This window comes from Macaca nemestrina, chromosome 3 (assembly GCF_043159975.1).
Source record: "Macaca nemestrina isolate mMacNem1 chromosome 3, mMacNem.hap1, whole genome shotgun sequence".
NCBI lineage: Eukaryota > Metazoa > Chordata > Mammalia > Primates > Cercopithecidae > Macaca > Macaca nemestrina.
Genome location: NC_092127.1, coordinates 130,926,263 through 131,039,536, shown reverse-complemented (window position 1 = coordinate 131,039,536; position 113,274 = coordinate 130,926,263). Strand labels below are relative to the sequence as shown.

At 38.1% G+C, this 113,274-nt stretch overlaps 1 protein-coding gene across 1 annotated transcript; it reads left to right on the top strand.

Moving 5' to 3' along the window:
- Positions 1 to 28,675: 28,675 nt before the first annotated feature.
- On the top strand, positions 28,676 to 97,505 carry LOC105463607 (transmembrane serine protease 11A). The gene is made up of 10 exons (XM_071092665.1): positions 28,676 to 28,748; positions 56,329 to 56,450; positions 58,228 to 58,346; positions 71,087 to 71,154; positions 73,418 to 73,578; positions 79,641 to 79,679; positions 80,897 to 81,068; positions 84,579 to 84,838; positions 89,173 to 89,315; positions 97,075 to 97,505. The coding sequence occupies exons 1-10, from the start codon at positions 28,738 to 28,740 to the stop codon at positions 97,234 to 97,236; spliced, it is 1,257 nt and encodes a 418-aa protein (XP_070948766.1). The 5' UTR covers positions 28,676 to 28,737; the 3' UTR covers positions 97,237 to 97,505.
- Positions 97,506 to 113,274: the final 15,769 nt, after the last annotated feature.

Below are 113,274 nucleotides of genomic sequence, written 5' to 3'. Positions count from 1 at the left end.
TCTGCTGGTGCATGTTATTTAAAAAACATAGTTTATTTTACAGTTTGCCCTTGAACAACCTGGATTTGAACTGCACAGGATCTGTATTAGTCTGTTCTCATGCTCCTAAAAAGACATACCTTAGACGGGGTAATTTATAAAGGAAAGAGGTTTAATGGACTCACAGTTCCACATGGCTGGAGAGGCCTCACAATCATGGTGGAAGGCAAGGAAGAACAAAGGCACGTGTTACATGGTGGCCAGCAAGAGAGTTTGTGCAGGGAACTGCCCTTTATAAAACCATCAGGTCTCATGAGACTTATTCACTACCATGAGAACAGCATGGGAAAGATCCACCCCCATGATTCAATTACCTCCCACTGGGTCCCTCCACGACACATGGGGATTATGGGAGCTACAATTCAAGATGAGATTTGGGTGGCGACACAGCCAAACCATATCAGAGCTACTTATAGGTGGATTTTTTCCACCTCTGGCACTCCTGAGACAGTGAGACCAATCCCTTCTCTTCTTCCTCTTCCTCAGCCTGATCAATGGGAAGACAATGAGGATGAAGACCTTTATGATGAGCCACTTCCACCTAATGAATGGTAAATATAATTGTTTCTTCCTTATGATTTTAATAACATTTTCTTTTCTCTTACTGGTATACAGTACACATAACATAAAATACATATGTCAATCAACTCTTTATCTTATCAAAAAGACTTCCAGTCAACAGTAGGCTATGCATAGTTCAGTTTTGAGAGAGTCAAGAGTTATACATGAATTTTTGACTATGTGGGCTCATTAACTCTAACACCCATGTTGTTCAAGGGTCAACTGTAATTTCATTTCAAGCTACAAAGTTATGTGAGCTGTTTCCCAACAAAGAGTAATACAAAGGCAAATCTAACAATCTCTCCCTGATTTTCTGCTAAGCAAATCAAAGTTCAAACTTTTGTATATCTTTTTACATTATTTATGTTTATACAAACATAAATAAATATATTCACTAACGAAAGGCCTATTAAATAAATACATATATATCTTCACTAACAAAGGGTTTATACACTTTACATTTCAAAAATAAGATCATTTGGTAAGTATACTTGTGTGTGTGCATATATATGTATATGTATACATACACATAGGCTTTCGCTTCTATAAAAATGGTGTGCTAGCATAGGACACTTGTTCCCTCCTCCAAATCAACCCTAGACACACTACAGATAAAAGAAGTGAACCTGGATTCTAGGCCAGAACTAGGAGACTAGAGCTATCTTGAACTAGATAGAGTGTGTAGGGAGTTAGGTGGCTGAAGCCTAGAGTAGAATGAGAGGATAGTTAAGAGAAAGGCTTTTTAAGTTTTCTCTTACATCTCCCAACACCATGTGATGCCCTACATTGCCTTGAGACAATCTTTACCTTCTTATCATACCAGAAACTAGTCTTAGCAATTCAGACCACCAATTTTGAAAGGATGGGAGAAAAAGCCTGCTGAGGAGAAAAGTTTCTGGAAAAAGTAGCACCAATCAGCTGCTTTCAGGTGCTGTCTTCTCACCTTTACCCCTCCAGATCTCCAGGGCTGTTGCATTAAAATTGAAAGAACCTGTTTCTCCTAGTGCTGCTTCACTCTTGAGAATTTATCAGTGAAATTCCCACTGGAAAAGTCAACTGACAGAAGGTCAATGAGTGGGAATGATCAATAATAGGTATTGTGGCCTCTGGGACTCTCTGCCCTAGGATTCATCTCCAATCTTTCCTTAAATTCACTTTGACTGACACAAGTAAACACCTGCCCTTTGACCCTTCCACAGCCCATGCTCCCTGATACAGCAGCTGATGCTCCTGTAGAAACATGAAATCATAGTTTAAAATATGTAAACTCCAATTGTACAACTTCTTCAGAAGAAAGACAATAGACAAGATAACATATAGCCTCTGAAACAGAAGCATTAGTATAAACAAAGGATGTAAAATACATATTATATCAATACTTAAAGATATAAGAGAAGATATGAGCTATTTGTCATTGCTCACTTTAATCATCTGAAATAAGAAGAAGCACGCATAAAAAGAGAATGAAAATATTAGACATGGAAAATGTAAGAGTTGAAATACAAAAGCACAGTTGATTAGATAAATAATAGGATAGTTACAATGGAAAAATAAATTGATGAATTGCAAGTTCAAATTGAAGAACTCTCAGAAAGGAAGAAGGGAAGGACAAAAATATAAAAATAAATTTTTTTTAATTTTTGAGTTTAAGTTTATTGCTGAATTGGGGGAGTATATTAATAAACATGTACAAAATTAAAATATAATGTGACAAGTGTGGTAGTAAAGTATATTGAAGATATGCCAGAATATTTAGATTGTCTCTAATTCCTTTAGTAAAACTTGCTTTCAAGTATATGCCATAAAAACCAACTCATACTATAAAAATAAATTTTAAAAAAGTAGAGATATGAAAGATAGAGAAGTAGGGATGCCAATATCCCAATTACAAGATTCTCAAATGCCGAAAAAAAAAGTAAAAATTGAGATGAGGAAATATTTTAAAAACTAATGAAGGTAAGATTTTAGTAATAAAAGAAAACTTAAAAACTGTATATAAAAAAGGCTTATAGAGTTCCAAATAGAAGAAATAAGGAAAAAAACATATCTTGATATGTTAAAGTGGATTTTAAATTTAAAACATTATAAAAGCTACCAGAGAGAAAGAGAAGTTCACCTATAAAGAAACAAGAAGCATATGACATCAGTTTTCTCAGCAGCAATACTGGAAACGAGACGTCAATGAAGTAATATTTTTAAAGTATTAAAAGAAAGGAACTATATACCTAGAATCTCATCTCCAGGACATAATTGGCCCCCATAAATCTCCACACTTACGGGAGCTATAATGATGCTCTATGTCTCCGGTATCGGTATCAACTCAGATCCCGTTTCTAATAGTTTTTGAAATATCTGGGTAATCTCTTTGCCTTTTGTATAGTCACCAGTAAGTAAAGTGTTACAGGTCCTTTTGGGGAAGCACTTAGGGAATCATCACTGTATATAATTACCATGGGGTAACAGGGTTCTTCCTCCTAGGGACTTAGCCATCTCTTCAGCCAATGGATTCTGGATCTAAAAATTGTCTCAAGTCTAAGAACTAAGAAAGGAATCATGGCTTTCTATTGGGGTGATCACCCAGAGCCTCCTGATCTTCCATTTTTGCATTTTTTTCTTCTTTGGTTGTAGATGTTAATCGGCACCCTGGTTAGCTGCCTGTTTATTTTCCCCTAAATAAAACACCATACTCTTTGAACTGTCGCCACAATTCTTTGTGGGAAAAACTTCCACAGCTGTCCCTCTAACCTTGCCATTTGTTAAAGCTCACTGTGGGTTCCTGGCTTTGGCAGTTAAGCACTGACACTTGGCCTCTGTTACTTCAGGACCCCATCATCCCTATGGACAATCTCAGGACTGTAGGTGCTTCCCTTATTGCAGCCTCCATCTGCAATAGACAGCCATCATTGAACTTCTTAATTATTCTCAAGCTCCTCTCACCAGCCCATTTGTAGTGACTTTCATAAATGATATGTTTTCTGGGCTTCCCTGTGAATCATATACCTTGGTAGGTCTTCTGGCCTCACATAATATACCCCTTTCAATATGCCCACTTCCCTCAGCCTCTTTATTTCTTTCTCCACTGTCTTCTAGAGCAACTGGGACATTTCATCTGTGTTCAATCCTGGATATGGCTTCTTCCAGGTTGCTAAGAGCCACCCTAGCAGGTTTGCTCCTTGGATTTTTGCTAGGTTGTCAAATTCCATGTCTTGAGAAAGTGCTCCTAAGTCAATGAATTCTTACTTATCCCATCTTTCATTTACCCCTCCATGACCTACCACCCTCAAAACCTAATGTCAGGAGCCAATAGATACACACCAGTTCTTATAATTCTTTTACTACATAGTCTCTTTTTCTATCTTATCAACCACAGTATGTTACTAGCTGAGCCACTGGCCTGGTTGTCAGTTGAGAAGGTAAGAATATCTCTTAAGGAGGCACCTGTTGTCTTGTGGGAGAAACAGCTCTATAGCATCTTTCAGCAGGGGAGAAGAGCTGGCTTTACTAAGGAGACAGTGATTACTTCTGTAAACTCTGAGGTTTCAGGGGGTCTGCAGAACCAACATCCTGAAAGGCATCAATCCAGTTGTCCCATCTTATATTTCAAGTTCCTGGGTTCTTCCAATTAGGACCTTGATCAAAGTATAGCAGATCAACTTTGACTAAGCATTCAAATTCTGGGAATCTAACTATTAGATCTTAACTTGCTGCTTGGCTATGTCTACTCTTCCTCTGCATGAAATAAAAGGTTTTTGTAACTGGTTCTCATGCTTAGCCTTTAACATATTTTAAATGGCCTTCAGTTTCTCCTTACCCCTATGCAGGACAGCGATGCAATGTAACATAACCAGCCAACTCCAATATCTTTGTAAGAGGCATTCTTCCTTCCTATCTTTCAGCTGCCTCAACTATCAGCTGCAATGGTGTCCCCTCTATCAGGAAGCACCAGAAAATTTTCCCAGGCTACTGCTGGTGAAATCTTTAACAATGCACCTGCCACCTTATGCCTGGGATTATCTGTGCCCTGCAGCCATTCAGCATGGCATTCTCTGCCCAACATACACTTAGGTGAGCTAATCAGTTCCACATTTTCTAAGACTACTCTATCAGACCTCAAGGTGGAATCTGAGGTGCAAGATAATTATTAAGGAAAACATATGTGAAGAAAATAGTATGCTTGTTGGAAGAGTCAGAGAGCCACTTCACAATGCCATGCAGTTCTGATTCTTGTGTAGTACTGAAGGAAGTAAAAAGAGTTGAATAGGAAGAGTTCCACATTGCATTGCAGTTTTAAGAAGATTTGGCCAAGTCTTTGGGGAGTCCTCAAGTCAAAGTTACTCATCAAGGGAATTCCACATCTCCCAGAAATGGACTTACCTTAAAAAATCCTCCTGTGCTTAGTCACAGGCTGGGAGGAGCTCGTGGGAAATGTGGCCTCAGTGTGAGTGCAGCTTTGGGATCAAAGCACAGAATTTGAGTCATATGTCAATAATATTCTAAGAGACAGATTTTCAAGATCACCATGACAATAGAATCTTACCTAAAACTATGCACAAAGGTAGACAATAAAAATGGATTAGAGACCTAAGTAAGAAGGGAAAAACTGATCATGTTAATACTAAAAAAGGAAGAATATCTTTGCAACATAGGATAAGGAATAGATTGTTACAGCAAAGCATAGAAAGTATTAAATGTAAGGCAAAAATAAGATACATTTGACTATTTCTGCTATGCAGCTAACAAACTAACATTATGGACAGAATTGAGGAAGATACTTAAAATATCTAAAACTGACAATGTACTGATATCTACAATATACAAAATAATCCTGCAAATCAACTAGGAAAACAGTAATCTCAGTAGAAACATGAGTAAAGCACATGAAAAGGAAATTTACAAAAACAAAAAGCTAGCAAGCCTATAAAATTGCTGAAATAACTAGTATTCAGAGAAATACAATTAAAACAAAACTAAGGCATCACTTTACACCTAATAAACCAATGGAATAAGTCCAGTGTAGGCAAGGATGTGAAACCTTCACAGAATGCTAGTAGTAGCAGTACATTTTAGTCGAATTACCTAAACATATGCTCTATGACTCAGGAATTCTGTGACACCCAATATCATGTATTAAGTCACTTTCAGATTGTATGCCAGTGCATTTTCTTCAGATTAGATTAGGATCTATCTTTGTATTTAATTGTTGAAATAAGAAGAGAGGTTTCCTCACCCTGAATAAATATCTCAAGGTTGTTGGAGTAGGGAGTAAAGAATTACCTTAGCATTCTTTCCAAAATATCCAACATAATTTCATTTCTCAGAGTTGCAGGCAATATAAAGAGACAGGTTTGGGACATCAAACTTTTAATGTAAAAAAAATCTCATATTTATAATAAATACTGCACTAACTGGCACTCACAGAGATCCAGGAGTTTTGCATACCCCAAATCCAGGAATTATGGCAAGGTGAGAGATCCATGCATTCTCCTAGGAATGGGTGGATACAGGAAGCCAAGTGGCATGGTTCTGCAGGCCCCACTCCCATGGTATCTCACAAGTTAAGACCCACTGGCTTGGAATTCGAGCTGGCCAGCAGCAGCCGGCTGGAGCCTGCCTGAGATGGACCAAGTTCCCCTGCAGATTGTGGCCAGACTGATTCTTTAAGTGGGACCGGGAACCATCCCTCCTCACTGTGTGGGGCCTCCCTGTGGGAATTTCAGCAACTCCAGCCAGGTTTATATGTACAGAACTCTGATGTCTCGCTGAAACGGAGCTCCAGGGGAAGGGCAGCTGCCGTCTCTGTGGTTCAGCTGACTTCACCTTTCCAGGCTGCTGGCTCTGTAGAGGCTGGGCGGTTAGTGCAGCACACCAGCTCTGCCAAGGAGCAGTCAGACTGTTTCTTTAAGCAGGTCTCTGATCTATTTCCTCCTGACTGGGTGAGACCTCCCAACATGGATCTCCAGACACCTCCAACAGGAGCATTCAGCCGGCATCAGGTTGGTGTCCCCTTGGGATGGAGCTGCCAGAGGAAGGAGTAGGCTTCCATCTTTGCTGTTTTGCAGCCTTTACTAGTGATACCTTCAGGTGTGGGAGGGACCAAGGCAACTAGGGTTGGAGAGTAATAAAAATACAAAAATTAGCTGGGCATGGTGGCGCGTGCCTGTAGTCCCAGCTACTCAGGAGGCTAAGGTAGGAGAATAGCTTGAACCAGGGAGGCAGAGGTTGCAGTGAGTCGAGATTATGCCACTGCACTACAGACTGGCAACAGAGTAAGACTCCATCTTCAAAAAAAAAAAAAAAAAAAAAGCCCAAACCCAAAAACCAAACAAACAGAAAACAACAGCAAAAATATCAACAGAAAAGATCTCACAAAAATTCTACTCAAAGGTCAGCAAACTCAAAGATCAAAGGTAGATAAGCCCACAAAGATGAGAAAAAAATGACACAAAAATGCTGAAAACTAAAAAAGCCAGCGTGCTCCTCCTCCAGATGACCACAACACTTCTGCAGCAAGGGCACAGAACTGGACTGAGGCTAAGATGGCTAAATTGACAGAAGTAGTTTTCAGAAAGTGGGTAATAACAAACATCACTTAGCTAAAGGAGCAAGTTCTAACCCAATGCAAAGAAGTTAAGAATAATGATAAAACAATACAGGAGGTGATAACAAAAATAACCAGTTTAAAGAGGAACATAATGAACCTGATGGACACAATACATGAACTACACTATGCAATCACAAGTTTCAGTAGCAGAATGACCAAGTTGAGGAAAGAATCTCAGAGCTTGAAGACTAGCTTTCTGAGATAAGACATGCAGACAAGAATGGAGAAAAAAGAATGAAAAGAAACAAACAAAAGCTACACAAATATGGGATTATGTAAAACAAAGGACTGAACCTACAACTAATTGGGGTACCTGAAAGAGACACGGAGAACAGAACCAAGTGGGCAAACATACTTCAGGATATCATCTAGGAGAACTTCCCTAACCTAGAAAGACAAGCCAATATTCAAATTTAGGAAAGCTAGAGAACTCCAGTAAGATATTCTATGAGAAGATCAACCCAAGACACAATCATCAGATTCACCAAGGTCAAAATGAAAGAAAAAATGTTAAGGGCAGCCAGAGACAAAGGCCAGGTCACCTAAAAAGGGAAGTCCACCAGACTAACAGTGGACCTCTGAGCAGAAACCCTGTAAGCTGGGAGATATTGGGGACCAATATTCAACAGTATTAAAGAAAAAAAATTCCAACCCAGAATTTCAAGTCCTGCTAAACTGAGCTTCATAAGCGACGGAGAAATAGGATTCTTTTCAGACAATCAAATGCTGAGGGAATTCGTCACCATTAGGCCTTCCTGGCAAAAGCTCCAGAACATAGCCCTAAATATGGAAAGGAAAAACCATTACCAGCCACTACAACAACACACTGAACTACACAGACCAGTGACACTAGGAAGGAACCACATACACAAGTCTGCAAAATAAACAGCTAGCATCATGATGACAGGATAAAATTCACAAATAACAACATAGTATTGGAAGTTCCAGCCAGGGCAATCAGGCAAGAGAAAGAAATAAAGAATATTCAAATAGGAAGAGAGTAAGTCAAATTAACTTTGTGTGCGGATGACATGACCCTATATCTAGAAAACTCCATTGTCTTAGCCCAAAAGCTTCTTCAGCTGATAAGCAACTTCAGCAAAGTCTCAGGATACAAAATCAATGTGCAAAAATCTCTATACATCAACAACAGGCAAGCAGAGAGCCAAATCATGAATGCACTCTCATTCACAATTGCTCAAAAAGTATAAAATACCTAGGAATACAGCTAATAAGGGAAATGAAGGACCTCTTCAAGGAGAACTACAAACTGCTACTCAAAGAAATCAGAGAGGACACAAACAAACGGAAAAACTTGTGGAAAGGAAGAATCCATGCTTGTGGATAGGAAGAATCAATATTGTGAAAATGGCCATACTGCCCAAAGTAATTTATACATTCAATGCTATTCCCGTTAAACTACCATTGACATTCCTCACAGAAATAGAAAAAACTATTTTAAAATTCATGTGGAACAAAAAAAGCCCAAATAACCAAGACTACCCTAAGCGAAAGGAACAAAGTTGGAGGTATTATGCTACCTGACTTCAAACTATACCACGTGGCTACAGTAACCGAAACAGCATGGTATTGGTACAAAAACAGACACATAGACTGATGGAACAGAATAGAGATTTCAGAAATAAGACCGCACATCTACAACAATCTGATCTTCAACAGACCTGACAAGAACAAGCAAGGAAGAGAGGATTTTCTATTTAATAAATTTTGCTGGGAGAACTGGCTAGCCACCTGCAAAAATTGAAACTGGACCCCTTCCTTACACCGTATACAAAAATTAACTCAAGATGGTCTAAAGACTTAAATGGAAGATCCAAAACTGTAAAAATCCTAGAAGAAAAATCCAGGCAATACCATTGAAGACATAATCACAGGCAAAGATTTCATGATGAAAATGCCAAAAGTGATTGCAACAAAAGTAAAAATTGACAAATAGCATCGCTTAAACTAAAGAGCTTCTACACAGCAAAAGAAACTATTATCAGAGCTAACAGACAACCTACAGAATGGGAGAAAATTTTTGCAATCTATCCAGTTAACAAAGGTCAAATATCCAGAGTCTACAGGGAACTTAAACAAATTTAAAAGAAAAAAAAAAAAAAAAAAAAAAAAAACAGCTCCCTAAAAAGTGAGTAAAGGACATGAACAGACACTTCTCAAAAGAAGACATACATACAGCCAACAAACGTATGAAAAAAAGCTCAACATCACTGATCATTAGAGAAAAACAAATCAAAACCACAATGAGATACTATCTCATGTCAGTCAGAATGGCTATTACTAAAAAGTCAAGAAGTAACAGATGCTGGTGAGGTTGCAGAGAAAAAGGAATGCTTTTACACTGTTGGTTGGAGTGTGAATTGGTTCAACCATTGTGGAAGACAGTGTGGCAATTCCTCAAGGACCTAGAGGCAGAAATGCAATTTGACCCAGCAATCCTATTATTGTTTACATAACCAAAGGAACATAAATCATTCTGTTACAAAGATGCACATACATGTATGTTCATTGCAGCGCTATTCACAATAGCGAAGACACAGAATCAACCCAAATGCCTATTAAATACAGAGCAGAAAATGAAAATGTGGTACATATACACCATGAAATACTATGCAGCCATGAAAAGGAATAATATCATGTCCTTTGCAGGAACAATGATGGAGTTGGAAGCCATATTCGCAGCAAACTAATGCAGGAACACAAAACCAAGCACTGCATGTTCTCACTTATAAGTGGGAGCTGAATGATGAGAACACATGGACACACACAAGGCGAAACAACACACTTGGGCCTGTTGGAGAGTGGGGCATAGAAGGAGGAAAGAATAGCTAATGGATGCTGGGCTTAATACCTAGGTGATTGGTTGTTCTGTGCAGCAAACCACTATCGCACATGTTTACCTATGTAACAAAACTGCATATCTCGCACATCTACCCCTGAACTTAAAAATTGAAGAAAAAAAGGTTTTGTTTTCTTTTTTAATCAACAAAAAGAAAATTCATTTCAAATATATGTACATAGATAAGTTGAAAATAAAAGGATGGAAAAAGATAAATCATAAAAACTATTTAAAAAGTAATAGCTATATTGGTATCAGAACATGTAAATTTCAAAACGAAGAAACTTACTAGGGCCAAAGAGGCACATATGTACTTCTAAAAGGATCAATCCACCAATAATATTTAGCAGTTCTAAATGTTCATACACCAAACAACAGAGCTTCAAAATATATGAAGCAAAAACTGAGAGAAGTAAAAGGAGATAAAGAAAAATGTACAATGTAGTTGGCAAGTTCAACATCCTCTGATTTCAACAATGGATAGAATTACCAGGCAGAAAATCAGCAAGGATACAGATTTAAACAACACTATCAATCAATAGGGTCCAATGGACATTTATAAAACACTTCACTCAACAGCAAGATACACTTTTTTTTCCCAAGCATCCATGTAACAGTTTTCAAGATAGACATATTCTGGATAATTATCCTCAACATATTTAAAAGAATTAAAATCATATAAAGTAAGTGCTCTGTTTGTACTGGAGTAAAACTGGGAACCCATTATAGAAAGATAAAGAATAAAATCAATACTCTAAGTTTCTACTACAAGAGACAAGCAAATGAGAGCAAAATAAATGTAAAGCAGGAGTAGGCAGGAAATAATAAAGAGCAAAATTAATCAAGATAAAAACTTCAGTCAATAAATTTGCAAACAAAGAAACAGCAGAGAAAAACTAGTGACAAAAAACTGTTTAAGAGAAAATTAATAACATTGATAACCTTCTGGAAAGACTGATAAAGATTAAAATAGAGAAGATTGAAATCACCAGTATCGGGAATGAAATGACGGAATATTACAAAAGAGCTAACAGCCCTCAAATGTTAATTAAGGAATACCAGAAATGAGTTTACATTAATAAATTTAACAACTTAGAAGAGACGGACAAATTCCTTGAAAACCACAAACTACCAAAACTCAGCAAAGATAATATAGATAACTTAAATATTCCTACTACTAAATAAATTGAATTTTTAATTAAAGTTCTAGTAAAAAATCTTCAGGCATGAATGGTTTCACTGGAGAATTTTTCAAAAAACATTCAATTAACACCAATTTTACATGATCCCTTCCACAAAAAAAAAAAAAAAAAAAAAACAGAAGAAAGGGAAACATTTTCTAATTCTAATTCATTTGATGAAGACAGTATTATTGTGATACTAAACCCAGAGAAACAAAAATGGGAAGAAGCAGATGAATATCTCTCATTAATTTAGACACAAAATTCTAAACAAAACTTTAGCCAATTGAATCTAATAATATATAAAAAGAAGAATACGCCATGATGAAATGAAATTTATTCCAGGTGTGCAAGTATGTTTCAATATTTGAAAATCAATTAATGCAATATACCATACTAACAGGCTAAAGAAGGAAAAATATATAATCATGTCAATTGACACAGAAAAGGGTCAACAAAATTTGACATCAATCACACCCACTAGATTGTCCATAATCCCAGATACTTCAGAGGCCGAGGCAGAATAATCACTTGAACCTGGGAGGTGGAGGCTGCAGTGAGATGATATCATGTCACAGTACTCCAGCCTGGGGGATGGAATGAGACCCTGTCTCAAAAAAAAAATTCACATGCAACCACAAAAGATCCCAAATAGCCAAAACAATCCCAAGCAAAAGGAACAAAGCTGGAGGCATTATGCTACCTGACTTCAAACTATACTACATGGCTACAGTAACCAAAACAGCATGGTATTGGTACAAAAACAGACACTTACACCAATGGAACATAATAGAGAACTCAGAAATAAGACTGCATATTTACAAAGATCTGATCTTCGACAAACCTGACAAAAACAAGCAATGGGGAAAGGATTCCCTATTTAATAAGTGGTGCTGGGAGAACTGGCTAACCATATGCAGAAAATTGAAACTAGCCCCTTCCTTGCACTTTATACAAAAATTAACTCAAGATGGATTAAAGATTTAAATGTTAACCTCCAAACCATAAAAACCCTAGAAGAAAATCTAGGCAATACCACTAAGGTCATAGGCACAGGCGAATATTTCATTATAAAAACTCCAAAAACAATTGCAACAAAAGCAAAAATTGACAAATGGGATTTAATTAAATTACAAAGATACATGCATGTGTATGTTCATTGCAGCACTATCCACAATACCTCTAAGACATGGAATCAACTCAAATACCCATTAATGATAGACTGTTTTAAAAAATGTGGTACATATGTAACATGGAATACTATGCAGCCATAAAAAGAATGAGATAATTTCCTTTGTAGGGACATGAATGAAGCTGGAAGCCATTATCCTCAGCAAACTAACACAGGAACAGAAAATCAAACACTGCATATTATCACTTATAAGTGGGAATGGAACTATGAGAACACATGGACATATAGTGGGGAACAACACACACTGGGGCCTGTCATGGGTGGTGGGTGGAAGGAGAGCATCAGGAAGAATGGCTAATGGATGCTGGACTTAATATCTAGGTGATGGGCTGAATGTTTATCAAACCACCATGGCATACATTTACCTATATAACAAACCTGCACATCCTGCATATGTACCTTAGAAGATAAAATAAAAGTCGAAGAAAAAAGAGTTGATGATATACATGTAAGGAGCAGATCTTAATGATGTTTGTTTTACTGTCCTAATCTTAAAGTACATCATAGGAATATAATAGGAACTGAACAAATTACCTGTGGAATGCCATGACATTTACCATATTAGGCTTCTCTGAAATACCATAACACAATAGGGTCTGAGCTACCATGTACAATGACTCATAAGCTATGTTCTATTTCGCACTTCATTTACAACATGGCAATATTTACCTGTTACCCGGTATCAGTTTTGTAATTTCTTCTTGCAGGGAGGAGAATAACATCCGTTGAAGAAAAATCTCAGTCAGAGAAGTATCTTACATCCTCCTCAAGGAAAGTATGTTGTTATTGTCTCATGATATAATTCCTATGCACTGTAGTATTTTTTCATTATAATGGCACATTAATATGAGATAATAGCAAAGCAGTACCATGCCTATTTAAATTATTAACAATTTTTAAAAATCTTAAGAAGGATTTTCTGCAATAAATTTCAACTATACAAGTAAGGCTTAGGCATAAACTAGTCCAGGTGATTTATACATATTATGAATTATTGAGAGGTACTCAAGTAGATGCCCAAAGGGAAACAAAAAATAATTACCTCCACACTAAAAATGTGATTGTTCACAATCATACTAGTTTACATCTTTGTTCCCATCACATCAGGGAAGTTATATTGGGACGTTGTAGTTGTTTGAGGGGGTACATCATAAAAGATAGACTTAAATAGTAGACAAAGGCTGCTATTCCCCACTCCCAACTTCCATAATCAGCTGGTGATGGGGAAAAAAGTAAACTATTATTTTTTAGAGCTAGATTTGTATCAAGCACCATTCATATAGTAATTCTAAATGATAAAGGTGAGAGCCTTTGGTGTCAGAAAGACCTGGAGGGAAATGCTGGCTCTATCATTTACAGACATGTGAGACTAGTCAAATTATTTCACATCTATGAGCCTTAGTTTTTATTTCTGTAAAATGAGGTTAATTCCTCCCCAAAGGGCTGTTGTGAAGTATTAAATAAGATAATGCATGTAAAGTAGTGATGGCAATGGCCAGCCTTTGATGAGTGCTGTTTATTTGCAATAATTATGAAATTTGTTTTTCTATTTTGAATGTAAATTTTATTGAGGTATAATTTACATTAAATAAAATTTACCTTTTTAGTGAATAGTTCTATGAGTTTTGACAAACACATACAGTCTTTTTTTTATTACTATACTTTAAGTTCTAGGGTACATATGCACAACATGGTTTGTTACATATGTATACATGTGCCATATTGGTGTGCTGCACCCATTAACTTGTCATTTACATTACGTATATCTCCTAATGCTATCCCTCTCCCCTACCTGCACTCAACAACAGGTCCCGGTGTGTGATGTTCCCCTTCCTGTGTCCAAATGTTCTCATTGTTCAATTCCCACCTATGAGTGAGAAAATGCGGTGTTTGGTTTTTTGTCCCTGCAATAGTTTGCTGAGAATGATGGTTTCCAGCTTCATCCATGTCCCTACAAAGGTCATGAACTCATCCTTTTTTATGGCTGCATAGTATTCCCTGGTGTATATGTGCCCATTTTCTTAATCCAGTCTATCATTGATGGACATTTGGGTTGGTTCCAAGTCTTTAGCATTGTGAATAGCGCCTCATATACATGTGCATGTCTCTTTATAGCAGCATGATAATCCTTTGGGTATATATCCAGTAGTGGAATGGCTGGGTCAAATGGTATTTCTAGTTCTAGATCCTTGAGGAATCACCACACTGTCTTCCACGATTATAGAACTAGTTTACAGTCCCACCAACAGTGTAAAAGTGTTCCTATTTCTCCACATCCTCTCCAGCACCTGTTGTTTCCTGACTTTCTAATGATTGTCATTCTAACTGGTGTGAGATGGTATCTCATTGTGATTTTGATTTGCATTTCTCTGATGGCCAGTGATGATGAGCACTTTTTCATGTGTCTGTTGGCTGCATAAATGTCTTCTTTTGAGAAGTGTCTGTTCATATCCTTTGCCCATTTTTTGAAGGGGTTCTTTGTTTTCCTTTGCCCATTTTTTGAAGGGGTTGTTTGTTTTTTTCTTGTAAATTTGTTTGAGTTCTTTGTAGATTCCAGATATTAGCCCTTTGTCAGATGAGTAGATTGCAAAACAATTTTTCCCAGTTTTTAGGTTGCCTGTTCACTCTGATGGTAGTTTCTTTTGCTGTGCAGAAGCTCTTTAGTTTAATGAGATCCCATTTGTCAATTTTGGCTTCTGTTGCCATTACTTTTGGTGTTTTAGACATGAAGTCCTTGCCCATACCTATGTCCTGATTGGTATTGCCTAGGTTTTCTTCTAGGGTGTTTATGGTTTTAGGTCTAATATTTAAGTCTTCAATCCATCTTGAATTAATTTTTGTATAAGGTGTAGGGAAGGGATCCAGTTTCAGCTTTCTACATATGGCTAGCCGATTTTCCCAGCACCATGTATTAAAGAGGGAATCCTTTCCCCATTTCTTGTTTTCATCAGGTTTGTCAAAGATCAGATGGTTGTAGATGTGTGGTATTATTTCTGAGGGCTCTGTTCTGTTCCATTGGTCTATATCTCTGTTTTGGTACCAGTACCATGCTGTTTTAGTTACTGTAGTCTTGTAGTATAGTTTGAAGTCAGGTAGCAGGATGCCTCCAGCTTTGTTCTTTTGACTTGGGATTGTCTTGGCAATGCAGGGTCCTTTTTGGTTCCATATGAACTTTAAATTAGTTTTTTCCAATTCTCTGAAGAAACTCATTGGTAGCTTGATGGCATTGAATCTATAAATTACCTTGGGCAGTATGGCCATTTTCATGATATTGATTCTTCCTATCCATGAGTACGGAATGTTCTTCCATTTCTTTGTGTCATCTTTTATTTCACTGAGCAGTGGTTTGTAGTTCTCCTTGAAGCGATCCTTCACATCCCTTGTAAGTTGGATTCCTAGGTATTTTATTCTCTTTGAAGCAATTGTGAATGGGAGTTCACTCAAGATTTTTCTCTCTGTTTGTCTGATATTGGTGTATAAGGATGTTTGTGATTTTTGCACATCGATTTCGTATTCTGAGACTTTGCTGAAGTTGCTTATCAGCTTAAGGAGATTTTGGGCTCAGATGATGGAGTTTTTTAAACATATAATGATGACATCTGCAATCAGGGACAATTTGACTTCCTCTTTTCCTAATTGAATACCCTTTATTTCTTTCTCCTGCCTGATTGCCCTGGCCAGAACTTCCAACACTATGTTGAACAGGAGTGGTGAGAAAAGGCATCCCTGTCTTGTGCCAGTTTTCAAAGGGAATGCTTGCAGTTTTTGCCCATTCAGTATGATATTGGCTGTGGCTTTGTCATAAATAGCTCTTATTATTCTGAGATACGTCCCATCAATACTTAATTTATTGAGAGTTTTTAGCATGCAGCGCTGCTGAATTTTGTCAAAAGCTTTTTCTGCATCTATTGAGATAATCATGTGGTTTTTGTCTTTGGTTCTATTTTTATGCTGGATTATATTTATTGATTTCCATCTGTTGAAGCAGTCTTGCATGCCAGGGATGAAACCCACTTGATCATGGTGGATAATCTTTTTGATATGCTGTTGGATTCAGTTTGCCAGTATTTTGTTGAGGATTTTTGCATTGATATTCATCAGGGATATTGGACTAAAATTTTCTTTTTTTTGTTGTGTCTCTGCCAGGCTTTGGTATTAGGATGATGCTGGCCTCATAAAATGAGTTAGGGAGGATTCCCTCTTTTTCTATTGATTGGAGTAGTTTCAGAAGGAATGGTACCAGCTCCTCCTTGTACATCTGGTAGAATTTGACTGTGAATCCATCTGGTCCTGGAGTTTTTTGGTTGGTAAGCTATTAATTATTGCTTCAATTTCAGAGCCTGTTATTGGTCTATTCTGAGATTCAACTTCTTCCTTGATTAGTCGTGAGAGGGTGTATGTGTCAAGGAATTTATTCATTTCTTCTAGGGCTTCTAGTTTTTTTGCATAGAGGTGTTTTAGTATTCTCTGATGGTAGTTTGTGTTTCTGTGGGATCGGTGGTGATATCCCCTTCATCATTTTTTTTTTTATTATTATACTTTAAGTTCTAGGGTACATGTGCATAACGTGCAGGTTTGTTACATGTGTATACTTGTGCCATGTTGGTGTGCTGCACCCATCAACTCGTCAGCACCCATCAACTCGTCATTTACATCAGGTATAACTCCCAATGCAATCCCTCCCCCCTCCCCCCTCCCCATGATAGGCCCCGGTGTGTGATGTTCCCCTCCCCGAGTCCAAGTGATCTCATTGTTCAGTTTCCACCTATGAGTGAGAACATGCGGTGTTTGGTTTTCTGTTCTTGTGATAGTTTGCTAAGAATGATGGTTTCCAGCTGCATCCAAGTCCCTACAAAGGACACAAACTCATCCTTTTTGATGGCTGATAGTATTCCATGGTGTATATGTGCCACATTTTGTTAATCCAATCTGTCACTGATGGACATTTGGGTTGATTCCAAGTCTTTGCTATTGTGAATAGTGCCGCAATAAACATATGTGTGCATGTGTCTTTATAGCAGCATAATTTATAATCCTTTGGGTATACACCCAGTAATGGGATGGCTGGGTCATATGGTACATCTAGTTCTAGATCCTTGAGGAAACGCCATACTATTTTCCATAATGGTTGAACTAGTTTACAATCCCACCAACAGTGTAAAAGTGTTCCTGTTTCTCCACATCCTCTCCAGCACCTGTTGTTTCCTGACTTTTTAATGATCGCCATTCTAACTGGCGTGAGATCGTATCTCATTGTGGTTTTGATTTGCATTTCTCTGATGGCCAGTGATGATGAGCATTTTTTCATGTGTCTGTTGGCTGTATGAATGTCTTCTTTTGAGAAATGTCTGTTCATATCCTTTGCCCACTTTTTGATGGGGTTGTTTGTTTTTTTCTTGTAAATTTGTTTGAGTTCTTTGTAGGTTCTGGATATTAGCCCTTTGTCAGATGAGTAGATTGCAAAAATTTTCTCCCATTCTGTAGGTTGCCTGTTCACTCTGATGGTAGTTTCTTTTGCTGTGCAGAAGCTCTTTAGTTTAATGAGATCCCATTTGTCAATTTTGGCTTTTGCTGCTGTTGCTTTTGGTGTTTTAGACATGAAGTCTTTGCCCATGCCTATGTCCTGAATGGTACTACCTAGGTTTTCCTCTAGGATTTTTATGGTATTAGGTCTAACATTTAAGTCTCTAATCCATCTTGAATTAATTTTCATATAAGGAGTAAGGAAAGGATCCAGTTTCAGCTTTCTACTTATGGCTAGCCAATTTTCCCAGCACCATTTATTCAATAGGGAATCCTTTCCCCATTTCTTGTTTCTCTCAGGTTTGTCAAAGATCAGATGGCTGTAGATGTGTGGTATTATTTCTGAGGACTCTGTTCTGTTCCATTGGTCTATATCTCTGTTTTGGTACCGGTACCATGCTGTTTTGGTTACTGTAGCCTTGTAGTATAGTTTGAAGTCAGGTAGCGTGATGCCTCCAGCTTTGTTCTTTTGACTGAGGATTGTCTTGGAGATGCGGGCTCTTTTTTGGTTCCATATGAACTTTAAAGCAGTTTTTTCCAATTCTGTGAAGAAACTCATTGGTAGCTTGATGGGAATGGCATTGAATCTATAAATTACCTTGGGCAGTATGGCCATTTTCACGATCTTGATTCTTCCTATCCATGAGCATGGTATGTTCTTCCATTTGTTTGTGTCCTCTTTTATTTCACTGAGCAGTGGTTTGTAGTTCTCCTTGAAGAGGTCCTTTACATCCCTTGTAAGTTGGATTCCTAGGTATTTGATTCTCTTTGAAGCAATTGTGAATGGAAGTTCATTCCTGATTTGGCTCTCTGTTTATCTGTTACTGGTGTATAAGAATGCTTGTGATTTTTGCACATTAATTTTGTATCCTGAGACTTTGCTGAAGTTGCTTATCAGCTTAAGGAGATTTTGGGCTGAGACAATGGGGTTTTCTAAATATACAATCATGTCATCTGCAAACAGGGACAGTTTGACTTCTTCTTTTCCTAACTGAATACCCTTGATTTCTTTCTCTTGCCTAATTGCCCTAGCCAGAACTTCCAACACTATGTTGAATAGGAGTGGTGAGAGAGGGCATCCCTGTCTTGTGCCAGTTTTCAAAGGGAATTTTTCCAATTTTTGCCCATTCAGTATGATATTGGCTGTGGGTTTGTCATAAATAGCTCTTATTATTTTGAGGTACGTTCCATCAATACCGAATTTATTGAGCGTTTTTAGCATGAAGGGCTGTTGAAGTTTGTGAAAAGCCTTTTCTGCATCTATTGAGATAATCATGTGGTTCTTGTCTTTGGTTCTGTTTATATGCTGGATTATGTTTATTGATTTGCGAATGTTGAACCAGCCTTGCATCCCAGGGATGAAGCCCACTTGATTTTTGCATCGATGTTCATCATGGATATTGGTCTAAAATTCTCTTTTTTTGCTATGTCTCTGCCAGGCTTTGGTATCAGGATGATGTTGGCCTCATTAAATGAGTTAGGGAGGATTCCCTCTTTTTCTATTGATTGGAATAGTTTCAGAAGGAATGGTACCAACTCGTCCTTGTACCTCTGGTAGAATTCAGCTGTGAATCCATCTGGTCCTGGACTTTTTTTGGTTGGTAGGCTATTAATTATTGCCTCAATTTCAGAGCCTGCTATTGGTCTATTCAGGGATTCAACTTCTTCCTGGTTTAGTCTTGGAAGAGTGTAAGCGTCCAGGAAATTATCCATTTCTTCTAGATTTTCCAGTTTATTTGCGTAGAGGTGTTTATAGTATTCTCTGATGGTAGTTTGTATTTCTGTGGGGTCGGTGGTGATATCCCCTTTATCATTTTTAATTGCGTCGATTTGATTCTTCTCTCTTTTCTTCTTTATTAGTCTTGCTAGTGGTCTGTCAATTTTGTTGATCTTTTCAAAAAACCAACTCCTGGATTCATTGACTTTTTGGAGGGTTTTTTTGTGTCTCTATCTCCTTCAGTTCTGCTCTGATCTTAGTTATTTCTTGCCTTCTGCTAGCTTTCGAATGTGTTTGCTCTTGCTTCTCTAGTTCTTTTAATTGCGATGTTAGAGTGTCAATTTTAGATCTTTCCAGCTTTCTCTTGTGGGCATTTAGTGCTATAAATTTCCCTCTACACACTGCTTTGAATGTGTCCCAGAGATTCTGGTATGTTGTATCTTTGTTCTCATTGGTTTCAAAGAACATCTTTATTTCTGCCTTCATTTCGTTATGTACCCAGTAGTCATTCAGGAGCAGGTTGTTCAGTTTCCATGTAGTTGAGCGGTTTTGATTGAGTTTCTTAGTCCTGAGTTCTAGTTTGATTGCACTGTGGTCTGAGAGACAGTTTGTTATAATTTCTGTTCTTGTACATTTGCTGAGGAGTGCTTTACTTCCAATTACGTGGTCCATTTTGGAGTAAGTACGATGTGGTGCTGAGAAGAATGTATATTCTGTTGATTTGGGGTGGAGAGTTCTATAGATGTCTATTAGGTCTGCTTGCTGCAGAGATGAGTTCAATTCCTGGATATCCTTGTTAACTTTCTGTCTCATCGATCTGTCTAATGTTGACAGTGGAGTGTTGAAGTCTCCCATTATTATTGTATGGGAGTCTAAGTCTCTTTGTAAGTCTCTAAGGACTTGCTTGATGAATCTGGGTGCTCCTGTATTGGGTGCATATATATTTAGGATAGTTAGCTCTTCCTGTTGAATTGATCCCTTTACCATTATGTAATGGCCTTCTTTGTCTCTTTTGATCTTTGACGGTTTAAAGTCTGTTTTATCAGAGACTAGTATTGCAACCCCCGCTTTTTTTTGTTCTCCATTTGCTTGGTAAATCTTCCTCCATCCCTTTATTTTGAGCCTATGTATGTCTCTGCATGTGAGATGGGTCTCCTGAATACAGCAGACTGATGGGTCTTGACTCTTTATCCAGTTTGCCAGTCTGTGTCTTTTAATTGGAGCATTTAGTCCATTTACATTTAAGGTTAAGATTGTTATGTGTGAACTTGATCCTGCCATTATGATATTAACTGGTTATTTTGCTCGTTAGTTGATGCAGTTTCTTCCTAGCCTCGATGGTCTTTACATTTTGGCATGTTTTTGCAATGGCTGGTACCGGTTGTTCCTTTCCATGTTTAGTGCTTCCTTCTGGGTCTCTTGTAAGGCAGGCCTAGTGGTGACAAAATCTCTAAGCATTTGCTTATCTGTAAAGGATTTTATTTCTCCTTCACTTATGAAACTTAGTTTGGCTGGATATGAAATTCTGGGTTGAAAATTCTTTTCTTTAAGAATGTTGAATATTGGCCCCCACTCTCTTCTGGCTTGTAGAGTTTCTGCCAAGAGATCTGCTGTGAGTCTGATGGGCTTCCCTTTGTGGGTAACCCGACCTTTCTCTCTGGCTGCCCTTAAGATTTTTTCCTTCATTTCAACTTTGGTGAATCTGGCAATTATGTGTCTTGGAGTTGCTCTTCTCGAGGAGTATCTTTGTGGCATTCTCTGTATTTCCTGGATTTGAATGTTGGCCTGCCCTACTAGGTTGGGGAAGTTCTCCTGGATGATATCCTGAAGAGTGTTTTCCAACTTGGTTCCATTTTCCCCCTCACTTTCAGGCACCCCAATCAGACGTAGATTTGGTCTTTTTACATAATCCCATACTTCTTGCAGGCTTTGTTCATTTCTTTTTCTTCTTTTTTCTTTTGGTTTCTCTTCTCGCTTCATTTCATTCATTTGATCCTCAATCGCAGATACTCTTTCTTCCAGTTGATCGAGTCGGTTACTGAAGCTTGTGCATTTGTCACGTATTTCTCGTGTCATGGTTTTCATCTCTTTCATTTCGTTTATGACCTTCTCTGCATTAATTACTCTAGCTATCAATTCTTCCACTTTTTTTTCAAGATTTTTAGTTTCTTTGTGCTGGGTACGTAATTCCTCCTTTAGCTCTGAGAAGTTTGATGGACTGAAGCCTTCTTCTCTCATCTCGTCAAAGTTATTCTCCGTCCAGCTTTGATCTGTTGCTGGCGATGAGCTGCGCTCCTTTGCCAGGGGAGATGCGCTCTTATTTTTGGAATTTCCAGCCTTTTTGCCCTGCTTTTTCCCCATCTTTGTGGTTTTATCTGCCTCTGGTCTTTGATGATGGTGATGTACTGATGGGGTTTTGGTGTAGGTGTCCTTCCTGTTTGATAGTTTTCCTTCTAACAGTCAGGATCCTCAGCTGTAGGTCTGTTGGAGATTTCTTGAGGTCCACTCCAGACCTCAAGGGGTGTACTCCACCCTGTGAGGTGTGGGGTGTCAGACTGCCCCTAGTGGGGGATGTCTCCCGGTTAGGCTACTCAGGGGTCAGGGACCCACTTGAGCAGGGAGTCTGTCCCTTCTCAGATCTCAACCTCCATGTTGGGAGATCCACTGCTCTCTTCAAAGCTGTCAGACAGAGTCGTTTGCGTCTGCAGAGGTTTCTGCTGTTTTTGTTATTTTTACTGTGCCCTGTCCCCAGAGGTGGAGTCTACAGAGACAGGCAGGTTTCCTTGAGCTGCTGTGAGCTCCACCCAGTTCGAGCTTCCCAGCAGCTTTGTTTACCTACTTAAGCCTCAGCAATGGCGGGCGCCCCTCCCCCAGCCTCGTTGCTGCCTTGCCGCGATATGGCACACTGCTGTGCTAGCAATGAGGGAGGCTCCGTGGGCGTGGGACCCTCCCAGCCAGGTGTGGGATATGATCTCCTGGTGTGCCTGTTTGCTTAAAGCGCAGTATTGGGGTGGGAGTTACCCGATTTTCCAGGTGTTGTGTGTCTCAGTTCCCCTGGCTAGGAAAAGGGATTCCCTTCCCCCTTGCGCTTCCCAGGTGAGGCGATGCCTCGCCCTGCTTCAGCTCTCGCTGGTCGGGCTGCAGCAGCTGACCAGCACGGATCGTCCGGCACTCCCCAGTGAGATGAACCCAGTACCTCAGTTGAAAATGCAGAAATCACCGGTCTTCTGTGTCACTCGCGCTGGGAGTTGGATACTGGAGCTGTTCCTATTCGGCCATCTTGCTCCGCCCCCTCCCCTTCATCATTTTTTATTGAGTATATTTGATTTTTCTCACTTTTCTTCTTTATTAGTCTTGCTAGAGGTCTGTCAATTTTGTTGAGTGAAACCAGCTCCTGGATTCACTGATTTTTTTGAAGGGTTTTTTTGTGTCTCTATCTCCTTCAGTTCTGCTCTGATCTTAGTTATTTTTTGCCTTCTGCTAGCTTTTGAATGTGTTTGCTCTTGCTTCTCTAGTTCTTTTAATTGTGATATTAGAGTGTCAATTTTAGATCTTTCCTGCTTTCTCTTGTGGGCATTTAATGCTATAAATTTCCCTCTACACACTGCTTTAAATATGTCCCAGAGATTCTGGTATGTTGTGTCTTTGTTCTCATTGGTTTCAAATAACATCTTTATTTATGCTTTTATTTCATTATGTACCAAGCAGTCATTCAGGAACAGGTTGCTCAGTTTTCATGTAGTTGAGCGGTTTTTCATGAGTTTCTTAATCCTGAGTTCTAATTCGATTGTACTGTGGTCCGAGAGACAGTTTGTTATAATTTTTGTTCTTTTACATTTGCTGAGGAGTGCTTTACTTCCAACTATGTGGTCAATTTTGGAGTAAGTGTGGTGTGGTGCTAAGAAGAATGTGTATTCTGTTGATTTGGGGTGGAGAGTTCTGTAGATGTCTATTAGGTCTGCTTGGTGCAGAGCTGAGTTCCATTCCTGGATATCCTTGTTAACTTTCTGTCTCGTTCATCTGTCTAATGTTAACAGTGGGGTGTTAAAGTCTCCCATTATTATTGTGTGGCAGTCTAAGTCTCTTTGTAGGTCTCTAAGGATTTGTTTTATGAATCTGGGTGCTCCTGTATTGGGTGCATATATATTTGGGGTAGTAGCTCTTCTTGTTGAATTGATCCCTTTATCATTATGTAATGGCCTTCTTTGGCTCTTTTAATCTTTGTGGTTTAAAGTCCGTTTTACCAGAGACTAGGATTGCAACCTCTGCATTTTTTTGTTTTCCATTTGCTTGGTAGATCTTCCTCCATCCCTTTATTTTGAGTCTATGTGTGTCTCTGAACATGAAATGGGTCTCCTGAATACAGCACACTGATGCGTCTTGACTCGTCATGCAATTTGCCAATCTGTGTCTTTTAATTGGAACATTTAGTCCATTCACATTTAAGACTAACATTGTGATGTGTGAACTTGATCCTGTCATTTTGATGTTAGCTCATTATTTTTCTCGTTAGTTGATGTAGTTTCTTCCTAGCATTGATGGTCTTTACAATTTTGCATGTTTTTGCAGGGGCTGGTATTGGTTGTTCCTTTCCATGTTTAGTGCTTCCTTCAGGATCTCTTGTAGGGCAGGCCTGGTGATGACTAAATCTCTCACATTTGCTTGTCTGTAAAGTATTTTATTTCTCCTTCACTTATGAAGCTTAGTTTGGATGGATACGAAATTCTTGGTTGAAAATTCTTTTCTTTAAGAATGTTGAATATTGGTCCCGACTCTCTTCTAGCTTGCAGAGTTTCTGCTGATAGATCTGCTGTTAGTTTGATGGGCTTCCATTTGTGGATAACCTCACCTTTCTCTCTGGCTGTCCTTAATGTTTTTTCCTTCATTTCAACTTTGGTGAATCTGACAATTATGTGTCTTGGAGTTGCTCTTCTCGAGGAGTATCTTTGTGGCGTTCTCTGTATTTCCTGAATTTGAATGTTGGCCTGCCTTGCTAGGTTGGGGAAGTTCTCCTGGATAATATCTTGCAAAGTGTTTTCCAACTTGGTTTCATTCTCCCCATCACTTTTAGGTACACCAATCAGACATAGATTTGGTCTTTTCACGTAGTCCCATATTTCTTGGAGGCTTTGTTCATTTGTTTTTACTCTTTTTTCTCTAAACTTCTCTTCTTGCTTCATTTCATTCATTTGATCTTCAATCACTGATACCCTTTCTTCCAGTTGATTGAATAGGGTACTGAAGCTTGTGCATTCATCAGGTAGTTCTCATGCCATGGTTTCAGCTCCATCAGGTCATTTAAGGACTTCTCTACACTGGTTATTCTAGTTACCATTCGTCTAATCTCTTTTCAGTGTTTAGCTTCTTTGCAATGGCTTCAAACTTCCTCCTTTAGCTAGGAGAAATTTGATCAGCTGAAGCCTTCTTCTCTCAGCTCATCAAAGTCATTCTCCATCCAGCTTTGTTCCATTGCTGGCAAGGAGCTACGTTCCTTTGGAGGGGGAGAGGCACTCTGATTTTCAGAATTTTCAGCTTTTCTGCTCTGTTTCCCCATCTTTGTGGTTTTATCTACCTTTGGTCTTTGATGATGGTGACGTACAGATGGGGTTTTGGTGTGGATGTCCTTTCTGTTTGTTAGTTTTCCTTCTAACAGTCAGGACCTTCAGCTTCAGGTCTGTTGGAGTTTGCTGGAGGTCCACTCCAGACCCTGTTTGCCTGGGTACCAGCAGCAGAGGCTACAGAAGAGTGAATATTGCTGAACAGTCAATGTTGCTGCCTGATTGTTCCTCTGGAAGTTTCATCTCAGAGGGGTACCTGGCTGTGTGAGGTGTCAGTCTGCACCTACTGGAGGGTTCCTCCTAGTTAGGTTACTTGGAGGATGGGGACCCACTTGAAGAGGCAGTCTGTCCATTCTCAGATCTCAAACTCCATGCTGGGAGAACCACTACTCTCTTCAAAGCTGTCAGACAGGGACATTTAAGTCTGTAGAGGTTTCTGCTGCCTTTTGTTTGGCTATGCCCTGCCCCCAGAGGTGGAATCTACAGAGGCAGGCAGGCCTCCTTGAGTTGCAGTGGGTGGAGCTTCCAGGCCGCTTTGTTTACCTACTCAAGTCTCAACAATAGTGGGCACCCTTCCCCCAGTCTCACTGCTGCTTTGCTGTTCAATCTCAGACTGCTGTGCTAGCAATGAGTGAGGTTCCATGGGCGTGGGACCCTCCGAACCAGGCACGGGATATAATATCCTGGTGTTCCGTTTGGTAAGACCATTGGAAAAGTGCAGTATTAGGGTGAGAGTGACCCGATTTTCCAGGTGCCTTCTGTCACAGCTTTACTTGGCTAGGAAAGGGAATTCCCTGACCCCTTGCACTTCCTGGGTGAGGCAAAGCCTTGCCCTGCTTCGACTCATGCTCGGTGGGCTGCACCTACTGTCCTGCACCCACTGTCTGACAAGCCCCAGTGAGATGAACCCTGTACCTCAGTTGGAAATGCAGAAATCACCCATCTTCTGCATCGCTCATACTGGAAACTGTAGACCGGAGCTGTTCCTATTCGGCCATCTTGGAACCACCCCTGACAAGCACATATAGTCTTAAAATCAACACCACAAGACATAGAAAAATTTCATCTCCCCCAAAATTTCCTTGTCATGAAGCCCCTCTTTGCCATCACCATACTGTGACAATCTCTAATTTGTTTTTGTCTTTCTGGTATTACCTTTTCTAGAAATGTCATATGAATGGAATTATGCAATATGTAACCTTTTGAATCTGGATTCTTTTATTCAGCATAATACCATTGAGCTATTCTCATTTAATTTGTACATATATTACTATAAATAGAGAAGAAAAATTAAGTACAGAAAGTTAGGTAATTTACTCAAATCCGTAATTAGTAGAAGACAGAAATTTGGTTCTGGTTATTTCAGGTTTATGTTTCTTGCTTGCTGTCATATTGCCTCCTGTTGGCCTATAGCTTATTAAATTCCCACTGCAAATTCTGGAGTTTATGCTGATATTCAGACATTTAGTCTTCTACACTCCTACCATTAAATACACAAAAAGCTAAGAAGCCAGATTGCATTAGGATGCACAGAGATATTCTGAACAAAATTCTTATGTTCTGCCACATTGGCATTCAGAGCAGTCATCTTTTACCTTAATATAGTCCATGATTCCCTTATTTGTACCAGATAGTGTGAGGGGCATTTTGCATATATTGTTCCATATAATTCCTACAATAGTCTGGAAAGCTATTATTAATTCCATTTATGGACAAGGAAGTTAAGACACAAAAGGATCAACCAGCAGTTACAGAGTAAATCCAGGATTTGCAGGCAGGTGTATCTCTCTCCAAAGTTAGAGCTCTGTCTATGAGGACTTCTACCACTCACAATGGAAGCTGTTGTTTACTGCCATTGTGCTAGACAATTTCACATACATTACGCAATTTAATACTCACAAAGGTCTTGCATATAGATGGTATTAACCCATTGTAAATAGGAGAAAAATGATGTTCAAGGGATTTAAGTAACCTGTTCAAATTAACTAACAAAGTCAGAATTCCATTCTAAGTCCATGCCCTATTCAGTATTCCGTGAAGCACTGTGCCAGAAGAAAAGGAGGAAAAAGAGGGAAAGGAAGGAAAAGGAAGGAAAGAATGTTCCTATGTGTGTTCTTTGTATCAATAGAATAACCTTCATTAAGGTTTTATCTATTAAATATTAGCTAAGAAAACATATGCAAACAAAGCACAGTCCTAATAATAATAGCCAATGTTTCTTCCGTGCTTCCATTGCATGAGGCACTATTTTAAACGTTTTACGTGCACAACATTAACTCATATATGTTTCACAAAAAAACCCAAAAGATGATAATTAGTATTATTCCTATTTTACATACTTGGAAACTTCTGAGATTTGAACCTTGGCCCTCCTAGAGAGGCTATGCACGTAAAGCACTCTGTTGTACCGTGTAGAAAGATTTCAAATGTGCTTTCCTCAAGTGCTAGAAGCAATGACTGTGGAAAACCTCTATTTAAAGTAGTGTTACCCCTTAAATGGGTATCATTTGGTTATAAGAGTATGATCAAGGCTAAACACTAAATATTTTCGTCCTTCATACACTTGGTAAAAAGAATAAGGGAGATCTGTGTTTTGCAAAATGGAATGATCTTCACAATGTTAAAAGAATACAACCAAACTACACAATAATGTATACAATGTGATACTTTTAAATTAAAATGCATGAATGGTTTTTATGCATTATAAGCACTAACACCCCTCCTCCTAACACTAGTTGCTTCTGAGGGAGAAGGAAAGGGACCAAGATTAGGTCATGATCAAATATGGTTTTAGTCTCATTTTTTTTTTTTAACAAAGGTCATGTATTCATATGTTGTTTGTCTAATTGAAAATGTTTATTTCTTCTCTTTTTTTATTCTGATAAATGTCTCTCAATTTTTATCACATTAAGTCATTTGAGGAAACATATAGTTTTATATTAATTTATTTGGCTGTACTCTCAGAAGTAGGCATTTAAAAAAATTGTTATGTACTAGTAAATTCACTATACTTCTGTAAGATGTGGAGATACCTGCTGTTCAACATGAATTTATGGAATGTTTCTTGAGTTATATTTTTATTATGTATTTAGATTTCAAGAAGATCTGTTTGTTTTTATCTAGAGCTTTTATGTGACAGCTTCTTTAAGATACTTGTATACCTACCATAATCTTTTCTAAACTCTGAATTCTAGTACATTCCTAAGATATTTCTCATTCTAATCTTTGTAACCAGTTTCTCCTCCTTTAACAAAATTAGTCCATACCAAAAAAAATATTGCTTTCTTGTTGGGACTATGCTGTCTGTGGCTTTCTTCAAGGTATTCCATGGGTTGAAACTTCTCTGTTCAGACTTGTCTAACTAGTTTCATTTCAACTACTTGTAATTTGTTTCCTTATTTCTTTGAGCCGTAGACCTCTAATACATTTAGAGATGTCATATAGTTGATTAGAAAGTTGAGTTCAGTGGGTGCAGACCTGCAAGATCATATTCTTCCTCCTGTACATGATGTATCGGTAAGTTCAGTTCTGTTTTATAGATGGCTTGTTTGCTGTACTATCAGTGGCCACATTCCTGATGTGTAGAGGACTGCTAGTGAGGTGTCTTTAGTGGATTCAATCTGCATTGGATTTTTTAAAATTTCTGGAATTATTATAGCATCCTGGATTAATTAATTTCTGTCTGTGAAATCAACATTTTTGCATAAAAATTGTTGGCATTATTTCATGTGGCCAAGTTCAATAGTTAAGATTTTAGAAAAGGCTAATGAAAAACTATATTACATTGTGTCTTAATTGGTTTTGATTTTTTGTGTCTGTGGAAGGAGGGTGTTTATGTGTTTTAAAACAAGCCTCCTTTCAGCAATATTGATAAAATTTAGCTTCTATAATGTTTTCTCTTTCGCTGTGTTTACTTGTACTTTTGGTGGGTCCTTGTGGGACTAATGCAGATTGAGAGGTAAAAAGCTGCAGAGACACCTGCCTCCATTGTAGAAGACCCAGGGCTTCCATGTGGGAAAATGAGAAAACGAGCTCAATATTGAGAAAATATGCCTATTTGCTACAATTCTTCCTATTACATTTTGAAGAAAAATACATAAATTATTTGGATATTGTTTTTCAAAATGGGGTATGCCATGTGCAAAGAATATGAAAAAATAAGATTCCTTGGCATAACTTTATATACAGTTAAAATAGTGATTTTAAATAGCCATGATGATAATAATATTTCACCATTGTTTAGATTTAAACTATTTTCAAAACATCTTTCTGTATGTTATTTCCTTTAATAGCTAAGACAGCCTTGTGGCTAAGTAGAACAAGTATCGCAAGTATCATTAACTCCCATTTTAAAGCAAGGAATTTGAGGAAAACAGAAGTTAAGGGACATCTCCAGGTCTAGAGGGCTGTCGGAAGCCAGAATCATGGCTATAATTCCTTGGAGTCTTCAACTCCTTAGAATCCAGGCTTCCTTATCAGCTACTGCAGCCTGTCTGGGTGGCAAGGATTCCACTCAGTCAATTTCAGAGATGGTAATTTGATATGAGATTGATCACTAAGTTAGTGAACTTCACTAGGCTTCCTTCCCCATTTATAAAATGCATGTTTGTATCAGTCCCTCAGTAACCACATAGTAATTGACAAAAAGTCTCTTGAGACCCTCAGCAAGGGTCTTCAATGCTTCAAACATAACCAGCACTCCATAAATATTTGTTGAACAAATGAATGGGTAAGCAGATGTAAAATATATAGCATTAATGTTATACTGTTTAAAAAATATTTTTAAAATTAATATTTTACTATTAAATTATTGAAGTATATTGAATGTGAAAATGCATATCCATGTTTATAGAATCATGATATTGTAAAACAGGATTTTCAGTTTTTCATATTTCATATTCTCCAAATCATTCTTTTAAAATATCAAACTCATGGGCACCAAAAGTGTCCTTTTCTATGAACATTAATATATTTATAGGAGTGTTTGGAGCTTAAGGAAGTAAGTTACAAGGGTAGAATCAGTGGTCAATGCCATTGTTCCAGACATCAGTGAGACCTGCTGATAAAGAAAGGAAACAGGCTGGGTGTGGTGGCTCATGCCTGTAATGCCAGCACTTTGGGAGGCCGAAGCAGGCAAATCACTTAAGGCTAGGACTTAGAGACCAGCCTGGCCAACATAGTGAAACCCCATCTCACTAAAAATACAATTAGCTTGGCATGGTGGCGCATGCACTTGTAGGCCCAGCTACTTGGGAAGATGAGGCAAGAAAATCATTTGAACCCGGGAGTCGGAGGTTGCAGTGAGCCAAGATCATGCCACTACATTCTAGCCTGGGCAACAGAACAAGACTCTGTCTCAAGGAAAAAAAGAAAAAGAAAAAAAGAAAAAAAAGAAAAGAAAGAAAAGAAAAAGAAAGGAAATGGTGGGAAACATTGAATAGTTATGGTTTCTTTAAGCCAAATTCATGCAATATTAATTTAGGATTTGGAAGATTTGCAAGAGATATCACATCACACCAACAGGTAGGCTTAAGGATTGAGGCAAAGCAGATGGTTAATAATTACTACAATACCCTATGTCTCACCTACAGTCATTCTACAATATGTTCTACAGTCATGCTTGCCATTCTTACTTCCCTATTAACAAGGAACACAATGTGGAAGCCTTGTCAAATATATTCGATTCATATGTTTGCTCTTTCTGCTTATGAAAGATCTAAGCTCTTTCATATGCTTAGATCTCTTCTCTATGGGTTCTGTTACTCTCTTCTCTATATTGCAGGGATTCTTTCTGTTTTGGTGTAAATCTCTGTTTGAATTTTCCTTTAGGAATAGCCATACACCTACTTTTTCCTACACTTTTGTTAATTGAATGATTCACTCACTTAAGTACCTCAATTATCTTTCTTACAAAAGATAAAATACCAAATGACTTCTTCAGGTGAGATTCTTATCCTGTTCCCAGAAGTCTGGCATCTCTCTTTTCCCATAGCTCTTTATTTTCAGTATTGTTTAATAAATGCAAAAAATCAGAATTCTCCTCTTCCTCTTCACATTTGGAGAAAAAGATAGTCCCGGGCAAGTCCTTTGTAAGCTTTCATGTTTTATATTTTAATTTCACTTCAGATGATTGCTTTAATCAGCTTTTAATTTGCCATGAGCATTTCCTAATATATTCTAAATTTATACCTTCAGAATTAAAACTAGCAAACTCTCCATGTTAGTTACTAATTACTAAACTTGTTATAAATTACCAATTAAATATTACTTTTTGGGCTAGTTTTCAGCAAACTCATAGTGCTTACTATAAATAAGCATTCAAACTATAATATACATATTACATTACGTTGGTGCATTTAATTCTCTCAGCAATCCTATGATTTAGGTAATATTATCTCCATTTTATAGGTGAAGAAAGTAGCCCAATATCACAAGCTAATAAGTGGAGGAGCTGGAATTTCAACCTGAACAATAGAGCCAGAGCCTGAGTTTAACTAATAGGGTAACTTAACTGTCTTTGTTTCTTTTTAGTCATTTCTAAGAGAAGAATAACTGTTTTTAAATTTAATTTAATTTTAATATCAACTTTTACTTTAGCTATAGTGGATACATCTGCAGGTTTGTTACACAGATATATTGCAAGTGAGCATAGCACCCAACAGGTAGATTTTCCACCTATGCCCTCCTCCCAACCTTCTCTCTCTAGTAGTCTGCAGTGTCTATTATTCTCATGTTTATGTCTGTGTGTACTCAATGTTTATGTCCCACTTATAAGTGAGAACATGTCGTATTTGGTTTTCAGTTCCTGCATTAGTTTGCTTAGGATTATGGCCTCCAGCTTCGTCTATGTTGCTGCAAAGGACATGACTTCATTTTTTTACAGCTGCATAGTATTCCATGGTTTATATGTATGACATTAAAAAAAATTTTTTTTTTATTATTATACATTAAGTTCTAGGGCACATGTGCATAACATGCAGGTTTCTTACATGTGTATACTTGTGCCATGTTGGTGTGCTGCACCCATCAACTAGTCAGCACCCATCAACTCGTCATTTACATCAGGTATAACTCCCAATGCAATCGCTCCCCACTACCCCCTCCCCATAATAGGACCCGGTGTGTGATGTTCCCCTTCCCGAGTCCAAATGATCTCATTGTTCAGTTCCCACCTATGAGTAAGAATATGTGGTGTTTGGTTTTCTGTTCTTGTGATAGTTTGCTGAGAATGATGGTTTCCAGCTGCATCCATGTCCCTACAAAGGACACAAACTCATCCTTTTTGATGGCTGCAGAGTATTCCATGGTGTATATGTGCCACATTTTCTTAATCCAGTCTGTCATTGATGGACATTTGGGTTGATTCCAAGTCTTTGCTACTGTGAATAGTGCCGCAATGAACATATGTGTTCATGTGTCCTTATAGCAGCATGATTTATAATCATTTGGGTATATACCCAGTAATGGGATGGCTGGGTCATATGGTATTTCTAGTTCTAGATCCTTGAGGAATCGCCATACTGTTTTCCATAATGGTTGAACTAGTTTACAATCCCACCAAAGTGTAAAAGTGTTCCTATTTCTTCACATCCTCTCCAGCACCTGTTGTTTCCTGACTTTTTAGAGATTCCCATTCTAACTGGTGTGAGATGGTATCTCATTGTGGTTTTGATTTGCATTTCTCTGATGGCCAGTGATGATGAGCATTTTTTCATGTGTCTGTTGGCTCTATGCATGTCCTCTTTTGAGGAATGTCTGTTCATATCCCTTGCCTATATTTCGATGCGGTTGTTTGTTTTTTTCTTGTAAATTTGTTTGAGTTCTTTGTAGGTTCTGGATATTAGCCCTTTGTCTGATGAGTAGATTGCAAAAATTTTCTCCCATTCTGTAGGTTGCCTGTTCACTCTGATGGTAGTTTCTTTTCCTGTGCAGAAGCTCTTCAGTTTAATTAGATCCCATTTGTCAATTTTGGCTTTTGTTGCCATTACTTTTGGTGTTTTAGACATGAAGTCCTTACCCATGCCTATGTCCTGAATGGTATTACCTAGGTTTTCTTCTAGGGTTTTTATGGTATTAGATCTAACATTTAAGTCTCTAATCCATCTTGAATTAATTTTCACATAAGGAGTAAGGAAAGGATCCAGTTTCAACTTTCTACTTATGGCTAGCCAATTTTCTCAGCACCATTTATTAAATAGGGAATCTTTTCCCCATTTCTTGTTTTTGTCAGGTTTGTCAAAGATCAGATGGCTGTAGATGTGTGATATTATTTCTGAGGACTCTGTTCTGTTCCATTGGTCTATATCTCTGTTTTGGTACCAGTACCATGCTGTTTTGGTTACTGTAACCTTGTAGTATAGTTTGAAGCCAGGTAGCGTGATGCCTCCAGCTTTGTTCTTTTGACTTAGGATTGTTTTGGCAATGCGGCGTCTTTTTTGGTTCCATATGAACTTTAAATTAGTGTTTTTCCAATTCTGTGAAGAAACTCATTGGTAGCTTGATGGGGATGGCATTGAATCTATAAATTACCTTGGGCAGTATGGCCATTTTCACGATATTGATTCTTCCTATCCATGAGCATGGTATGTTCTTCCATTTGTTTGTGTCCTCTTTTATTTCACTGAACAGTGGTTTGTAGCTCTCCTTGAAGCGGTCCTTCACATCCCTTGTAAGTTGGATTCCTAGGTATTTTATTCTCTTTGAAGCAATTGTGAATGGAAGTTCATTCATGACTTGGCTCTCTGTTTGTCTGTTACTGGTGTATAAGAATGCTTGTGATTTTTGCACATTAATTTTGTATCCTGAGACTTTGCTGAATTTGCTTAGCAGCTTAAGGAGATTTTGGGCTGAGACAGTGGGGTTTTCTAAATATACAATCATGTCATCTGCAAAGAGGGACAATTTGACTTCTTCTTTTCCTAACTGAATACCCTTGATTTCTTTCTCTTGCCTGATTGCCCTAGCCAGAACTTCCAACACTATGTTGAATAGGAGTGGTGAGGGAAGGCATCCTTGTCTTGTGCCAGTTTTCAAAGGGAATTTTTCCAGTTTTTGCCCATTCAAGATGATATTGGCTGTAGGTTTGTCATAAATAGCTCTTAATATTTTGAGATACGTTCCGTCAATACTGAATTTATTGAGCATTTTTAGCATGAAGGGCTGTTGAATTTTGTCAAAGGCCTTCTCTGCAACTATTGAGAAAATCATGTGGTTTTTGTCTTTGGTTCTGTTTATATGCTGGATTACATTTATTGATTTGTGTATGTTGAACAAGCGTTGCATCCCAGGGATGAAGCCCACTTGATCATGGTGGATAAGCTTTTTGATGTGCTGCTGGATTCAGTTTGCCAGTACCTTATTGAGAATTTTTGCATTAATGTTTATTAGGGATATTGGTCTACAATTCTCTTTCTTTGTTGTGTCTCTGCCAGGCTTTGGTATCAGGATGATGTTGGCCTCATAAAATGAGTTTGGAAGGATTCCCTCTTTTTCTATTGATTGGAATAGTTTCAAAAGGAATGGTACCAGCTCCTCCTTGTACCTCTGGTAGAATTCAGCTGTGAATCCATCTGGTTCTGGACTTTTTTTGGTTGGTAAGCTATTAATTATTGCCTCAATTTCAGAGCCTACTATTGGTCTATTCAGGGATTCAGCTTCTTCCTGGTTTAGTCTTGGGAGAGTGTGAGTGTCCAGGAAATTATCCATTTCTTCTAGATTTTCTAGTTTATTTGTGTAGAGGTGTTTACAGCATTCTCTGATGGTAGTTTGTATTTCTGTGGGGTTGGTGGTGATATCCCCTTTATCATTTTTTATTGCGTCTATTTGATTCTTCTCTCTTTTTTTCTTTATTAGTCTTGCTAGAGGTCTATCAATTTTGTTGATCTTTTCAAAAAACCAGCTCCTGGATTCATTGACTTTTTGGAGGGTTTTTTTGTGTCTCTATCTCCTTCAGTTCTGCTCTGATCTTAGTTATTTCTTGCCTTCTGCTAGCTTTCGAATGTGTTTGCTCTTGCTTCTCTAGTTATTTTAATTGTGATGTTAGAGTGACAATTTTAGATCTTTCCAGCTTTCTCTTGTGGGCATTTAGTGCTATAAATTTCCCTCTACACACTGCTTTGAATGTGTCCCAGAGATTCTGGTATGTTGTATCTTTGTTCTCATTGGTTTCAAAGAACATCTTTATTTCTGCCTTCATTTCGTTATGTACCCAGTAGTCATTCAGGAGCAGGTTGTTCAGTTTCCATGTAGTTGAGTGGTTTTGATTGAGTTTCTTAGCCCTGAGTTCTAGTTTGATTGCACTGTGGTCTGAGAGACAGTTTGTTATAATTCCTGTTCTTGTACATTTGCTGAGGAGTGCTTTACTTCCAACTATGTGGTCAATATTGGAATAAGTGCAATGTGGTGCTATGAAGAATGTATATTCTGTTGATTTGGGGTGGAGAGTTCTGTACATGTCTATTAGGTCCGCTTGCTGCAGAGATGAGTTCAATTCCTGGATATTCTTGTTAACTTTCTGTCTCGTTGATCTGTCTAATGTTGACAGTGGGGTGTTGAAGTCTCCCATTATTATTGTATGGGAGTCTAAGTCTCTTTTTAAGTCTCTAAGGACTTGCTTTATAAATCTGGGTGCTCCTGTATTGGGTGCATATATATTTAGGATAGTTAGCTCTTCCTGTTGAATTGATCCCTTTACCATTATGTAATGGCCTTCTTTGTCTCTTTTGATCTTTGATGGTTTAAAGTCTGTTTTATCAGAGACTAGGATTGCAACCCCTGCTTTTTTTTGTCCTCCATTTTCTTGGTAGATCTTCCTCCATCTCTTTATTTTGAGCGTATGTGTATCTCTGAATGTGGGATGGGTCTCCTGAATACAGCCAACTGATGGGTCTTGATTCTTTATCCAGTTTGCCAGTCTGTGTCTTTTAACTGGACCATTTAGTCCATTTACATTTAAGGTTAATATTGTTATGTGTGAACTTGATGCTGTCATTATGATATTAACTGGTTATTTTGCTCGTTAGTTGATGTAGTTTCTTCCTAGCATCAATGGTCTTTACATTTTGGCATGTCTTTGCAATGGCTGGTACTGGTTGTTCCTTTCCGTGTTTAGTGCTTCCTTCAGGGTCTCTTGTAAGGCAGGCCTGGTGGTGACAAAATCTCTAAGCATTTGCTTATCTGTAAAGGATTTTATTTCTCCTTCACTTATGAAACTTAGTTTGGCTGGATATGAAATTCTGGGTTGAAAATTCTTTTCTTTAAGAATATTGAATATTGGCCCCCACTCTCTTCTGGCTTGTAGAGTTTCTGCCAAGAGATCTGCTGTTAGTCTGATGGGCTTCCCTTTGTGGGTAACCCGACCTTTCTCTCTGGCTGCCCTTAAGATTTTTTCCTTCATTTCAACTCGGTGAATCCGGCAATTATGTGTCTTGGAGTTGCTCTTCTCGAGGAGTATCTCTATGACATTTTAAAAAACCAAAATCCACTATTGATGGGCACCTAGGTTGATTACATGTCTTGCTATTGTGAATAGCGCAGCAATAAACATATAAATGCACATGTCTTTTTGGCATAATGATATGTTTTTCTTTGGGTATATACCTAGTAATGGGATTGCTGTGTTAAATACCTCTGTCCTAAGTTCTTTGAGAAATCTCCAAACTGCTTTCCATTGTGGCTGAACTAGTTTACATTCCCACCAACAGTGTATAAAAATTCCCTTTTCTCTGCAGCCCTACCAGCAACTGCTGTTTTTTGTCTCTGTAATAGTAGCCATTCTAACAGGTGTGAGATAGTATTTCTCTGATGATTAGTAAGGTTGAGCATTTTTTCATGTTTTTGGCCACTTGCATGTCTTCTTTTAAGAAGTGTCTGTTCATATCTTTTGCCCATTTTTAATGGGGTTATTTTTTTTTTGCTTGTTGATTTAAGTTGTTCATAGATTCTAGGTATTAGACCTTTGTCAGATGCATGGTTTGTGAATATTTTCTCTGATTCTGTAGATTGTCTGTTTACTCTGTTGATGGTTTCTTTTGCTGTGCAGATACTCTTTAGTTTAATTAGGTCTCACTTATCAATTTTTGTTTTGTTGCAATTGCTTTTGAAGACTTCACCAAAAATTCTTCACCAGGGTTGATGTTAAGAAGGTTATTTCCTAGGTTTTCTAGAATTTGAGTAAAATATTCACAATACTAGTCAATCCATAAGGTTCTGTCTATAGTCAATGAATTGAAATAATGTGCTTATCATTCAAATGTAAAAGCTGATTTGTAGCAACCTCTTCTTGATTTGTTTAGCTTCTTTTCCAAATGTCTACCTGTATTAGTCCATTTTCATGCTGCTGATAAAGATATACCTGAGACTGGGCAATTTACAAAAGAGAGAGACTTAATGGACTCACAGTTCCATGTGACTGGGGAGGCCTCGCAATCATGGCAGAAGGTGAAAGGCATGATTGTCTTTCTTACACAGTGGCAGACAAGAGAAGAGAGCTTTTGCAGGCAAACTCCTCCTTATAAAACCATCAGATTTTGTGAGACTTATTCATTATCACAAGAATAGCATGGGAAAGAACCGCCCTCATGATTCAATTACCTCCCATCAGGTCCCTCCCATGATACATGGGAATTATGAGAGCTACAATTCAAGAAGAGATTTGGATGGGGACACAGCCAAACCATATCATTTTGCCCCTGGCCCCACCCAAATCTCATGCCCTCACATTTTAAAACCAATCATGCCTTTCATCAGTCCTCCAAAGTCTTAACTGATTTCAGCATTAACTCAAAAGTCCACAGTCTCATCTGGAACAAGGCAAGTCCCTTCCATCTGTGAGCCTGTAAAATCAAAAGCAAGTTAGTAACTTCCTAGACACAACAGAGGGACAGGCAGTGGATAAATAGAACCATTCCAAATCAGAGAAATTGGCCAAAATAAAGGGGCTAAATGCCCCATACAAGTCTGAAATCCAGCAGAGCAGTCAAATCTTAAAGCTCCAACATGATCTCCTTTGGTTCCATGTCTCACATGCAGGTCACACTGATGCAAAAGGTGGGTTCCCATGGTCTTGGGCAGCTCCAACCATGTGGCTTTGCAGGGTACAGTCTCCCTCCTGGCTGCTTTCATGGGCTGGCATTGAGTGTCTGTGGCTTTTCCCAGTACATGGTGAAAGCTGTTGGTGAATCTACCATTCTGGGGTCTGGAGGACAGTGGTCCTCTTCTTACAGCTCCATTAGGCAGCACTCCAGTAGGGACTCTGTGAAGAGGCTTTGACTCAATAGTTCCCTTCTGCACTTCCCTAGCAGAGGTTCTCCATGAGTGCCCCACTCCTGCACCAAACTTCTTCCTGGACTTCCAGGCATTTTCATACATCCTCTGAAATCTAGGTGGAGGTTGCCAAACCTCAATTCTTGACTTCTGTGTACCTGCAGGCTCAACCCCACATGGAAGCTGCCAAGGCTTGGGCCTTGCACCTTCTGAAGCCATGACCCAAGCTGTAGCATGGCCTCTCTTAGTCACATCTAGAGCAACTGGGACACAGAGCAACAAGTCCCTAGACTGCACACAGCAAAGTGACCCTGGACCTGGTCCACGAAGCTATTTTTTCCTCCTAGGTCTCCAGGCCTGTGATGGGAGGGGCTGTCTTGAAGACCTCTGACATACCCTGGAGACATTTTCCCCATGTCTCGGTGATTAACATTCATCTCCTCATTACTTATGCAAATGTCTGCAGCCAGCTTGAATTTCTCCTCAGAAAATGGGATTTTCTGTTTCATCACATTGTCAGGATGCAAATTTTCTGAACTTTTATGTTCTGTCTTCCTCATAAAACTGAATGCCTTAATAGCACCCAAGTCACCTTTTGAATGCTTTGCTGCTTAGAAATCTCTTTCTCCAGATACCCTAAATCATCTCTCTCAAGTTCAAAGTTCCACAAATCTCTAGGGTAGGGCAAAATGCCACCAGCCTCTTTGCTAAAACATAACAAGGGTCACCTTTGCTCTGGTTCCCAACAAGTTCCTTATCTCCATCTGAGACCATCTCAGCCTGGATTTCATTGTCTAGATCACTATCAGGTTTTTGTTCAAAGCCATTTAACAACTCTCTAGGGAGTTCCAAACTTTCCCAAATTGTCCTGTCTTCTTCTGAGCCCTCTAAACTGTTCCAACCTCTGCCTGTTACCCAGTTCCAAAGTTGCTTCCACATGTCCAGGTATCTTTTCAGTGGCACCCCATTCTATTGGTACAAATTTACTGTATTAGTCCATTTTCACAGTGCTGATAAAGACATACCCAAGACTGGGCAATTTACAAAAGAAAGAGGTCTAATGGACTCATAGTTCCTTGTGGCTGGGGAGGCCTCAAATCATGGCAGAAGATGAAAGGCATGTCTTACATAGTGGCAGACAAGAGAAGAGAGCTTGTGCAGGGAAATTCCCCCTTATAAAACCATCAGATCTCATGAGACTTATTCACTATCATGAGAATTACATGGGAAAGACCCACGCCCGTGATTCAGTTAACTCCCATTGGGTCTCTCCCAAGACACAGCAGGTGGGAATTGTGGGAGGTACAATTCAAGATAAGATATGGGTAAGGACACAGCCAAACTGTATCACTGCCATATAAGGAATAATATTTGATAGATAAAGAGAGAGGATGACAGAAATGTGTATAAAGTACTTGGAAGCCTAGTTTGTAAGAATTTATGATCAGATAAATATATGATTCCACAGTGGGTGATGATTCATTTGTAACACATCGACAGTTACCATTTATTATACACTTACTAAATTTGAATCACTTTGTGCACATTATCTCATTTATTCCTTACAATCTTCGTGTGAGTTAGTCCCTATGCCTGCCCTATTTTATAGGGGGAAAAAGTTGCCTCAGATCACAGAGTTACTGGACATTAAACTGAAGCTATCCATATCTTCTTATTCCCAACAGATTCATAGATATGTTTCTGAAATATCTCTGGCAATCACAAGAAATTTACCCGCTGGAGATATGAAAGTAATATAAGCAAGATCTGAATATACACTATTAAAGGCTTTTTTACAACATTATCAAGGTGATCTGGTTACAAACAGAACAGATAGCTTTTAAGTGAGACAAATAAGTCCTTCGCTTACCTTACCTCTGCCACTTGTGTTGTTTTTCCTCTCTGAACCCGTTTCCTCATTAGTAAAATGGCAATAATAAAGCCTACCACATCAAGCTGTAGCGACAATTACATGAGATCACCTATATGACAACTCCTGACCCAGAGTAGGACTTATGCTAGAGTCCTTCATTTACTCACTTCATGGCTTTACATCTCTAGGTAGTATTTATTATCATCAGTTTACAGGGGAGAAAACTGAAATTCAGAGAGGTTTTATAAACTCAAGATACATGTTAGAGTCATAAGCAAGGACTGACACCAAAGTCTACTGACCTTAAAAGGTAGTTCCATATCTGCAATACCAAGATGCCCATAGAAGGTCTCTTTTTTTTTTAAGTCTTAAACTCTCATTTTTTTGTTAACTTAATGGAAATTTGTTATTTGTGTTATTTTAAATATTTACAGAAAATAAGTTTACAATGCTTCATTATTTTCGATGTCATAGCACAGCTTGAGACTAAAGTAGTAAAGATTGTACTATGAATTGCATGAGGGTAGAGAAACCATGTCTTACTCATCCCTGCCTCCCTAAGCCAAACACGACATCTAAAATATAGTAGAGGCCCACTAAAACGTTGTGGGAAACAAAAACGGGTGGATGAGTGGATGGATGGATAGATAGATGGACAGCTGAATGGATCCTGAGACAGACAAAAGAAAGGACAAAGAAGAAATCATAAAGATTGTAACGGCTGGTAAATTCATAGAAGTAGTTTGTTAAGGCATATTTACATTGTACAGGACCCTGACACAGGCATTTGAATACAAACAATTCCTTTTGCACACAGGCATATCATTTCAACATGATCCTTAACCGTCAACCTGATATATACTTTACAAACTTTTGTAGGTGATACTGTACCTAGTGCCAAAACATGTTAAAGCTAAGTGTGCATACACACACTTGCATACATAAACACACATGCACACACACACACTGCATAATGTTAAGCATTACATACCTTTTCTAGAAAAGTAGAACATTCTGTAATAAGTTTTACTTTGTGGCTCAACCCTTTAATCAATTTTTAATAGTGTACTAATTAAATAGCATCTTCCTTTTATTATGTCATTCTAGGCCACACTGAGTACACTTTTTGTTGGTTAATGTTGCATTAAAAATATTCTGGCACTTCCTGATACCTTACCTAACTAAACTCCCTCATAAGGGACAACTCCAAGATGATCTTAAAATCCAAAATGCTACTGTCATCAAAATTACATACAAAATATATCCTCACATGAAAATGCTCATTTTCTCAGCATGGCTGATTTCTATCAAGTATGTAATAATAATAACAATAAAAAGAATGATAACATCTCACATTTATATATTATTTACTCTATGTAGGTTACATTTAATATGTATTCATGCATTTAATCTTCATACAAATCCTATGAGATAGGTATCAATTATTTTATTTGCATTTTACAAATGGAAGAACTAAGACACAAAAGGGTCAAATGCTTTGCCTCACATTGCAAAGCTAGCAAGTGGCCAACTGGGACTTGAACTCAAGCAGTCTGGCTCCAGATATTGGCTCTTATTGTTAATGCTATACCACTCCCAATTAGAAGTCAGTTCATTCACATCACATTAATTTAAACTAATATGTGACTGTGCTCTATCATTAATTCAAAGTCTGAGTTCAATGCTATTGAAGAAAGCCTCTACAGCTATAAGCTAGGATGATAAAACTCTATATTTTGCTAATATCTCAAGGTGAGAGGGAGTTAAATGCCAGTCATAGTTCAGGATACAACTAGAGAGAGACCATTAACTGAATGAGGGCAGGGAGATCTAGAAGGGATAAGAAACTGAAATTAATTTCACTGATTAGGGTTGGATGGATGCTAGAGGAAAGGCAGGGCAACAGGAACGTGTAGGAACTCTGGCCTGACAGGCCAGATGTGATCAACAGTGAGTATCTGTGTGCTTGTCCTGAAGTGGCAGGCGATTGAAGTATCTCTCCAAGGGGATGAAGTATACATCCATGGGGAACCCAGGAAAGGTGCTCTCAATCGCCTTCAGCCTCGATCTCCTCAGTTATGCTTTAATTTTTCCCTTTTTCTGTTTTGTTTTGGTTAGTTTGCTTAATTTCTGTCCCTGGGACCAGGATGAAGGCATTTTTCTAGGCAGGTGAGGAAATGACATATTTTCTTTTCTTGGCTCCTAACTTTCCTTCCCTGAGTTCCCCAAACTCAGCTCAGCCTGAATCTCTTCATCATTTTCTGCAGAGAATTACATTTGGTCTGGATTCACGGTGGTATTTTATTCAATGTTGCAATTCCCTCTTTGCTGCACCTCACCCCTACTCATATCTGGGAGTTAGAGACAGAAGGAATAGAAAATGTTTTCTTTGATTCTTCCTCTTCTGTTGACCTACCTGACCATGAGATATCCCATGAGAATATATCTAGAACCACCTTTTCAAAACTGTTCTGTGGAGCAGAAGGATCCCAAGAAATACTTTTTTTTTTTTTTTTTTTTTTGAGACAGAGTTTCGCTCTTGTTGCCCAGGCTGGAGTGCAATGGTGCGATCTCGGCTCACCACAACCTCTGCCTCCTGGGTCCAAGCAATTCTCCTGCCTCAGCCTCCCCAGTAGCTGGGATTACAGGCATGCGCCACGACACCTGGCTAATTTTGTATTTTTAGTAGAGAAAAGGTTTCTCCATGTTGGTCAGGCTGGTTTCGAACTCCCGACTTCACGTGATCCGCCCACCTTGGCCTCTCAAGGTGCTGGGATTACAGGCATGAGCCACCACGCCTGGCCCCAAGAAATACTTTTTTACCACCATCCCAGTAGAGATGGGAGTAAAAAGTATATTTGGAAAACTATTATTTCAATCTAATTCAACCAGTAGTTTTCAAGTCTGTAAGAGCTAGGTGGTGTATTAGGCCCTGGGGTTATATTAGTTCTCAGATATATTAAAAAAAAACACTAAGAAAAGCTGCTCATCTTTAATCTCATTTGAAACCATTAAAGGCGCTAAGATTTGCATAAGTGAGGATTCTATTTAACTTTATTTAAACCGGGGCTCCCCAAGTCCTGGGCTGCAGATCTGCAGATCTGTACCAGTCCATGGCCTGTTAAGAACTAGGCAGCACAGCAGTAAGCAGGAGGTAAGCAGTAGGCAAGTGAGCATTACCACCCAAGCTCTGCCTCCTGTTAGATCAGCAGAGGCATTAGCTTCTCACAGAAGCATGAACACTATTGTAAACTGCGTATGCAAGGGACCCAGGTTACACGCTTCTTATGAGAATCTAATGTCTGATAATCTGAGGTGGAACAGTTTCATTCCCAAACCATCCCCCCTACCCCCATCCATGGAAACCTTGTCTTCCACAAAACCAGTCCCTGGTGCCAAAAAGGCTGGGGCTGCTGATTTAAACTATTTTTTCCAAATCTATTTGAATACGTGAAATCTCTCTTCCCCCCACTGCTTGGAAACACCATTTAAGAAATGCCCCAATGCTGTGTATGATTTATTCACCATCTTCAAGATCTTGCACACTTAGGAGGAAGAAGATATGTGTACACATAACATATCAAGAATTAAAACATATAGAGAATATTTAGAAGAATAGAAAAAAGTGTCAAATTAAGTAAAAGACTTTGAAGTTTACAAACAACTCCAAATATGGTCACTAATTTTTCCATACACATTTATCTCACATGCCTCTTTTCCATGACATTACTTTGGCCACCATTATGGGAACCTCTGTGGGGATGGGGAGCAAAGGAATTCTAACTTTTTGAAAGTATGTGAGAATTTAAAGCCAGTGGAAAGGCAAGAGATATGAAAGCAAAGTCAAATTTGAAACATAATCACAATGAAGATTGGTGGAGCTTCTTATCAGTAAAACCACCTCTACACTCACTTTATAAAACCTTTCACTTACCTTTTATGCTACTTAAAGTTCCACAAATTATCCATTTGGGTAAAAAGGAAGCCTATTCTGAGGAAGGAAAAAAAGTCTTTCCCAAGGGCAATTTGACATCACAGAGAAAATAGGATTCTAAGTCATAACAGCCACAGTAGGTTTTAACTCTGCATACTGGCTGCATGAATTGAGCAAGTTATTCACCTACAAAATGACTACAAATTATTCTACTGACAATAGTGTTTGTAGAATAAAATATATCAACAATCCCTACAAAGTCAGCACTTCCTAAATAGCAGTTCTATATTCTATCATTTTGGGTATTAAATGGTCATTCTACAACAGTCATAGAATACCCAGACAGATATCCACTTATCAGAGTATATTAAGTCACCACAAAAGGTTGCTTTCCTTGTAGCAAATGACTAAGTTCAGTCTCTCAAAAAGAATCAGAATTTCCTTTAGTAAAAGTAGAGTTATCACTTTGCTTCTATAAGAACTTTCTTTCCGAAATAGGTCCTAGGCTAGAAAAATGGAAGCAAAGCTTTCTGGGCGAAATGGCTCCACAGAATTTAGTACCTTAGAACCTTTGTTCTGTTACATTAGGAGTTAAGTAGACTTGTAGTTTGGCCTGAAAATCTGACCAATAATCCCTTTTAAAATCAGATAGTGTATTTTGGACTTCTTTATGAAGACTTGTGGAAAAATATCCTGTCGTAAATTGGCATTTGTGTAATAGTCACATGCATCTACATTTATACACTGTTAATATATCTACAAGAAAGCAAAAAAAAAAAACAAAAAAAAAAAACAAAAAAAAATCTCCCCAAAAGAAGAGACTTGGAGCTTAGAGATAAAATGATAAAGGCATATGGTTGATCCTGGAGTTGCCTAAGTGGCTGCCTGCAGGGAAAGGCTTTTCTAGGAAAAGTAAGACCCTTGTGAAGTAAAGGGTTTACAATGTCTTTGTCTTGACTCAAGTTGTCTTTGAATTCACGTACACAGAAGTTGCCAGCTTAGAACTTTCTTACTGAGAAACTGCAATTCCCAGCTCTGATCATTAACAATCCATCCTGCTTTGTATATTCTTCAATGAATGTGTCTTTCAGTCTGCAAGATTGCAGAAAGAAAAGTCATGAAATTATTCAAATTATCACCATGTTTTTATTGACAGCATATTTAGAAAAAAACTGGCATGATTGCATCCTTCTAAATCCCAAATAATCAAACTGAACGAAGGTCTAATGGATTTGGTCTAATTGGATTTCATGGAAATTATAGGTTGTGCTACTCTGAGTAAGGATAATGTGTTACTGTGAATAAGGATCATCTGTACTCTGGGGACTCACATCCATTTGGGCTGTCTGTCCCACAAGGGTCTGCCCCATCTCTTGTTTGGCCAGGTGACCTCCAAAGGTGATGCCTACCTTTGCCTTGGCCCACCAAGGCTCTTCCACCTCACCACGGGTTCCTTCTTAGTCACCATAACATCCCCAAAGACTGCAGAGTGTCAAGTAGTCATAATCAGGGATTACTTTTAGCTTTCTTCCCATTTTAATTTTTAAGAGTTTACTTTGTATTTGCAAAATTACTACCTCAGTAAAATATCCCTTAGTTATTTTTAATTCTATGCTTACCATAAAATTCCCGTTTCATCAAATAGTTCTCCCTCACCACCCCTACAAAAATGAAAGAATATTTAAATCTCACATGCTTTCTTTGAAGGCTATAGGTTTCTGTTCATTTTCCTGAAAGTCATAGTATTTTCAGTTATGGCAGGCAGAATTCTAAGAGAGCCCCTAAGATTCCCACCCTCCGGTGTACATACACTTTCTCCCAATTATTCAGTCAAACACTAAATCTAGGTGCTGCTGTGAGGACATTTTGCAGATATAATAAAGGTCCCAATAAATCAATTGGCTTGAAGATAGGAGAGTATCCTTGATGGGCCTACCTTAATCATATGACATTTTTAAAGAGCCTGGACTTTCCCATAGGGAGATTCAAAGTGTGAGAGAGATTTGTTGTGAGGGAGATTCTCCACTGCTGGCTTTGAAGACGGAGATGGCCAAGTGACAAGTAATGGATGGCATCTGGGAGCTGAGAGAGGCCTCTGACTCGCAGCCAGCAAGAGAACAGAGACCTCAGTTCAGCTTCAAGGAACTGAGTTCTGCCTAATAACCTAAATCGGCTTGGAAGAGGATCACAAATTTCAGATGAGAAAGCCCCAATCAACACCTTGATTTCATCCATGTGAGATCCCGAGCAGAAAGCCCATCCATGCCACATACAGAGCTGTGAGCTAATAAATAGGTGTTGCTTTGATCTGCTAAATTTGTGGTAATTTGTTACAAAGCAATAGAAAATTAATACACCTGTGTTTGTTTTATCAACACAAGCAAAGCATAAAAAAATGCAGGAGCAAAATGGTGCATCTTTAATTTCAAAAAGGTTAGATTCCAAAAGCCTTTACCAAGTGTATTTCTTTTCAAATCTGAAGTAATCTTCGAAAAATGACTAATATGACCTCTCCAGAATGGGAAGGTGATGATATTTTCTTTTTGAGATGGAGTCTCTCTCTGTCACCCAGGCTGGAGTACAGTGGCACCATCTCGGCTCACTGCAACCTCCGCCTCCTGGGTTCAAGCAATTCTGGTGCCTCAGCCTCCCGAGTAGCTAGAATTACAGGTGTACACCACCACACCCAGCTAATTTTTGTATTTTTACTAGAGATGAAGTTTCACCATGTTGGTCAGGAGAGTCTTGAACTCCCGACCTTAGGTGATCTGCCCACCTCAGCCTCCCAAAGTGCTGGGATTACAAGCGTGAGCCACTGCGCCCAGTGGTGATACATTTTTGTTTTTATGTATTCCTTGTTTATATTGATAAAAGTGGGCAGTAAGTTGAAAATTTATGCATGTAGGATTTAGTAATTGCAGCTTTTTTTTTTTTTAATTTATTTATTATTATTATACTTTAAGTTGTAGGGTACATGTGCATAACGTGCAGGTTTGTTACATATGTATACTTGTGCCATGTTGGTGTGCTGCACCCATCAACTCGTCATTTACATCAGGTATAACTCCCAGTGCAATCCCTCCCCCCGCTCCCCTCCCCATGATAGGCCCCGGTGTGTGATGTTCCCCTTTCTGAGTCCAAGTGATCTCATTGTTCAGTTCCCACCTATGAGTGAGAACATGCGGTGTTTGGTTTTCTGTTCTTGTGATAGATTGCTAAGAATGATGGTTTCCAGCTGCATCCATGTCTCTACAAAGGACACAAACTCATCCTTTTTTATGGCTGTATAGTATTCCATGGTGTATATGTGCCACATTTTCTTAATTCAATCTGTCACTGATGGACATTTGGGTTGATTCCAAGTCTTTGCTATTGTGAATAGTGCCGCAATAAACATACGTGTGCATGTGTCTTTATAGCAGCATAATTTATAATCCTTTGGGTATACACCCAGTAATGGCATGGCTGGGTCATATGGTACATCTAGTTCTAGATCCTTGAGGAATCGCCATACTGTTTTCCATAATGGTTGAACTAGTTTACAATCCCACCAACAGTGTAAAAGTGTTCCTATTTCTCCACATCCTCTCCAGCACCTGTTGTTTCCTGACTTTTTAATGATCGCCATTCTAACTGGTGTGAGATGGTATCTCATTGTGGTTTTGATTTGCATTTCTCTGATGGCCAGTGATGATGAGCATTTTTTCATGTGTCTGTTGGCTGTATGAATGTCTTCTTTTGAGAAATGTCTGTTCATATCCTTTGCCCACTTTTTGATGGGGTGGTTTGTTTTTTTCTTGTAAATTTGTTTGAGTTCTTTGTAGGTTCTGGATATTAGCCCTTTGTCAGATGAGTAGATTGCAAAAATTTTCTCCCATTCTGTAGGTTGCATGTTCACCCTGATGGTAGTTTCTTTTGCTGTGCAGAAGCTCTTTAGTTTAATGAGATCCCATTTGTCAATTTTGGCTTTTGCTGCCGTTGCTTTTGGTGTTTTAGACATGAAGTCTTTGCCCATGCCTATGTCCTGAATGGTACTACCTAGGTTTTCCTCTAGGATTTTTATGGTATTAGGTCTAACATTTAAGTCTCTAATCCATCTTGAATTAATTTTCGTATAAGGAGTAAGGAAAGGATCCAGTTTCAGCTTTCTACTTATGGCTAGCCAATTTTCCCAGCACCATTTATTCAATAGGGAATCCTTTCCCCATTTCTTGTTTCTCTCAGGTTTGTCAAAGATCAGATGGCTGTAGATGTGTGGTATTATTTCTGAGGACTCTGTTCTGTTCCATTGGTCTATATCTCTGTTTTGGTACCAGTACCATGCTGTTTTGGTTACTGTAGCCTTGTAGTAGAGTTTGAAGTCAGGTAGAGTGATGCCTCCAGCTTTGTTCTTTTGACTTAGGATTGTCTTGGAGATGCGGGCTCTTTTTTGGTTCCATATGAACTTTAAAGCAGTTTTTTCCAATTCTATGAAGAAACTCATTGGTAGCTTGTTGGGGATGGCATTGAATCTATAAATTACCTTGGGCAGTATGGCCATTTTCACGATATTGATTCTTCCTATCCATGAGCATGGTATGTTCTTCCATTTGTTTGTGTCCTCTTTTATTTCACTGAGCAGTGGTTTGTAGTTCTCCTTGAAGAGGTCCTTTACATCCCTTGTAAGTTGGATTCCTAGGTATTTGATTCTCTTTGAAGCAATTGTGAATGGAAGTTCATTCCTGATTTGGCTCTCTGTTTGTCTGTTACTGGTGTATAAGAATGCTTGTGATTTTTGCACATTAATTTTGTATCCTGAGACTTTGCTGAAGTTGCTTATCAGCTTAAGGAGATTTTGGGCTGAGACAATGGGGTTTTCTAAATATACAATCATGTCATCTGCAAAGAGGGACAATTTGACTTCTTCTTTTCCTAACTGAATACCCTTGATTTCTTTCTCTTGCCTGATTGCCCTAGCCAGAACTTCCAACACTATGTTGAATAGGAGTGGTGAGAGAGGGCATCCCTGTCTGGTGCCAGTTTTCAAAGGGAATTTTTCCAGTTTTTGCCCATTCAGTATGATATTGGCTGTGGGTTTGTCATAAATAGCTCTTATGATTTTGAGGTACGTTCCATCAATACCGAATTTATTGAGCGTTTTTAGCATGAAGGGCTGTTGAATTTTGTCAAAAGCCTTTTCTGCATCTATTGAGATAATCATGTGGTTCTTGTCTTTGGTTCTGTTTATATGCTGGATTATGTTTATTGATTTGCGAATGTTGAACCAGCCTTGCATCCCAGGGATGAAGCCCACTTGATCATGGTGGATAAGCTTTTTGATGTGTTGCTGAATCCGGTTTGCCAGTATTTTATTGAGGATTTTTGCATCGATGTTCATCAGGGATATTGGTCTAAAATTCTTTTTTTGTTGTGTCTCTGCCAGGCTTTGGTATCAGGATGATGTTGGCCTCATAAAATGAGTTAGGGAGGATTCCCTCTTTTTCTATTGATTGGAATAGTTTCAGAAGGAATGGTACCAGCTCCTCCTTGTACCTCTGGTAGAATTCAGCTGTAAATCCATCTGGTCCTGGACTTTTTTTGGTTGGTAGGCTATTAATTATTACCTCAATTTCAGAGCCTGCTATTGGTCTATTCAGGGATTCAACTTCTTCCTGGTTTAGTCTTGGAAGAGTGTAAGTGTCCAGGAAATTATCCATTTCTTCTAGATTTTCCAGTTTATTTGCGTAGAGGTGTTTATAGTATTCTCTGATGGTAGTTTGTATTTCTGTGGGGTCGGTGGTGATATCCCCTTTATCATTTTTAATTGCGTCGATTTGATTCTTCTCTCTTTTCTTCTTTATTAGTCTTGCTAGTAGTCTGTCAATTTTGTTGATCTTTTCAAAAAACCAACTCCTGGATTCATTGATTTTTTGGAGAGTTTTTTGTGTCTCTATCTCCTTCAGTTCTGCTCTGATCTTAGTTATTTCTTGCCTTCTGCTAGCTTTCGAATGTGTTTGCTCTTGCTTCTCTAGTTCTTTTAATTGCGATGTTAGAGTGTCAATTTTAGATCTTTCCTGCTTTCTCTTGTGGGCATTTAGTGCTATAAATTTCCCTCTACACACTGCTTTAAATGTGTCCCAGAGATTCTGGTATGTTGTATCTTTGTTCTCATTGGTTTCAAAGAACATCTTTATTTCTGCCTTCATTTCGTGATGTACCCAGTAGTCATTCAGGAGCAGGTTGTTCAGTTTCCATGTAGTTGAGCGGTTTTGATTGAGTTTCTTAGTCCTGAGTTCTAGTTTGATTGCACTGTGGTCTGAGAGACAGTTTGTTATAATTTCTGTTCTTGTACATTTGCTGAGGAGTGCTTTACTTCCAATTACGTGGTCGATTTTGGAGTAAGTACGATGTGGTGCTGAGAAGAACGTATATTCTGTTGATTTGGGGTGGAGAGTTCTATAGATGTCTATTAGGTCTGCTTGCTGCAGAGATGAGTTCAATTCCTGGATATCCTTGTTAACTTTCTGTCTCGTTGATCTGTCTAATGTTGACAGTGGAGTGTTGAAGTCTCCCATTATTATTGTATGGGAGTCTAAGTCTCTTTGTAAGTCTCTAAGGACTTGCTTTATGAATCTGGGTGCTCCTGTATTGGGTGCATATATATTTAGGATAGTTAGCTCTTCCTGTTGAATTGATCCCTTTACCATTATGTAATGGCCTTCTTTGTCTCTTTTGATCTTTGATGGTTTAAAGTCTGTTTTATCAGAGACTAGTATTGCAACCCCCGCTTTTTTTTGTTCTCCATTTGCTTGGTAAATCTTCCTCCATCCCTTTATTTTGAGCCTATGTATGTCTCTGCGTGTGAGATGGGTCTCCTGAATACAGCAGACTGATGGGTCTTGACTCTTTATCCAGTTTGCCAGTCTGTGTCTTTTAATTGGAGCATTTAGTCCATTTACATTTAAGGTTAAGATTGTTATGTGTGAACTTGATCCTGCCATTATGATATTAACTGGTTATTTTGCTCATTAGTTGATGCAGTTTCTTCCTAGCCTCGATGGTCTTTACATTTTGGCATGTTTTTGCAATGGCTGGTACCGGTTGTTCCTTTCCATGTTTAGTGCTTCCTTCAGGGTCTCTTGTAAGGCAGGCCTAGTGGTGACAAAATCTCTAAACATTTGCTTATCTGTAAAGGATTTTATTTCTCCTTCACTTATGAAACTTAGTTTGGCTGGATATGAAATTCTGGGTTGAAAATTCTTTTCTTTAAGAATGTTGAATATTGGCCCCCACTCTCTTCTGGCTTGGAGAGTTTCTGCCGAGAGATCTGCTGTTAGTCTGATGGGCTTCCCTTTGTGGGTAACCCGACCTTTCTCTCTGGCTGCCCTTAAGATTTTTTCCTTCATTTCAACTTTGGTGAATCTGGCAATTATGTGTCTTGGAGTTGCTCTTCTCGAGGAGTATCTTTGTGGCGTTCTCTGTATTTCCTGGATTTGAATGTTGGCCTGCCCTACTAGGTTGGGGAAGTTCTCCTGGATGATATCCTGAAGAGTGTTTTCCAACTTGGTTCCGTTTTCCCCCTCACTTTCAGACACCCCAATCAGACGTAGATTTGGTCTTTTTACATAATCCCATACTTCTTGCAGGCTTTGTTCATTTCTTTTTCTTCTTTTTTCTTTTGGTATCTCTTCTCGCTTCATTTCATTCATTTGATCCTCAATCGCAGATACTCTTTCTTCCAGTTGATCGAGTCGGTTACTGAAGCTTGTGCATTTGTCATGTATTTCTCGTGTCATGGTTTTCATCTCTTTCATTTCGTTTATGACCTTCTCTGCATTAATTACTCTAGCCATCAATTCTTCCACTTTTTTTTCAAGATTTTTAGTTTCTTTGCGCTGGGTACGTAATTCCTCCTTTAGCTCTGAGAAGTTTGATGGACTGAAGCCTTCTTCTCTCATCTCGTCAAAGTCATTCTCCGTCCAGCTTTGATCCGTTGCTGGCGATGAGCTGCGCTCCTTTGCTGGGGGAGATGCGCTCTTATTTTTGGAATTTCCAGCTTTTCTGCCCTGCTTTTTCCCCATCTTTGTGTTTTTATCTGCCTCTGGTCTTTGATGATGGTGATGTACTGATGGGGTTTTGGTGTAGGTGTCCTTCCTGTTTGATAGTTTTCCTTCTAACAGTCAGGACCCTCAGCTGTAGGTCTGTTGGAGATTGCTTGAGGTCCACTCCAGACCCTGTTTGCCTGGGTATCCCACAGCAGAGGTTGCAGAAGATAGAATATTTCTGAACAGCGAGTGTACCTGTCTGATTCTTGCTTTGGAAGCTTCCTCTCAGGGGTGTACTCCACCCTGTGAGGTGTGGGGTGTCAGACTGCCCCTAGTGGGGAATGTCTCCCAGTTAGGCTACTCAGGGGTCAGGGACCCACTTGAGCGGGGAGTCTGTCCCTTCTCAGATCTGAACCTCCGTGTTGGGAGATCTACTGCTCTCTTCAAAGCTGTCAGACAGAGTCGTTTGCGTCTGCAGAGGTTTCGGCTGTGTTTGTTATTGCCCTGTCCCCAGAGGTGGAGTCTACAGAGACAGGCAGGTTTCCTTGAGCTGCTGTGAGCTCCACCTAGTTCGAGCTTCCCAGCAGCTTTGTTTACCTACTTAAGCCTCAGCAATGGTGGGCGCCCCTCCCCCAGCCTCGCTGCTGCCTTGCCGCGAGATCGCAGACTGCTGTGCTAGCAATGAGGAAGGCTCCGTGGGTGTGGGACCCTCCCGGCCAGGTGTGGGATATGATCTCCTGGTGTGCCTGTTTGCTTAAAGCGCAGTATTGGGGTGGGAGTTACCCAATTTTCCAGGTGTTGTGTGTCTCAGTTCCCCTGGCTAGGGAAAGGGATTCCCTTCCCCCTTGCACTTCCCAGGTGAGGCAATGCCTCGCCCTGCTTCAGCTCTTGCTGGTCAGGCTGCAGCAGCTGACCAGCACGGATCCTCTGGCACTCCCCAGTGAGATGAACCCAGTACCTCAGTTGAAAATGCAGAAATCACCGGTCTTCTGTGTCGCTCGCGCTGGGAGTTGGAGACTGGAGCTGTTCCTATTCGGCCATCTTCTCTCTCTTTCCTAGCTGCAGCTTTATCCTATGGCTTCTGCAGCTTTTGTAATCTGGCAGCGCACATCTGCTATACTATCTAAATGTTTCCTCAGAAGGAGAAACACTCTTTAACAACTTATCACTCTAGTCTCTTGGCCACCATTTTCCCTCAGATGCTCACAGCTCCTTCTGTGGGATTTGAAGATATGACTTCCATGACACTTGATCAGTATGTCAATGGGTATTGAACCACTCTTCAGCTCTGATCCCACGGTTCAGTTCCTATCAGTGTGACTTTATGTGTGTCTTGGTGGTGGGAAATGTGATTCTTTCATCTACTTTCTCCATTTATCTTACTCAGAGGAACCGTACTCTAATTGGAAAATGGATTGAAAGCTTATAAATTTCCTTGAGTTTTAACTTTTCTCCTTTGGTCTTTTTTTCTTTTGAAATGACTTGAAGGCATATTGATAAGCTTCTATGAGAAAATGAAGGGTTGAACAAATTGAACATGTATGACTGAATGAATAGATTAATACATAAATGATAAATTTATTCAATAATTTGAATGAAATCAATTGAGAGGCACTGAGAATAAATTTGTGTCCTAGAAGTTAGAAGACCTGAGTTTGAGATAACTAGTAGTTCTATTATACGGGAGAAATTACTTAATCATCACTGGACTTCATTTTCCTCATTTGGAAAGTAATTCAATTACACTAAACAGTCTTTAACTTCTCCTTCACTTATGAATATATGTTTTAAGCCATTTAAGATGTTAAATAATGTCACGTCCCATGGGACTTCTGTTTGTTGTTCTATTCAAGCATGTTAGCTCGTGTCTATCAGAGGACCTGCTGCCTTTCCACAGCCAGTTCTCTAGATTATTTTTAATCAGTCAGTGCGCACATGGTCAATATTTACTCAATAGAATTCAGTTCTCTCACATTCCACTAGGATTCTTGATTAATTTTATTACTTATGCCAAACTATTATCTTCTTAACTATTTTAGGTCCAAACAGTTTTACCTTTTATCCTGGCATTCATATATTAAAAAAAGTTTCATAAGGCTGGGCGCGGTGGCTCACGCTTGTAATCCCAGCACTTTGGGAGGTTGAGGTGGGCGGATCACGAGGTCAGGAGATGGAGACCATCCTGGCTAACACGGTGAAAACCCGTCTGTACTAAAAATACAAAAAATTAGCGGAGCGTGGTGGCGGGCACCTGTAGTTCCAGCTACTCGGGAGGCTGAGGCGGGAGAATGGCGTGAACCCGGGAGGCGGAGCTTGCAGTGAGCCGAGATCGCACCACTGCACTCCAGCCTGGGTGACAGAGCGAGACTCTGTCTCAAAAAAACAAACAAGCAAACAAAAAAAACCACATAAAAACAACCAAAAAAACCCCTGTTTTGTAGTCAAAAGAAAAACTTTTTATAAATCAACCGATCCTGTGAAGAAACTATGAAAAATATCCTCTCTTTCCAAAAAAATTTAGACTATCAATATATACACATAAAGAGATGAACTCCGATAAAATGGATAAGTAAAATTCACTATGCTAGCAAGTTTTAGAGAACAAGCACAGGAGTTAGTTGACCTGGGCCCTTAAACAGATATCCTCCCTCTCATCTTCTGTTATTTCCTGTGTAATGTTAGTATCATTCCTGCCTGACTCTCACAGATTTATATGATTCCTACTCTGTACCAGGTGCCTTATTGGGTCTTAGTGGTAAAAAGATGAACAAGATTAATGTAGCCCATTGAGAAGCTATCTGTAAGTGAACATACACGCAAACTAATATTTGATTCAATGTGATAAGTGCTGTTGCTGGTCATAGGTGCCAGAAGAACAGCAGAGTTATTTTTTCCTCCAAAATTGTGGAAAAATTTTTATTCCTGGTGTGATGTAATATAAAATACACAGCACCACCTTTGAAGTATTCTTGCCAAATGAATTTAACCAAAATCTAATCGAGACTTTAGATCTAAAGAAAATCTAAAGGTAATCCAATTTATAGGAAATGAGGGATATAGAAGAACAAGTTAAATAATACCACAGGAAAGCATTCAGACAAGCCCAGAAAGTAAGATGTTCTAAAGGACGATTAGCTTGATCTCTTCAACGGTCAATGTCATTAAAAACTCAAAAAGAAGCAGGACTCTTTTAGATTAAAAGAGATTAAAAAGGCATAACAACCAAGTGCACTACACGGTCCTTGATTATGTCCTGGCTTTTACAAACCATTTGTAATTATAATGAAACCATGGAGGGAAATTGAAGATGGACTGGGCATTAGATGATATGGCAGATATATTATTAATTTTTTAGGAGTGTTAATAGTATCATGGTTATGTTGGACATATCCTAATTGTTTATAATAATGATTTGGTAAAAAGACATGATGTCTTATTTCCCATTAAAATAGAGCAGCAGAAAAAAACAAATGAGCCAAATATGGCAAAAGTGTTAACAATTGATGTAATAACGTTATATATATATATATATGGGTGTTCAATTATAATATTCTTAGTAATTTTTTATGTCTGAACATTTTCATAATAGTTAAAAATAAAAGATAAAAGATAAAAATAATATAGATTTAAAATCACTTCATAAACTCTAAAGTGATAGATAGATGAAAGAGATAATAAAGTGCTGTAGAAAGGCGGAATGGTCCCTTTTCAAGCATATGTGCCACCTTGGACCATGCTGCTAAGAGAAACCATTCCTGACTGCCACAAAGAGGCCATCAAATGCCTGTAGAATAGAAACCAGGAGCAACATTAGGATTCCCAGATCCTGATTTTTTTTTTTTAAACACATCTCCTCAGGCCAAGATGACATTGAACAAAATTAAAGACCAACAACTTTTTGCAGGGAAAGGCAGGCTACAGCAGCTTGAACTTGTCTAAGGAGAGCTGAAAACCTGCAACATTACTATCTGAGAGTAACCAGTGGGCCCTTCCTTTTTGTAGGACGGTAGGATTTGGCACCCAAAGAAGGTATCTGAAGCCATGGATGATTGCCGTTCTCATTGTGTTGTCCCTGACAGTGGTGGCAGTGACCATAGGTCTCCTGGTTCACTTCCTAGTATTTCGTAAGTAAAATTAAGGATTTCACTCTATATGATTTTATTTTTCAGCAAAGCTTCATTTACATATATGTAAATGTAATTTCATCTAAAAAATTGCACATTTACCTGCAAATTTCCACAGAGTATGTTTAATTGTTTCAGTCATTTCATCAATAAGCAAGTACTAAATGCTTATTATATGTGACTACTTTTCTGGATACTCAGGATACAGCTTAATCAAAGTAGACAGATTTCCAATTTCCTTAGAACTCTCAATCTAGATTTGTGTGAGAATCTACACAAAAAGATCAAAAATTGTAATCGTCTGAAACTTACTAGTAATTATAATAAACAACTCATCACTTATTATATATTAAAATGTAAAGGTATGATAAATTAGTTATTAAAATTGGCTCTTTTACTCATGAACCATCATTTTCTGTCCAACATTTCTAAGGCAAAAGAAAAGCACTTGTCTAATAAAATAAGGAATTTTAAAATGATTGAAAACCTATAGTATGACACAATATTATCATTTATTTTTAGAGAAAAAAATTTACTCTTGCCAAAAAAATATTCAGGGAGTATATTTTTATCAATAAATATACTTGTAATTACACAAATAATGTGTTTCAAGATTCTTTTTTCATATTGAGTCTCTTTCTGAGAATACAAGCCATTTATATTTTTTTACAAATCTCTACAATGTCACTCTCACATGAATGTATGTGATAAATAACTCAGGCTGCTCACTTTAATGGTCTTATCTGTCGTCACCTTCCACAGACTAAATGGGGGAGCAAAGACTCTATCTGGAGCCTTAAAGGGCTTAAGATCATAGTCCTAGGCCTTATATGACAACTCCAGCTGTAGTTTATACCGTTGGCAAAAGATTCTCAGGTCTGTTTATGTGGTTGCATAAAAGTCCAATGAGAGTAAGGTTTGACAACAGTATGACTTACATGGATAAGTAATCAGGACGTCCAAAAAGATATTACAAGGTCAGAGATTTCCCACTTAAGACATACGCCTTCCTGATATCCCTGTTTCTTTCCTTGATTTGTAGTCTGGAAACCCACTGCCTCTTCCCTGAGCCAGGCTTCTCAAGGATTTAGGTTGTCTTGTGTTTATTCCATTCTCTATCTTTAACTCTGTAGCTGTCTTACCCACTCTGGGCCTTACTCCTCAGATTACCAAATTACCCAACTACTTTCCTTTCTTATATTTCCTAATAGATTTATCCCTGTTGCACATTAGTCTCGTCTTCAATCTCAAGACAGCTCCTCTCTACACTTTCTTTTCAAGTTTTTCTTAGTGTGCCTGACAGTCTTGTTACAAATCAAAATTCACAAGGACATTCACTTATCTCTACTTCCACTAGAGCGTATGGTGGTACACATTTCAACTCAGCAAGGAGCAATGTAGCAATGAAATGTTCAAGCTCTACAGCTAGACTGGATTTAAAGCTTGGACAGGCCACCTACTAGTTATAGAACAAGTTACTTAACGCCTCTGTGCCTTACTTTTCTTATCTGTAAAATGAAGATGATACCAATCTTAGAGAGCTGGTGTGAGGATTAAATGAGCTAATTCATGAAAACTGCACAGGACTGTGTCTGGCATATTGTAGAAACTCAATAAATGGCAGCTATTATAATATAAAACATTAATTTTTTAAAACAAAATTCAAATATGAAGGAGCTCAGGGACATATTCAAGACTTTATATTGGCCCCACTATAATTGGGTTCTGAAATCTTTGTCCAAACCATTTAGTTTCCTATTTTTCATTTCCATTACAGACCAAAAAATGGAGTACTATCATGGCTCCTTTAAAATTTTAGATCCACAAATCAATAACAATTTTGGACAAAGCAACACATATCAACTTAAGGACTTACGAGAGACGACCGAAAATTTGGTGAGTCAGGTAAACTTCTTTTTATCACAGAATAATGTAAGTGGAAGGGATTTTGTGGATCATTTCTCCATTTCTAAAAACATGATTTTCAGACCACCCACATTAGAATCATCTTGCAGATTGCTAGGCCGCATCCCAGACCTGCTTAATCAGAGTCTGATGAGATGGGTAGGTGGGGAGAGGAGAGTAAGGGAATCTGCATGTCTAACAAATGGGTGATTCTAATAAGCCCCTCTTTCTAACTCAACTACCTTATTTAAAGGTAAGAGAATTGAGGCCAAGATATCCTAGCCCATTTCTTCCCCAATTCCACTAAGTTTCCCCAGAAGAAAAGCCTAATCATACCAAAACTAGTTTTTATAAGTCCACACACTTTTTTGTAAGACTGCATTTTAAGATTTTGAGTATTTTCAGAATTTACATTCATCTTGTAAGTGTATTGATAAAGACAAAAACTCAGACTTATTTTGTAGTAATCAAGTCAAATGCTAATAATTTTGTTAAAGCTAAAGTGCAAGACTGCTCCCAAAAAGAAAAAAGCACACTCAGTTATATAATCATTCCACTCAGAATGCCCATGAACTCTTACTCGATAACTAGGTTCAAATTAATTTTTCTGACAAGGAAGCACAGAAGCAGAGAGTTATTTTAAAAAGAAAGAAGGGACAAATGTGTTGGTTTGTTTTAGTCAAAGAACCATTTTTAAGACACTTTCTTTCTCAAATCATTTATCATTTCTTCCTGTGATCATTTGCTCTTTGTCCATAGTATACCTAATGGCATCATATTTACAATAATATCATAGACTTTATAATCTCTATTTTCAGTTAACATTAAATCATGCACAATTTTTTAATTTTGTGGTTTCATCTTTCCCAACCAATAGTTAATGTCTACAGATTGATATAGATTCTTCATTCTTTCACATGCAGGGCATCTTATAAAAGAGCATTTGCAATCAATTATTGAGTTATGCTAGGATGAACTTGGAGCCTGCACCTATACACCCAAATACCTCCTCTACTCCTCCAGTCCTAAGTGACTCCACATAACCTCCTCAATGTAAAAAAAGAAAACTCTTAACTTGCCTTAGTTAAGATAAACACATTATTTGAATGATGGAAAATGTTACAATTTACTGGGAATTTTTGAAATTTGTTTAATTGATGTTTTATGGCCAACACTATGGTTACTGTTGTTGTTGTAAGTTAACTAAGCAATTCTGTCTTCACTGAAGTAAATGGACAAGAATGCAAAGGCTCTAAAAGAAGTGAGAGAAATGCAGAAGTGCATGATGAACAGAAACTCTATTTAAAAATGGACTTTTAAGTTTCAGCTAAGCATGTGTTCCTTCAAAGGCTAAGACTAAGTTAAATAAGGACATATTATCATCATGGGTACCTGCATTATTTATTTATCCTCCTTTATCACCATAGCATAAGCGCTTACCCTCCCCCTTGCAGGCAACCATTCTGTTTCATGAGGTATTCTTTTGTTTGTATTCATTCTTACAAAAATATGTTTTGCTGTTTTGCATGCACATGCTTTTAACTTACATTTTGTGTTATAAATCACTTTTGTTTCACCTCTTTTTACTGAGAACTTTTAAAAAGATCTATGTTACTATATATACCTTTAGTTTATTGCTGTTAACTGCTAATTCATAGTGTGTATCTACTATACCTGCCTGTCATGCCAAGAAATGCCACACTAAACAGACTCCTACTTACCCCCTTATAGACCATGCAAGTACTTCTGGAAGCAGAATTACTAGGTCATTGAATGCACATATACTTAATTTGACCATTTGGCGCAGGTTTGCTCTTCAAAATGGCTGAATCAGTGTGCACTCCCATCTACAATGCATGAGGATTTCATGTCCCCACATCTAACCAACACTTAGTATCTTAGTATATTTAGGCTACTACAACAAAAAAATCCCATAGGCTGGGTATCTTAAACAATGAACACTTATTTCTCATAGTTCTGGAGGCTGAAGGTTCCAAGATGAAGATGATCAAGGATCTAGCAGATGTCTGGTGAGGGCTTGCTTCCTGGTTCATAGAACACCACCTTGCTGTGTCCCTCATGGCAGAAGCCATAAGAGAACTTTCTTTTGTAAGGACACGAATGTCTTTCATGAGAACTCCACCCTCATGACCTAACTATCCTCCAAAGGCCCCATCTCCTCTATCATCACTTTGAGAGTTAGGATCTCAAAATATAAACTTCAGGGGAACATAAACATTCAGTCCACAGCACTTCAAATTATTTGACTTTCTGAATTTGCCACACTAATAAGTATAAAGTAGTATTTTATCTGTGATTTACTTTGCATGTTCTAATTACTAATGAGTTTGTGCATTGTTATGTATAATTACTAACTTTTTGGACTTTCATTTCTATAAATTGCCTGTACATATTCTTTGCCTATTTTTCTGTTAGACTTCCTTTTTTACCTTATTTGTATTGCTTTGCAAAAGTTCTTTACATTTTCTAGATATTGATAATGTGTTGGTTGTAGACACTGCACTTATCCATTCTGTCTTCTACTAATATTGACCATGTTGTTCTTTACAAAACAGAAATCTGTAACTGAGGTAATCATTTTTTCACTGTTTTGCCTTATGATTGTATTTTGAAGCTTTTCTTTAAGAAGTCCTCCTTCCCTTCTAAGACATAAAAATATTTTACTATGTTATTTATTAACCTTATAGTTTTATCTTTTACATTAGGTCTCCAGTACATGTGGAATCCACCTTTGGATGAGAGGTTAGGTAGATTCAGTTTTTTAATTCATATAGTGAGCCAGTTTTTAAATATAAATAGCTAAAATATCTTGGCTTTTCCTAACATGTGATGTGATTATTGAGCTCATTGCATGCATTTCTTGGCACCTGGGTCTTGCAGAAGAGGAAACATGATCTGTCTCCTCAAACTGCTTCCAATCTTTTTGGAGAGATGTGAGTAACACACATGGAACTGAGTATCATGACATGATGTAATTAAGGGCTAAATTATATGTTGAGCACAGTAAGTACAGAAAAACTTCAAAACCGGACAAAGATTCCCATGGTCAGAAAAGGCTTTATATTATTTTAACTCTGTTTAAATAAGACAGGTGTTTTTCTCCTCCCATCTCCCACCAGGTTAGCTTTAGAAGAATTACGGGAAGAGTTTATGCCTCATCCTGAGCCACACCTGTTTATTGTTGCTAAATCCCGATGAATACAACCAGATTCTTCTTTCTGTCCTACATGGGTGCTAATTAGACAACCAAGGAAGACAGGTGGCAGGTCCTGTTCTTCCTCTCTTTGGGCTTTACTGATTTGAATGCAAATTGAGATGCAAAAGTAAAATGAGTTCATATTTAGATACTGCTATAATCCATCCCTGTTCCCTGAGGTAGTGGAGCAGATATGTCTCATCTCTCATATCATCCTTCAGAGAAGAGTCCATTAATCAGACATTACTGATGTCTGATTACTGTAGGCTGGTCATCCTGCAGGCAGAGAAGCATGGCATCCAGCAGAAGCTGAGAGCATGCACTTCGAGGGAGGGAAGGATAAGCCAGGAATTTATGCTGAATGAGCTGGCTAAGTATACATGTTCAATAAGTTCTAGTGGAAGTCACAAATACTTATGAAAGGAGAAACATGACCATGTGCAATTGAGCTTTATGCCTCTTACTGTTTTGCATGTTCAAAAAATGGTGGCATTAGCATGATCCAAGGGTGGAGTTTTCAGCCATTTGATGTTAAAAGGTGAAGCTGAGGACACGAAACCCTTACTATGCGTTCTCTGTGAGTCAGCCAAAACCAGTCTGGACTGCTAGCTAGATTAACAAAGAAAAAAAGAGAGAGAAGATACAAATAAGCACAATCAGAAATGACAGAGGTAATATTACAACCAATCCCACAGAAATACAAAAGATCATGTGAGACTATTATGAACACTTCTATGTAGATAAACTAGAAAATCTAGAGGAAATGGGTACATTCCTGGAAAAACACAATCTTCCAAGATTTAATAGGAAAGAAATTGAAACCCTGAACAGACCAATATTGAGTTCATAATTAAATCAATAATTTAAAAAACCTACCAACCAAAAGGAAAAAAAGGCCCAAACTAGAAGGATTTACAGCCAAATTCTACCAGACATACAAGAAATAGCTAGGACCAATTCTATGAAGTTATTCCAAAAAATTGAGAAGAGTCTTCTTCCTAAATCATTCTATGAAGTCAGCATTACCCTGATGCCAAAACCTGACAAAGACACAATGAAAAAAGAAAAATTACAGGCCAATATCCCTGATGAACATAGATATAAAAATCCTCAACCAAATACCAGCAAACCAAATCCAGCAGCACATCAAAGAGTGAATTTTCCAAAATCAAGTAATCTTTATTTCTGTGATGCAAGACTGGTTCAACATATGTAAATCAATAAATGTGATTTACCACATAAACCGAATTAAAAACAAAAACCATACAATTATACAGGCACAGTGGCTCACATCTGTAATCCCAACACTTTGGGAGACTATGGTGGGCAAATTACCTGAGGTCAGAAGTTTGAGATCAACATGGTGAAACCCCATCTGTACTAAAAATACAAAAATTAGCCGGGCATGGTGGCATGGTGGCAGGTGCCTGTAATTCCAGCTACTCGGAAGGCCGAGGCAGGAGAATCACTTGAACCCAAGAGGCAGAGGCTGCAGTGAGCTGAGATCACACCATTGCACTGCAGCCTGGGTGACAGCGCAAAAATCCATCTCAAAAAAAATTAAAAAATTAAAAATTAAAATCATACAATCATCTCAATAGATGTGGAAAAAGCTTAGATAAAATTAAACATCCCTTCATAATAAAAACCCTTAACAGGCTAGGCATCAAAGAAACATACTTCAAAATAATAAATGCCATCTTTGACAAACCCACAGCCATCATCACACTGAATGGGCAAAAGCTGGAGGCACTCTCCTTAAGAACAGGAACAATACAAGAATGTTCACTCTCACTACTGCTATTCAACATAGTACTAGAAGTTCTAGAAAGAGCAATCAGGCAAGAGAAAGAAGTAAAAGACATCCAAATAGGAAAAGAGGAAGCCAAATTATCTCTCTTTACTGACAATATGATTATATGCCTAGAAAACCCTAAAGGCTTTACAAAAAGATTCCAAAACTGATAAACAACTTCAGTAAATTTTCAAGATACAAAATCAATGTAGAAAATTCAGTAGCATTTCTAAACAATAATGTCCAAGCTGAGAGCCAAATCAAGAACACAATCCCATTTACAGTAGCCATACACACACACATGAAATACCTAGGAATACATTTAACCAAGGAGGTAAAAGATCTCTATAAGGAAAATTACAAAACATTGTTGAAAGAAATCAGAGATGACACAAATGAATGGAAAAACACTCCACGCTCATGGACTGGAAGAATCAATATTGTTAAAATGGCCCTACTGCACAGAGCAATCTACAGATTCAATGCTATTCGTACAAAACTACCAACATAATTTTCCACACAAAATTAGAAAAAGCTTTCGTAAACTTCATACAGTACTAAAAAAAACAAAAAAACAAAAAAAAAACCTCAATAACCAAAGCACTCCTAATTAAAAAGAACAGAGCCAGAGGCATCACACTACCTGACTTCAAACTATAATTTAAGGCTACAGTAATCAAAACAGAATGGTACTGGTACAAAAACAGACACATAAACCAATGGAACAGAATAGAGAACCCAGAAATAAAGCCACACATCTACAGCCATCTGATATTCGATAAAATTAACAAAAACAAGCAATGGAGAGAGAACTTTCTATTTAATAAATGGTACTGGAATAGCTAGCTAGTCAGAAGCAGAAGGATGAAATTGGACCCCTAACTATCACCACATACAAAAGCTAACTCAAGATGGAGTAAAGAATTAAATGTAAGACCACAAACAATTAATGTAAGAACCCTAGAAGGAAACCTAGGAAATATGTTGTAGACATCAGTCTTGGCACAGGATTTATGACTAAGTCATCAAAAGCAATTTCAACAAAAACAAAAATTGACAAGTTGGACCTAATTAAACTAAAGAACTTCTGTACAATAAAAGAAACTATCAACAGAGTAAACACACAGCCTACAAAATGGGAGAAAATATTTGCAAACCATGCATCTGAAAAGGTCTAATGTCCAAAATCTGTAAAGAACTTAAACAACTCATCAAGCAAAATAAACCAAATAACCCCATTAAAAAGTAGGCAAAGAACATGAAAAGACGCTGCTCAAAAGAAGACATACAAAGCAGTCAAGAAACATATGAACAACTGCTCCACGTCAGTAATCATCAGAGTAATGCAAATCAAAACTACAGTGAGATACTATCTCATACCAGTTAGAATGGCTATTATTAAAGAGTAAAAAAATAACAGATGCTGATGTGACTGTGGAAGAAAGAGAATGCTTCAATACTGTTGGAAATGTAAATTGGTTCAGCCACTGTGAAAGCAGTTTGGAGACTTCTCAAAGTACCAAATAGAACTACTACTCAATCCAGCAATCCTCTTCCTGGGTGTATACCCAAAGGAGAATAAACTTTTCTCCCAAAAAGACAGATGCACTGTCACATTAATTACCACAGTATTCACAATATCAAAGATGTGGAATCAACCTAGATGCCCATTAGTGATGGATTGGACAAACAAATTGTGGTATCTATATACATATATTTTATATATATATATACACACACACACACACCATGGAATACTATGTAGCCATAAAAAAAAATGAAATCATGTCCTTTGCAGCAACATGGATGTAACACCACAAGGAAGGCACTGTTATCTCCTCTTTACAGGTAAGAGAACCAAGCTTCTGAAATTAAGGTCCATAGCTGGAAAATGATGGAGGGGAGATTTGAAGTCATCTAGGTAACTCCATACATGTGCTCTTTCCACTAAATTGTTCTACTGTCAGGAAAGGACTCAGCTAAGATAGAAGAGAAAATTATTAAAATCTAAATCAATTCTTCTCTCATTTAATTTTTTAAATCCATAAAGATTATAAATCCTCTATGCTGTGCTAGCTCACTTTTTCTTGACAGATACATTAGATACACTTACTATAGAAAAATATTCTCGTTCTCATTTCCCTGTATCAGTTTTTGGTGAGGAAGGCAAAGGTAGAAGGAACTGTAATAGAGAGAGATGAAGGAAACTGATGGATATATTGACGTAGGTATGTATATCTAGTGTGAACAATCTACAGTTGGAAGAAAGATGTGAATGAGTATGCTTTTTGAGGGAAGTTTTTTGAGAAAAGAAGTAATATGAACTATTTCTAAATTTCCTGATAAAGTTATAAATACAGCATAGTCTTCACAGGAGGATCTATGTAGTTCATCATTCATCATTCAGCAAATACAGCATGATGTCATGTTAGGCACTATAAAAGGCTAAGAAAAATGATTCTCTCTCATAAACGAATCAAATCGAGAGATTTAGAAGACAACAAATCTGGAGAGGACATGAACTTTCTAAATAATGACCTTCCCTTGCTTTGGGTATCCTGGTTTTAAATATTTTTAGTACAGCTTTAAATAGATCCAAATGAGATATTTTCCTCTTTTAAAAAAGCAATTCAAAGATCTAGGTTTTTGTGGTACACCGAAAGTTAATACTTTATTCTTTAAAATCCTAAATTGCAAACTTTTAAATTCTATAAATATTTTGCCTCATAATTTCAGAAATGTAAACCAATTTGGGATATGGATATCTCATATATTGCTACTTGTTACATGTGATTAGTCACAGATGTCTGTCCATTTCCTTCTGACATTCCACAAAGAAACATTGAAGAAGGACCAGTGCAATCAAAGAAATGACTGATGGCATCACAAAGTATCACATCCCATTTGATGATCTGATTACCTCTTTGTTTAGGGTGATCTGAAAGTCACAGTTTCATGGCATCCTCCACACCCACACAGCATGTATGACACTGGTCAGTTAGACCTGACCCCAAGAAGGCTAATAAGCCTCAAAATTCTGTGAACATCACTCAGTGCTCTGGTTGACTAACCTCTATCCAGGCCTGAGAGAATGGTTCATAGCTGACTTCTTGGATCAAAAAAACACCTGGAGTTTTATATGGATATGACACAAATTTTAAAGGATTGCAGTAAAAACTACCAAGGTTATGGTTCTTATTTTTGGGGAGTAAAGAAAATAGGCTGCCTTTGGAGAGGGGTGCAACAGTTTCTGATCCACTTACAAACTGCTTGCTGTCCATCAGTGGGTAGGAGGTCTTAGTGAGAACCTACCTGCATGCTCATCTTGAGGCAGGCACTATGAAGGCATTAACAGGCTCTGAAGCTACATGGCCCTTGTTTCAGTGAGCTCTGTGGCTCACTGCTGTGTCAACTTGGGCAAGTCACTTCCTCTTCTATGAAATGTGGATAATCATAGTACTCACCTTAGAGGGTTGATTTGAAAGCAAATGAGTTCAAACACAATGACGTCTGTGCTTGGTGCATATATGGCAGACAACAGTGATTCCTACTATTATAATTATTACAGTCTTACCAAGGAGGAGCCTTCCACAAATAATCAATTACCTGAAAATGTCCACAAACAGGGAAAAAAATCCCTTCCAATAATTCATGTGCAATTTTCTTTTTTTTCTAGGAGCATTGATCTCAACCTGATGTAAAGCAAACACTTTAAAAAGTCTTGTAAAATTTTCCTGGTAAATGCAAAACTTTCTGATAAATAAATTCTCACCTTTTTATTCATTTGTTTATTCAACAAAAATATACTTCAAACCAACACATGCAAATCACTATGCTATTTTCTAGAGTATGAAAAGATAAATTGCCAGCTCTATGCATAAAGGGTTTGCCATTTAACAAAAGAGACTATATATTTGAATAAATATATAGTGAATATATTGCATAAATATATAATGAATGTCTACATTAAAGAATAGAAGGTGTAAGAGGAATTAGAAAAATTGAGACAGAAGGAAGACAGATTAGTTTGAGATTAATGAATATCCCCAAAGAAGGTATTATCTGAGATTGACCTTGAAGGATAGTTGTGATTCAGGAACATAGAACTTGCAGAATGAGAAGGTTGCTACAGACCAAAGGAACAGCCTGAGAGGGGCGAGTATGCAGGAAAATGAGGGCCACGCCTGAAAGAACTGGTGGTGTTGAAGATGGGGCCGGGCAGGTTTGTCACAGAGGGAGAGGACCTTGAATGTCTGACATTGTGAACAGAGGCTCCAAAGCTCAAATTCTCTATTTCTACCTTGAGTTCAATCCTTGTGGCAATGAAACTTCAGTGAAGCTTTATTTAAGGCGAAAAGTGTTTTTTAAAAGCCCTCTTACATAATATCCTTTGCATATTACTCATGTTATAATTAGGAGAAAGCAATAGGATGTAAAGTTTTTTTCACAGCATAGTTTTGGTTTCTTTAATGCTAAGGAGCTCACCTGGTGTTATGTTGGAAAAAACAGCTTTTATATTTCATTTACATTCCATATGCCAGTCTTTGGTGACATATGTACCTGCGGTTTGCAGTGTTAGCCACAAAACACTCCCTAAGTGAATACATAGACTGCTGTAAGGGGAGCCAGCCAGGAAGCATCTGCAGAGAAAAGCAGGCAACATGTATAAACAGAGTTAATTCAGGAATGAGAGCTGAATGGCTGGGCGAGTCTGTTTGTTTGAGTTGACAGCCTCTCCCTCACTCTTTCATTAAACACCCAACTAATCTTCAATTGCCCTCTTGGAACTTAATCTCAGTGTAATTTCTAGCATGTCAAAATCATCAAGCAGAAAGAGATACTACCCTGAAAGAGGGTCTTCTGTTCAATGCTAGGAGACAAACTCCAAGTACAAAATTCTAGAAATGCCCTAAAGAAGGAGGTAGGATAGATTTACAAACTGCTAATGCTATTAGGTTGCATAGATATAGATTTATAACAAGCTGGCACACAGCTTTAAATGTATAAGTTTCTCTGAAACTTCTGGGAACTTGGAATGCCAGAACGTTGGCGTAAAGAATGCTTCTAATAATGAAAGCCATCATCTGCCATGGAAACAATTTCCAGGTCTTTAGAAAGCTAGTTTATACATAAGCTCCATTCAACAATAAAACTTATGTTCATGTTTTTTCTGATTTTCCTCCTGTTGTAAATTCATTTTATAAGAATTCTTTTTACCAGTCCCTCTACCCCATTTCTCAAGGCGTTGTCCTCACACTACCTGTATCACCTAAAGATTCCAAGCCCTCCTCAGATCTGGTAAATGAGACTTTTCTAGAGAGAGGGTCCTAGAATTTTATAAAGAAGAATCCTTTTTATTATTGTGATCACCAAACTTTCTTCTGCCTAGATTCTTCTTATGTTATTTTTTCAGCTCCTATCTTCCCAGACAACCTAACCATTCAAAGATAAAATTGATGCTTGGTTTAGATATTCATAGCAGGCACCTTGCCAGATTGATGATGTTATCCAGAGTCAAAAACTTAATCCAATGCCTTCACCAACAAGTTACAAATGGCCAGGAATCAATTGTGATTGAACTTATTCAGAGGGTAATTACAAAACAAACTTCTTTAAATACCCAACTGCTATTTACTTTTCTTCCTTCTAAATTGTATCACTTTTCTCCCTGTTCCATTTTGTTTGCCTTTTTTTTTGTAGAGGGGGGACTCCTCTGCCTCCATACTGAGTAGTAGAGCTGGCTGTGGGTGATGAGAGAGAAATTATTATAACAAAGTCACCCTTTCAAAAACATGTCTTCCAAAAGAATTTTGTTTCTAGCATATAAGCCCCACACCACCTCAGCCCATTTAGGCTTTCTTTCTTTAAGTACCAATAAAGACATATTTTGGATACTAGCAATTTATTTTCTAAATGCTATCTTTGATCTTAAGTTTAAGGCTATTACCAAATCTATATCTCTACAAGTTTTATACTTTAGGCTAATAAATTATTTGATAACTTATTACTATGTGTTCTATGAAAGAAACTGAAGTAAAATTTACATCACATTTAACAGGGTGGTTGTGTGATTGAGTGGGAAGAGGAGCACCCTAAAGATAGAAGACCTGGGTTTCAGTCCCAGCTTACTAGTATCTGCATGATGCCAGGGAAATTCACATACTGCCTCTGAGTCACAGATTTCTAATAGGAATGAAAATATTTCTTATTTTACGGAATAAGAGTTAAAGAAGAAATCAAATAATTCAGTTCCTGATGAAGTATTTATGAATTCCTGAGTGTGCTAAGGAAGTTATAACTTGTTTCTTGATCCCTGAAACAGTTTTCCCTATATTTGTGTGTGTGTGTGTGTGTGTGTTTCAGTCATGACAGTTGGTTTTTCTTCTCATTCCTTGAGAATTTAGGATATTTTGTGTGCACATTTGGTTCCTCTGTCCAACATGAACTGTAGTTCCCCATCCCACATTGAGATGACACTATTTCTACGAAGTGAGTGCTAGGGGATACTGCAAGCCAAATGCCAGGTGTGATAGACCACAGCATCACAATACTGTGGCAGTAGATTAAAGCCAGGCATATGAACTAAAAGCAGTGGTTTTGCTTCTCCGACTTTGGTGACATAAACTGAGTAACAAATTTGAGCTAATACTGGAATACCACCTAATCCTTTTTTCCTCCCTGATTTACCCTAGGGTCCACAATCAACAACAATTTTTAAAGTTTGGCTCTCTCCTAAATCCCTAATGCCTCCTCCTTACCTGTTATAAGTGAAGACCTGCAGAGCTAAGACCTATAATGCCAGGATGGAGGCTAGAGGACCATCAGCAATTAACTATCAAATCTTACCCAGCATTTTATATGTGTTTAACCTTCATAGCCTTATGAGTAGCAGACCAATATCTTTGTTTTACAGGTTCGAAAACTGAGGCTCAAATTGATTCAGTAACTTTGCCAAGGTTGCCCAGTTTGTGAGCAGTAGCATAGGCTCAAATCCAGGACTGAGGCAGGGTTTTCTTTGTCACCACTCAAAGCCTCCCTGAATATCCCATCTCTGCTCTGTATCTCTCTGCTACTCCTTCTATCGTGTTTTAGCAAGATACCTTCTACTCCAGAAACCTGCTCTAGCACAGTAGAATTACTTGGGTAGGTTTTTTTAAAAATATGAGTGCCTACGTCCCCTCTAGACCAATCAAAATCAAAATTATTGGAGAGGGTCTCTGGCATCCATAAATTTTTTTTTTTCTTTTTTTTCTTTTTTTTTTGAGACGGAGTCTCGCTTTGTCGCCCAGGCTGGAGTGCAGTGGCGCCATCTTGGCTCACTGCACGCTCCGCCTCCCAGGTTCACGCCATTCTCCTGCCTCAGCCTCCAAGTAGCTGGGACTACAGGCGCGTACCACAACGCCCGGCTAATTTTTTGTATTTTTAGTAGAGACGGGGTTTCACCGTATTAGCCAGGATGGTCTCGATCTCCTGCCCTCATGATCCGCCCGCCTTGGCCTCCCAAAGTGCTGGGATTACAGGCGTGAGCCACTGCGCCCGGCCACATTTTTTTTTAATTCAGCAAATGATTCTGTTGCACTGTGAAGGCTAAGATCCACCAATTTAAATAATGATATTAGTTCTGTTAAAAAATTTTCCATTGCTTTAACATTAATCAAAGACATATTCTTATTATAAAAGATATTACTAACACGTAGCTTCCCTCTTGTTATATAACAGGTGGATGAGATATTTATAGATTCAGCCTGGAAGAAGAACTATATCAAGAACCAAGTAGTCAGACTGACGTATGTATGGTTGGGCAAAAGTGGAATCACAAGACTGGAGGGAAAAGGAACAAAGGAGACAGGGACCCTCATGTATTGTATGTCTCTATGGACTAGGCTTTTGGCTACAATTTTTCATAAACATTGTCTTTAAAGCAGTCTTTGAGTATAAGGCTGACCACCATTTTGTCAACAAAAAGACTAAGATTCAGGGAGGGTAAGAAATATGTTCAAAGTTCCCCAACTGACAGTTTCCCAAAGTGACAGAACCAGGAATCAAACCCCATCAACTTATTGTGAGGCCTGGAACTTACCAGAACCCGTGACCTGGGGAAAACCCAGCAGCTTGTCATTGCATGCACCAAGTTGTATTCTTTTGACAACTATATTATTTCAAACATGTTAAGCAGGCAAACTTGGCTACAAAATGGGATCACAAATTAATGAAAACTAACGACATGAGGCATGCCTAAACAAAAATATATTCCTGTTGTAATAAATTTTCTCTTTGTTGTGGTGGAGGGGGAAGACTCATATCAGTTGTAGATATTGCTCAGAAGTTTCAATTGTGTTATTTTGAAAAATTACATAGTAGAACATACATGTCATATACATAAATGCATGAACCTGTATGACTCATATTTCTTAAAGATAAAGAAAAATAATATATTCAGATTTTGATTTATTTGAAGAAAATAATTATCACTTTCTTACCAATAGACTAATAATGCTTTGTTGGCAGGTGTACTCCAAAGTTCTCTATGTCTTTACTGAGTAGTGACTTCCATAAGGATTTTATAACATAAATTGGGTAATTTCTACAATACTTAGGAGAGAAAAAGCATATAAATACTAAAACTTTCTAGATTTCATGTTTTCTGTTTTCAAATTCTCATTTACCATATTATTGTAGCAACATTATCATACTCTCGTGAAGTCCTTTGGATGGTAGCCATCATCACTATATAATACTTGGTAAAAATGTTAATTCCTCAGATTTAAGAAGTAAAATTAGTCATCTGTTTGTCAATTTGATATAAAATTCTAGTTATTTAGATCTTTATATTTCCAGAGCCTAAATGAACAAAATTACATAAATTGTCTCAGAATTTCCTTTTAGCCAAAAAAAGATTCAGGGAGATGGGCCTCTAGTGTTTTTCGCAGTTTTTTTTGTTGTTTGTTTGTTTGTTTAAAAACAATAGGAGAGATAACAGATCAATATATTAGTTTCAGGGTTTTTCTTTTTTTTTTTTTTTTTTTTTTTTTTTTTTTTTTTTTTTTTTTTTGAGACGGAGTCTTGCTGTGTCACCCAGGCTGGAGTGCAATGGCCAGATCTCGGCTCACTGCAAGCTCCGCCTCCCGGGTTCACGCCATTCTCCTGTCTCAGCCTCCCGAGTAGCTGGGACTACAGGCACCCGCCACCTCGCCCGGCTAGTTTTTTTTGTATTTTTTAGTAGAGACGGGGTTTCACCGTGTTAGCCAGGATGGTCTCGATCTCCTGACCTCGTGATCCGCCCGTCTCGGCCTCCCAAAGTGCTGGGATTACAGGCTTGAGCCACCGCGCCCGGCCAGGGTTTTTCTTTTAACTGTAATTGGTTTTCCTATTTTAAGAGTATTTAAAAGTTTAGTTCCTCAGGTAACAGAACTTGAATCTGTTTATATTATAAAAGTTCAAGAAATTGGGCATGTTTAATTTGGAGAAGACTCAGGGACCACAATATTGTTGTCTTCAAATATTTGGGCTAGAGGAGGAAATTATTTTATGTTTGTTCCAACTGGTGGACCTAGGCCTTATGGAATGGGAGATATAGGGAGACATATTTCAACTCAAAACGATGAACTCAGAGCTGACCAAAGAGAAACAAGCCTCTTTAGAAAATTAAACTTACTATCTTTTTAATTATTGCACTGTCATTAGAGGGCCATTTGTCATGGACCCTGTAGAAGTGATTCAGGTATCAAATACACAGTTGATTAGCCTAAGAAAACACGAAGGCTTCTTCTACACTCTCAAAGCTTATAATTTTGATGATGATTTTTTACGTCTGTCATTCCTAGCTTCTGTAACAATCCTTCAAATTAATTGGGGGAAATGCACTGAAAACATAATGAAAGCTAGAAGAGGGAACATATTAAATGACCTTGGGTCAGAATGACATGAGACAATCAGCACTTGACACTCTCAGCAAGTGAGGGATCATTCAAGGGAGGAAGATACAGGAAACGCTGAAGGACAATTCTAGGTGTATTCTTTGAAAATGTACCTTTCTTTTGTGTGGCATAGTCCAGAGGAAGATGGTGTGAAAGCAGATGTCATTATGGTGTTCCAGTTCCCCTCTACTGAGCAAAGGGCAGTAAGAGAGAAGAAAATTCAAAACTTCTTAAATCAGAAGATGAGGAATTTAAGAGCCTTGCCAATAAATGCCTCATCAGTTCAAGTTAATGGTAAGGAGGTCCCCTTCTGTGTGATATGAAGTTCTCTATTAGGTTCATATTTTGACTAATCTCAAATTTATTTGTCATTATTTCCATTCCAAATAATAGCTAGAATTCAGATGAAAAAATTCAAGTTAAAGATGTGACATTTCAAGGTGTATTAGTCTCTAATGTAAGCACATCTGAAGTTAGTCATCCAGTGGTTTTCCCAACAGTAACTGATTGGCACTCATCCCAAAATAAAGGCAAGGATTTACAACAGAGGGCTAATCTCAGCTAGGCACTGCCTCCGTGACTAAGCAAGTGAAAATACTAAGGGTTTGGCAATAATTGTTTTTCTGGGTGGGACCTTCCTAAAACACAAATTCATTTGTTGACATACTTTTATTGATAGTTTCTATATATGGTGACATAAAATTTTTGTTAGCTTTTTTTACTATGGGCATTTGGGAAAATGGCAAGCCAACATTGAAGCTGTTAGAGTTATTTTACCATTAATGCTTTAAAAAATCACAGTCTAGGAAAACATCACTGAAACTATGTGTACATTGTTCCACTTTTCTCTTTTTTTTGTTGTTCACCCTTAGCCCATTATACCATTATCACTTCCCTCAATTAAGGAGAACGAACCTTTATCAAGGTCTATCTTTATTGCCTTTACCAGAAGTAACTAATTTCTTTTTATATTCCAGTGACATATGCAAATTCACCCTTATAGATGTGAAATTCACGCAAAAAGGGTTGAGGAATTCAGTAATTAAAAGGAGCTAAGAATCAAATTTAAATCTCTAATTTCTTAAAAGGCTCCAATTAAAAAAGGTTTCTATAGTCAAACACATCTTAAAAATTCTGGCTATGATATTCATTTCTCAGAAACTCTTCCTTATGGTACCATATTAAAGATTCTAAGGCAGCCAGCTAGAGAGAAACTTGTTTACCCTCGTCCACTAAGCTGTTTTCACAGCATCTTCTTCCAGCAGACAAGTACAGATTTCCCCTACAAATTTCAATGGATACTAGACCTAAGAGAGTTACAGAAGAGATTCAGGGCAAGCGATTTTTATCAGACATGAAACAGGACACTCTACCCTTGTAAGGGTCTAGCTGACTCTTCAAGAGGAAACCAAATAAGGAAGTAAAAAATGTGAGGTAATGGAATGGGCAGATGTTTGCTGATGTGACAACGAGTCAGCTACTTAGGGAATAAAGCTGAGGACCTCTCCCAGCCAGAAGGGAGCAACCTGACAAGTGCTTAATCCATCTTCTTTGTTAGATGGGGAAGCAAATGAATAGAAATTGTAAAACAATGGCCATTCTGATAACTTACATGATGCATTCTGTGTAATTTCCAATAAATAGTTAATTTGTCAGGAATGTAAAAGCCTGAACTATCTGAAACCAGAGTGAAGCATAAATTGTTCATTGACTACCTGGTCTTTTTGTTTTTTATAGGCTCAGCTTCTGAACTTCAGCTTATTTTAATAATTGTACTAAATTAAAAGGCAGAATATGCTAATGGAGAAACTGATTTGAGAGTTACCTGAGGCTGGGCGCGGTGGCTCACGCCTGTAATCCCAGCACTTTAGGAGGCCAAGGCAGGTGGATCACTTGAGGTCGGGAGTTCAAGACCAGCCTGGCCAATATGGTGAAACCCTGTCTCTCCTAAAAATACCAGAAATTAGTCAGGCCTGGTGGCGGGCGCCTGTAATCCCAGCTGCTTGGGAGACTGAGGGGGAAGAATCATTTGAACCCAGGAGGCGGAGGTTGCAGTGAGCCAAGATTGCGCCACTGCACTCAAGCCTGGGCGTGACAAAGCAAGACTCCATCTCCAAAAAAAAAAAAAAAAAAAAAAAAAAAAAGGGAGAGAGTTACCTGACCAATTCTGACTCCACTAAGTTACTACAGAACCACCCAAATAATTGACTCATGCCTTTGTCTTCATTTTCTCATCTGTAAAATTCCAATGATAATGTTTGTTCTTCCTGAAATCACAGAGAGATTATAAGAATATACAAGGAAATAGAAAACACAATGTGGAATAAAGGGGCTGTTACTACTGAGAAAGCTATTACGTTGTGCACATGCTTTGGAAACCTGAAATAATTAATTTGAGTGATTGACTAGTAGCAGATAGATCCTTGAAAGTTTCAGAATTTTTAAATGTAAAAAGAATAGTGTTTATTAGTGATATGGGATCCTAGGGGGTGTTGCTTTTCTGGCCAGAAACCTCTGTGGCCAGAGGTTGGTGCCTTTGCTCAGGTTTTGCTCTGGCCCACTGGGCTCATTCTGCCCACTTGACCTGGTAGACTGCCCACCTCCTGCTACCCGCCTGGATCCCATGCCCACCAAGGCCAACCCAGGCATGGAGCTGTGAGGGTTGTGTGAGTGAGCACGGGGTCTGGTCACTGCCCACAGCCAGGCACACGGGCTGCAGCATGATGGGCAGCTCCAGGTGCTGGCACAGGTGTGCTGGCTCTCTGTGAGGCTGTGGCTGGACAAAGCTCACTGCAAGCGGCTTCTCTGGCTGGCACCTGGGAATGTGGTGGCACCCAGGAAGCTTGAAGATGACAGGAACCGCAGGGTCCCAAAGAGGGAGTCACAGCCCTGGCTTGGGGAGCTCCCAGGTCTGGGATCCCTAAAAGGCTGCAGCTTTTATCTCTTTTTGCCTACAATGTGGCCAGCAAGGGGTATGTTTCATTCCTGTTTGTGTTACAGCTCTTTTAGTCTTGCTATTTGGCAGGTCCTGAGTTCTTGTCCTGAGACCAAGAAGAATCAGGTAGGCAGACAAGTGGAGGGTGAGCAAGACGAGAAAGAAGTTTACTGAGCAAGAGAATGGCTCACAGGAGACCCACAGTGGGCAGCTACTCTTCGTAGCCAGGGAGTCCAAGCAAGTGTTCAGCTCCTAGCAGAGAGGAGGCCCTGGAGTTAGAAGCTTCTCTCTGCAGGCAAGTTGTCCCACTGAGTGTTCAGCTTTCAGCAGACAGTAGGCCCTAGAGTGGTCTAGCTCCTCTATGCAGGCAGGTAGTCCCACGATCTCCTAGTCACCTACCTCTCCAACTGCAAGGGCCCAGTTCTGCCTCCGGCACCTCTCTGCCCACCCCTTCGTGCCTGACCTCGCTGCTCCCAGACCAGTGGGCAATTTGGCCCAGTCCCATTGCAGTAGCTTCCAGGATGGCAGGCTCTGGGGGGCTCCCAGGGATGGGCTCTATGAACTTTCTCCTCACACCCACCCTGCAGTGGCCATGGTTGAGAATGGCAACGTTGGGCCAGGTTCCAGAGTAGGAGAGGCTCCAGGCCTGGGAGCGGGTCCTGCCTGGTCACATGAGGTTGGGGGCGGCACAGTCGGCTGCCTCAGGGATGTGGGGCACAGGGGACCCACCACCGTCACTGCTGCTCCCGCGTCCGCTCTTGCTGCCACTGCTCCAGACAGCCTGTAGCTGCCATCACTAGCATTTAAGAAAGGCACATTCGGCCGGGCGCGGTGGCTCAAGCCTGTAATCCCAGCACTTTGGGAGGCCGAGACGGGCGGATCACGAGGTCAGGAGATCAGACTATCCTGGATAACATGGTGAATCCCCGTCTCTACTAAAAAAAATAATACAAAAAACTAGCCGGGCGAGGTGGCGGGCGCCTGTAGTCCCAGCTACTCGGGAGGCTGAGGCAGGAGAATGGCGTAAACCCGGGAGGCGGAGCTTGCAGTGAGCTGAGATCCGGCCACTGCACTCCAGCCTGGGTGACAGAGCGAGACTCCGTCTCAAAAAAAAAAAAAAAAAGAAAAAGAAAGGCACATTCAGTGGACAGCTCAGGAGAATTTTTAAGGCAATTTTTATAGACAAAAACATTGCTTCCTGGGAACACATAATTTTTCGACTACCAATAAACAGAAAACTGTAGAGATTCTAGATTAAGTCTAGAAATAACCCTGTAGCCCAAGATTTATTTATAATTTGTCAAGAATCTGTATTTTGTTTTGACAAAAAAACTGTGGTGTGGGTCCTTCAGGAGGCACAGTGTGACAAAGCAAAGCTAAAATCAACTTCTTTGCATTGCAAACGCCAAGACTGTAGTCAAGCAGCTCACTGCCTACGTGTCAGATGACTTTGCTTCATGATACTTGTAGCCTGTAGAGCCCTGAATATTAACTAGCTTTCTCCCACTCCGAACCTTGTTAGGAGGTGGTCGCTTTCAAAACTAAAGTGTTAATGTTTATTTCCATTTCCGTACCTGGAAAGTAAAAATCTCTGGTCAACATTAGAAACTAGTTACTTGTATATTGACAGTTTGTTTCCAGGTGTAATCATTCTACCTAAAAATCTGGTTATACTCACCACCATTACTACTTACCCTGGTATCATTCCTGGAAATGGATAACTTGCATCCTACTCAGGCTAAGTTGACAAAGTTTTAACTGAAGAGTTCTAACTTTATGCTATTTTCCACTTTATTGCATTACTAAGGACAAAATATATAGTTTTATTAAAAACGAAATAAATTTACTGCCTTAAACTACATTTGATGGTAAACTGAATTCCTTCCATAGAGTAAGCACCAAGAGCAATTGATGGTCTTGGGCAATTGATGGTCCTAAGCAATTGATTCTTCACCATACAATGATTTGGGGTGCATTTAAGGGTATACTTGAATTGCATATTTTCAAAAGCACCCACTTTGTAGAGTTTATCATCACTAGTTTCCCCAGTGGAATTTGTAGAAAGTTAATAGAATGAAACAATCTTATTTTGTATAATGGGGAATAGAATACTGAGAATGTGTCTGAGAACCATGGCACTGGTAGGAAAAAGTAAAACAGTTTATTCTCATCTGCTTAGTAAGCTAAGTCATTTTAACTTGAAAATCATCACAATTTTCATGAAAACTTCCACCAACTTTATTTTTCCCCAGCTTTAGTAAGATATAATTGACAAATAAAAATTGTATATATTTACTGTATACAACATGGTGTTTTGATACATGTATACAAGTTAAATATTTGTGTTTCCTTAGTCAAATTCCTCACTTTTTTGGAAGTTGACAGAATTTAATCTTGGATTGTGTCCAATAACTAGCCTTTACCAATATTCAGATAAGAAATACATAACAGTTTATTGTTTTAAAAAAGCAATTTTAGTATTTAGGAACTGTGTTTAAAAAGCATTTAAAATATCATTTATGCGAGAGTCTTCAAGGTTTTTTCATCCTAAACCCTTTAACCAAAAAAAAAAAAAAAAAAAAAAAAAAAAAAAAAAAAAGAAAGAAAGAAAGAAAGAAAGGTTTATGTGAAATTCGAAGTAAATAAAAGAGAAAAAGCAGATCTGTTCTGGCTGAGGCTGAGTTTGAGGCCTGTAAGACAGTCTACCTGCAATATGGTTTGGCTGTGTCCCACCGAAATCTCATCTCAAATTGTAGCCCCCATAATTCCCACATGTTGTGAGAGGCACCTGGTGGGAGATAAATTAAATCATGGGTGCAGTTTCCCCCATACTGTTCTATGGTACTGAATGAGATCTGCTGGTTTTTTAAGAGGCTTCCCCTTTCACTTGGCTCACATTCTCTGACTTGCCTGCCACCATGTAAGACATGACTTTTGCCTTCCTCCATGATTGTGAGGCCTCCCCAGTCACATGGAACTCTGAGCCCATTAAATCTCTTTTCCTTTATAAATTACCCAGTCTCAGATATGTCTTTATCAGCAGTGTGAAAATGAACTAATATAACCTGTTTCCTCTGTCCCATTTACCCATCTTCTGAAGTGGAATACAAAGAAGCTTTACCCTGAACTGCTGGAAAACCACAGTTCTCTATTAGTACAAACTATTTGTGGGCTGTAGTCATCCACTATTTGTGCCTTACTCACCCGTTGCTTGTGATAGTATCCACCTAATTAGAGGCTGCCTATAAGTCTCTACAAAAACTGTGCACAGATACTGTATCAGATAGCCATTTTCCTAATTAATCTGTATGTTCAACTGTCTAGAATCCATGTATGGTCAATATCCTCTGATTATTCCTGGTCATTGAGACCAACCAGGAAAATATCAAATTATCACCATTTGTTTTGTCTTGTTTTTCAGCAATGAGCTCATCAACAGGGGAGTTAACTGTCCAAGCAAGTAAGTCGAGTTAGCTTATATAAACAAGTAATTTTCACATCAGAAAGGACATTTTCAAATATTTGCTCATATTTGCCCATCTGTGCTCCAAATTTTCTTTGAGAGATAATAACTATTTGTACAATAGATTTAAATACTTTTTTTTTTCTAACTCATGGACTGATCTTTTAGTCATGTTCAAGAAAAAAACTGCCATGGTAACCTTTTGGGGCAATTTGAAGAAAGTATATATTTCTGATTGGGAATACTGGACTTGTTTTTCTAATTTTTAAAAATTCCATAAAATGTACTTTCTGCTACAAAATAAAATAATGAGAAAGTAATTAATAGGGAGGAGATAAAACCCATTGTTTGTGACTGACAAGTTATCTATGAAATATGCTGAGGTCAGGAGTTCAAGACCAGCCTGACCAACATGGAGAAGAAACCCTATCTCTACTAAAAATACAAAAATTAGCCAGGTGTGGTGGCAGGCGCCTGTAGTCCCAGCTACTTGGGAGGCTGAGGCAGGAGAATTGCTTGAACCCGGGAGGCAGAGGTTGCAGTGAGCCGAGATCGCACCACTGCACTCCAACCTTGGTGATAGAATGAGACTCCACCTCAAAAAAAAAAAAAAAAAGAAGAAGAAGAAAAGAAATATGCTTAATATATTCATCTTAATCGCTAACAGTGGCTTCATTAAATCACTTCAAATCACTGTGGCCTATATTTCGAAAGATTTTACAAAAATAGTGATGAATTTGAGCAGTGATGTTCATGCATTTGCCTCTGTGTCTTGCAAACACCCTAAGTATTTTTATTCATGTATTTATTCATTCAACAAGCATCTTTTAACATCTACCAAGTGCCAGAAATTAGACCAGGAGTTGGTGGTACCATTGTGAATGAAACATGATCCCTGCTCTAAAATTAGAATTTCAAAGTAGAGAAAGATATAAATAAATCAGGCAGTATGAAAATAGTGTGATAAATGCTATGGCAGAGGAAGTGCATAGTGCTATGAGAGTCCATCAGAGAGTCAGCTAACCTGGTCTCACAGAGTGAGAAAGTGAACTCTGAAATGTGAGAGAGAAGAGGCCATGAATCCAGTGACAGGTAGGGTGAGTGTCCTGGGTAGGAGGAGTAGTATAGAAAAATGTCTTCAGGCAAGTAAGAATGGGGTCATTTCTTGTAATTACAAGATGTTTCTTATAACTTAATGATCTCATCTTTTTCAGGTTGTGGTAAACGAGTTGTTCCACTGCACGTCAACAGAATAGCATCTGGAGTCATTGCACCCAAGGCGGCCTGGCCTTGGCAAGCTTCCCTTCAGTATGATAACATCCATCAGTGTGGGGCCACCTTAATTAGTAATACATGGCTTGTCACTGCAGCACACTGCTTCCAGAGGTAAGTTATTGACCTTAAGTTAGAACCCACTTCTGCTAAAAAGCCCTGAGTTTTGTCATATTCTTGGTAACAATTAATGTCCCAAATATTACTGAAGTAAAGTAAGAAAAAGTTATTTCATGTTCTTCTCTAAAATAATGTTACACTTGCATACTTAATCAGAAATTTGATGGGAATAAAGGAAGTAACAGTCATTATCCTAGTATTCATCAATCATTTCCTCAAAGTTTTTAATAAGGAAACTGTGTAAGGAATCAGAACTATTTTGTGACATCCTAACACAAAATATTCACTAATAACATACACCATTAATCTTTTGTGAAACAATGCTCTCCACTTAAAACTAGTGTCTGTTTCTGCCAAACACTTGGGCCAGTCTCCTACTCATCGTAAAAAATCAAACTAATTCCAAAGTAAAATGGAAATTTTCAATAAATGCAGGAAGTTGGTAACTGTAATGATGGAGAACCAGAACAGCAGATCAAATGTAGAGCATTGACACATGGAGATCTGTGGAATTAGAACAGTTTACAACCAAAATGAGAGCTTGCTAGCATGATAAAGACAGGCAGTTCAAAAGAGATTCCTGGAGTATCAAAGGATTCAGAAAGGCCCTTGGGCTACTCAATGTGACCTTCGCATAATAGAGCACCTCTTCACAATAGTGCCACAAAACACAAAGCTGAAGTGAAGAATAGCAAATTGTGCTATCATATAATTGCTTCTGAATGCACACATTTTATTAATGTATATTAAATTATAAAGTCATTTATAAGATAAAATGACTTTTTATAACTTTTAATTTTACTTTTCAAGATAATAACCAGTCATTTTTATCACTATTACATTTAAAATTTTAGATTTTTTTCTAAGTAGATTAACTGTACTGCCTTTCTTCTTCATTACCAACTATTATGGTAATAACAAAGACTTCTCAAGTATCTCTATATAGTAGGTGGCAGCAGAATTTAGTGGGAAAAATATGTCCCAGGCAGTTGGAGAGCTGGGCAAATTATTGAACCTTAGTATATTAGGTAATAGATAGACTAGATCTTTTCACATTCTTTTTGACCTGTAAAATTCTAACTTTTGTTACTATAATAAATTTTATCTGCCTAAGAGCATAAATCTTTATAGAGACTCTTAATATTCTGAAGAAAATATATATTAAGAATCTAGGCTGGGCATGGTGGCTCATGCCTGTAATCCCAGAATTTTGGGAGTCCGAGGCGAGAGGACCACTTGAGCTCAGGAGTTCAAGACCAGCCTGGGCAAGATAGTGAAACCCCATTGGGAATGGTGGTGCATGCCTATCATCCCAGCTTCTTGGGAGGCTAAGGCAGGAGGATCCCTTAAGCCCAGGAGTTTGAGGCTACAGCAAGCTATGATTGCACCACTGCACTCCAGCCTGGGTGACAATGCAAGTCCCCATCTTAAAAAATAGCAATCTATTTTTTAAAAGAATCTACATAAATTCTTAATGTTTGAAAGCTGTAAGAGCTCAGTAAGCTGATATATTAGAAAGCCAGAAATCCCCTATGCTGGTGTCTGGTTTTTCAAAGTAACGGGAAATTTACTTTGCCAAAGTTAGCCATTTTTGTGCTAGATAGTTCTATTTTTGCAAATATCTTTATAGCATTGAACACCAAATCTGCACTCTATTAAGTTCCACCGTCAATATTTGTTTTTGTTTTTGTTTTTTTCATCTGGAACAACAGGAACCCATTTTATCTCTTCATTCGTGTAACAGCTATTCTTTAGTTTCTCTTTTTTAGACCAAACATAAAATGAGTGAGAATATCCAAACCATGAGTGAAAATAAATATCATTACTGTGTGCTTTAGTTTGCTAAGGATAATGACCTCCAGCCCTATCCACGTCCTTGCAAAGGACATGATTTTGTTCTTTTTATGGCTGCATAGCATTCCATGGTATATGTATACCACGTTTTCTTCATCCAGTCTATCACTAATGGGCATTTAGGTTGATTCCATGTCTTTGCTATACTGAAGAGTGCTAAAGGGAGAGGATCAGGAAAAATAACTAATGGGTACTAGGCTTATTACCTGGGTGATGAAATAATATGTACAACAAAACCCCATGACACAAGTTTATCTGTGTAACAAACCTGCACATGTAACCCTGAATTTCTAAAAATGTATATATGTACATATATATGCATATATATGTGTGTGAAAAAAATATGTATATGTATTTACCTCCTTTTTGCAGAACCAACTTCCAGATGCCCTACTACATTGGTTCTTATTCTCTGAACATTCGAGACTTTGTCAGTGTCTTCCTTAAAATACGCTTCCAATAACTAAATACACCAAGACAGATGTGTAGCTAGTGTCACATATAATAAAATAAAGCAGGAAGTCTTCTGAAAAATACAAATAATGTAAATTGGTGGGAGACAGTGTTTTATAAAGGGAAGAGCAGACAGAGGCAGGCAGACATGTGATGTGAATCAAATAGTTTAACCTATCCAGGCTTTATTTTCCTTAAGTATAAAGCACAGTCTTTACTAGATCATCTTCCATTGCTACTAAATGATTTTTCTGATCCTTGTATGTACCACAATCTACCCACTGTCCAAGCCCACAAGCTAGAAGTCAACCACATTTACCACATTTGATCATCTCTCAAAGGACTATGCAGTCATCTAATAGACTTTACCACATCCATTCTTGACCTTCAAGAATCTATTCTCCAGAAAGAACCAACATGATTTTTAAAAATGTAAACGAGACTACATTATTCTCTGTCTTAATTATCCAGTAGATTCCCGTATCACTTGAATAAAATGTAAGCACTTTATCGTGACCTATGAAACTCTCTAAAATCTAGTCCCTGCTTACCTCTCCAAGCTCACCCCCAACCGTTCTTTCCCTTGTGTTCTGACTGCAGCCCATTCAATGCAAGACCTTGGGATTTTTGCCTGGGAATTTGTTTCCCTCATCTCCTCACACTGACCCTCATTTACTATGTCTTAGCCCAAATGCGTTCTTAAAATAGTCGTAATGACCTGTTAGTACTCTATTCCATTACCCTATTGTATTTTGTTCATAGCCTTTATCAATGTTTAAGGTTATTTATCCACTTGGTTGCTTGTTTTGATCCTTTTCCTTCTCTAGAATCTTATACTGCTGTGAGCAGGCACCTTAGGTCTTGTTCATCACTTTATCTCCAGTAATTCAGATAAGGCTCAGCACATAGATGCTCAGTAAATATTTGTGGAAGGGATAAATGAATGATATTTTATGTGTATTACAATTCCAAAATTCAATAGCTTTGTATTAAATATCAGTTCTAATATGGTGTTTATCTATGTTTTATCTTTCAAAACATTAGCAATAGATTATATTTAGATGATCAAAGAAAACCATAACCACAGCCAAGTATTCTCAGGATTGTATTTCTCTTATAATAGCCTAAATGCAATTAATGTAGTTCATATACTTTGGGCAGCTTATATATATTCTGTTAATTTCTAACCTTTTCCAGGTATAAAAATCCACATCAATGGACTGTTAGTTTTGGAACAAAAATCAACCCTCCCTTAATGAAAAGAAATGTCAAAAGATTTATTGTCCATGAGAACTATCACTCCGCATCAAGAGAGTACGACATTGCTGTTGTGCAGGTCTCTTACAGAGTCACTTTTTCAGATGACATACGCCGGATATGTTTGCCAGAAGCCTCTGCATCCTTCCAACCAAATTCAACTGTCTACATCACAGGATTTGGAGCACTTTACTATGGTGGTGGGTATCTCAGGATAGCTAACAGAGCATTAAGCCCTGTCTAGGGCAATGTGATTTCATCTCCATCAATATTGTACTGACAGACATTTCCACACAGTCTGATTGGATTAGTTAAGGTTCTCAGTTTGCAAGTGACAGAAATTCAATTCACATTAACCGGTGCAGAATAAAAAACCAAGAAACAAAAACTTCAACCAATTTGGCTCATGTAATTTAGAAGTCAAAAAAGCATAATAAGTGTCACTTCAGACACAGGAGTTTATATGATGTCATCTGGCTCTGCGTCTCTGAATCTGAATTTTTTGCCCCTGCTTTTCTCTGTGTTGGCTTCATTCAGAGGGATGCTAGCTTCACCTAGTGTCAGAGGTGGCTAACAACACCTCAACACTTACATCATCCTCAACCAAGAAAAAATACACAGAAAGGAACATTTACTTCTTTTCTTTGCCAGAATTCACATTAATTTCTATTGTTCCAGCTGTGTCTAGGAGAACTCAGATTGAGTGGCTAACTCAAATATTCTTTATGCCTATGTTGCAAAATTTGCTTCAGCACTGAAGAGGCTAATTTAAGTGTGATGGTGAATAAGAATCGTGTAGAGATAAATTGTCAAATTATTTGCCCTCTCTAAAAGGATTTAACTTGATATACTAAACTTAGTCTCGTAAGAAATAATGATGATTTAGTTATTGAATTTTTTAGGCAATCTTAGTGAGACGTGCTCTGGATTCTACCATGTGGTCCAGGTACATATGTATAACAACAGCTAGAGAGTTTCTTTAACAGTGGGCTTGAGAAAATGCAAAAGGGCTTTCTGAGAATGACTACATCTATTTGCAGGATTCTATACAATTTATTTATATGCAAGAAATTATAAAGAATAAGCTTTTGATTGTCAGTCTCCCATGAAGGAACTAGGAATAATCTTTCACTCACATAGGCAGGAATAGCTTTTAGGGTCTCTAGATTTTCTCCAGATGTTCCATGTGTTTTTTTTTTTTTTCCATCTTATACAGACTGAGACATGCATTGCTTTCTTTAAGGTTCTATTACCAATCACAGAAAATATTACCTATAGTTTATTAATTCCAGTAGATTAGTGCTGCTGTAAACTTGACACCTCCCTAGGTCTGCACTCTCTTGGATAGATTTTCTCTGAAGATAGAGCTTGCATTCTCTGCTTCACAGTCATGGGGAAAAGACATCACAAATCCCCTTTGTCTTGGTGGGAAAAATCATTGTCTTTCAGGAGTTTGAGATTGACACAGAAAAATACCTGTCATAATGCTTTGTGAATGGCAGCAGAATCTGACACTTATAGGGCACTCCACCCTGCTTGAATATGGCCTCGCTTGGTGAGTGACCCACAGGTGCTTTTAATCTATTAAATAAATTATCCTATCCTTAATCTATTAAGTACATTAATAGATTAAAACACCCATTCGTTACTCACCAAGAGAAGCCATATTCAAGTCTGTAAAGCAAACCTTAAGAAGTTTTTTAAAATTGAACTCATACAAAGTATATTCTCTGATCATAATAGAATCTAACTAAACATCAGTAACAGAAAGATAATATAAAAATCCCCAAATGCTTACCAATTAAAAATATGTGTAAATAAAGGGAAAACCTCAAAGAAATTTGTAAAAACACATAGAACTAAATGAAAACAAAAATATATAAATATATGCCAGATGCAGCTAAAATAGTGTACAAAGGGAAATTTATAGAAAATGCATATTATAAGGAAAGATATCAAATCAATAACTAAGTTGTCACTTCAAGAAACTAGAAAAAGAAAAAAATAAACCTAAAACAAACGTAAGGAAGGAAATAAGGATAAGAATAGAAATGAATAAAATTAAAAATTAAAAAATAGAGAAAGTTAATAAATAAAAAGCTGATTGTTTGATAAAATCAATATTTTGCAAGAAGTATTTTTATAGAAGATGAGATATAGTTCAGAGATGTCCAGAATTTATGGGCTATGCTTTTCATGACTTGAAATACATTTTACCAACTGGTTTGCTGAAGAAGTTGTGGATTTGCACTGTCACCTACTTACAATATATAGATTGTTAGTTTTACTTTACTCTTCTCAGCATCGGACATGAATTTATTTATTTATTTATTTATTTATTTATTTTTATTTTTATTTTTATTTTTTTTATTTTTGACAGAGTCTCACTCTGTTGCCCAGACTGGAGTGCTGTGGTGCGATCTTGGCTCACTGCAAGCTCCACCTCCCAGGTTCACGCCATTCTCCTGCCTCCCCCTCCGGAGTAGCTGGGACTACAGGCACCCGCCACCACGCCCGGCGGTGAAACCCCGTCTCTACTAAAACTACAAAAAAAAATTTAAGTGAGATACACACTTAAACTTTTTTTTGTAGTTTTAGTAGAGACGGGGTTTCACCGTGTTAGCCAGGATGGTCTTGATCTCCTGACCTCGTGATCCCAAAGTGCTGGGATTATAGGCGTGAGCCACCGTGTCAGGCCATGAATGTTTTTAATTGATGAAATAGTAGGTAATATATATATATGTGTGTGTGTGTGTGTGTATAATGTATATAAACCAATTGTATTCAAATAACAGAATAATTTGAAAAATCTCTTAGCATATTTCTGAGATACACACTTAAATCTTCTGAGCACTTTTAAAAATGTGTTTGCAAACATTTCTTCAGAAATAAATCTTGGAAATGGTCTTCTAAAGAAACTGGTGTTTGTATTAGGGTTTTTTCAAATGTACTTAGTTATTTTTTAAATTGATGTAAAAAATTGCATGTACTTACCATGTACAACATGGTATGTTGAAGTATAGTATATGTACATTGTGAGTGTTAAATCTAGCTAATTAACAAATGTCTTATTTTACATAATTATCATTTTTGTGGCAAGAACACTTAATATCTACTCTCGTAGCATTTCTCAAGAATATAATATATCATCAGTAGGCAACCAGAAGCTGGGGGTCTTTACAGGGGAAGGGGTTGGGGAGATGCTGGCCAACAAATTCATACTTGCAGTTAGATAGGAGGAATAAGTTTAAGAGATATCTCATACATCATGGTGACTATAGCTGTTGATATATTGTATTCTTGTATTAGTTTTTTATAACTGTGTAACAAATAACCACAAACAGTTTAAAACAGCACTCATTTATTTTTATCTCACATTTTAATGAGTCAGACATTCAGACACAGCTTAGTTGACTCCTCTTCTCAGGGTCTCACCAAACTGTAATCAAGATGTCAGCTGGGGTTGTGGTCGCATCTGTGGCTCCTTTGAGGGTTTGCTCAAGGTTGCTGGCAGAATTCCATGACTTGCATCTGTAGAACGCAGAATTCCATGACTTACATCTGTAGAACGTGCTGCTTTAACTCTTTAGGAAGGAGGCTCTGAACTCCAGGAAGGCTCGCCCTTTTTGAAATGGCTCAGCAGATTAGGTCAGGCCCACCTTTGATAATCTCCATTTGGTTAATTCAAAGTCAAACTCATTAGACGTCTTAATCGCGTCTGTAAAACTCCCTCATCTTTGCTGTATAACATAACCTAATCACAAGAATCTCATTCATCACATTCACAGATCCTGCCCATACGTGGGAGGAGGGGAATCACACGGGAATCTTGGGGACCATCTTAGAATTCTGCCAACCGTGAGGTCATGGTTTCCCAATCAATATATGGTTTGGTATAAAGAATCCCTGAATGCTTGTGCTATTCTTAGTTTTCTACGTAGCCTGCCATAAATACTGGTTTCTAAAACTCAGAATCTAGCTTACAGTCTGCAGCCACCAACTTGTAATACATTAGAAGTGAAATCATTGCCATTTAATGCATTTTTATATATATGTATGATATATAACATATATATTTCACATATATTTTATATTTATGAAAGCTCATCATAAACTTTAAATAATAAAATAAATGTACAGAGTATTATAGGCATTTTATCAAGCCAAAGGAGAAAACTATCTAGGCATGCAAAGTTTCTGGGAACAATCTGGAACCCACAAATAAAAGCTTTAAAAAAGATAAAAGGCCTTCCTGAAATATACGAACTGATTATTTTTAAGGTTAAATTTTCCAGAAAAAAGAATCCAAATGGCTTACTTGCTTTCAGAAATCTTTATAAAAATGTGATTGGACAATAATTATCATTTGATGTGCCAGATTCAATTAGAAATTCTTTTCTCTAGAAACTGCTTATATTAACCTCATTCTGTATTGACAATTTTACTATGAAAAATATATTAGGAAAGTCTGCTCACTTCACTCTAGCCAAAGATGCTGATTGTAAATACTAAAATAACTTTATTTTTTCTTAAGGGGAATCCCAAAATGAACTTCGAGAAGCCAGAGTAAAAATCATAAGTGATGATGTCTGCAAGCAACCACAGGTATATGGCAATGATATAAAATCTGGAATGTTCTGTGCCGGATATATGGAAGGAATTTATGATGCCTGCAGGGTAAGTTGGAGGGTTTTTTTTAATATTACTAACTCAAAATTTTTTATGTGGCTCAGGATATATTATATGTTCTTTACATAAGGACAAAACATAAGTATCATGTTAGCTCAAAAAAGTTACAAATGCAAATTTCACAGCAGAAAATACTTTTAAATGTTTTATTAAGATAATTGAAGTAAGAGTTTCTGTGATGCTATCAAACAAACAAAATTAGAATTTCTTAACCAGAAATCCAAAGATTAATAAAGCAGTTTATTTTCTCAAGGGGCTCACATTCAAGAAAGAAAAAATCATAAACAGAGAAGTATAAAGTGATGTTATAAGTAATATAATGAAAAGCAAATATTTTCCTTGAAGGAAACATTTTTTGGAACACGTATCAGAGATGAGATGTAAATAAGGCCTGAAGAATAAATAACACTTACCCAATTTCAGAATAAGAAAATAATGTTATAGAAAAGACAAAAAGCATAGCCAAAAATATGAAGGTGTGAAATTACAATTCATATCTAAGGGAACTCCAAGTAATCGGTTGGGTCTCAGCATGAGGAGGATGAGAGGAGAAACAAGTAGATAACCATGAGAAGGTGGAATAGGCCATGCTGTGATTCCATGGGTCCTCCCCAGTGCCCTCCTCTGCCTTCTAACATGCATGTTTTCCAGTGAAGGTACAAGTGTGTTTCTTCCTGGAGACACTTGCTTTTTAACATGAGATTCTTTAGAACTCTAAGGAGGCCACACTATGTGGAAATGATGGAATGTTATTGATATCAGGTGGCAGAACGCCCTGTCCAGTCTCACAAACTATACCACATGCGCGACCTCTATCGGAAAAGGAGCAGGGAGCTATGTAGCATAGAGACTGGGCAAAAGCAGGATCTGGTTCGCAGCCAGCCTCAGTTGCCGAGAACGTGGAGGAAGGCAGGCAGAATTTAGATTCCAACAAAAGACCATACCATGGGGAAACAGGTGGAAAGCGCAGGAGTCTTGGAGCAGACAGGACCAGGGAATTTAGGTGAACCATGAGATTACTGAAAAGCTTTAGGAGGGATTGGTGATCATAGAGAGGTTTCACTGCATTGGAGAGGCTTCACTGGATTGGGGAGCAGAGGTAAGCTTTCTGCCTAACTGGGCAAAGTAAGTGATAAAACAAGACTCTAGTCACAGAAAAATAGGGTAAATTATCAGGGCAGCGGTGCAAGTACAAGGATCCAAGACAGGAATACAGTGATTGTAACTGGGGCACATGGTGAGGGGCCTAGTCTGATACAACAGAAGTGCAAGCACCACCATCAGCTAGTCTTTCTCCAATTTACGAATTATTGATATAGAACTCAATAAATCCCATCCTGTATATACAAGATTGGTCCTAAAGCATGTTTTGGGGGGAAAGGAGAGAGAAAGAGCCGCTAATTTTTCAACCAGAGGTCTAGCCAAGCAAGACCCAAACACAACTGAGAAAAGGATCAGAATTGCTTATAGGAAAGCCAGAAATGAAAGGCTTGGACAACTTGATCAAGATTCGTGATTCCACTGTTGTTTCCAGTTCAGTTAAGCATTTACAAAAGGATCCCTAGTTGTAATTACCACATAGGCAGCTGCTACACTGATTAGAGAACTCTGTCAAGGTGGCACTGAAAATCATTTTAGAAAATGATAGGTGGATGTTTGCAACATTTTTCTGAAGGACCTATAATTTAAAATCAGGTTGCGGAGGCCGAGGCGGGCGGATCACAAGGTCAGGAGATCGAGACCACAGTGAAACCCCGTCTCTACTAAAAAAATACAAAAAAATTAGCCGGGCGCAGTGGCGGTCGCCTGTAGTCCCAGCTACTCAGGAGGCTGAGGCAGGAGAATGGCGGGAACCCAGGAGGCGGAGCTTGCAGTGAGCCGAGATCGCGCCACTGCACTCCAGCCTGGGCAAGAGCGTGAGACTCCGTCTCAAAAAAAAAAAAAAAAAAAAAAAAAAAAATCAGGTTGCTGGGAACCTGCTGTATAGGAGAATTAGTCAAGAACTGTCCCTGGTCATTTTTCCATTTATTCTAACTCTCTTCACTGATTCACTAAAAAAAAAGTTTGAGTGCCCTACTCTTTACTATACATCGTACATATACCGAAGGTAGTCTCACAAGCAAAAACCTTCCTGGAACCTGCTTTCAGGAAAACTGCTGTCTAGTGGATCAGATATGAATGAATCAAAAAATTATGCCAATGAAAAAGAAAACTTGGAAGGAGAAGGTCATTGTTCCATGAGTATATTTATAAGAAATGAACATGACTAGCTAGGGTGGTGAAGCTAAGTGGTGAATGGAGTGAACTAGTATCCAGGAAGATTTCAAATGATGATAGGGGCAGGGAGAATTCTAGGAGCTGAAACATCACATGGTGGAACACAGAACGCACATGACCCAGTGGTACAGGAAGAGGTAGAAGAGTTTGTTTGAAGTCAGACTTTGCAGGACCTTGTGAGCCACATTATTTTTTCCCTGTTTTGTAAGGACAATAGAAAGCCACTAAAGAGTTTTAATCAAGAGATTTATATTAAATTAGTTAATATGTGTAAAGCTCCCCAAACACTGCCTGGTATACTGTGAGTACTATTCAGACATTTGTTAAATTAAAAGGGTGGAATGATCAAATTTGAATATTGTGAGAAGTGTTCTGGTGAAAGTAAGGAAAATATCTGGGAAAGGGCAATTGAGGATCAATCAGCATGTACTGCAAAAATCCAGGTGAAATATGTTAGTTTGGATGAATATGGTGACATGGAGACAAAGATATTTAGAGGTAACAGTGGCAAATGAAGTAATGGATTTCATATGGTTGGAGACAAGGGGTGGGGCAAAGAATGATATATCAATTCATGGCCTAAAAAACAAAAATAAAATAAACTCCCGGCTTGAGAGGCTGCAGGGATTGTAATAATAATCAATGAGTTAGGAAAGAGTGACGAAGGTCCAGATCTAGAAAGACAGCATGGGTCCAGCATCAGCCACATGGAGTTGGAGATGCTTTTGAGATACACAAGTAAGGAAGTGAGGACCTCCACCCATGCCAGTTCCTTATCTAGGAGAATGTCCCCTGTCTTCCTACCAATTAATAGCCCAAGTTTTAGCTTAATTCTCTTTTCATGTGTGAAAATCCTACGTCTGTTACCACTGTATCCCCTGTCGTTTTGTGTTAGTAGCTGACACAAGATTCACCTGACACTCAATATGACTTCTTGCTGTCTTTGTGCCCTGCCTCTTCAAATAGATAGTAAGGACTGTGGAGGCTCCTTGCTGATTGAATTTTTCTTAAGTGATTGATTATTTAAGGAAGAGGAAATAAGAATTAGTGAAAAGAAAGAGAGAAAGAAGGGGAAAGCAATACTATTTGAAAAATCATCTGTCTAAATTTACAATTTAAAAGTGCACTGCAGCTGGCCTGAAGACAAATCAGTGGGGATGCTTGTTAAAAGTGCAGGCCTAGGATCCCACCCTGGTCCAACAGAATCTTTAGAGGTGGGCATTAGAGATCTGCATTTAAGAACTTCCCTTCATAACGTTTATTCAGAATGAAGTCTGAGAAACACTGATAAACTGATGTCAGTTATAAATTCCAGGATGCTCATGGTAATATAATTATCTTTTCTCATCTACAAGTAGCCCAATGCCTTTTTAATGCTCTGAATAGGATTTTGAATAATTCCACCTATCTGTTTCCATACCCTTCACAGTGCATGGAATGTTTCTTGTTATATTTAATAAATTCCGTTATATCTTATCTCAGTTGATCTTTTGGGGGTTTTTTCTTTTTTTAAATCCTGTACTTTCTAACTTAAGGAAATGGTGAAAAGATCATTATACTGTTTTTTTAAACTGATCTAATCTGTATCACATTAATTGAAAAAACTCTATTAAACAATGCTCCAAAGGGAGGCAGAAGCTGACCATCCATGAATGTCAAGAAACCATGGTGCTAATAGAAGACACTTAAGAAAAGTCCATTTTTTTTTTTTTTTTTTTTTTGAGACGGAGTCTCACTCTGTCGCTCAGACTGGAGTGCAGTGGCCGGATCTCAGCTCACTGCAAGCTCTGCCTCCTGGGTTTACGCCATTCTCCTGCCTCAACCTCCCGAGTAGCTGGGACTACAGGTGCCCGCCACCTCGCCTGGCTAATTTTTTGTATTTTTTAGTAGAGACGGGGTTTCACCATGTTAGCCAGGATGGTCTCGATCTCCTGACCTCGTGATCCGCCCGTCTTGGCCTCCCAAAGTGCTGGGATTACAGGCTTGAGCCACCGTGCCCGGCCAAGAAAAGTCCTTTTCTAGAACATAAACTAAGTCCACTATAGCTTCAAAAAATGTTCACGTACAGTACAGTAATCATGGATGTTCCTGATGAAAGCCCAAAGGAACATTTGAATGTATAAAGAAAGATTAAATTACGTTTGGCATTTTATTACTCTTGGGTGGGTTTTAATTTGCCCTCATTTGGATACTAGACAAGAAGTCGGACTTCCTATTTTTTTCTCTATTCCACTGTACCCTTAGCTATGATTTTGTATTAGCCAGATTTTCTAGGTTTCTTCTTTGTTCATCTTTAAAATGTGTAGATTGAAATATCTAAGCATGGAGATTTTACATTCAAATTCATCTCTGCTCTTCCCCCAAACCCATCAAAATGACCATAAAGGCAGATAAGGTCAGGTGTAGTGGCTCACTCCTATAATCCTAGCACTTTGGAAGGGACAAGGAGAGAGGATCGCTTGAGCCCAGGTGTTCAAGACTAGCCTAGACAACAAAGTGAGACCCAATCTCTACAAAAAATGTAAAAATTAGCTGGGTGTGGTGGTGCACGCCTGTAGTCCCAGCTACTCAGAAGGCTGAGGTGAGAGGATTGCGAGAGCCCAAGAGTTTGAGACTACAGTGAGCTGTGATTGCACCAGTATACTCCAGCCTGGGAGACAAAGAGTGGCTCAAAAAAACAAAACAGAAAAACCCCGTAACGATCATTTTGAAAAACTGCTTGGCATCATCTACAAAATACAATTTTCTATATATCTACAAATTGTACTTTAAAAAGCTATCAACTAATAAAAACCAGAAGAGAGAAAACTGAAAAAAACTCCAACAAAACTTTGAAAGAGAAAGAGAAGATGGAGGAGTTTTAACTGACTTAGTAAAGAAGAGGTTAAAACATAAATGTCTTGGGTGGAGAGGGGAGTGAAATACCAATTTTAAGTAAAACCAATATTTTGGGAGATATGGGTGCAGAAATGTAAAGACTTCACAGAGAGTACTTGGAACACCCCATTTCTCCCTATCCTAAATAATCAGTCTAATCCATATCACATCTCTACTTTCCCCACCTCTACCACCTCTCTCCAAACATCTAAACTCCAGAGATGGGAAGTTTGTACTCTGTAGCAGCTGAATCTGAGGCCCTTTAACTCAGTGACACTAAATATAGTAGAAAGCAGAGGGGGCCTGAAAAGGTGGGATTATGTGAAAGCAGGCCTCAACCTCTTCCCATGGTTTCTCCCAAAGTGCTGCAGGCAGATATACATAATGCCTCCAACTTTCTCCCTGCAAGAAATTGCAAGATTCTTCTCTAGAGAAGCCCACAGTCTAGAGGGGGAAAAAAAATACCTCCATATACTGATATTTGAGAGGCCCCTACTAGAATACAGAGTATCAGCCCAGAAGCCCTCCTACCTACCTGTATTAGTTCATTCTGTGCTGCTGTAACAGAATGCTGAAGACTAAGTACATATAAGGAACAGAGATGTATTTCTTACAGTTCTAGAAACTGGAAAGTCCAAGGTTGAGGGTCCCACATGTGGTCATCATCTTGCCCCACATCTTGCCTCATTATCCCATGCAGAAAGGTGGAAGGGCAAAGAAAGCACAAGATGGGTGGAGGGAGAGAAGGCCAAACTCATTCTTCTATCAGGAACTTACTCCTGCGATAACAAACCCACCCCTATGGTAATAATATGAATTCACTCACAAGAGCAGAGTCCTCATGACCTGATCACCTCTTCTTAGGTCCCATCTCTCAACACAGTTTCATTGGGGATTAAGTTTCCCCAACATATGAACTCTTGGGCACACATTCAAACCATAGCATCACCCAGCACAAAAGCACAGAACTTACAATCTGCTTTCTAGCACCACACCCTAGAACCAAACAGTAAGAATCATCTCCAGAAATGTAGCAACAATATAATCATAATTTTTAAAATCCAGTGGAAGGATTGGAAGATAAAATCAAGGAAATCTCTCAGAAAGAACAAAAAAAAGACACAGAGGAGAAAAATAACCAGAAAAATTAAGAAGGTTAGAGGATAAACTCAGGAGGTCCAACATTAAATGAATAAGAGTTCTGAAAACATAAAACATGAGTGTACAATATAAAAAAAATAATAATAAAGAAGACTCCTCGTTCTGAAGCTTACAGGCATCCTATTGAAGAAAAGGTCCAAGTAGTGCTGGGCACAATAAATGAAGTAGTTCTTTCCAAGACATGCCATCATAAAGGGTCAGAAGCCAGGGATAAGGAGAACAATCTTAACACTTTGAAGGAAGAAGCATCAGAACACATAGAACTCCTCAACGGTAACTCTAGAAGGTAGAAGATGGTGGAAAACGCATTCAAATATCAAAGGGAAGATTATTTCAACCTAGAATCCTGCCCATGCTAACTAAATACCAATTGTGAGGGTGGAATTAAGAATTTTAGATAAGCAGTGACTGAAAAAAATGTACTTCTGATACCCTCTTTCTTAGAAAACTACTTGAGGGGGTACCTCAGCAAAATTAGGGAATAAATCAAGAAAGTGGAAGACTTAAGACCTGAAACTGTTAATCCAATACTAAAGAGTGGTATCATATAATCCCAACATCATAGCTCTGCACCAGGCTTAAAATAACCAGCTCGAATTTGAGCAGAAGTAAGAAAAGAGTGTGTGTGTGTGTGTGTGTGTGTGTGTGTGTGTGTTGATATGGTGGAACTGTTTCAGAGGAAGCAAAAGAACTAACAAGCCATCTGAGGTCCTTGTACATTAGTAAAGATTATTGTGAGGTGTTGGTAGGTCTTTTGGAGCATTCAACATTTACCAGGTACATAGAAAACTATCCACATGAAAAAAAAGTTGTGTTATTAATTCTAGGAGAGCCAAAAAAGATTTCTGTAATGCAAATATGTTACTTGACTCTACCATTAATAAAATTTTCCAACTGGTATTAAACATAGGCTGTTAATTTAACCAAAAATAGAGATACTATAATGTAAAGACGTGGTGTGGAAAAGTTGCAAAGAAGTTGTAAAACAGCTAAATAACTAACTACATAAGAAAAAATAAATGTTTACTGTCTAAATCTAGAAACTGTAATTTGAGCATATTATCCAATGATAAGGAGTTAGACACTATAAGAAATTATTAAACAAGCATGAAGTGGCTACCTCTTGGAGAACAGCCTGTGTGAGAAAACATGGGACATAATTGCTTTTCAAGCCTCTTCATGTTCTTTAGTTTTTGTCTTTTTTAACTAAGTGCTGTTTATTCTAACAAAATAAACTTTATTTTTTAAATGTGAAAGTTAAACCTTAAGGCTCTTTGTAATTTTAAAATCCATGTCTCAATTAATTATTCTGTGTTGATAATCTATACACGTACTGTCTAGTAACAAAATATGTGATTCATCAAAATATCTTAAATAATGAGCTTTATGTTTAGCTAATTTTCTTTCTCTTTTCTTACGTTTTTATTTTCAGGGTGATTCTGGGGGACCTTTAGTCACAAGGGATCTGAAAGACACCTGGTATCTCATTGGAATTGTGAGCTGGGGAGATAACTGTGGTCAAAGGGACAAGCCTGGAGTCTACACACAAGTGACTTATTACCGAAACTGGATTGCTTCAAAAACAGGCCTCTAATTTGCCATAAAAGTTAAACCAAGAGAGCTGTATGCAGGTCATATATGCGTGAGAATTCAACTATCTAATGGGTGTAGTACAACAAAGTGATATTAAATTACTGGATCTAGCAACATGAAACATACAACGTAAGTCATTTAGAATCACTTTAATCAACCAATAATCCTTAGCCAATTTATAAGGGACTTTTATTTGTAAAGTAATAGATCTGGCTTGAAACATACAATAGAGATACCTAGCTCTTTAAATCATGAATGTTGAAGTACAAATGAGACTCAATACATATTTTTGAAGTTAGTCCATGAGATTTTTAAAATGTCTTTATCAAGGGGATCTCCTTTTAACTGAGACATTTTTGAACTCACATAGTGTTCAAGAAACCCTTGTATAATTCCCTAGGTTTCTCTAGAGCTCACAAATATTTTTTTCTTTTTCCTTATTCAATCAGATTTTCCAAAGCACTTTTCCACCATAAAAAATGAATTTTCTACTTCTAAACCCATTTGAGGGACACAAATAAAAGAAAGCCATATGTAGGAAACAAAGTCTGATAGTAAAGCAAGTCAGAGATCTTCTAACATTTTTTAGTTATAAAGCCTCTAATTTTTTGTTGACTTTTCTACACACACACACACAAACACACACACAAGCACACTCACATAGATATTCCTATCCCACATATATAACCAGAAAAATCCAGATTAATGAATGATATATAGAAAGAGTGATTAGTTGATCAAAACTATATATTTGTTAAAAATTTGGGAGAAGGTGATGGTGATTTCATAAGTCCCAAAACACAGGCACAAGAAATTTGACATTTCATAGATGCACTTACACATTTTGACCACAAGGGGGAAATTTTGTACATTATTATTGTATGGTTAAATGCCTGAAAAAAATAAGAATTCACTAATACCTTGAAAAATCAAAGAATATTGTCTTCCTCTGTAGCAAGAAAAATTGTATGCCCTTGCATTTCTACAGCCAAATAGCTTATAAAGCTTATGGCAATGTCCCAACTATTGCAACCATAAAACCCTAGTTTTAGAAAAATTTGAAAATAAATATAAAATTTGAGCACCTACTGCATATAACACATGTGGTTATAACATATAACAAATAGGATGTTTTCTCTTTTGGACCACATAAACAAAGTGGTTCAAAAGAGAAAACATACTCCATAAGCAACGTGTCTCCTGAAGTCATTAGGAGAGTAAGGCCAACATCATGAATCTTTCAACTGTCATTAAAATTACATTTCTTTTAAATAACTAGTTTGGATCACTCTGAAGCTGAGTTCACAAACTTGGCACTATTTATATTTTGGTCTGGATGATGTTTTATTGTATTTTGTAATACAATTAAATTAAGGCTTTGTGGAAGCAGTTATTCCGCTTGGCAATGCTTGTGAAACATTACAGTCTGCAGACTGGGGAGTCATTTACTCATGTAGTCTAAATATAAGACAAATCATTGGAATGATGAACTTGCTTTATAATAATTTCCCTCATGTACTATTGAGAAGTCACGAAAATAATCCTAAAATATCCGAAAGAGATACGCAGTTCATTCATAAAACACTTGATTCATAATTTAGACTCATAGAATTTTAAAGCTTAGAAGAGATTGCATGTCACATAGGCCAATACACTTATGTTATGTTTAAAAGAACTGAAGCCAGAAAACTATATATTTGTTATATATAAATGACTCAGAGAAGCAATAGGTAGTCTGCATCACCAATGGGCCTGGAACACAGGCACCAGTTTCACCTTCCCTTTTTCTTGTAAAGTATCTTTATTATTGCCTATTTTTGTTGAATCAACAGATCTATAAAATTTTAAGTCAGAGCTATTGAACCTGTATTAAGGTAGAAAACTCTTAAGATAAGAATTTTAAATGATGAGATTCATTTAGGCAGCTGGCTGCCAATTCTCTGAATTCACTTCAAGACAAAGTTTCTTCTTCATATATAAATATACATAGGCATATAAATTATTCTATATTGTGGTGGTAAAATTTAATGCTGACTTTGGATGTTCAGATTCAGGAAATGATCTTAGAATTATAAACTTTGTATTTTTAAACTATTTGGTGCAGCATTTCATTTTGGGTCACATGTAAGCAGATATTGATTGATATGTCATTTTTAATCTAATAAAGTTGGTGATCAGAGTATTCTACAAACAATATGACTGAGTTCGTTTTGGGCCAATATCATGAATCTTTCAGTTGTCATTAAAATCACATTTCTTTTAAATAACTAGTTGGGATCACTCTGAAGTTGAGTTCACAAATTTGGCACTATTAATATTTTGGTCTGGATAATGTTTTATTGTGAAGGGCTATCCTGTTCATTGTAGAATACTTAGCAGCATCCCACTAGATGCCTGTAGCATACCCCTTTTCTCAAATTATTATAATCAAAAATATCTCCCGACTTGGCAAAAGTCCCCTAAGGTATAAAATTATCCACTATTGAGAACCACTATTCTGGATTCATTTGATCATTTTTAGAAATGTGAGAGATGACTCAAAGTTATGACACCAAATATTCAGAAACTATAGTTTTCTGATCAAGCTGAACATTCACTAGCATGTTCTTAAAAGAAATGACAGAATACATGACTGGTGCTTCAGTCTGTGGCTGTTTCAAATACAGACTGATGTTCCCAAACATAATGTGCTCAAAGAATTTGTCTAATGCTTTTGCCTGAACTAGAGTATAGTCATAGAGCACCATTAACCTTTTCCATGAAAACAGGGCTTCATGAAAAACACCCTCTAGCAGTTTCTCTACCTTGACCACAATTCACAGTAGGAAATATGTTATACATCACAGCTCCATACATATAAAACCAAATACATACAAAAATTGAAACAGCAGTTTCATAAAACAATACTTACCATTACAAAATGTAATGAAATCTAATATTTTCTACTTTATTATACTCTATGCTATACAATTCTATTCCACTTTAAAAAAAAAACATTTACCCTGTCTCCTAAATTGATTTCACAATCTAATCAATCATCACTGGCAATGCCAATAAAATGTTCTCAAATAATCATTTTCTATTATATTTTTTATTTGTATAAATTTAGGGGGTACAAAGTACAGTTTTGTTACATGAATATATGTACAGTGCTGAAGTCTGACCATTTAGTGTATTATTAACATTCATTTGGGGAGGAGTGGACCAGGATAACAGAATAGAAGCCTCCACTGATTGTCCCCCTCCCCAAAGGACACCAATTTAACATCTACACAAAATGATCACCTTCATAAGAACCAAAAATAACGTGAGAACTCACAGTATCTGGTTTTAACTTTATATCACTGAGGGAGGCACTGAAAAGGTAGGAGAAACAGTCCTGAATCACTGGCACCATGGCTCCCCCATGCCCAGAAGCAGCGGTGTGGTGCAAAGAATATTTTGGTGTGCTGGGCAGAGAGATATGACAGTATTTTTGAGGCACTAAACTCAGTGCTGCCCTATTATAACAGAAAACAAACATAGACTAAACTTAGCTGACACGGAGGGAGTATATAAAACAGCCGTAATCAGAGGAGAATAATCTATCCCAGTGGTCCAAACTTGTGTTCCTGCGAGCCTCACCACCATGGGCTAAAGTGCACTGTGGCTCCAAATAAACTTGACAGGCAGGCTAGGCAACAAGGATTGAAACACTTAGGTGAGCCCCAGTGCTGAACTGGGTGCAGAGAGAGTGGATTGGAGGGGACATGTAACCTACTGAGACACCAACTGAGAGAGTACTCGCATCACCTCTCCCCTAAGCCCAGGCTGCACAACTCATAGCCCCAAAAGAGAACCATTCCCTCCATTTGAGGAGAGAGGATGGAATAGTGGGAAGGACTTTGTCTTGCATCTTGGATACAAGCTCAGCCACAGCAGGATAGGGCACTGGTCAGAGTCATGAGGCCCTCTTTCCAGGTCTTAGTTCCTGGATGATATTTCTAAACACACTCTGGGCCAAAAGGGACCCTCCCTGGTTCCGTGAAGGGAAGGACCCAGTTCTGGCAGGATTCGTCACCTGCTAACGAAAGAACCCTTGGGCCCTGAAGAACCAGCAGCAATACCTAGGTACTATGTCGAAGGGTTTGGGTAAGACTCTAAGATGTGCTGGGCTCAGATGAGGCTCAGCATATTTCTAGCTATGGTAGCTATGAGACTCCTTTCCTTTAAGAAAAGCAGAGGGAAACGCAAAAGGGACTTTGTCCTGCACTTTAGGTACTAGTTTGGCCAAAGGGGGATAGAGCACCAAGTGGGCTCTTGGGGTCTCCAACTAGGACTTGACCCTTGGGTGGCATTTCTGGACCTTCCCTGGACCAGAAGGGAGCCTATTCACCCTAAAGGGTGAATCTCAGGCCAGGCAAAATTCACCGCATGCTGACAAAAGAGCCCTTGGGCCTTAGGGGAATATCAATGGTAGTCTGGCAGTACTCCCATGGGCCTGTGGCAGTGATGGCCATGGGGTGAGTCTCCTCTGCCTTTGGAAAAGGGAAGGACTGCATCTTCTGGTTTCAGTGCCCGCTCAGGCACAGTACAATAGAAAGTCAGGTAGACTTCTAAAGTTTTTGACTCTAGTCCCTGGCTCCCAGAAGGCACCCTGGACATGCCCAGGGGTGGGGGGAACTTACCACCCTGAAGGGAAGGATACTGGCCTGGCTGGCTTTGCCACTTGCTGATAGTAGAGTCCTATGGCCTTGAATGGACATAGGTCATAGCCAGGGAGTGGTTACAGCAGGCCTTGGGTGAGACCCAGGGCTGTGCTGGCTTTGGGTCTGACCCAGCACTGTTCTAGTAGTGTTGGCCATAGAGATGCTTGTGTTACACCATCCCCAGTTTCAAGTGTCTTAGAAAAGAGAGAGAGAGAGAGAGAGAGAGAGAGAGACTTCATTCACATTGGAGAAAGTAAGGAAAGAGAACAAGAGTCTGTCTGGTAATCCAGAGAATTCTTCCAGATCTTGTCCAAGACCATCAAGGTGGTACTCTATGAATCTGCAAGACCCACAGTGTTACTGGGCCTTGGGTGCCCCCTTAAAGCAGATAGAGCTTGGATCACAACACTCAAGTCCTTTTGAATATCTGGAAAGTCTTCCCAAGAAGGATGGGTACAAATAAGCCCATATTGAGAAAACTACAATAAATACCTAACTCTTTAAAGCTCAGACACTGAAGAACATCTACAAGTATTAACAACATCCAGGAAAAATGTGACCTCATCAAATGAACAAAATAAGGCACCAGGGACCAATCCTGGACAAAGAAAGAGATGTGAACTTTAAAACAGGTAATTCAAAATAGCTATGTTGAAGAAATTCAAAGAAATTCAAGACAAGACAGAGAAGGAATACGGAATGCAATCAGGTAAATTTAACAGATAGAAATAATTAGAAAGAATTATGCAGAAATTCTGGAGTTGAAAAATGCAATTGGCATACTGAAGAATGCATCAGAGTTTTTAAATAGCAGAAGTAATCAAACAGAAGAAAAAATTAGTGAGTCTGAAGATAGCGTATTTGAAAATTCACAGTCAGATGAAACAAAAGAAGAAAAAATAAGAAAAAAATGAAGCACAACTACAAGATTTAAAAAATAGCCTAAAAAAGGCAAATTAAGAGTTTTGGGCCTTAAAGAGGAAATAGAGAAAGAGATAGAGGTAAAAGAGTTTCATTCAAGGGATAATAATGGAGAACTTTCCAAACCTAGAGAAAGATATCAATATCCAAGTACAAGAAGGTAAAAGAACACCAAGCCAATTTAACCCAAAGAAGACTACCTCAAGGCATTTGATATTCAAACTCCCAAAGGTCAAAAATAAAGAAAAGATCCTAAAAGCAACAAGAGAAAAGAAACAAATGACATACATTGGAGCTCCAATACATCTGGCAGCAGACTTTTCATTGGAAACCTTACTGGTCAGGAAAGAGTAGTATGACATATTTAAATTGCTGAAGGAAAAAATATTTACCCCAGAATAGTACATCCAGCGAATATGTATTTCAAACATGAAGGAGAAATGAAGACTTTCTCAGACAAACAAAAGCTGAGAGAATTCACAACACCAGACCTGTCCTACAAGGAATGCTACAGGGAGTACTTCAATCAGAAAGAAAATGATGTTAATACAATAAGAGATAAGAAGATACAAAACTCACTGATAATAGGAAATACATAGAAAAACACAGAATATTGTAACACAGTAAATGTGTTGTGTAAACTACTCTTATCTTAAGTAGAAAGACTAAATGACGAACCAATCAAAAACAACAACTACAATAACTATTCAAGACAAAGCCAGTACAATAAGATATAAATAGAAACAATAAAAAGTTAAAAAGCAGGGGATCTAAATTAAGGCATAAAGTCTTTGTTATTTGTGTGTTGGCTAGTTTGTTTGTTTATGCAAACAGTATTAAATAGTTATCAGCTTAAAATAATGGGTTATAAGATAGTATTTGCAAGTCTCATGGTAACCTCAAACCAAAAAAAACATACAACAGATACACACAAAATAAAAAGCAAAAAACTAAATTGTATCACCAGAGAAAATCACCTTCACTAAAAGGAAGATAGGAGAAAAAGAAATAAGGAAGAGAAGATCACAAAGCCATCAGGAAACAAATAACAAACTGGCTCAAATATATTCCTACTTATCAATAATAACATTGATTGTAACTGGAGTAAGTTCTTCAATCAAAAGACATAGAGTGGCTGAATGGATTTTTTTTTTTTAAAAAAAAAAAGACCCAATGACCTGTTGCCTACAAGAAACATACTTTACCTATGAAGACACAGGTATGTAAAAAGGTATTCCATGCCAGTGGAAACCTAAAAAGAGCAAGAGTAGCTGTACTTATATCAGACAAAATAGATTTCAAGAAAAAAACTATATGAAGAGACAAACAAGGTCACTATATTAATATAAAGGGGTCAATTCAGCAAGAGATACAACAATTTTAAATGTATATGCACCCAACACTGGAGCACCCAGATATATAAGGCAAATATGATCAGAGCTAAAGAAAGAGATAGGTCCAATATAATAATAGCTGGAGACTTCAACATCTGACTTTCAGCAAAGGATAGATCTTCTAGACAGAAAATTGATAAAGAAACATCAGACTTAATCTGCACCATAGACCAAATGGACCTAATAGATATTTACAGAACATCTCATTCCATGGCTGCAGAATACACATTCTCTTCTTCAGCAAAGAATCATTCCCAAGGATAGACCACAGATTAGGTCACAAAACAAGACTTAAAACATTTTTAAAAATTGAAATAGTATCCAGCATCTTGTCGGGCCACAATAGAATGGAACTAAAAATCACTAAAAAGAGGAATTTGGGAAACTACACAAATACATGTAAATTAAATAATATGCTCCTGAATGACCAGTGGGTCATTGAAGAAATTAAAAAGGAAATTAAAAATTTCTTGAAACAAATAATAATGGAAACACAACACACTAAAACCTATGAAATACAGCAAAAGTGGTACTAAGAGAGAAGTTTATAGCTGTAAGTGTCTACATCAAAAAAAAAGAAAAAAACAACTTCATAATCTTATATTTGGAAAAACCTAAAGACTCCACCAAAAAACCATTCAAACTGATAAATAAAATCAGTTAAGTTGCAGGATTCAAAAATCAACACAAAAACATTACTAGCATTTCCATATGCCAACAGCAAACAATCTGAAAAAGAAATTAAAAACATAATTCCATTTACAATAGCTGCAAATAAAATTAAATAACTAGGAATTAACTCAACTGAAGAAGTGAAAGATCTATATACTGAAATCTATAAAACACTGATAAAAAAATATTGAAGAAGTCACCAAAAATGGAAAGATATTCCATGTTCATGGATTGGAAGGATCAATATTGTTAAAATGTCCATACAATCCAAAGCAATCTATAGATTCAATGCAATCCCTATCAGAAGACCAATGATATTCTCCACAAAAATAGAAAAAATAATCCTAAAATTTATATGGAATCCCAAAAGATCTGGAATAGTCAAAGCTACACTAAGCAATAAGAACAAAATTGGAGGAATCACATTACTTGACTTGAAATTATACTACAGAGCTATTGTAACCAAAACAGCATGGTACTGGCATAGAAACAGACACACAGAACAATGGAACAGAATAGAGAATCCAGAAACAAATTCACACACCTAAAGTAAACTCATTTTTTCAAAGGTACCAAGAACAAACACTGGGGAAAAGACAGTCTCTTCAATAAATGATGCTAGGAAAACTGGATATCCATATGCAGAAGAATGAAACTATACCCCTATCTGTCATGATATACAAAAATCAAATCAGAATGGATTAAAGACTTAAATTTAAAACTCTAAACTATGAAACTACTGCAAGAAAACTTTGTGGAAATTCTCTGGGACATTGGTCTGGACAAAAAGTTCTTTTTTTTTTTTGAAACAGAGTCTTTCTCTGTCACCCAGGCTGGAGTGCAGTGCATGATCTCAGCTCACTGCAACCTCTGCCTCCCGGGTTCAAGCAATTATCCTGTCTCAGCTTCCCCAGTAGCTGGGACTACAGGTGCACACCACCATGCCTGGCTAATTTTTGTATTCTTAGTAGAGATGGAGTTTCACCATATTGGTAAGGGTGGTCTTGAAATCCTGACCTCAGGTGATCCACTTGCCTCAGCCTCTCAAAGTACTGGGATTACAGGCGTGAGCCGCAGCACTCAGTGACAAAAAATTCTTGAGCAATAATACCTCACAAGCATAGGCAACCAAAGCAAAAAATGGACAAATGGGATTACATCAAGTTGAAAATCTTCTGCACAGCAAAGGAAACAATCAAAAAAGAGAAAAGACAACCCACAGAATGGGAGAAAACATCTGCAAACTGCCCACATGGGATTTAATTGGTAAACTAACTTTTAAAACTGTTTTGATATTTTCTAAGCTCAGGAGTCTCCTCCTACACCAGAAGTCACTAAATAAAATAAAGCAGAAAAATACTAAATGTCACACTGTAATTCAAAAAATATACTAATGAAAGTGATCTGGGGCTCATGAGCTAACAAAAGACTAGGAAACAATGAGTGAGAGTATCAACACTCTCCATATAAGGAGGTGCCTGAAATATCCAAACTTAGAGAAAGACTCGGTAACTAAAAACCACTTGTATATGAACTAATGTAGTATTAGTATTTTGAGCTAGTATTAACTTAGTATTTTGAGCTAATGTTAAAATTTCTGAGGTCAAGTTTTGGAGAGAAGACAAATCAAAAGCCATTTTACACATTTTTAATCTGAAGATTGTAACTGGTAGGGAAGGGAATCTGGATCCAAACCTACTTAGAGAATAGGTTCAAAAGAATGTGGACATTTAAAGCCTAATTCTTAGCCCAACAAATGGTAAAATCAGGCATATTATAATAAAGTAACAATATTGGTGGCAAAAATAAGGATGGAAAATTAAAGATACTACCTTAAGTTTATTCCTTAAAAGAACCAAAATGTGTCTGCTACATTTCTGAGGTAGGAAGTGAGTTACTACATTGACTTCTCCCTCCAGACAATATGCTTCCGAGTATGCAGAAACAGTAGTTAGCTGAGAACCTAACACTTGGATTTTCTGCCTCTGGTTAATGTTTCTGAGATAGGTAGATATAAGTTAGAGTGAGTTCTTAGTGAACTGGGCATAGATGAGAACTGTGAAAGAATGAATAGATGTAGATGGAGTGGAAACTGAAGCTCCAAATTACAAGAGAAATATTAATAGTTGCCAACACTTCAGAGGGAACTATTCAGCAGACTTCTAGACCCTGGCAATGGCCAGAGGAACCCTCAGAGAATATACTCTACCCAGCAGTCTTCCCTAAGGTTATACAGTATTGTTGCACCTGATCTTGGTATCCCAGAGACTATGCTGGTGGCACTCCCGCATTGGGCTATAGATTTCCCAAGTGCTTTAAAAAAAAGCTATCAAGGGAATGTGTAACAGTATAGCCACTTTGGAAGAAAGTTTGGCAGTTTCTTACAAAACTAAACATCCTCTTTGTTTGTTTGTTTGTTTGTTTGTTTTAAGATGGAGTCTCACTCCGTCGCCCAGGCTGGAGTGCAGTGGCACAGTCTCGGCTCGCTACAACCTCCACCCCCCAGGTTCAAGTGATTCTCCTGCCTCAGCCTCCCAAGTAGCTGGGATTACAGGCACCCACCACCATGCCCAGCTAATTTTTGTACTTTTAGTAGAGACTGGGTTTCACCATGTTGGCTAGGCTGGTCTCGCACTCCTGACCTTGTGATCTGCCCGCCTTGGCCTCCCAAAGTGCTGGGATTACAGGCGTGAACCACCGCGCCCAGCCAACATACTGTTATATATGATCCATCAATCATTCTCTCTGGTATTTACTTAAATGAGTTGAAAGTTTATGTCCATACAAAAACCTGCACGTAGTTGTTTATAGCCATTATAATTATCAAAACTTGTAATCAAGGTGTCCTTTAGAAGGATAGTGGATTAAAAAAAATAACTGTGGCACATCCATACAATGGAAACCTTAAATGTATACTACTAAGTGAAAGAAGACAATTTTGAAGGAATCAGTGGTTGACAGGGGTTGCTAAGTGGGGAAGGATAAATATATGGAGCACAGGGATTTTTAGAGAAGTGAAACTACTCTGTACCATACTATAATGGTGGATACATGTTATTGTACACAAGTCAAAACCCACAGAATGTACACCACCAAGAGTGAACCCTAGTGTAAACTATAGATTTTAGTTGATAATGATATCAGGGTAGCTTTATCAATTATAACAAATGTACCACTCTGGTTCAAAATGTTGATAGTAGGGGAGGCTGTGCACGTGACGTGGTAAGAAGATATACGGAAACTCTCTGTACTTTCCTTTTAATTTTTCTACATACATAAAATTGCTCTGAAAAATAAAATCTATTTTTTAATGTATTATTATTATTATTTTTGAGATGAAGTCTCACTCTGTCACCAGGCTGGAGTGCAGTGGCACGATCTCAGCTCACTGCAACCTCTGCCTCTCAGGTTCAAGTGATTCTCCTGTCTCAGCCTCATGAGTAGCTGGGACTACAGGTGTGCACCACCACACCTGGCTAATTTTTGTATGTTTAGTGGAGACAGGCTTTCATCAGATTGGTTAGGATAGTCTTGATCTCTTGACCTCCTGATCCACCCACCTCGGCCACCCAAAGTGCTGTGATTACAGGCATGAGCCACCACGCCAGACACAATCTTTTTTTTTAAAAAAGCTACCAGATCCTCAAAGGCCCTTTGAGATGTGGTGGAATACAGAGGAGTATAAAAGGAGAATATAGAGTTCTGGATGAAGGAGTGCAGGGAGTTAGAATAAGGGAATTACTTCTTCCATAGCTGAAGAATTCTGTGGCTGAATTTTAGTGTTGAGAGAAAACGTAAAATTAGAAATTTTTGTAATAATCAAATTGAAACTCTTGATCAATGGGTATAAGCAGAGAATAGGAACCAAAACTATTTTTCTTAAATAATTGAAGAGCTGAATATCATGTAACTTAAAGTTCTGTGGAAACTGATGGTGATGATGCAGACAGAGGGTCAGTGCAGTATCTAATAGCCTCATGAGGATGTTGGAGACCTCCTTGCTAATGTCATACCAATGTTAGTGGGAAAAATCAAAGGTAACAAGTAGCTTCCACAGTCAGGAAAAGAAAGCGATTTCTCAGATTACCCTCATCTGTCCTTAGCCTTCACATAAGCATTATTGGCTTGGGCATATTAGATGATATTATGTAGTATTTTGAAAATTTTTGCATAACTTACTGCATATTTTGCATGGGCTGTACTGATAAACTATGGTAGCATCATAGCACAGAAAAAGTCATAGGTTGAGTCACTCCCTGACTTACTGTCCTCATGAAGTAAACCACCTCTGAATTCTGGGCCCTCCAGGGCCATCTGAGAAGGTTTTGGCATTCTGTTAGACACTATTATCCATAGCAATTCTCCAGTTATCTTTGAGGGATCATCTGTATTAGTTGGAGCCTGGGAGCTAAATGATTCAAATTCTCCAGTTAGTTAGATATCCCAGAGAAAAGTTTCCCTGACAAATCCCTGACAACCTAATTTCGCCAGTGTCAAGCCTATGAATGTGTTATGCTACCTGACAAAAGGAACTTTGCAGATGTAAATAAAGCTACCAAGTATTAACATGTAGTTAAGATAATTCTAAGTTCTCTGAGTGGGTCCAATGTAATATCATGAAACCTTAAAAACAGAGAGAGCTAAGCAAAATTTCACCAACTTTGAAAGGTGCTGTTGAAATGGTCTGCCTTAACATACTTTATAAAATTTCCCTTGAGGATCCCCAGAGCCAAATCAGGAAAAAATCCAAGTTCAATGAAAGGTTCGTGTGACTAAAGATCTAGCAGGACGTGTTATGTTTATTACAAGTAAAACAAAAACAATGGCAGCATTTTCAAATACAAACCCTAACTTGATCATAAGAACAAACATTTTGAATTGCAGTGTTTGACTTGAAGTCCACTTAAGCAACCCTTCATACCTTGATCTAGAGAAAATAGTTAATTCTGAGGAATTATTAACTGTACATAATTAAATACAATTATTAACTGTACATGTTTAAATAACCGTATATACTTAAATATAGTTAATAATTCCTCAGAGTCACATTAGTCTATTTATGAGTGTTCTAACAAGATTTTTATTAATCAAGATAATGTGAACATTATGAAATCAATTGAAAAGATTTCCACATGTTCTGTTCTTAAAAATGGTTAACATAGGAAATAACTACTTCTTGAAACATTATGAGTCCAGATCATTTTAGAAAAAAAAATTTGTATATAATGTTTTCCATTCTTCCATGGTTATTTTTCACTTCAAGTTTCCTACTTCTTCAATGAATTTCAATAATTTTCATGTTTCATAAAATTATTTTCTTATGATTCAATATTTTTATCATAGTTTCACATAATGTTAGCATTTCTCATCTCTTCTGTGTCTGTTGTTACATTATTTTTCTCATTTTTAAGATGTTGCATTTTTGTGTACTTTTTATCGATACAAATTATACTTCTTATCTGTGTTAATGTTGTTGCTCTGGACTTCTACCTATACTGTGTCGGTGTAGTAATCTGCTGTTTTTGTTTTTCCTCTTTAACTTTTTTTGTTTGTTTCAGTTATGTATCTACTAATGCATTGGTTTCTGCTAACTGCTTCTTCTTTTAAAAACCATTAGAAGAATCATTGTCTTTTACTATTTCTGTTGAAACAATTCATATATATTGGCATAATCAACATTACATTTCTATCACATTTCTTTCTACCATTTATTTCTTATATTTTCTTAAGAACTTCCTAATCATCTATATTTTATTCCCCCAATACACATCCATCCCCAGAGCAACTGAGACCTTAGTAAATATTTCCAGGTAATTCCCTCCCTTGGTGGGAGACTTTTTACTATTTGTTTGCTATTATTATTTGTTGTAGTCTAATCGCTCCATTTTAAACAGATAAATGTTGTTCCCTTTATTTTTTTATTTTTTATTTTATTTTTGAGAGAAGTCTCACTCTGTCGCCAGGCTGGAGTGCAGTGGCGTGATCTCTGCTCACTGCAGCCTCCACCTCCAGGTTCAAGCGATTCTCCTGCCTCAGCCTCCCAAGTAGCTGGGACTACAAGTATGCACCACCATGCCCAGCTAATTTTTATATTTTTTGCAGAAACAGGGTTTCATCATGTTAGCCCAGGATGGTCTCAATCTCTTGACCTCATGATCTGCCCACCTCGGCCTCCCAAAGTGCTGGTATTACAGGCATGAGCCACCGCGCCCAGCCTATGTTGTTTCCTTTAAAGCATCTAAAACCAAAAATCAACAAAACAGTTTTTATGTCAAAATTTAATGTAACTTTGCTTTCCACAACACTTCTACTTGTTCTTCCTCTCCTGCATCTTTGCCAGAGACCTGGTTTGTGTTCGTGCAGAGGCCTGGTGTGTGTTCTTATTAGGTTCTTAAAAAGAGCACTCACCATAGGAATTCATACCATGGGTTCTAAGGCCCTTAAATTACAACACTGCACAGCTATAGATATATTTTTCCAGAATAACTACTTTAAAATATTGCCATATATCTACATCAATACATAATAAGACAATGTCTCTGGCTTTTAAAAGATTATAATTGATTTCCTTCTATATTATACAGGCTTATTACTGCTCAAGAATTCCTTTAAGATGAAAAGATAGATATAAATGTCATGATACTGGAAAAAAAAATCAACTCTATGTCACACTCAAATTATACTTAGTCACAACCTGAAAAGAACATATTTCATAGCAGAAAGCAAAGCAAAACAAAACAAACAACCTGTGACTTCTTTGGAATTTGTCTCTACATGTTAAAAAAGTGAAAATAATTTATTTATTCCCCTTCCAAATGAGCAGGACAATACAACATATTTTAATGACTTATAACAATCACAATGAAATCAGTTATTTAAAAAAATCTCTGGGAGACAGGAGAGGCTCCCTTCAATTATAAGGTATCTATGCAGTTAGAATGTCTCCAACAACCCAGATAGTGCTGTTGGCTAAGGCCCTCTAGGCAGGCAAGACAAACCCATATCTGCCATAGATTTCCATTCCTGTGAGAAGAAATGGCTGGTCCTTCCAGGATAGAAGGCATTCAATACAGCTAATTTGCCACTGACTGTCCAGTTGGCCCCCTTGAGTAACAGAATTATCCAGTGGGTGTAGTTATTATCTAGGTTGATGGCAGGTTGGCATTCTGAGGAGACATTTGTTACATTGTTGCTGGTAAGTGGGAGTCCTTGCTGCTGGGCCTAGGCAGGACCTCCATCTTGCCCACTGCGGCCATGTCATTTATGTGTCCATCCTGCCAGCACTTAATGATATTGATCTAAGATGACCAATCATGCCAGTTTGCCTAGGATTGAGGAGGTTTCCAGGATGCTATACTTTCCATTTCAAAGCCTGGATTGTCCCAGGCAAAATGAGACAAATTGATCCTCTCCTAGTGCATATTCCACCAGCTCCTCTCACCAGCATATTCCTAACGGTCTTCGTTTATTATCTGGACTTTCCCAGGGAATATAATTTTCTAATGGGTCTTCTGGCTTCACATAAGCTTATACATTACACCATGTCCGTTTCTCTGAGTCCTTTAATCCCCTCCTCTACTGTCTTCCATAACAATCCTAGCATTTCAACCTTGCTCAGGATGGGCCATCACTTTTTCCAGACTCCTAAGAGTCACTCCAACAGCAAGTTTACACCATTCCCTGGGCACCTTGTCAGGTGTTAAATCCTGTATACTGAGAGATTACTCCCAAATTAACAAAACTTTCCTCATCCAGCTTTATGCTCCAATCCCCTTGACCAAGCACCGTCAGGATCCTTTCCCACAGAAGGCACTCCCACGGTCTCTGCTGCCGCCTGCTGGCTACTTTATGCAGCACATTTGGGGTGTAGATTGTTTCCTCCCTCTTCAGGCCTGACACATTCCCAGCTGGTTGTGATAATAATCAGCTTAACTTTGATAGGCCCGGTGACCAGGAGAGGAGAGGCACACAGCTCCTAATTTATGAGCTATTGCCTTGTGGGGAAAAGGCCTGCCCAGTATCTCTTCACAGTGCCAGCTATCATTGAAAAAAGTGGGGCCACTTCTGCAAGGCCACAGGTTCAAAAGAAGTCTGCAGAGTCGAAACTTTCAAGGACATCTAGCTAGATGTCCACATCCCATGCATCAGGTCCCAGGTTTTCTTAACTAGAGCCTTGACTTCAGAAGAGCAGATCTATTTCAATTGAGCATTTAACCATCATTGAAATTCAGCCACTCTATCCAATTCTGTGCTTGGTATTCATCTTTTCCTGCTCACCCACTAAGGTTAGGGCTTCTTAATAATCTACCAAAAGGAGTCTCTGGATCACGTACTCAGCTTTTTCAATTACGTTCATTGCCCTCG

Excerpts from the sequence above, each read along its gene's own strand:
- LOC105463607 (XM_071092665.1), top strand. Across the intron at positions 56,451-58,227 it reads GGTTCACTTCCTAGTATTTC|ACCAAAAAATGGAGTACTAT; the intron begins GTAAGTAAAATT and ends TTTCCATTACAG. Across the intron at positions 89,316-97,074 it reads GAATTTATGATGCCTGCAGG|GGTGATTCTGGGGGACCTTT; the intron begins GTAAGTTGGAGG and ends TTTTATTTTCAG.